Genomic DNA, 144179 nt, shown 5'->3' with positions numbered 1-144179 from the left:
AAAACCAGATTTTTTTAAAATCTTACAACTTTACACAATCATACATACATTTATTATTTCGTATACTTCTATGTCCAACATAACAACATAATATAATTCGGTTAATTATCGAGTCGTTACTGTACGGAGTTACTAATGCTTCACCATACTTGTGAGAAATTGTTGCAAAATCTGAACAAGTATTTCCAGTTAATTCAAATAAATCACTCTCCGATGAGGAAATTTACGAAGAGCGGTGACAAACTGAATTTCCTAGAAATTATTGTTACCATTCAGCAACAATTTCTATCCAGCGGGGTAGAGCATTATACATAGTAACTCTGCAAGGGGGGTAAATTTTTTTGAGTCCTTAATTTTGGTTACACTCAAAATAATTTTATTACGAATTGTTACCATGCGGAGTGACTTTGATGCTCTACCGCGCTTGGTTAAAATTTGTGACAGAATGGTAACAAGAATTTCCACTAAATTCAAATTCGTTACTGCTCGGTTTCAATTTTCTTACTGGAAAAGTGTAGGTTCTGGTTTAACCTGATAGGTCAGAGTCTTAAAGCCCAATAATAGTACTTCCTGTTTTATTTAAAACACACACAAGATTACTATTACACTGGGTGTACTCATGTCAAAATTTTATGTCGCATGGTACACAATTTTGCCAAAAATTTATTTTTTTTAATTGTGAAAAAAAAACGAAAAATTTGCAAAGCTTCGTAAACCCATTTTCTATGGGAAACTTTGCGAAATTTCGCAAGCTTCGAAAGTTACATATGTTGAGATGCGATGTATGCGACGGTGACGTGAGTACGCCCAATATTTCACACTACTTATTGATCTTATTTTCATGTAAAATTAATTAATTCTTGCCTAGTTTTACAAACGGAGTCGAAATATTTCAGAATTTGTTAATAATAAATTTTGTAATTTTTTTTACCCACACAAAATTTGGAATTACGAATTACAAAAAAATTGTAAATTAAGTCCACCAAATTTCAATACAGTGGACTCATTTTTATTTAATGGAAAACGAACATTATATCCTAAATATTTGTTAACATTGTAAAAAATTTGATATCTAAAAATCATTTAAAATTTCAACCTCTCTCTACCAATAAATCTCACATGGTTCATTTTCGTCCCATTTTTCCCCTTTACGATTTCATTTGTGGTTTTGTAACTCTTATTACGGAGAAAATGACAGGTTTGGTCTCTCCGTCGTGAGACCAAACCTGTCTCACGACGCCTTATTAAAGGACATGACCTAAATTGACTCTGATGATGGTTAGTCTGTTGTTGTTGTGTGCCGTGCCATATAAAGAACCATATGAAAGCTAAATGATTAAACAAATTAAGGTTATGCATTATTAATGAAAACTGTAAACTGAATTTTAAACGTTTAATCATGTTTTCATGATGGGCATAATGAAACAAGTCAAAAATCATGGTGAGTTTGCCAACAATAAAATGCAATTCATGTAAAGAATTATAATGGTAGTAGTAGTAGTAGTAGTAGTAGTAGAATTTATATATACAGGGTAAGGTTTCCTTCATGAAGGAAAGTGCATCCTTCTTTACGTGGTCAGGCAATGCAGAAATGCTGTCAAAGAGTTTGGTTGCGTCAATGTCGGAGGCGGTAGCAGAGGAGTGGGAAGGAGTAGTAATAGTTGATGCATTATTATTATTATTAGCACTGGCGTTTGTTGTAGTAGTAGTATAAAAGTTGGTTGTTTTCGTCGCCGCACCACCAGCTGTCACCACCGCCGTCATTGTGGAAGGCTCCTATTAGAATGGATTTTTTTTTTAAATTAATCTTTTTTGCAAGAAATTGTGTGTATTAACCTCACCATTTGACTGGCAAAGGGAGCGTACATAAATCACGTGATCGATTTTGGGACAATTTTTACCCCCTCCCCCCCCTTGGTGATCAATGGTGATAAACTCATTACCCCCCCCCCCACCGTCACGTGATAGGAGAACACACGGCTTATATCTGGAATAATATTACCATTCTGGAGTTTTTAGCCCAGATACCTTACTGATTTGCAACCTTATTATATCTTTTTTTTAAAGATTACAATTTTTAGGTATTTCAGTGAAAGAGAAAATTGTTGATATTGAAATTTTAAACATCGTTCTTCAAGTAAAAATTATCTATGTTAGAAATTTTTGGTTAAGTTTGTTAATTAAAATCCATTCTGACCAAATATGATTTTTAATTTTTGAAATTAGGCCATAATTGCAAAACTTCGAACGTTTTAAAATGCACGAAATCAGGGTAATTTTAATTTTGGTTTGAACAATTCAAAATTAGTCTGGTCGAAATCAGTGATATCCAGATCAAGTCTACGCGTTGTAAATAATTTGTATTTATTCTCGCACATAGATTAGCGGCTCTATATGTCGTCTATATATCGGCGGCGAACCTTCAAGTACATTTTGAGCCAAAATGAGAATGTTGTGAAACGTAAATTTTTGGATATTAATCATGTTCAAAAAATTAAACAACACTCTAAATAATTGTAAGAATTGTATCGAGTAATTTTTAAAAATTCAACTTTTCAAAGACTTTTAACTTTAAAAATTTAAGGCTGTTTGCATTTTCAAATTTTGAAATTCTAGAAATTCTGGACGTCTGATTTAAAATTTAAAATCTTCATAGTTTTTGGAAATGTGTTTTATAATTTCGGGGATTTTCCTTTGCTGACCTATACAACACGTATCGAAACTTCCCGGGCTTCTTTAAAAATTTATTTTATTTTTTTACTGACTGTTTCAAAATCCTCGAACCGTTCGGTTGTGAACCAAATGGGCCAGGGTACTACCTGGTGGCAGCGGTTTTCCCTTCGGGTTTTCCCGGTCTGTGTCGCAACCGTTTGGGCGAATAATTATTCTCAATATGACGATTTATTTAAAATTTATGACTATTTATTTTAAATCTATGACTATCATTAAGGTGTAAATATTCTTATTAACTTATTAGCTATAATGTTCCGGTATATAAATATTCATGTAGCGATATGGGCTGCGGCCATCGTTTGAAGAAATAAAATTGAATTGAATTGAATTGAATAATTTCGGGGATTTTGGGCAACTATGTTTATTTAGTTCTATCTGAGGTGAGCTGGATCGACTTTTTTCAAAATCCGTATGGCTCAGAAGTTTCCAAGCATACTGAGAACGATTCATTAACTTTTGAACGACTTCAAACCTTTAATACGTCTTGAACGGCTTGGAGTGCAGGTCTCTGACATGTTCTATGTGAGAGCCCTTTTCTAGGACGACAAGACGGCATCGGCGATTCCAACTATTGTACATTGATTTTACCAGGGCGACGTCGACTTTGCACCACTCGTCTTGTAGAACTTTTCAAACTCCCAAAAAATTTCGAGGGCGACGGAGAAAAATTTTTTCTTTTTAGATATCCGAAGCCAAAAAAATCCATCGGACTTGCATCAGGAGATTTAATAGATATTTCCCTATTCTGAATAATTGTAATCCCGAGTCTTGCTTTAAAATCCTTGGCGTAGTCTTGGGTCAAACGTGCGGTATGCGAGGACGCGGCGTCATGATGAACTATCACCTTCTTTGTGTCCTTACCGTACAGTTTTGGAACGTGGATCTCCAGAAGTGGTTTTAATACGAAGTCAATATAGTACTTAGCAGTGACCTTCACTTTTTGAGGAACTTTGATAAGTGGGAGGGTCCCTCGACCAGATAATGCACCAACCACCATGAACTTCTTAGAAAAGTTCTCTGCGTGCGGAATGGCCAACCTTCGGGAATTTTTTTCGTCGTTGGTAGTGTAGTACACTTTACGTTGACCATTGGTGTCTTGTAGAGAAAATAGTGCTTCGTCCAATGACACTAGATACTCACTATTTTTATTTGTCAGATAATTAGCATAAAAGTTTTTGCAGGTCTGGCGACGATTTTTTTATTTTTCTTTGACAGCTGATGAACTCGTACTTTTCTTCGTTTTTTCTTCCCTAAAATTTTAATTGCTCGATGCACACTAGCCTGTGACACTTTGACTCTACGTTACAATTCTCTTTGGGGAAGTGGATTGTCCTTGGAGGTCAGTAGGTCAATTTTTTTAAACACAGTCCGCGTTAGCACTTTTTTGTATCGTCTTTGAGGTGATGGCAATCGTCCTTGACTAAGAGCTTCTCGTCCATAACCTTTATTTTTCAGTACATTATGTATTGTCCCTTTCGAAACTTGTCGTCCTTGATTTTTGAAGTACTTAATTATAGCTGTATACGAATAATCAAGTTTGGAAAGTGTTTTTATGACACCCTCTTCCTCTGGGGTCAGTCGGTGGGCCATTTTTGAAACAAGAGAGCTGATTTTTTGCTCACTCCACGTCAATGGACAGGTGTCAATATGTCCAAAATTTGGAACCGAAACTCCGACCCGTTTCGGAGTTACTTAAGATTGAAGTCGTTCAAAAGTTAATGAGTCGTTCTCAGTACTAAAAAATTATATCCCCCTTGCACATAATGTATTGAAAAGTTTTTGTTATTGTGCTGCCGGTACGGATTTTGTCAGACAATGTTCCTCAAACCAAACCCTTACGCCTAATGTTAACTCGGGATTTACCACTACTTTTGCCGTCACTTTTCCATTTTACTTTTGTTTTGCAAATATTAACTCCAACGGCACAGCTAAAGTAAAACTTTGGCTTTGCCATAGATTTTACTTTTCCATTTGGGGTATTTTGACTCAACTTTCACTTTCACTTTACCGTTACTTTTATGTTACTTTTAAAAGTACATTGCGATTCTACTTTTAAGGCAAATTGAAAGTAATGTACACTAATTTTTGAAAAAAATGGTTTCATTTTGCTGTTTTATTGAAAATTAAAATGATGTAATGCAATAAATATGATTTTTGCTATCTATAAATTATACTTTAAATATTTGTAGCCGTATTCAGGTCTAATTCAGAATCACCTCGAAGTTCTCGTATTAGAAATAAGGCGTCCAAAATTGGAAGGTTTACAAAAAACTGATTCTCGGTTATTACGGTTTTTCAAAATTTTGGTAAAACCTGTTTTCGAGTCTGTGCAAAAACAGTTTTAGTGCAAATTTGAAAATTTAGTACAAAATTGAAACTAAATATAAACTAGGGAATAAAGTATTTATAACAAGCAATTCGTATCCAAATAATATGATAGAAATCTTAAATCGATAACCCGCTTTCGAGTGCGTAAAATTTTAAAAACCGGTTATCGTGAAAATTCTAAAACCGGCTTTCGCTTAAATCGAAAATCGGTTTTTGACCGGTTTTACAAAATCGGAATAAACGATTTTGCAATCCAAAATTTGGATACCGAAATTTGAAACAATTCCACCTCAATAGTTCGATATTTAGAATTATAGTTCTAACGTACGCACCTTTCGTTGATGTCAATTTCGATATTGTTTGTAAATTGGTCGAAAGATGGTCAGTTTTAATTTATTCTTCCACATGGTAATACAAAAAATAAATTTGCTAAAAAAGTGAGATCACTTTTGCTATCATTTATAATTTTGTAATTTTAACTTTACCGCAGTATGGAGCAAGTAAAAAGTGACGGCAAGGTGAAAGTAGTGGTTTTCACCTGAACTTAAAATTACCGATAGGAAAGTAATAGGAAAGTAAAGTGAAAGTTGATAGTAAAGAGAAAGTAGAAAGCATAAGTTAATATTAGGCGTTATCTTCACGTATGCAAAAAAAACATACATTTCCACGCAATTTTAGGGAGAAAACAAGTCGTTCCAAAATTTAAGATTGCTCGAAGCATGATTATGTTGTGGAGGTACCGGAAGCCAGTAAGGGGCAAAATTCATCCGCAACGACCGACTAACTTACTTTTGGCATTTAAAAAATGGGTCCTTAAATTTAAATTTCGGATTTAAAAAACATTGTTAAAAACCTTGGGGGTGACCCGAGCAGTGTCTAAGAAAAAGTTTGCGATTCGTGAACTTTCGTCTTTTTAAATGTCTTAATCAGAAGATTTTGATGAATAATTCGGCCTATTATTCGTCGGGGGTGCTTCTTTGCCAATCGATTTTGGGTTGATTGATTTTCTTTTGAATTGTCACGGTCAAATTTTGTAACAAGCGTCGCTTTTCGCACCATGTGGGGGGAGGTAATTGGACGACAATGCACGTCGTAGTTCTGTAGCTTGATGCCTTTACCCAATTGAACTCTTTATTCTAATAATAGGGCTTATGGAACGTGTAATTCCTTGACCTTTAGTAACGTCGAATAAATTTGCAGGGTCATTACTGCCGCGCAAACGTATTCCTTGGCATGTAACGCTTTGTGGTCGGTAGAACCCAATAGGACCCAATTTCCAAATTTTCAAATTTAACAATTTAACAAGTTTCGATTGTTTGAAATTCGCGCAACGGTTTCGCGTATATTGGCAAATATCGACTCGGACTATACAAAATTATAACCCTGTAACTTACCATAATTTAATGCTCGTTTCCAATATAATTAATACTTTTTTTCCCGAACACTTCCCCTTGTCATAATGAAATCCAAGTTGACCATAATTAGAAGAGTAAAATCTGTCTCCAGAGGCAGTCGATGGAATTAAACTATAGGCGTATTATATATATCTTTTTAAAACCTTGAACTTGAAAATATATATGTACATACATATTCCATCAAAAATACAAATATACCATAACGCCGACACTTCGTCGGATAATAGTGTTAATGATTCAAAATGAGTATATATACTAATTTAAGATTACTATAGTAATCTTATTCCATGAGTGAGACACCTTTATTCAGGTAAAACGACAAAAATTCTACAAGTTTGGGAAGAAATTGGACAATTTGAGGACAAGAATACTGCCGAGGTTACATATATACAGAGGTTGTACAAATGGAAATACATAATTGCTAAGATTCGAATCAGATGTAGATTCCAATATGAATTACCATTGCAAATTATTAAACTTATTCAGTTCACGGATTCGAATTCTGCTAATCAAAATCAGCAATGAAAATCGTATACTGACAGTAGATATTTGATAGCAATTTAAACCGTTCTCTTAAGGCTTCCTTAAGTTAAGGAACTAAAAATGAGGATAGTACGTTCACTTATAATCGGTCAATGTGCAAATTTGCACATGAATGTCAACCATTCTTGAAGACATACATGTACACATATTGAAGATTGCAATAAATTCAATCTCCAGTGGAGATTCTCCACCAGAGACCAAGTTTCAGGTGAGAAACGCAAGCCAAGAGCACTTGTGGTCGACTTAAAATTGAAAGGTTTGTAAAATATTTTAAAGTTTAATATTTTAAAGCGATGTCCGGGTATATTATTAGTTATGGCAAAATTCAAAGAGGAATAATTATGACGGACAAGGAAGTATTTGATTATGAATAGAAGAAGGATATCTCTAAAAAGTACTTCTTATGGTCGGAAGTAGTATTAAATTATGACCGTTTAAACATTTCCCCAAAAAAATTTCTTGTCACGTGACTTCTGAGGATTACCCCCCCCTGGGTGATATTAGGTGACAAATTCCAGACCCCTCCCCCCCCTTCGATCGATCACGTGATTTATGGACGCTCCCAAAGAGCTGTAAATATTTGACGCAGTTGACAGCAAGTATCCTCCGATGATGATGATTGATGTTGTTGATGTTGTTGTTATTGTTGGGCTCTGTTGTTTGGGAATATAAAAACTTGAATGCCGCTAGATTGGAATACATGGGATCCATTACCGCGAGGGCATGCGGTACATGTGTGGGATTCATTAAGGAAACAAAGCTGGGGCGATGCAGAGAGTAGAACTCGTTTTTCCGACCAGGGGGTTTGAATAATCTTTCAATAAAGTCCCTTGATGTCACAAGTTTAGCAACCCGTCTGTGTGTAATATATGTTGAACTTTTGCAGGGTTTCAGACGGTCAAAATGAAATTTTGTGTGACGTGCTGCTCCATGCTCCAAAATATATATGGCAAATGCTTTCGCTGCACTTGTTACGTGTTCATAATCCCAATTGGTTAATTTGTTTAAAATGTAGCACAAATTCAATATGTTCCCTTCCTTTCTTCCGCCACTGTCAAAGAGGCGAACGTTGATTTCATTGGGTTTCAACCAGTATCTTACGGTGCAATCCTCATAATACGATAGTCTTTCTGTAAATAGTTCATCTGTTGCATTCATTCGGCGGCTTATATGAGATATCAATCCCAGACTCCTGCACAAATTATTGTCATGTCGCCTTTGTGATGTAGATACAGAAATCCCAAAACACATGTATGCTATAATAGCTTCACACGCACACAATGTGTGGAATTTTTCAACAGTCAATAGGTACGAATTTTCACTGCCTCTGTCGTTGAGAATGTTCCAGCATTTTGACACTTCAAGATCCAATGTATGAAAGACAGGATCAATGTACATTTCAATACGACCAGCCAGTTCTGCTAATGGTACCCTCAGGAGCATGTTTCTTTGACCACATCTGTGTCTTTCGTAACTTTCTCGGGCAATTTCTACAGTTTTCTTCATTGTTTCCTCATCGGGGGTTAACGTACTCACGATGAATTCTGTTCTGCATCTTACCCTCGTTTGACGTTTCAGCATATTCACGTTATTCTTCACAATCTCCAACCCTCTCTTTGCACTCTCAAACTCCTTTTTCATAGCAACTGTCAACGGTTTTACGCGAAACATTGACTTCCAGAAAAGTGCGCCAAATATAGGTCTCTTAAATGGAGAGTTTGTAATACGGCGAACATCTTTCAAAGTTGCACTATAAAACTTGCACATTCTTATTGACGGAACATTTTCAGCTTGGTCTTCATCATACACAAAGTAACTATTAGCTGTTGATCCATATCCCATTACACAGTATTCAAATGCTATTTTCTTATTCATTGCTTCTTCAAGTTCCTTGCACCGCCAGAATAGTGCGCTCCCATCTTCTTCTATATCAAATGCAACATGTAGCACAACTTCCACCGCTTTATCCAAATTAAACCTACGTAGCACCCTTTCCATTTCTACCAAACTGCCACATTGCCCCACACCTTGAGTTATAAAGAACACGTCTTCCAACTCTGGAATTGTACTGATCATATTCCTTAGACGAGCCGCCAGCCGTCCACCAAAAATGTGCACATCACTCATTAGGACAATTCTCAGTGATCCTCGTTGAACCATGTGCTCAGAACATCTGTACAATCCACCAGTTTCTGTACCCGCAATATCTAGAAACGGCTCATGCATGGATATCTCCACTCTTTCCAACAGTTCACCATAAGGAAAAGTCCTCGTGTTTCCTAGAACATGTAACCATCTATATTATTAAGTTAGTCTTCTTACAATTCCATATTTCCCACAATTCCATATTTCCATATTTCTCATAATTCCCACAATTCCCATATTTCTCATAATTCCCACAATTCCCATATTTCTCATAATTCTTTAGCCTAGCGTGAGACGGGCTTATAAGCTAGTACTTCAAAACATTCACTCTGAATTTCTAGTTTTTTTTGTTTCCACAATTTTGATTCCACAATTTGCATAAAATATTCTTACCCAAAAATCCTATCAAACACTCCATCTCCTGGAAGGCACCAAATCTTATAGTATAAATACTCCCCTCACATTGCAGAGACTTCACACATTTGAAATACGAGGAACTTCTATTAACAACTTTAAGAGGATAGGGGATGTTGAGGAAACAAGATGGCGAACAAAACTCCAATGTAGAAGCCACGATCACAACGCCGTCAATCCTGATTACAGCTGGAAAAATATCCATTGTATATACTTCACGTTTGGGAGCTCCTTCCAGTTGCACAACTTGATTACGACTGTTTTACGTTGGTAACCCCCAATACATTTAAATACAAAATTATGAATTATGCTGAACAATGGAGCGAGTTTTGCCAATATTAAATAGTATGAATTATGTTAAAAAACCGACCGATTTTACATTATGAATTATGTTGAACAATGGAGCGAATATTGCCAATATTAAATAGTATGAATTATGTTAAAAAACCGACCCAGATTTATATTATGAATTATGCTGAAATACCGACCGTTTTTTAAACACAAATTTCGTCTTCATATCAATTTATTAATTCTCTCAAATCAAACTAACATAACACAAAATATCAATGTATTAAGAGTCCTCTAATATGAAACTACATCACAGAATATATTAATGTATTAAGAGTCCTCTAATATCAAAGAGTAGAAACAAATTTGTTTCGAAAGTTCATTTATATTGACTGGTTTATATTGACTCATTTATATTGTCCCCGACCCCGAAAACATTTTTTTTATAAAATTCATTCATACTAACTGACTACGAATTACTCCGACTCTGATTCTGACTCTACGTCTGAAAATTTGGACCTTTCCCGCCCATCCCCCTGTGCCCCCATCATGTCGTCCTTAACCCCCTCGTCACTACTTTGATCTTCATCCTCACTACTGTCTTCATCCTCACTACTGTCTACATCGTCATCAGACCGTTGCGTCTCTGGGGTTACTGGCCGATTTTCAGCCTCCTTATGTGTCATGTGTGGCGCGGGTGTGGCTGGTAGATCATCCTCGTCCGAAAAATGCGGCTCCGGAGTCGCTGGTGGTGGGTAGTAGTGAGGTGGCTCCTCAAGTTCGTCCTCTGGAACTTGGCCCCTCTCTCCTTCCATTTGTTGCACTAGCGCAGCAACGGCTTCCTCGTCCTCTCTCTGTGCCTTTTCAGCAGCTTCTAATTCTTCCCTTTGCTTTTTCTCCTTTTCGATCCTATGCTTTTCGACTACTGCAGCCCTTTCAGCTTTTTTCTTCTCACTGTCCACCTTGTTCCTCTTCTTAGCGAGCTCGCTCTCCTCATTGTTTTTCTTTTTAACTGGTCGTTTCTTGCTTTCAATTCAGCAGCGGCTTTCTGCGACGTCCCAGCTACAGCTTTCATGGGGTTGGCAGGTGGTGTTCCGACTGCCCGACCTTCCTTGTCGTTCTTGGGCGGAGAAGATGGGCAGATGAATCAATCATCGTGTATCCGGACCGATATATAAAGGTATCAGCAGGGATCTGAAAATAGAGAATTACCTTTTACTAAACCGACCAGGATCGCGACAAAACTTGCAACAAATTTTAACTCAATTGCTTACCGGCACTTTCACCAAATCGCTGACAAAATTTGGTGATTTTGATTTTGATTTTATGTAAAATCATGCTTGAAATATAACTACAACTGGACAATTCACCGTTACTTATGTATTTAGACCATTACATTTTCTGCGAAATCCAAAGCGATAAAGTTACGAAACTCTTAAACATTTTCAAAATGATTAACTTATGGGTACACCACAAATGTAACAAGAATAACCAGACTAGTTACCACAGAAACAATCACCTTATACCAGTGATGATACTTGACAATGTTTGCAGGATACCTCCAACACACAATGAGCAAGACTAGTATTGCACACGCCATGTGAATAAATTCTCCATGACAATTTGCAGCAGCATTTATAATTGACCAAAAAAATCCGCACTTGCTCCTCTCCACTTTCCAATTGGCAATCATTACAGCAAATGTTGGTATTGCGGAATGTATAAAGCAGTAACTGATAGCAGAAACGATAAAGAACACGATGAAAATTTGAAAGTTGGAAAAGTAATAGTGCTATGGTGCAGGGATGGCGTATTTTTCGGCAAAATAATGAACTGCTAGGCAACCTCCATAAATTCCGACCATGGCGTACTGTACGAAAACCCTTTTCAATCGTGACGCCACCTAAGTGAAGAAATTCCAAAGACGTCATACCATCTTATTGTAAAACTAGCCTATAAGCTTGTCTTAAAGACGGGCCGCGTTGAAAATGGGCGACCATTTTGCTAAGTAATTTTTTTAACGTTGCTAGGGAATTTTTTTAACGTTGCTAGGGAATTTTTTGTAGCGTTGCTAGCGAATTTTTTGTAAGGTTGCTAGGCAATTTTTGGTAAGGTTGCTAAGGAATTTTTTAAGGTTGCTAAGGAATTTTTTTAACGTTTCTAAGGAATTTTCTTGACGTTGCCAAGGAGTTTTTTTAACGTTTCTAGGGAATTTTTTTCACGTCTATAAGGAATCTTTTTAACATTGCTAAGGAATTTTTTAACGTTGCTAAGGAATTTTTTTTTGATGTTGCTAAGGAATTGTCTTGACGTTGCTAAGGAGTTTTTTTTAACGTTTCTAGGGAATTTTTTTAACGTTGCTAAGCAATTTTCTTGACGTTGCCAAGGAATTTTTTTAACGTTTCTAGGGAATTTTTTTCACGTTTTACCATAACCATAACCATAACCATAATCATAACCATAATCTAAGCTAATTGGTGGGCCTAGAACCCCAACAGCCAATCAGAATGCTGGAATGTCACGGAAAATTTCACGGGACGGACTTTTCGAAATTATAATATAGATATGGGTCGGCATTTATCCAGAAGAGGAATGGCACAGTGATAAATAGGGCGATGAAACCGAACATTGCCAAAATGAATAAAATATAGATTCTTCCGGTAAAATGGAAATGGTTGTCCTCAGCTTTCACTACAAATTGGGGTATAATTTCTCTCACCCTGATTAAATGCTGGACCCCCTCAATGTAATCCATGTAGTTGTAAAGGGCACTGTAAATGTAGCGGCAGGACAATTGTGAGAATGTTTTTTTTGGAAAGTTCCGCATCATTTTCGGGTTTAGATTGACCAGCGGATTTTTCAGAAATTTCTTTTAAACCTAGATAACGTAACTTTGAATAGACAAGGCTGGACTTGTCGTCAAGAAAAATTTGAATGTATAAATGATTGACAGAATTATCGATCTGATTTTCAGTGTGATCCCAAAATGATGACGCCATACTGACATACTCATCAACCTCCGTAACTACATTAGCTTCCGAGCATTTCGAGTATAGCGGGTAGGACAGCTTACACCAGAAACTTTTAAAGAGGTCGTAGTCTTGAAGAATTTTCAATATTTGATCTCCATGTAGAGAATGTAGCCGCACAATATTACGATTCATATCCCTTGTTACTAAACCGTGGCCCTCCAAATGACCCAACTCCTTACGAAACACTTTATCCTCAATCGAAGTATCTTCGTAGATTAGGAGCTCTTTAACAACTTTATAAGATTGGGATATTGAAATGTTTTCCGAAAAGTAAGCCATTGCGCATAAAACAGTAAGTGTTTGCAGGCGCAGTTGGCTTATTCTCTGTAGTACTTGCTTCATTTCACTTAATTCTTCCTAAGGTTTTGCGGAAAATTGTTCGAAGTTATCGTCCGATTTTCTGAAATTTGCTCCAGCGTCTTTAATGAACAGTGGATAATTCAATTTCTTTGCTAAATTGTGTACTGCCTTTTTGTCAACTTGATCTATTCCAAAATTGTGCATGATCATTGTTTCCGCATCCTCAATATCCATAATTTTTAGTTCGTATGGGAATGCATCTATTGGCAAGTTGTCACGCGTAGTTGCAATCCTCCTACTCTTTGCTTGTGAATATTTGAAACAAACGAATGCATTTCCTTTTTCTCTTCATTTCTGCAATTTGATGTATTAATGGATTCTTCAGTAGATTCTTCACCATGTCTGGAAGTACGACTTGTGTTTAGCCGAAGTTGACTTATCCCATCCTCATATCGATCAACGTCGAGATCGTGATCAGTCCTGTGCATCCCATTAATTGAGTTGGCGTCGATAAAAAATGTTGCCGCTTTAAGTTTCTGATCAAGTTCTGGTAACTCTGTGACGTTAGTGGATGACTCTGTTTTCACTGGAACGAACTTATCCAGAAAACCATCTAGTATCACAATTAAATTGGTATTGCGATGCTTTTTACTCGCGGTTTTAAATAAATCTTCCAAATTTGTATTCATGTTATTTCGGATGCTGGCACTCTTCTTTTGCAACGAGGCAAGTAGTGCATCGGAACTATTGCAATTTAGCCACATGAAGTTAAAATCTGCATTATCGAGTCTAGCTTTTGTAGCATATTCGGCCATATTGACGACTTCCCCATTCCTGAAAAATTGTATTTTTGATAATGGCTTCAAATTATTTGCAATTTTCACTACCTGGCATTCCGTAAACTGGCATTCCGTAAGCATTTCTTAGTCTTGATAAGGTCACACAGTTCAGAAAGTTCTTTTTCTCGACCGATGAATTTTAGCGGAACTACGGTCGATATCTCTTCCCCATCATCTATAAAGCCAACAAAAGAAAACAATGAACTGACTGATCGTGAGTAGTATTCAATCGTAATTGGTAACGTTAGTCAAATAGGAGTTAATTATTTCGCAAAATACTTCTTACAAACTTGTCAATCTCCAGATCATGTTATGTATAAGAGATAAGGAAGTGCTCACGGTTAAGTTGATAAATTCGATGTATCTCTTCTTCGGATCGGCGTTTCGTTTGATCAAATTCCATCATACTTTGTAACAATTCCTTTAATTCTGTTTTAAATCCCTCAACACTGTGCAGTAATTCTAAATACAAAATTCAAAATTATAAAACACTAAATAATGAAATTATGAAAACAACGTAATAAAATTTACCAAAATTATGTTTTTCTTCACTAATCGCCCAAAAAATTTCTTTTCTGTTTTCTTCAAGGGCAACCATTGTTTCATAAAATATCAATCCGGTTGAATAAATGTCCGTTTTTTGATCATAATTACCACGCTGCATTTCTGGGCTTTGATAAATTCTCGTCCCCACTACTTCACTATTATCTTGTTGCTTATCATCAATGATAAGCGCCAGGCCAAAGTCTCCGGTTTAAATATGCACACTTTTCTATCTGATGAAAAATTTGCAAAGATGTTTTCTGGCTTCAAATCCCGATGTGTAATATTTTTGCCATGAATAAAACACAGAGCATCAAGTATTTGACTGAAAATTTGTTTTTCTATCATATCTCGGTTCTCATATCGACATTCTTGTGTTGGCCACTTTTTTGCAATAATTTCTTTTAAATTTGTAGAACATAGTTCAAGTTTTAAACAGAAAAATTTGAATGTAGTATCTTCAACTTTGTGTTGGCCAGGAGTGGAGGATTCATTGGTGGAACTGGTGTAGAGTGTTGATCCATCAGAACTTTCTCTATTTTTGAATTCGTCATGTAGTGAGTCTACCCAACTATCAAAGTAGCGATTCACGTTTTCATGCGTCAATCTAATTAATGCTGATACTTCTTCCATTAACGGCTCCATGCAGTCTTTCATTGGTTGTCGTAAGTTTCTCTTAAGTTTATCCAGGGAAATTTGCTTAACTGCAAATTTGTGACAAAGCTGGGGTTCGTTGACATTTTTGATTGCCTTGGTGACATTTTTATCCATGACTTCATACACTTGTCCGTATGATCCTTCACCAATAAATGCTATACACTCCAAATTTTTTCGCAATTTCCAGAGAAACTTGTTCGTTCTCTCCGGTGTGTTCGATGCTGCCATTTTTTACTCTTAAATATTTACTGGTAATACTAATATTTCGATTGTAGTCTGCAATGCAGGTTTTATAAAATCAAGCCAAGCTGCTCGCTCCTGTCAGCCCTAAACTCGAATAAGAGCGTGAGTTTGCTTCACTTACGCTTTTATAACCTCATTCAGCAGCCCAATTCAAAATGCTTGAGATATTTATCATCAAATAAAGTTTATTATACACTTGCACATAACTTTTGTGACATAAGTTAGTGGGTCAATATGACAATCTAATATTTGATTTGTCAAACCATTTACTTTTCTGATAATATTGTCATATACATATTTACAATCTAATCAGAAAAGTGTAGGGTCCAAAAAAGTCATTGAGTGATTGATTGATGCTTTATTGGTATGTCTAACAAGTTCACAGTAAATCGTGCTCTTCCACACGTGATATATACAGTGCATAATGAACAGCAGAGTAGAATGCTAGATGGTGAGAGTTAAGTATAAGTCTGTTATGGAAAATTTTTCGAGAAACTTTGACTTTTTGAAATATTTTAAGCACAATATTTTCGATTCACTACATATTTACCGATTACCATGTGGCCCTTTTTAAGGGACTCAACGAAGAATGCATCTAAATTTAGTAGTTTTGGACGTAGGTCGAAGATGAATCATAAATAAATGAATAGCTTTGACAAGCGATTAATACAGTTTAAACAGATATTGTAAACAGTAGTAGAAGTACATAAGCAAAAATGATGAAATGATGTGTTTAACCACTAGGACGCCACATTCGCATTTAAAGATGAAATAATTGAAGAAAAGTTAGGAGTATTCCCGTGCACAAATAAACAAGTGCTTGTCGTCGTACTCCATCTGATTTGATATTCATCTAAATAGACGCAAAATCTATCGCGGCGACATCAATTAACTTTGACACCTGGCAATAAGGTGAAGATGGATGATGATGAGAGATTAGATAACAAGGGTCAAATGTTGGCCCAACATTATTGAGCGTTGATGATGATGATACTACATAATGGAACAAACGAGAGTGAAATCCTGGTATTATGATCCCAACAATTGGCTTAGTAGTGGAGATAAAGATATAAATGTGACAGGTGAATGTCAGCCGCAATTCCAGTTCTGTTTATCCAACCCTCCTTCACACCCGTAAGCCACCGAAAACCACCAACAAGAAATATAATTGGAGTCAGTAGAAAACAACTTGAGAAAACGACATGAGATGTGTGATTAATAGGAAAGGTGTTGATGTGGAAAGTGAGGTGGTCTAAAACTTTTGCTATTTCCCAAATCCTCCAGAATTGGTTCTTAATTTGTTTTCAGAGTGGTCGGATTGCGTCTGTTTGAAATCCTCCTGGATCTGAATATGTTGAATGATGGGTCTGGGACTTGATAAGCATGCTTACCACAATAGTTGTACAGCTTCCCATGACAACGACAATTTTTTAACACTTTTTTAAATCAGGATAGAAATTTGTATCAATGTCTAAATAGTTAAGGTTTAGTGCAGAGTTGTGCAAAATTTCATCCTCCGCTTCTAAAACGATTGAGATGGATATGACATTTGGAAATTTTTCCAAGGTCTGATAAACCGGAACAAATAAATTACTGGACCCTAAAACCACAGGAAAGTTTTCATAAAATGAATTTAGCTCAGCGATCCCATTTATTTTCGAATTCGTGAACTCAAACAGGTATTTTTTTAGAAAAAATGATCAAATTTGTCATTCTGGCTCTGATATGGATTCCATAAATGCTTAAATCGATGCTGAATAAATAAAAATTTAAGCATTTTATTCCATATTTAATGTGTCAATTTATTCAAGTAATCAATACACAGGAGCAGGCCTAAAAAAGTCTTCATCAGAATTGCCAACAATTTTATCCTCTTTCTGTGCCAGGCTTTTTTCTTCTTCGATACTCGTATTATTTTTTCTGCCAATGACTAAAATGACGAAATGTAGTCCTCGATATTCTTTTGACTTCATGGTCACTATATTACATATATGTTGATGAATAAAATGAATTTAGTTTGAAGACATGACGTTTACCCGTGATCTCGCTGTTATTTTTGCGAACAAGACAATCTGCCCCAGTTCCATCCCTCCAATGATCTATGGCTGCTAATCCTGTAAAATTGACCCCATTAGGGACAGCGTATTTCTGGACCAGGGTGATGATTGGTGGATCCTTTTGCCATTTGTGAAAAAGCTCGAAGCGTTTAATCACAACGTCTAGCCCAGTGTTTGTAACCCCGTTATCAATTTTACAACGTGTCTGGCAGGAGTATCTTGAACGGTGCTCCAAGCATTATAAGCATCGGTTAAGATTTGGTCGTTTTCATTAAGATTTTCCAATACGTCTGCCGGATTTGCTAAAAATTCTGACTCTGAAATAAATCCTGTTAAATCATGCATGGAACCACCTGTGTAATGCAACCTTACGATCGTCCTCAGCGCCTGAATCCTGCCAAAGACGACAGCTGAAAGGACATCGGCTAAGCATTTGGTCATCATTGTTATCTTGATATTGTGCGGGGGCAAAGACGAACCAAAATACCAGGGTGGCGATAAGTGTAAAGTGACTGGGTTTTATGGAGAAATTGATAAAATATTGATTTTCTGATACTGTAGTTATTGTAAATATTGAATCTCTGGGTTTACTTCCGGGTTTTTGCCAATTTAACAAATTCCAAACTCAAGCGATAGATTTTTCATTTCTAAATATTTACCTGCCACATATATTTACATACCCAAATAAAATGGTGAAATGAGGAGGTTAAGACACTTCTTCTTACCAAAATTCTAGTCAATAACTAATTGATAATTGATAAAAAATCCGTGTAAAACATTTCATTCACTCTGGACTTGATTTGTTTTATTCATATCAGTAATCAAATGCGGCAAAGCACGGTACATAAGTAGCGCAATAATGCAGAGAATGCTGAGAATGCTGAGAATTAATTTGCGCTATAAAGCTCAAATTAATTTAATTAATTAATTACTGATTGATTGATTAATTAAATTAATGACTGATTGATTAATTAATTGATTAATGATTGATTAATTAATTAATTGATTGACTGATTGATTAATTAATTGATTAATGATTGACAACACAGAAAAACATGTTTTGCGTAAATTTCATGCATATCGCCCAAAAAATGCCGAATTAAAAAGAACATGTATGTTCAGAATTACTTTCTTTAGAATACATGTATGTTAGTTTTCAAAATTTCGAAAATTTTAGGTTCTACGAGAATTGGAAATGTTTCCAAATTCAATAACGGTGCAAAAATTCAAATTTTTCTAATTTTTTAAAAACATAATTTTAAGATCTCTGGTCATTCCGAACATAAATTTTTTCGATTGTTTCAATTCGCGGCAAAATCCAAAAAGTTTCAGCTGTTTGAAAATCTGACATTTTGGCTGCAAGAAAATTTGAAATTCCCTCCACGCGCTTAAAAATGCACATTCATGGAAAAGAACAAATACCGGTCAGCTTATTTGAGGATGTGGACAAAATGCCTTCTCATTGTAAGAATAATGATATCTTAATTGTAATCACAGCTTTTGACGATAATGTGGCAACCAAAATTTTGCATCAGAAATTTTTGGATGTGAAATGTGTGAATGGTTATCCAATTGACAGTGTTCTGTTGGGTATTAAAGTAATTAGAAATTCAAGATTTGTAACCGAAGTTCAAAAGATCGATGTTATTGCAAAAAAATGCGTTGTGAATTTGCTCCCATATTGCAAATCCAAATATAATTAGATTTGTATCCCTATGATTAATGTTATATAACTAATCAATATAATATATCAATGTGTATATTGCAAATGAAAGAGAAATTAATGTATAAGTAATATGTATGTCTGTATAATAAATTGTACTGTGAAAAATGAACAGCGTGCGTAGTAAAGTCATATAAAAAGTCACGATAAAACGCTTAAGACAATATTGGCAACTGTTGCATAAAAGGATTGGGATTTGGTAGGGAAAGCATCTCGTAATACGACTGGGAAGAATGCGGATTTTACAATCGATATCTGAAAGCCGGTAGTATGCTTGGCAAATGATTGGGTTTTAGTTTCATGATACTATTTACATTGTATAAAATACCGAATTTGGTAAAACTACTGTTTTATTTAAATGTGTCCTACGAGGGTTTATTTCACATTACACCCAACATCCAAATTACGGGCAATTGCGGCAATAGTACTGTAGCTCGAATGTATTTCGAATCTTCTGCTCCTTATTGGAATAAAAATAATATTTCAAAGTACTGTACGTCACGTGATTCCCAGTTAATCCATAATTGCTGCAAAAGCCATACAACCGGTTATCACACCATTCTCCCATATACCCAACGTTAGCTTGCATCGACAAAGCGTAGCCAGCACCCAATGGCAAGGAGAATGTCGGTTGTGACGATAAACAAGCTTAGCTCGTTCTCGTTAGTGCCTCCATCCACCGGGTAAATAACTTCTATTTAATAATTCAGGCGTTATCTATTGAATGACACCAATTTTGGCTCATTTGGCCGCGGGAATCGGCTGGAATGTTAAACGATGTAAAATCCCTATCTCCACAACGTATTATAAGAACTCTGACCCAATAGTTCTCCGTAATGGCTTGACCAATTACCTAAATTTTATACATGAAATACAAGTAGGTTGGATTGAGCACGTTGACACATATAAGTATCCATTTCAAAGTAATACCTTAACCGCCAGATTTATTCGAATCTGGCCCACAGTGCACTGGTGCTACTAATTTGGTAAAATTTGCACATGGGGCAAATTAATTAGCATCAATTGATGCAAAAAACTCGTGAACAGACAGACAGACGGACAGACAGACGGACAGACGGACAGACAGACGGACAGGAGGAATTCAATAGCTCTCTTGCTACGCAGGGCGAGCTAATAACTATCCTTATGTAAATGGTGAAAGAATTTTTAAAAGCTCAACAATACTGGATCTTTGACGAGTGCTTGAACATGTTGGGTTTCGTAATTTTTCCCCTTTCAGAACGTTTGGCTGGTACGAATGTGGCCATTAATCGAGCCGTGCCGCAAACTTCCAGTGCGGATTAAATAAATTGGTTATCGAGTCGTCTTAATTTTTTCAATTGAGGGGACCTTTCCAGCTACTATGTGCTAGTATGATCAATCTCTATAGCTTGCCGCTTTTCCTGGTCAAAGTAATAAACAGTGAATAAGTGTCGAGTCGAGCCATGTGACTGCAGAACTACCACGTCCAGACTCGTCCAACTACCACCCTCGAAACATTCCAAAACCGACGTTTGTCACAAAAGTCAACCGTGACAATTGAAAAGAAAATACATCAACCCAGACCGATTCGCAAAGAAGCATCAACTCTCCCGACGAATAATAGGCCGAATTATTCACCAAAATCTGCGGAGTAAGACATTTAGCCCTTTAAGGAATATTATTAATTACAAGAAAATGCGTTAACTCGGGAGCATTATACGTATGGTGCGGGAAAAGGAATTCGGTGATTTTATTAAAACTAAAACAAAATGAGAAATCCAAAATTTAACATCGCGTTATATTGGGAAATATCGCATTTTTCGGCAAGAAAATGTTCAATTTTAACATTTCGTTGGCATAGGAGAAATCCCCCAAAATGGCAGAAAATTTTACGCCGCAAGGAGAAATCGTGAAAATCAATGATCTCGCGGAAACGACAATTGTCTTCCTCCCGCAGCATAACCACAATTTTTCATGAGGACAATTGTCCTCCATCCGAATTAAAAGGTTAGAAAGACGGAAGTTCACCAACTTAGATATACCATTTTTGCATAAGGACGATAATTTAATTACTAATAATGCACAGAAAGCCGAATTATTAAGTAATTCATTTTTAATCCCGGATACTTCCTCCCCAATGGAACATGAAACTAGTTAATAAGTTAAATTTAGCTAAATCTGACCCAAATATGCTGAATGATAATTTAACTTTAAATGTAAATGACATTTCGTCATCTGTCAAGAAAATGAAATGGAAAACGTCACCTACTGACAAAATTCCAGTTGTAGCTTTAAAAAATCTTGTACCACATATTCTTATCCCTCTATGTATTCTGTTCAACTGTTTTATGAAATCAGGGCAATTTCCTGCAGAATTTAAAAAAGCGATAGTTGTTCCGTTATACAAAGGAAAGGGAAAAGTTACAGATGCTGATAACTATCGGCCAATTTCAATGCTACCTAATCTAAGTAAGCTATTTGAATACTGTATAAACTTTAAACTTATGAGTCATGTAGAATCCAAAGGTTTACTGGATGAAAGCCAGCACGGATTCAGATCAGGCAGGTCGTGTCAATCAGCTCTTACTTTGTTTTCAAATAGTGTTTTCAAGGAGTTGGATAAGCCCAATAATACAATAATAGTAGTATTCTTTGACCTAAAGAAAGCATTCAATTCCTTATTGCACATATATCTTGTTAACAATCTTTTGGATATTTTTAAAATTAATGTAAATTTAGCATGTCTGATTTATAATTTCTTGACAGATAGACAAATAAGTATAAAAATAGGCTCTTTTCAGTCCAAGTCATTTCATGACAGCAGGGGCATCGGTCAAGGAACGGTAAACGGACCGGCTCTATTTATTTGTTATTTTAACAAGGTCAAAAATGTGTTATTCGATTGTATGTACTACTTATTTGCTGACGACCTTTGTCTGACCCTCAGTGATACTAATCCTAATCGTGGTATTGAGAAAATGGAAGTAATATTAAATAGGTTGGATAAGTGGTGTACAGATCATGGTTTAACAATGAGTTACGCTAAGACCAAATTGATGATTATTCGCAAGAAATGTAATAATACTCCTATTGTTAAGAAACTAATTTGTAATGGTCACGAAATTGAGAGAGTGTCTACTTTCAAGTATTTAGGTGTGTGGATCGATGACCAGTTTTCATTCAAAAAACACTCAGATTTTGTTCTCGCTAAAGTTAGTTCGAGTGCAGGTTTTATTAACAAATTAAGACGTATGTTAACTACTCACATGTTATCAATGTTAATTAATGCTCACATTAACTCTGTGACCGATTACTGTCTAAATATTTGGGGTCCATCGAGAATCAAGGACTTCAGCGAGATCCAGAAGGTCACGAATAACTTACCAGCAATGCACTTCTACCCAAGTATAGCTAAATATAAGAAAAAGAGATTTTGGTGTAATAGAAATTCAGATGATTTGATTGCTGCCAAAAAAGAATGCTCAGCAGCCCACAGTAAAATTAATTACTTTGAGTTGATGGAAAAATGTAATCTGTTGTCCATCACAGAACGACTAGAGTACTATAGCTTATGGAATATTTTCAAAATTAGAAAATTCGGTTCAAAAGTGTTAGCCATGAATGAGCTATTCTCTCCGCGCAGTAATCACTGTAATATGGTAACACGTAGTAGTAGTAACTGTGCTGCAATAACCCATAATAGTAAACTCTATGAAAATTCTAATTTGTATTAGTCTTCTTCGCTTTGGAATTCCCTTCCCAAAGAAATTGTTGATTTAGAAAATCCAAATCTATATTTTAGAGCAGGCCTAAACGGTTGGCTGCTTGAGAAGAGAAATGATAACTTTGTTTATTAATTAAAATATGTCATTTTAGTAATAATTTTAGTTTTATATTGACGGTTCTTGTTTGTCTTCGCGTCGTGTCTCTCCCGGGAGTCCAGTCTTAATTGTACTGTGGGTTATTTTGACACTTGAATAAACTGGATAACTAACTAACTAACCACAAACGTTTTCTTAGACGCTGCTCGGATGACCACGAACAATTTTTTTAAATATCACAAATTTGATTTATTTTGAAAGAGAATAACCTAGTTACATCTGTTGTACGCCCTTAGTGTTTTATGTTTGATGAAATTTGAAAGACACTTTTAGAATTTCCATCAAATTTTTTTTGATGGGTTTGGCAAACTTTCAGACGAAAAGTGATTTAAATTAACTCTGCTGTCGGGCTTAAAATCTTCGCTTTTTTGGAAATGATGCGTTCATTCCATACCAAAAAAGAGCGAGGAACACGATGAGGGCGCTTCATATATTCCGCGACACATATTTCGCCCACAAAATTAAGCTTAGAGACACGGAATATAGTCTCGCCTAACGCTCAGTATAAACTAATCCCAAGCCAAGGACATATTAAGACATGTTATGCATAGTCTTATTTATGTGACTTAAGCAAATATGCATAATTTATTTTTCGACTTCCCACCTGATTGTGTTAAAAATTTAAGTAATTGTTTGCTATTTTTTAACGAATATATTGACGTTATGAAAAGGCCCGGCAACCAAACGCGTTCCAGGCCCGAGAATTTGACGGTACGGCTCTGCCCATGATGCCAATCCCATTTTGCGGTTGTTGGAATTCACCCAGAAAATTAAAACCTGATAAAAAAATCGTGTTTAAATTCATGTTTTCTCTAAATCAAAAGTATTTCGAAACTTGAACCTTCTGGGACATCTAAAGCTAAGCCTTGACCCAGCATGACGGAAAATAAAACGACTTGAAGTACAGCAGCAGCCATGATTATTTCACTAGCAGTGAATCTAAATCTGCATTGCGTTCAATTTGTTTAAATATGACAAAAATTGTCGGTCACGTGAATCATTTTACTATCAGGTTTCATAAAACATATCAAAGTCCAGTTAAATAGAAGCTTCACCATATGCGCCGGCACATTAGTCCAATCAAAATTAGATAAAGGCTCATGACGCATGACGTGTTTTATTCTCTTGTTTTGTTAAAAACGTTAAATGGAGACCTCGATTTGAATTTGGATTAATACGGACGAAGGCATATTATTAATTTATGATGTTTAAGCATTCGGCTGGAGTACAGATCAATTAAAATTCGCCGAATATGTCGGTTAGTAATAAGCCTCATAAAAATTGCCAGAATTTTATTCCAAGGATTATGGCATGGTTATTTTGTTGGCGGTATATTTTATTTGAGTACAAAGAAAATGTTTTATCCCTTCAAAATTCGTATAATACGATAATCGTATAGCAAGAATTAATTTCAGAAATGGTCAACCTACCGAGTCTTGAATTGCAACTTCCGCCAAGCAACTTGGGTGTTAAAATTAGCAACGAAATTGGCACAGAGTTAGAACAAGTAGAAATTGAGAAGGATCTGAGATTCATAGACTTGTGCAAATTTTGTGTCAAATAAAATATACCGCCAACAAAATAACCAGGCCATAATCCTTCGAATAAAATTCTGGCAATTTTTATGAGGCTTATTACTAACCGACATATTCGGCGAATTTTAATTGATCTGTACTCCAGCCGAATGCTTAACATCATAAATTAATAATATGCCTTCGTCCGTGTTAATCCAAATTCAAGTCGAGGTCTCCACTTAACGTTTTTAACAAAACAAGAGAATAAAACACGTCATGCGTCATGAGCCTTTATCTAATTTTGATTGGACTAATGTGCCGGCGCATATGGTGAAGCTTCTATTTAACTGGACTTTGATATGTTTTATGAAACCTGATAGTAAAATGATTCACGTGACCGACAATTTTTGTCATATTTAAACAAATTGAACGCAATGCAGATTTAGATTCACTGCTAGTGAAATAATCATGGCTGCTGCTGTACTTCAAGTCGTTTTATTTTCCGTCATGCTGGGTCAAGGCTTAGCTTTAGATGTCCCAGAAGGTTCAAGTTTCGAAATACTTTTGATTTAGAGAAAACATGAATTTAAACACGATTTTTTTATCAGGTTTTAATTTTCTGGGTGAATTCCAACAACCGCAAAATGGGATTGGCATCATGGGCAGAGCCGTACCGTCAAATTCTCGGGCCTGGAACGCGTTTGGTTGCCGGGCCTTTTCATAACGTCAATATATTCGTTAAAAAATAGCAAACAATTACTTAAATTTTTAACACAATCAGGTGGGAAGTCGAAAAATAAATTATGCATATTTGCTTAAGTCACATAAATAAGACTATGCATAACATGTCTTAATATGTCCTTGGCTTGGGATTAGTTTATACTGAGCGTTAGGCGAGACTATATTCCGTGTCTCTAAGCTTAATTTTGTGGGCGAAATATGTGTCGCGGAATATATGAAGCGCCCTCATCGTGTTCCTCGCTCTTTTTTGGTATGGAATGAACGCATCATTTCCAAAAAAGCGAAGATTTTAAGCCCGACAGCAGAGTTAATTTAAATCACTTTTCGTCTGAAAGTTTGCCAAACCCATCAAAAAAAATTTGATGGAAATTCTAAAAGTGTCTTTCAAATTTCATCAAACATAAAACACTAAGGGCGTACAACAGATGTAACTAGGTTATTCTCTTTCAAAATAAATCAAATTTGTGATATTTAAAAAAATTGTTCGTGGTCATCCGAGCAGCGTCTAAGAAAACGTTTGTGGTTAGTTAGTTAGTTATCCAGTTTATTCAAGTGTCAAAATAACCCACAGTACAATTAAGACTGGACTCCCGGGAGAGACACGACGCGAAGACAAACAAGAACCGTCAACGTTTTATGAAATCTGATGATGATTCATGTGACCCACAATTTTTGTCATATTTAAACAAACTGAACGCAATGCAGATTTAGTTGCAAATATTCACTGCTAGTGAAATAACCATGGCTGCTGCTGTACTTCAAGTCGTTTTATTGTTGGTCATGCTGGGTCAAGGCTTAGCTTTGGATGTTCCAGAAGGTTCAAGTTTCGAAATACTTTTGATTTATAGAAAACATGAATTTAAGCACGATTTTTTTTATCATGAATGAGATTGTAATAAATCCAGGAAACTGGATAAATCTATATTATAATTTCGAAAAGTCCGTCCCGTGAAATTTTCCGTGACATTCCTGCGTTCTGATTCGCTGCTGGGTTTCTGTATCCGCCAATCAGAGCACGAGTCGATTTTCGATTATGATTATGGTTATGGTTATGGTTATGATTATGGTTATGATTATGATTATGGTTATGGTTATGGTTATGATTATGATTATGATTATGATTATGGTTATGGTTAGGATTATGGTTATGGTTATGGTTATGGTTATGATTATGGTTATGGTTATGATTATGATTATGGTTATGATTATGATTATGTTTATGGTTATGATTATGAGAATGATTATGGTTATGGTTGTGATTATGATTATGATTATGGTTATGATTATGGTTATGGTTATGATTATGATTATGGTTATGATTATGATTATGATTATGATAATAATTATGGTTATGATTATGATTATGGTTATGGTTATGGTTATGGTTATGATTATGATTATGATTATGGTTATGGTTATGGTTAGGATTATGGTTATGGTTATGGTTCGGATTATGGTTATGGTTATGGTTATGATTATGATTATGATTATGATTATGGTTATGATTATGATTATGATTATGACTATGGTTATGATTATGGTTATGATTATGATTATGATTATGGTTATGGTTATGGTTAGGATTATGGTTATGGTTATGGTTATGGTTATGATTATGATTATGGTTATGGTTATGATTATGATTATGATTATGGTTATGATTATGATTATGGTTATGGTTATGGTTATGAGAATGATTATGGTTATGGTTGTGATTATGATTATGATTATGGTTATGATTATGGTTATGGTTATGATTATCATTGTGATTATGATTATGGTTATGATTATGGTTATGGTTATGATTATGATTATGATTATGGTTGTGATTATGATTATGATTATGGCTATGATTATGGTTATGGTTATGATTATGATTATGGTTATGGTTATGGTTATGATTATGATTATGATTATGATTATGATTATGGTTATGGTTATGATTATGGTTATGGTTATGGTTATGGTTATGATTATGGTTATGGTTATGATTATGATTATGGTTATGATTATGATTATGATTATGATAATAATTATGGTTATGATTATGATTATGGTTATGGTTATGGTTATGGTTATGATTATGATTATGATTATGATTATGATTATGGTTATGGTTATGATTATGATTATGGTTATGGTTATGATTATGATTATGATTATGATTATGGCTATGATTATGAGAATGATCATGGTTATGATTATGATTATGATTATGGTTATGGTTATGATTATGGTTATGGTTATGATTATGATTATGGTTATGATTATGGTTATGATTATGATTATGACTATGGTTATGATTATGGTTATGATTATGATTATGGTTATGGTTATGGTTATGATTATGATTATGATTATGACTATGGTTATGATTATGGTTATGATTATGATTATGATTATGGTTATGGTTAGGATTATGGTTATGGTTATGGTTAGGATTATGATTATGGTTATGGTTATGATTATGATTATGATTATGGTTATGATTATGATTATGGTTATGGTTATGGTTATGAGAATGATTATGGTTATGGTTGTGATTATGATTATGATACAACGTTGCAACGTTAAAAAAAATCCGTAGCAACGTGAAAAAAATTCCTTAGCAACGTGAAAAAATTCCTTAGCAACGTGAAAAAATTCCTTAGCAACATTTAAAAAATTCCCTAGCAACGTGAAAAAAATTCCTTAGCAACGTAAAAAAAATCCGTAGCAACATTTAAAAAGTTCCGTAGCAACATTTAAAATATCTTTTAGCAACGTGAAAAAATTCCTTAGCAACGTTAAAAAAAATCCGTATCAACGTGAAAAAAATTCCTTAGCAACGTTAAAAAAAATCCGTAGCAACGTGAAAAAAATTCATTGGCAACATTTAAAAAGTTCCGTAGCAACATTTAAAAAATCCCTTAGCAACGTGAAAAAATTCCTGAGCAACGTTAAAAAAAATCCGTAGCAAGGTGAAAAAAATTCATTAGCAACGTGAAAAAATCCCTTAGCAACGCGAAATAAAAATTCTTACCAACGTGAAAAAAATTCCTTAGCAACATTTACAAAAATTCCTTAGCAACATTAAAAAAATCCTTAGCAACATTTAAAAAAATTCCTAGGAACGTGAAAAAAATTTCTTAGCAACGTTAAAAAAATCCGTAGCAACGTGAAAAAAATCCTTAGCAACGTGAAAAAAATTCCTTAGCAACATTTACAAAAATTCCTTAGCAACATTTAAAAAATTCCTTAGCAAGATTTTAAGAATTCCTTAGCAACCTTAAAAAATTACTTACATTCCTTCCAGAAATACCTTGACAACCGTGAAAAAATTTAACAAACAAACCTAATAATGTTATAGCCATATTATTTTATTATTTGTGCTCTTATTTATTCCATTATCATAATTGTCATGGAGACCACCACAGTTCACAGTCCGTGTGTTTTACTGTACCATAAGTTAATAATTTTGATACATAAGGCTCCAATTCAAACTGCCCGTCTTCAAGACGGGCTTATAGGCTAGTTATGTATAATTCGAGTAATTGTGTAAATTTTTTGCATTAATTTCATAAGAATGGCCAATACAAACTTTTCGCACGAAATTTACAGAAAATAAGCACTATATATGTAAGTGCATATAAATTATCACAATATTTGTAGACGATTTGTACATTCTTGTAATAATTTTGTACAAATCTTGTGCAAGTAAAATTGCATTGATAATTTTATGGTACAAGTTTTGCAAATATGATTTCTGCAATATTATCGCAAGTAAAGTAGTGATATTGATGCAAGATATGCATAAATTTTGTGGTACAAATTTAGTGAATTATTCACACTTTGGCTCGTCGGGAAAGCACACCCACATACTTATCTCTTTGGAATATCCAAGTGACCAATTTTGCTTGAATTTTCCTCCCATCTTCCATTATAAAGGGACTAAAGCACTCCCACAAAAAACGTAAAGGGTAAAGTAATTTGAAACTAATGAAGGACCAGGAAATGCACACTAGACATTTCTATGTTTTTAGAGTTTGGGTATAGCTCTGTATCTCTCAAGAGTGGTCTAAATTTGAAGAAAAAATTTGTAAATCGTAGCGCGGGGGGGAGGTAGTTTTTACATTGTTTATTTGCATCTTAAAAATTTTGCTCACTTGCAAGAGATACGGAGCTTTGCGGAAATTATCAAAACGTAGAAAAGCTAACTGTCAATTTTGTAAAATAAAATAATTGTGTTATTAATTTTCACTCACAAATTGACCTTTATTTTATACCAACAAATTTACAGGCCATCATAACATGAATATTTATCACTTTACCAAATCCCTAAAATTGCATCGTAACCAGTGCTTATCAAACAAAAGATTATTTGGACAGTCATTCAGTGTTGTTTTGCCCGCTTCACAAGTTACGAATTGTGAACAATTTCCCACTTTTGGGTAAAATCCTCTCATCTTTCCCACACAATTCATCTCACAATCTACAAGTTCTTGATCCTTACAAACCAAATCAACCGGGTCAAACATTTCCCCATTTAAACAACTTTGTTCAAAAAGTTCTTGGGATAAGCAAATCACGTATTGTGAGCAATTAGTGGGATGTGGGTACACTCTGCCATCTTCACCTTCTCCGGAACAGTTAACTTGAAATGGAACTTCCTTCCGTGGTAGATCAATGTGTGTGAATGTCATTCTTCCATCCGCTGAATAAGGGGATACTCACTAATCCCCCAAAGAGGTAGATACGATTCAGCTTCTTTACGTAAACTCCACCCATCCCGGTGTAATAGTAGGTCGCGTTGCCTGAGACAAAGTAATTGTTAAATTCAGTGCTTCTTTTTGGCCGGTTAAAACCAATGGTCGGTGTCCAAAAGTGGTCAAAATGGTCAAAAGTGGTTAATTGTATATCGATATAACCTATTGGCCACTTTTGGCCATTTTGACCGTTAAATATTGGTGTCCAGAAGGTGGTTAAAACCACCTTTAAACGCCGGCCCGTCTATTGTGGTTTTAACCATACGAAACAATGTGTGACTTAGACACTAACTTAGACATTTTTTGTCCCAAAATTCTTACCAGGATACATTTTAACTTGGATAAAATGAATATCTGACGGCTTCTCCAAGTCGTACTTGATCACAAAGTCGCCTGGGTATTGGTGACCCTCTGTGATGTATGGGGTGGACTCTTCATCCCAAACTAGACTTGGTGTTTCTGCCAGATATGGAAACGATTTTACAGCTGTAGTTACCCCATTTATTAAATTGTATCGCAACATTGTTGTGGATGTTGGGTTTAAAGTCGAGCTGCATAATATCCACAGGTCATCCTTGTACCTATTGGGGTATAAAGAAACATTTAAATTTAATGGAAACTAACTATTAAAATTATCATATTTACCTAATTCCTGGCGCTTTGGTACAATTATACCCCAAATCTCCAACAATTGTTGATTCATAACTAACCAAATCAAACCCAACAATTGAAGAATGATCAAGAAATGTATGTCCAAATAAAAACACTCTGCTATCATCCACCTTGATGGCATTGCTCAGTTCTAACGGTAATTCACCAACTTGTGTGACTTGGGTAGTGTTCGGGTTAAATTTATAGACAACCCTATTCCGAGTAGATCTCGTACTACCACCAAAATAATAAATGTTCCCAACAGAATCGGATATCGTACTGCCAGCATAAATCCCAACGGGCAGTCTAGCCGCTAAAGCTATGGCGTCTGATGTTGTATTTGTAAATTTGGTCATAATAATTGTAACATCCGCCGCAAGGGTAGTCGTAGAAGTAGCCTCCAAACGAGTAAATTGAATCGTTTCCATCAAATGAGACTGCCGGACCGCGACGTCTGGTGGGTAGTTTGGTGGGAGATAGTTGGGCGAGGAGATATTCGGTATTGGTATTTGCGGAAGTAGTTGGCAAGTCAATGATGTGGATCAAAGTAAGAATGGAAACGAGACGCAAACAGTTAGGGGACATTTTTGCTCTTCACTGCTCAACTGAACGTACTGGCTAATAATGAGCACAGGGAAGTTAATGATGGAGGTAGGGTCATCACTAAAGTAGCGGATAACTGATAAAATTAATTGAAATTTTATCGCGTTAAAAACAAGATGTGACCCATGTTACGCAACGTGTTGTTGTTGTATCAGGTGTTCAATCTCGATTACTAATTGTTTTGGTAAGAGAACTCTGTAATTGTATTAACTCTGGTTGTTAGTTTGACGTTTATGTAATGCTCGTATGCCTGCACGAGGCATTTTGTTGCGCAACAACCCTTAATGGATAAATGGCAATTACTTTACAGTTTATATCCACATAATACTGGAAATACCACCATCGTACCACCAACCTTCAAAGTGATGTTGTACTTCTTTATCTGTTTACTTCAATGAACAGCATTCATAATTTCATCATTCCTTACTAAAGTGCGCTGCTCATAGTGATCGGCCCATCTTACTTGAAACATGCAAATTGAAACTGCCTCATATCGTTTCATCCATACGTATTACACACTCATTTGCAAGATCTGGTTCATATTTGCTTCACTGCATCAAAAAATTAATGCTGCCCCAAAATTTTGCTGTGTCTAATTAAATACGTAAAAGCATAACTTCAGACACAATTTCATTTATATTTAATGGATCCTATAGCTGAAGTTGGCATTGTTTGCAAGAAAGAAATGTGTGCACCTTCAAAAAGTAAAACCATATATTCCTTCACCCAGCATATCCACCCACATTCACCGTAATATTAACTGTAGTTGGTGTGGAGCATGCGCATGATTTTCAATGGGGAGGCAGTGAACTCTTGCACCGCTTTTCTTCTCTGTTAAATTTCTGTAAATCTTGTATATTTTATTGTGGCGGCACTTTTAGTCACTCAACCAATTCTCGCCACTGAAAGGGCTAACTCGTAAATAGCTCAGCGTGGTCTACGTACGTTGTAAGGCTACGGATCAAATGTCCACACTCTCTCTAATCTTTCAACGGAATGTCTATCTCTTCAACGGAATCTCCTAACTGTGGATTATCCGGTCCTTATGGCTACTAGTAAACTCCCTTTAATGTCACCTCGACGATTCAAGCTCCTTGTGAAAATGAATTCCGTTGAACGCAAAACGGGCTTATTTTACTAATAATGTAGAGATTTTATTTAAAGGTACACCAATATACGCTTTACAAGACTTTATTCCTACTTGACCTAATTCTAAGAGAGGTGTGTGTTGTACCACGTTTGACGATCAAATGATGATGATGCGAACAGTGCATCGAATTATATACTAGTGGTGGTCGGACGTCGTCGAAGCGGATCGAGGTCGGACGTCGTAGCACGCCTTTTCAACGGCATCATAAATATTTTCCTTAAACTACAACTTATAGAAAAACTAATAGCATTTACGCCTCTAATTACTTCGAGAGCTATCTCAATTAAATACTTCTAGAGCTATATCAATTACGCCATTAATTACACAGTTATAACTTAATCTAACATTCCGTTGATTCCGTTGAATCACACACTGTTAAGCCAAACCTAACTAAACCTTTATAATATGCCGTTGAAATATAAATTCATTAACAAATTATCAATATAACTATTATTATGAAGTAAATACTCATTTCTAATACTCATTGGAACATAATTATCAAAAACTGGCAAACCAATGAATCTACTATATAATCTATTACTGCAATTCCGTTGAATTCTTCCATTGAAACTTATACTTAAAACTCACTTTTACAAAGATATTATGTTAAACTGGCACTTACAAACATACAAATTATTAAGATTGAAAACTATAAATTATGCTGATTCTGCCGTGACATTTATTGATGAACTCCATTAATCCACTTTACGTGTGTCAGACTTATGGATACGGGTTAAAATTGCCAATACTCCAACATTATTCAGAAACTTCATCTTCAAAATTTTCCATATAATTTCCTAGCCCAGTCCAACACTTCTTGCATCCACTTCCCTTCCTCCATCACTTCTTTCGGAGGAGACTCCAACAAGTCTTTAACCGTCGAAATAACAACTTCCGAACCTTCCACCACTCTCTTATACGTATCCTCTAAAGCTCTTCCGGAATACCCATAATCCGTTTCCATTTGTTTTTGAAAGTTGACCAATATCTCTTGATCGCTTATCAAATTGGAGTTCAAGTTACCCCTCCTTGAATCCGTCGCCGCTGTCATAAACAGCCTATTCTCTCGTTCAGAATTTGCCACCACATGGAGGATAAATCTCTTCAAATCCTCCTTCATTCCAAGCGATTGCAACAACATTGCAACACAACTTGAAAAATCGTAGTTTTCAGCAACTTGATTATTCAATTCTTCAAATATCTGACACGCAGCCATTGCATAAATTAAAGCTGAGTACAGTTTGCTCGCAGATACATCTCTCATCACGAATGTTGCATACTCGGAAAATATAATTGGAGTTAGTTCAAACGTTTCCAACTTGTTTTCATAAATGTCGGTAAAGAATTCGAGCAGCAGTTTATAGCTTACTCGAGCTTTATCGACTTCATCAAGGCGTAGGTGAATCAGAGCCACGTTAAATCTGCAATTGATTATTTGGAAAATGATTGTTGCGTCGGATGGGAATCGGCTGATTTGTTGCCCTCTTCTCGAAATATGCTCCATTTCCTGATCGGTGGCTCCTTCTTGCTCCATCTCGTCGTCGGCATTGTCACCTGTGGACAGACCAAAATCTTGATGTTGTTGGTCATCAATTTGTCCATCTTCACTCGAAGTATCAGCCTCTTCCAGGTCTCCTAATATTTTTTGAAAATCTTGACACAATCCATAGCTAATAGCGAGGGCACGTTGCATCCCCTCGTTGAATTTTGGGTCACCCTTTTCAAGAGAATTTATCACTTTGCTGACAAATAAGAGAAACATGGCAGACTTTAGCCTATCTGTTGCCGGAAGGGCTTGGAACGTTGGGGAATTGTTAATAGAGGCTTCCAGTTGGATCCAAAATTCTATTTTTTGAGTGGAAGGAAAGCTATGGGGGGAACTTTGCCTCTGATTTGTATAATACAGAGATAAGAGGGCCTGCTTAAAATCCAATGTTAGCAAATGCTCTGATCCAAATGTCCGGGAAACTATTGGAATTAATTGTAGGAGTCTGTAACATTGGTCAGGTAATCGGTCCAATTGCAGACTTATTTTATCAATTGCCGCCACCGTTTGAAGGTTCCATTCAATGTCAGAATAATACTGGGGAGTGCTACCTGCCACGGTGTTGGCAGAATACACGTGCGACAAATAGTCGTAAAAGAAGGAGCATAAGTACCTGAAATAAAAAATGTTATTTGTTTAATTCTTATTCTATTTGAACCCAATATCCATCCAGCGCATACCTGTAACCTTGTTTGTAATCTTTCTTATCATTTATCAAGGATATTCCAATTCCAGAAGAGATAAGAGCTTTAGTCTCGTTGTAAGGAGGAGGATTACCATGGAAACTTTGAGATTTTCCATAACGCTCGGTTTGTATCATGATTTCCTTCAATTCCCCAGCACTTGGGCGGTCCTCGGGATGTTTGCTCACAAGTTTCTGAATCCACTTGTACTCCATCATATTCTTCACAAATTCTGGAAACATGCCCTCCACCGATGCCTGCTGGACTTTGCTTCGCCTATCCTTACCGTCCTGGAACAAGTCGGCCGATACAATCTGCATCAGTATTAATCCAAATGCAAACATGTCACTTTTGTGCGATCTGTTTAGCCTTGAATCCCCAACTTCTGGAGCGTGATAACGTCCATTGTTATTAAATGAAGGCACTGATGATCCTGCATTGTTATTCTTGTTCAGGATGGAAAGACCAAAATCCCCGATTTTTGCCAAATATCTCCCCCCTTGTGGAGTCCTTTGAACAAAAATATTACTTGGATTTAGATCACCGTGCACCACACCAATAACTTGGAGGTACAACAACCCTTCGAGGACTTGCATAACGAGGTATCCTTCATCTTCTCTGCTGGAAGCAATCCATTGGTCTAGAAGATTCTCAAGTGTTCCACCATCACAATATTCAAACTGGAGACATAGATAGTGTTCATTATTTTGTGCTTGTAGTCCACCCGAAGTCCCGCTTCCGTCATCAGATAGTGACGACATCTCGTCCCAAAACTGCGTGGCAATGATTTCCTTGATCATGTTCCACTCGTCGGTCCCACACTCGGAGGGTGATTCTTGCCAAACATTGTAACAGCTCACGATATTAGGATGAATTAGGGTTGATAGGGATTCGACTTCCGTGATTACGGAGCTATATTCCGAGAAATTTATGATCTTTATGACAAATTCCTCCTGCAGGGATAACCCACTTTGGTGAATGGTCATGACGTCAAAAACATCTGCTTCTTTGTAAAGCTCCTTCCTTGCCAGAAACACTTTCCCAAATGAGCCTGAACCAAGTTTGGCAAAATTTTTGATGAATGACAAAAGTTTGGAATGTTTTGGTAGTGGGGATGAAAATGATGGGAGGTCGGCTCGTAACTCTCCATTAAGAATTTGGTAGCACCTGTGAGCACATATTAATTTAATTAATTTCAAATCATTGAGCATGCGTCAAGCTGCGTATACTTTTTCTTGTGCAAAACCTCTTTTGTGGCTTTGATTATCTTCATGGTATAAACAATGTTAGCTGAAAAATATCAAATTTAACAAATAATCACGGTTATGATTGCAAGAAAAATTTAGTTTTAATTGGTCGTACGAGTATCTATAAATTATTTTTTGTGTAGTTGATAGTTTAGAATTCCGTTCCAAATTAAAAGTGTTATTGTTTTAACAACTGCAGTGCCATACATATGACAACTGTCCGAATTATATCATGTATGTAGTAGTGGATCTGGTCGGAGCCGCAATTACCTGGGGGTCGTGCATTGATTTCATGATGGATGTATTGAATGCAATATATGGCAGTGATTTATGAATATTTTCAACAACTTTTCAGAATCTGTATGTACAGCAAATAATTAGTAATGCTTGCATAAATAAATACTTTATCCTGTGGCAGAGATTTCCGACGGGATGTGGGATGGGTTAGACACGGTACACATGTCGAGCTACACAAATACGTAAAGGTATAACTCTGGTTTCAAATTTAATGGATCCTATAGCCGAAGTGGGCATTGTTTTCAAGAAATGTGTTCACCCTCAAAAATTAAACCTATATCTCATCCAGCATATAAATCCACTTTTACAGTAATACAGTAGTAGTTTGTATGTAGGAGTAGTTTGGAGGAGTATTTTGTTAGCAGCAATGGTGTGGGTGAGTGGTATTGATAAGTTGATAAGTTGGTAAGTAAAGGGTTAATCGAGGTAAATATTTGTTTGACTGTAAATACTAAGTCTTAAACGAGTGGGAACGATGTAAAATTGCGGTTGGACAGACATTAACTTCACTTAATTTATCAAATAATATTTTTGCAATTTCAACTTCCTTTTGGTTTTGGACAGTCACTACTGCTTGGCACACAGAAAGTAAGTTAAAGGAGGCCATTAAAGAAATATATAAATTTACAGAAATTTTTTAACCGACAAATCGACAAATTATTTTTTTATAAATTGACAATAAACAAAAATAACCGAAGTTTACTAAATCAAAAACTGTAGGGTTAGTATCCCAACAATATCATGAAAAAGTTGCTAATTTAAAATTAAAAGTGTGTACGTGAGAAGCAGAGAAGGAGAGAAAAGAAAAGCGGTGAGACAAGAGGAGCAAGAGTTCAGTACCTCCACAGTGAAAACCTCGTCATTTTTCGTCACTTAACCGGCCATGGTTCGAGTGAGCATTCATGGAAAGGATTATAACATTGGGCTACTACAATTACTTGATAAACATTTTTGTGTTTGTCCCATCAAGATCTGAGTGTTACACCTCATGCCTTCGCGTTGTACGTAGAACTTGTCTGTCACTTCAACAAGATAAGATAGACTGGAACAAATTGACATTGGATTTATTTTGCTTTATTATACAACCCAATTCGTGCAGAGTTCCTAATGTTGGGATACACGACATAACTTCATCTTGCCCACAAATAAAAAGAGTTAGCCAAAGTTGATTGAATTAATTCACTTTAACATCCCCGATGCAGATATCACCACACTATGTATACTCCAACTTGCACATACCATATCGACCCCCACCTTACAAACAACACCACTACGATAAACATCATCATCCTCATATCCCCACCCATATTTTGGCCATATTATTTCTACTTACAAAGCAGCTGGACGACGGTTCATCTTTATGTAGTACGCTCTCATTTGCAAGATCAGCTTCATAGATATTTATTTCATTGTATAACAAATTAATGTGACTGTTTAAAAATTATGGAGTTTTCTGGCTGGACTAATATGCATTCAATGTGGTATATTTGACAGTTTGGATCGAAATATCATACAGTTTTTTCATTTATTAGATTTGGTGAATTTATATCGGCATCAAAGGACATTTTGTTTGAAATATGATTTATTCGCTAGCTTTCATCCACATGCAGTGAACTTCCTCAGGCAAAAGTTTAGAAAAATAATTGTCAGATGTTGTACAAGTCAATGTTATCAATTTACCTACATTTTTTAAAGGCATAGTTACTATCTTTCATATTTTAAAAAATTAATTAGTGTTGAGGACCAAATACTGCTGACTGGCTGCCCTTTTGATATGTTCATCCTGTTGTGTAAACTCCTAATGTGTATGGATTCCTTGAATTTTCTGAAATATTTTCTTGGTTCTCTTAACAGTAATTTGAACGATGTTGGGTCTAGTTCATGGTTATTTTCATGCATGTGGGAAGCTACTGGGGAAATTTTGGTATTATTATTTGAAATGGCTTGTTCATGTTCTTTTATTCTTGTTCTATAATCCTGTTCAGTTTCTCCAATGTATTTTGAAGGACAAGTTTTACAGCTTATTCTGTAAATGCCACAAAGAATACTAGGAACTTTTGCTTTTGTATTGCATATCATTTCATTTATTATATTTGTATTTCGGGATGCATAAAGCTCCTCTAAATTATTCCCTCTTAAATATCACCCAACAATGTAATAATCGCTTATATTATATTTCTCAGTCTAAGAGTACACATTTTCTGACTGGTGTTCACAGTGTCCAAAATTTCTACAACATATATAAAATAGTATAACTGTCCAAAGTGTGTCAAATCATTCAGGTGAGAATTGTTCGAAACCCACAAGGCTATCCAACCTATGTAGCTCCACATCTGTAACATTTGTGACAATTGTATTTCTTATTCCGTTCCAATCTTTCGCCGCAAGTAAGTCAAATAGAGACGCATTTATGTATTAGAGTGTGAAGTCTACAGCAGAAAAGGTAAGTTGTAAATGCATATGTATATAAATAGGTTGGTGATGCTGCAGAGTGTCGTTGGAGTCAAAACATCGTCAATTTGAATAACAAACTTTCCCTCAACCCCAGCCAGATAAACTTGATATACAATAAATTGTACAAAATCGTAACCCAAATCTTCTCACGACACTTAGACCCTTCACCTCTCAATTTTGTAGCAAAGCCTTTGAGATTGGCTACATTCGAAATGAATACTTGATGCAGAAATATCAGAGATGGATGGCAGGAAATAACACATGCATTACACTCACACTGCTCTTAATTTAGGGTACAAATTAAGTCGATGTAGTTAATTTTATTGCCATACATAACAACGTCTAGACAATTCGTGTCATAAACTAAATGAGAATTTTCCATCACCCCTCCACATATACGTGTAATCTATGTTCAATATTTTACGCTGAGTTAAACCACATAAATATATATCCTTTTATTTTGTATGTACAAAAACCATGCAACATTCTTCCTACTTCTACCAAACCAAGGATGGAAAAGCCGATAAAAAAATGCACCTCATTCCCATTCCCTTCTACACAAATATAACTCCAATGGGTTAAACAATGAGGGGAATGGGAGCAGTACAAAGAGAGAGGTAAACTTTTGCTAGTTATTAGTATCTATGTATACCATCAGATGATGTTTTTTTCGACTTCCTACGATTTTCGTGTATGATGGCTTAAAATTTGCGTAATTTTGTGTACACGAAGAATCCGTAATAATATTGGGGGGGGGGGCGCCGAACCCGTTTTTGCGCTACAAGTCAAAATATGCGAATTTTTGCAAATTTTGAAAAATTTGATTTTTAACTCAAAATCGTCAGAAGTTGGTCAAATACTACTGGAAATAATATAAAAAATTATTTTGCGCTAGAATTTGGCCACTGCCTCGATTACAGATCCCAACTTTCTAATTTGCTGAATTTTTAAAAATAATTTCATTTTCCATATTAATTCTTCCACCATCGAAACATGGAATTTAGGTATTGCTATTAACGTATTATTAAATCCGGTACGTTATATTCACGTTAGGTATAAGCATAGTTCGCTACCTTTCTGTGTACCTAATAAATAAAGTGCGGCAAAGCACGATACATAAGTAGCGCAATAATGCTGAGAATGCTGAGAATGCTGAGAATTAATTTGCGCTATAAAGCTCAAATTAATTAAATTAATTAATTACTGATTGATTGATTAATTAAATTAATGACTGATTGATTAATTAATTGATTAATGATTGATTAATTAATTGATTGACTGATTGATTAACTAATTGATTAATGATTGATTAATTAATTAATTGACCACATGCTCTATACTGCGACATGCCAACAACACAGAAAAACATGTTTTGCGTAAATTTCATGCATATCGCCCAAAAAATGTCGAAATTAAGCCAAAACAATTTAATTTAACTGGATTTCATCCATAGATTAATTTGCGCTATAAATCTCATTTTGCCCCGATCACACTGCGACCGCACCCCCTGACGCCGAGGGGGTGTGGCACCACTTAGATACACTTAATTTGATTGGATTTCATCCATAGATTAATTTGCGCTATAAATCTCATTTTGCCCCGATCACACCGCGACCACACCCCCTGGCGCCGAGGGGGTGTGGTCCAAAAGTTTCCGGGATCCTCCCCCTGGGGTCATATGTATGATGCCGCAAACCGATTTCGATTATCTTGATGCGTTCTCGAGTTATAGTGTTGACAGACGGACAGACACAGACAGACAGACAGACGGAGGGACAGACTAACTAACCGATCGCATAAAGTAGCTTGCGCTACTTAATAAACGTTGTTAAATCGAATCCGTTAATCATTCTTTGATTCGAAATTTCGTAAACAAAGAGAAATTTTGTTAATAATCCGTCAACTTTGATTTAGTTGAAATTTAGTTAATCATTCAAAAAGTCGTTAATAATTCGAAAGGTTGTTAATAATGCTTCCACTTGTTTAATTCACTCATAAAGTGCATGCATGCTTTCAGTGGATTTGTTATATACTTAGATTTTAGAAAGTTGTTGAAGTCTCCAGCACAATAACGTGTCAGTAGGTAAGAGGACTGGAGTTGTCTTGCACGCATATTTATTTGCTTATCTCCATATTACACTCCTGGAACAATTTTAGTCAAATTGTAATTAAATTTATCCGCCATCTCTTTTTATCCGGAGGAGTAAAAGACAAGAAATGTCGACATCCTGTATTGTGTTGTAAGTGAAATTCACCTTGCACTATTTTTATTGTTTCTGGATTGTTCTAAATTCCTTACTTGGTCCCAGGGGACAAGATAAATATATACAGGGTGTCAGAAAAAGAGGTTACCACATTCCCTATAAGAAATCCGTTGGGAAGCCATGATGAACGATAACCTCTTTTTGGGACACCCTGTATAATGTGTTCGCTTCTAATTTTTGTTTCCTAGTTTGACTCAAAAGTGTGGTGATATTGGTTCATTTCAATTGATGGAATGGACGCATCGCTTACAACGAGCTTCCGTAAACATTTCCCAAATACCATACTGAAAAACGGCGATTGTTCCATCGCTGTGGGACCAGAACAGGATCCCAGACTCGCCAGTGGTCGTGGTCGCAGTGACGGCGTCCCATTCTTCGTTGTGACACCATTTTTCAACTTCCTGGGAGATGAGGGTAATTTATCATTCGTTTATACTAATTATTTTCCACTAAGCAGAAATTCATTCAAATTAGAGGTATTATACCGCGCGATGTACGGAAAAAACATGCAATTACCATTCAAATTATTTGTTAAAAGTTAAAAAATGCAAACCGAATTTTGAACCAGGTGATAGATTAAGTTTGATGTTTTGGTTTTAGGTATCCCGATTATTTCGTCGTCCAACACGCTGGTTGCATCAAATCACATACAGCCATGTAGTTTTATGTGGACCCTCCAATACCGCGAGATTCGTTAACAGGATAACTTAACCTAACCCAGCTTAAGAAGTAACAACCTCAATAATTTTAATAATTTTGATATGTATCAAGCAATGAATATTATGATTATTTTAAATAAATCTCAACCTTGTTATTTAAAAAAATTAACAAGCGAATATTTATCGATATGATCTTGATTTTTACAATTATATTTAAACATATCTAATTCCAATATTTTGGGGACATGTGATTATGTATTTCATAAATGCTAATAATTCCATACATTGTAAATATTTAGTAAATTAATGCCAACTGTTTATTTCAAAGGACAACTGCACTGCTGCGCTGCACTGGTATTATAATCCTTATATTTCATATTTAAAATTAACCACAAACCTTTCTAAGTTCATTTATAGAAAAGATAATTCATGCCACCAAAATATGTAAATCAATCTAGCAAATACCTTCTCTAGTTGTTCAATTTCCAAAAATATGCTTCGTCCATGTACCAAGTGCTATATCATCTTCGCCAGAAAATTAAATCTTCATTATGCATTCATGATGTCAGTGATTTTTTTGCTCAACGTTACACAATCAACTGCCACAAACTTGTTTATGGCAACATTTAATCGGGATCATTTCATAGAGATTATAAGACTTAACAAAAAATTATATTATTAAAATATCCCTGCCGGAATGGGTACCAGAATGTTAATAAATACGGGCACTTTCTTTTTATGCCTGAGAGAGTGATGCGAACATCACTAGCACGGGTTATTACATGGTCGCCCATTTATATGGATCGTTATGCGAATTAGGGTAAAGTTTAATGGTCAATGTTTTTTTAAGAGTAAATAATTTAAGGAACTTTCAACCCTTTATATTCACTTTAATCACATCACACATAATAAATCGGACTTGGAAAATGAAACAAATTTGAACAAATTTAATAGCACTTTTGTTTGGCATGATTCACATTTGTACATGAATGGATTATTGTTACGGCCGGGGCTTATCTACGTCAGAAATTATCTTCTCGTGATAACTGGTTTTCTGGTGATCTGACCTCGTGCCGTAATGAACTTATACGTAGACTTGACTTGGACTTGAAACTGGTCTTAAAACTTGCTAAACTGCATAAATCGTGCCAATTATGCTTTATTTAGCTTGAAGTAAGGTAGACGCAAATGAATAACTGAAAAACTTTAATTAAATGCTTCTTTTTAATTAATTTTTAGACTTTATTCGAATATTTGACGACTACAAAAAAGTGAGCTTCTTACTTGCTCGACTTCGTACTTACTTACTTACTTCTTACTCGCATTCACTCTCACACTTGCACCCTCACTCCCTCGCTGACAAAGGAGAAGCGTCCTCTCTCCCACTCAAACTCATCACCATGGCAACTGCCACCTATTCATGGGGAAATCGCACACTGACATTCATACTTTATACTTATTACTTAATCAAATTATTCTTTAAAATTGCATGAAATTTATACGTAAAATTATTCATTATTAAACTTATGCCTCGCCGTGACACTTATGCTTAATTCTTAACCAAATCTATATTATAATTTCGAAAAGTCCGTCCCGTGAAAATTTTCCGTTACATTCCAGCATTCTGATTGGCTGTTGGCATCCTAGCTTAACCAATCAGAGCAAGCCATTAGTTGTGATCTTAATTTTAAATACGATTTTAAATATGGTTATGGTTATGGCTATGGTTATGGTTATGGTTATGGTTACGGTTATGGTTATGGTTATGGTTATGGTTTTAATTGTGATTTTGGTTCCGATTTTAATTCAATTATAATTTTACTTATGATTTTAGTTGTGATTTTAGTTATGATCTTAATTTTAAATATGAGTTTAAAAATGATTATGGTTATGGTTATGATTATGGTTATGGTTATGGTTATGATTATGGTTAAACGTTAAAAAAACTCCTTGGCAACGTCAAGAAAATTTCTTAGCAACGTTAAAAAAATTCCCTAGAAACGTTAAAAAACGCCTTAGGAACGTCAAGAAAATTCCTTAGCAACATCAAAAAAAATTCCTTAGCAACGTTAAAAAATTCCTTAGCAATGTTAAAAATATTCCTTAAAAACGTGAAAAAATTCCTTAGCAACGTTAAAAAAATTCCTTAGCAACCTTAAAAGATTCCTTAGCAACCTTACCAAAAATTGCCTAGCAACCTTACAAAAAATTCCCTAGAAACGTTAAAAAAACTCCTTAGCAACGTCAAGAAAATTCCTTAGCAACGATAAAAAATTCCTTGGCAATGTTAAAAATATTCCTTAGAAACGTTAAAAAAATTACTTAGCAACCTTAAAAGATTCCTTAGCAACCTTACCAAAAATTGCCTAGCAACCTTACAAAAAATTCCCTAGCAACGTTAAAAAAATTCCCTAGCAACGTTAAAAAAATTCCCTAGCAACGTTAAAAAAATTACTTAGCAAAATGGTCGCCGATTTTCAACGCGGCCCGTCTTTAAGACGGACTTATAGGCTAGTAATCTTATAAAAACTACAGGGAATTTTACGCATAAATTAACCATTATTAGCTCGCCCTGGGTAGCAGAGGAGCTATTGAATTCCTCCTGTCCGTCTGTCTGTCTGTCTGTTAACGAGTTTTTTGCATCAATTGATGCTAATTAATTTGCCCCATGTGCAAATTTTGCCAAATTAGTAGCACCAGTGCTCTCGAACAGTCGGTAACACAGAATGGTGCCCAACAATTGAGAAAATAGATGCAAAACACACCAAACGTGCATAAGAACCTAAAGAAATAACTAGAATTTTTACTTCGAATTTGTCAGGATTTTATGTCAAAATTATGGATGCATTTTCCTCGTTTATTTTCCACCGTTGGTGAAAAATGATGTCACAATTATGTATATCTTTTGTCCGCCTATTCTGCATCATTAATGCAAAATTATGCAGGCGGTAACACAAAGTGGTGCGAAATAATTGGGAGAATTGATACACTACGCACCAAAAGTGCAGAGTATCCGGATGCCATTTGTCTCACTTTTTCAACCAGGAAAAGTCGAAATTATTTTCAATTTTATGGATCTATTGTCCCCGTTTATTTTCCACTATTGATGCAAAATTATATCAAAAACATGCACTTATTTTCAAATCATTGCAAGGTTATACACAACACCAACTGGGTTTCGGCTCTCTATAAGCCCAAGACAGGTCGCTACTCCCGTTCATCAGGTAACCAGCAGGTTACGACCCAGTGCGATTTCTATTTATGAACCCATGACATCTTACATCGCATCTGGGCCCTGGTAATGTATATTTCAACATTACCAGTGCATTTCCCTCTTGTGAACCATAGATTTCACAAGAGGTGCATATGAACCAAGGGTATGATAGGGATGAATATGAGCCAGAGATTTCATAAGGGATGCGTATGAACCAAGGGTATGATATGGATGCCTATGGGCCAGAGATTTCATAAGGGATGCGTATGAACCTTGTATGAAATGATGTGAGTATGCTAATGCGAATGCGATTATGGAAAAAACACATCGTAATTAATTAGTACTACCGTAATACCTTTACCTTGCATACCACTACCTGTCCCAGTCAGTATCTCACTTGGGAAATTACTTCCTTGTGCTTAACTCGTATCGGGAGTGCACTCAAGTGAGACACTATTAACGACTTGGGACACCCTTGTCTCGATGACTCTATTAGCAAAAATGCATTAAAAGACACCTACCTTGTTTAACGAAGAACGACCGTAATTTCGAACTCAGCTACGTTTAGACATTACCAATTTATACTCGCTCTGCTTGAATCTGAAAAAATCAATTAGTTAACCAATCGAACAACTGAAATACCTATTGACAGTCAGTTGAAGTAGGAAAATGACATATCTGAAAAACTAAAAATCGATTAAATATATGACAGTAAAATAAAATAAAAAAATAAATGAGGGCTGGTAGTGGCGGCATAAGGTAGTAGAACGGTAATATTTTTTTATTGTATTGCGAAAAATTAGCTTTTCGGTATGAATTTTTGAAAATGAGCTTCAATGATTATGATAAAGATGCATATGAAATGCGTGTTTCAGTGCTAGCAGGTAGTTTTGGAGGTGGAATTAAACTGATTTATATAAGAAAATGTAGCCATCGCCAACGCAGTGTTTAGAAATATACACCTTGTTATCGTCATAGATTACCCAATCATTTTCCCGTCTATAATTCACAATATAATGCCCTGAGTTTAAGGAATTGCCCAAGTGACTAACTATAAATCTCAAACTGTACACATTATCTGAGCCAGGTAATGTAAGAACATCTGGTGCAAATGACTTCTCCATAATTTTTGCCCCTTGATTTGTAAAAATTTTCAGATTAAGGAATAGAGTTCTTGACGCCAATACTGTATTAGATTTGAAATTGGCTAACCCTAACAATTTACACTTCTCACACAGATATTCTTGCTGACCGGTGAAATGATTATTCACGCACTCTTGTTATGCGTTGACCTTCCGATCGATAGAGATGTACACGCTTCATTTCTCGTGCGTTTACTCCTCAGTAACACGCAACCTCAGTTTCTATTGTGGAAACATATTCTTCTAGAGATAACCCAGAGTTGCTTAAGTTCTGCAAGATGTCAAGAAGAAATAGATGGGGGTCGTCTTGCATTCCAATTGGGTATGATGGCATGCATTCAACTAACTCTAGTCTGGTAGTTCTAAGTTGACCAAGTGGAACTGGGGTGACTAATGCGTGGAGGAAACCCGTTAGACAACGAGATAAACGATCTTCACTGATTTTAAGAAATTCTTGAATGGAAGGAGAATCGTATATTAAATGTAAAATCGCGTTAATGTAGCATGTATTGCCTAAATTTTGAATGCCGAGATGAATTGAAGGGATTGGTTCTAAAATTACACCGTCTACAAACAAATTTTCGCTATCTACGTCCATTTCCGAATCCTCTGTTTCCAGACAGATTTCATTATCGCTAACACCTACCTCCATTAGTTCGGTCTCTATGGGACAAGTTACTGATTCTAATGATGACAATATAGCTATATCATCTGGCCATGTCACACAAATTGGTTTATGATAGCTACAATAGCTTTCATAGAACCAAGCAGAAACACCCTGTATGTTAGAAAAGCATGCATCAATTGATGTATTTCCATCCGTACTATATTCAGCTGGAGTTATTAATCGGAGCCCCATTGAATAAAAAATCTGCTTCATTTGACATCCATCCTGGGCTAGGAAATTCAGGTTGAAGTCACCGAAAACGATCACTGGCGTGTTCTTGGTGCTAATCAGAAGATTTCTTATGTCCTGTAGAAAAGTCAGCGTACTGTACTGAGGACTACGGTATAGCATACAAATTCTAACATTGTTCTGTCTCCATTGAACTATTTGAAAATGTTTATTGAAACTTAAATTGCCCTGTGAGTATTGAAAATCTGATATGATTGGAGAGTATGAGTCACTTCTAAGCACAAGTGTTCCAATAGAGGACTGGATAGTCGGTGAGTCTATCCGATGCAAAATAGAAAATCCTGGCAGCTCAACCATGTCTGATACCAATGTCCGAGTTTCACAAAAGCACAGAATATCAGATGCCATATAATTTTTGTCAGCAAGAATATCGTCACAGTGTGCTCGGAAAGATTGAATGTTGTGGAATACGATTTTATTGGGATCTTCCTGATCTGGTAAATATCTAAGCGAATATGGAAATGGTAATTTTCGCAATCTGGAGAGCTCTAAAGCCACAGGATGTCTTAAGGTGTCGATTGCACGTGGGGCATTGAAGGTCCCACCAATAAATAATCCTGATAAAGAAGGCGCCCGACTCATAGCTACATAAATTGCATCCCTTCTTAATCCTCGAGTTGGAATATTTGCGACCGTGTTTGGAATTGACAGACTCTGTGATTTATGGATGGAAATGGCATTGGCAGCAACTAAAGGAATTTGACGGCGAACAATTTCCATTCCTTGATAACGTCCAAAACTATTTAATGCTTTTGTCTCTGAGAAGACTGGAGTCCAATGCAACGGAATTGCTAATTGCTTGAGCAATTCTAGATTATTTGATCTTGCCAGTTGCCCCACCAATTTATCGGAGAATTCCATGAATACAACTTTAACTGCCTTCCCTCCACTGGTTAAGGGCTTCTCAATTACACCCATTAGTTTACCTGTGGCACCATTAAACAATCCATGACTTACGTCAATGTTGGTTGTAATCATATAACGAAGGCCGACTCTTAAAGCAACATGGTAAGGCATTCCGCCGGTTTGTTGTAAACTTAAATATTCGGCAGACTCTAACATTGCTTTTTGGGACTCCCGTATCTTTCCACCCTGAACTCTGTCTATGGCATATGAATTGAACAATGGACCCTTTGCTCGATTTATCGCTTCACGATTAAAGTTATCACAATCAGCGTTGCTGTAAAATAACCACGTTGCGTCATCTGGGACAACTAAGTTTCTTCTGATTTCTCTACTCTTGAACATTTCAATATCTTCTTCCTCAAGCATTCCTATTGACAGTCTGTTTAATGCAGTTGCAAACTTGGCGTCATCTTTTTGCCGCATGATTTCCTTGAGCTCAAATAGGCGAAATCTTTCCCAGAGTGGATTACCAATTATCGGTCCTAAAATTTCCTTGCTCTCTTCGAAAACAAATTGCCCAAAAACTGGACTAAGCTGGTAAAAGTCTCCTACGACCAAGACACTAACGCCTCAGAACAATTCGTCTATGCCTAAAATCTGCCTAAGTCTTTGATCAATTTGAGTGAACATTTTCAAGCTAACTAAGGAAATCTCATCAATTATCAAAACCTTTAAAGCCGCAAACTTACACAGCAATGTATTACATGAACCATGATCGAGTGGAGCCATTTTTCCTCCGTACTGACTTGGCGGGAGTCTAAAAGCAGAGTGCAAAGTCATGCCAGAAACATTAAATGCAGCTTTGCCCGTTGCTGCTGCAACTAGCACGGGAATGGCTTCACCACTAAATCCAGGTTCTTCCTCCAATATCCTTAATATACATTGAACGATTGCATGAATTAATCTACTCTTTCCTACACCTGCCTGCCCATGAATTATGTGGAAATTTTGCCCAGATCGCGCTTTCAAACTATGCAAAAGATTCAATAAATATTTCCTCTGACATTCGTTCAAAGTTCTCAGTAACTGGAGGTAATCTTCTGTTGGTATTAACTTTGGGGGACGAATAGACATAAATTTCGAAGTTGAATCCCCTAACTCAATAGCAAAATCTTGGTCTTCCGCTATGAAATCGACTGGATTATGATCGAGCAAATCATTTTCAAAAACTTCGTCGTCTTCCTGTGCCCTAGTGAGTTCTACCTCCAGCTCGGTTTCAGGAAAACCCGGGTCATATATTTGGCGCTTTTGTGTAATCACACCCAGGCGGTTTTGGTACACCTTAACATGATCAATATCAAGAAGATCTTTGTTTTCATCTCGCCATGGTACATATAGCATAAGTTGTTCCCGATAAAAATTATCCGGACCTTGATACAAGCCGATTCTCCGATATCTGATAATCCGAGAATTTGCCCTCTTAGTTAAGTACATAGGCGCAGCCACGGCATGGGCAGGGTGGGCAATGCCCACCCTGTAAAATGCCAGGGTGGGCATGCAATGCAAATGCCCACCCTGGAAAATTCATACGTTCATCCAAGTTTCAATAGGAGTTTTAACTCGATTTAAATTTCAAAATATTCCGCAATATTCTTTATTCTCGTACCGTAGACCTTTATCCATCTGGATTTCCTTCTTGATAGTCTAAATTGATAGTTAGTTTTACATAACTTAAAATTTATCATAGAACATGAGGTTGTTAAATTGCGTGTTCGCGAAATATTTGGCTGGAACGGCAGGAAAACGGGCAATTTTGGAATTGTTCTAATGATTTAACGTAATCAACAGCTTTTGGAATGATGAAATGAAGTTTATTAATTTTATCTTCCCAAAATACCCATATGTCGTACTATTATTACTTACTATACGTATGTATGAAATGTATGCATGCCGGTGAAATTTTCGTAACTTCTTGCTAGTCGTAATGATTATCAAATAAAAAGTTGCAAACGAGATGTAGCAACAGGGCGAAACCAAGTCGGAGACCCGTCTGCACGTTATCGTTCGTCAAACCCATGTCCATTTTTGAAGTCCCCACCCCAAACTACGTCCAGGACGGTTGAAACATAAATTTCGACATCTGTGAACGTTGGCGTCGTCGCCGTGGCGCCGTGACCTTACGACCTACAACGCCCATCTTCAAACTTATCCGTACTTTTAAAAGTAGTAACACGATGGCGAAAACCACATGTTGAAATTCGAATTCGTCCTTAAGTTATCGGGGATACGGACAGACGGACAGATAGACAGACAACTCAAACACACATACACGACTCTGATTTGTATAAGATTCTCAGTGTTTATGGAGCTGATTTACCTGTGTCCAACGGTACTAGTCCCGGGTTTCCATTCCACTTCCACGCCTAGTGAGAGGAGCCCAAATTGGCAAAACGTCTCTCCCGTCTGCGATTTTTAGCTTAAAGACGTTAACCAGGTTTCGCCAAAAGTAGTCTAATTTTGTTCCTTACAACTCCTTTCGAGGGTTTAATGAAATTCCCAATCCGCATTTCATAATTGCTGACTTTTTGTGAGTGGATTTTCGAATTTTTTCAAATGCCGCGAAATTATTCATAAATAATAAACAATTAGACAATGCATTGCAAAGCGAAAATTCATTGTTGGGGATCCATCAAGTCCGTTGAAACTTGAAAGTGAAAAGATGCACACCCGACACAGTTATATATCTAGTTACATACTTGTACAATGAGAAGTAGATATTGCTGATTCTCAAAACCAAAATGTAACATATTCTACTCCATGCTTTCTATTTTTTAGAAACCGTATTCAAATACATAATATGTACATATATAGTTCGGTATATTTAAGGGAAATAATTAAGGTATATATGTATATATATATTTCGAACAAAGTGCCCACCCTGAAAAAAATCCGTGGCTGCGCCTATGGTTAAGTATCCACTATTATCAGTTAAGCTTAATGCTGTTGTCGGTTGATTAGCCTGTCTCCGCCGGGGACACACTATTTTTATAAAGTTATAGTTTGCGACATAAGCTGCTAAGCAAAGATCATCTAATTCCTTTGGCCTCACTACATAACGCTCTAAAACACCTTTTAGTGCTATATCGCATGAAGCTGGGTCCATTTTCTCTAGTTCGTCCTCAGACTTGACGAAAATTACCCTGTCATCAGGTCGATTTGTATTGATAAATGTGACATCACGTGAACTTTGTGTCATTGGAATTTTTAATAAACAGCAGGCGGCTTCTTGAGCGGAAACTTCCGAGGATTTTGCAAAAGCATTGGCAAATAAGCTTAAGCGTTCTTTCAAACTAAAATTGCCTTCCCTAATTTCTTTACTAACTTGGCGCAAAATTTTCGACACGCCTCGATCTGACTTGCTTATGTAATTAACAACGTAAGTTGCGCAAGCATAGGGATCCAAAACAAATTGAATGTCAATATTTGCTCGCCAGCATAAGAGAAGCTTCCTATTGTATGCATTTATATAGATTTCATGGGTACCACGCCGAAGAAACACTTTAGGAATTCTGAGGTTGGAACGAATCGAGAGAATGTAATCTTCTTCATTCAAACCCAGCTCTTGAAGAAAGGTATCAAAGTTAATTTCCTCTGCATGTCGTCCACATGTGGAAAGCTTTTCTTTAATATTGGTAAATTGTTGCTTATATAACTTCACTTGATCCGGAGGTAATGGAAGTAGTATTCTGGTCGTCCTCATGGGTGGAATAGGAAAACCGAATCTGCATCCTCGCCTTTTGTCTTCGCATGGATGAGAATGATTATGTATCTGGTATGCAAGGACTTCCTTCATGTCACCGGTTTCATCTTTTCTGCAGGTTATGAATTCATCTATGAATTCACAGCAAGCTTGATGTGTTAAGGGATTTTCTTTCTCAAACTTCGGGGCATCCTGAATCCAGTCCATTCTATGAGTGTGTATTGACCCGCGTTGCTGAACTTCTTTCCTCTTAAAAAAGTCCTGGTGCAAATAAGGGTGAAATATTCCACCAGATGGCTTGATCAAAAATCTGTCCATTGCCTTCTCCCTTCTGTCGTAAGCCATTACACATCCTATGGGGTCATGTCGTATGAGATCCGCCTTATCATCGAATTTTAGGTTGGAAACTTCTTCATCAGTTAATTCAGTCCCATACTTTCTGTTGTGAAGCATTGAAATCAACTCGGGCCATTTCGTCTCCGCGGCAGATGTCGTAATGAAAAATGTTGGAAGGCCCAATTGACGAATCATGGCCATAACGTCCTTCTTCTTCTCTTCCAAATACGACGGTGAGTTCACTATGTTTGATAAAAGTCGATACCCGTCGTCGTGTTGAATTAAGCTCTGGACACATTGTCTGTTAAGTAGATTTCCAACAGTCACGATTCCACGCTTTTTCTTTTTTCGAATACATATGTTTATGTTACTCGCGATTCTGTGAGTTTGGACCAGGCGATAGCTGTATAAGATTTTGTCAGCTCTTCTGCAACGTGGATCAAATCTGCGAAGTTCTGACTTTGCAATATCAGTATATGATAAGTCAGCTTCTGGATTCAATTTTCGTTTGATTCCGCAGTAAATAGAAGGGAAGGACAGCTCCTCAGTGTCGAGATCCAAAAGTAACGACAGCGGGCGCATTCCTTCTCCAGGTGCAACCGCCATGATTAGTTGGTCTTCTTGCATAAGAGTTTCCGTTAAGGGGGGATCATTATCTTCAGTTTGGGAATTGTCATTGATAGATAGATCTTGAATATCATCAATGTGTGTATCACTTGGGGTAGCATCGTCTGGGTTTACTACATATTCGACAGTATCAGTTGAAACACTATTGGCCCAGTCTGACGAAAGAAATACCTTTTCCTTTTTGTACAACTCGGTACGTACTAAATAATTTGCGGCATGAAAAACTTTGTATGGCCGATTTGTTTGGAACATATATGGATGCTTATAAGACATGCGGCGCTTCAATTGAACCTGCACTGTACTCGTCTCATCAAATCTGCGGGGAATTACTTTGGCGACTATGTCCATGTCGTTAGGAACGTTTACTACTCCCCCTCGGATTCCCTACTGACGGTCGCTTCCTAAGGATCTAATCTGAGCAAACGGTAATCTTAATGCCACCAAACGTTCCTCTAAGCTAGTCATGTTCTGTAATTGATGTGGAATTGGAGGAAAATACAGTCCATTTGACATACACAACCTGGGCACGTCACCACTCTTCAGCGAATCGTGACAAGTGCCACATAGGAAATACTTCCCATCGACTTTGAGATGGGCGAAAGGTTTCTTAAGATGAAGTTTCCGCATGACTTCTATTGTTGTTGGATGCATAGAAGATCGATACCAAAGACCTCCACACGAACCACATATCCATCTAGGTTGATCAAGTATCTCAGACTGGAAAGACTTACACAAAATATCAAAATCCGCCTGGGCCCTATGACGTGAAATAGCTTTTCTAATTGTGTTCTGCTGTTGCTCGGCCTGCTTGAAATATGTATCATCTCGGCGGGTAGCGTGTTTTATCCTATCCCGCTCTTTTTCGATGTCGCGGTAAGACTCGTCCTCTCGGCGGGTAGCGTGGTGCATCCTATCCCGCTCTTTTTCCTCCTCACGATAGATGTCATCGCTTCTGCGCTCAGCTCTTCCTACTCTGTCTCGTTGTTGTTCTTGGTGCCGCATGTTCTCATCCATTCTTTGTAATTTCTTGGCGATAGCGTTTTTGGGGGCTTCGGCTCGGCGGAAGTCATCATCTTCCCTTTTTCTCCGCATGCTTTCTTTTGACTTATCTTTTTGCGAGGCATGACAATTTATCGCGATTAGGCACGCGCTAACTAATTAGGTTACGTACCTTCCAATCACCACTCGTTGTGTTCTCCCCCGTTCGACACGTCTCTCCAACTTTCTTCACGTTTCTCCTCCGTTAGGCACGTCTCTCCGACTTTTGACCCGTTTGTTCTCCGTTCGACATTTCTCCTCTTTGGTTTGTTTGTCCAGAAATAGCAGTAAACAAGAAATAGCGAGCAGAAATATTGGAAAAGAATTTTTGATAAACTCTGGACTTTTTCTCTGATTTCAATCATTGTTTGATCTGCCGAATGATGTAATCATAGTTACAATTCTACCCATGTTTCTCCACAATCTTTACGTTATATATATATATATATATATATATGTACATATTTTATAACGTTTGAGTCAAGATTATGTCCAAATTGTCCACCCACTTATTCTCTCACTTACTACAGGGCCAGCTACTTCTAACGTTACAACGGTTTATTTATGTCGATTCTTCTGCACGTTTGGTTCCTTTTGAACTTTTTCCCTCAATTGTTTGGCACCATTTTGACTCACTGATTGTTCGATATCAGTGGTGCTAATAAGTTGATCATAAATGTCAATAACTCGCTTCAATTAGCATCGATTGATGCAATAGAGTCGTTAACACACAGACGGACGGACAGACGGACAAGAGGAATTCAATAGCTCCCTTGCTTCGCAGGGCGAGCTAATAATGTCAGAACAAAAAGTAACAAATAAGAAATATCCAGATAAGTAAGTGATAGTGATAGTCACTTACTCACTTAAAGTTAAAAAATATTACTAATCAATTAGAATGTTGTTTAAAGCAATTCACAAAAGTTACTTTGCATGTTTTGAAATCCCAAAAAATTGAAAATTATCTAAGACTCAATTTTGCGTGATTTAATATTCGATAGTATCTGAAAACGGAATTTTAGCGGCCAAATCTTTTTCTATTGACAGTGTAAAAAAATGCTCAAAATGAAAAAAATGCTCAAAATGCGGTCGTTTTCCATCGAAAGACATCAGGTATTCCCTGCTTTTCAGCCTTAGATGCCGACTTCTTGCCATAATTTGGTAGTAAGTCGTCTCATCCCGAGCAGAGAACGGACTCTGCCGGGGCCACTCTCTATGACATTTCCATTCCGTATGGATGGGCTCACCCTGTCAAGGATCGTGCACCTACCCCGTACTAACACAGAGCCAAGTAGGATTAGCAATAGCTTCCCGGCCGAAGGAATCGAACGTCTGACTGCGTGGTGACAGCCAAACCCCCTAAACCACTCGGCCACGGGGCCTTGCTTAGCCAAGCAAGGCCCCGTGGCCTTGGGTCTGGCTTGTGTAGCCAGATCGGTCAAACGTTCCTGACTCATGGTGGACCTCAGATAAGTCTTGATGAGCTTGAGTTTCGAGAGGGATATTTCACAGCTAGCCACGGTCACAGGAAGTGTTAAGAATATCCTGAGAATAATGAATGAATTTGGAAATTTGGAAATCCATTGTTCATATATCTCAAAACCACTGACATTTGCTCAACATGGGATATGTCAGGAGTGCAATCCAAAATTATTGAATAATATTTTGATGCGTTCACCGATTTCAGAATGGAAGTGGCCACTTGGTCGGCAAGGATGGAAATAAATTTCCGGAGAGAAGAAATTTTCATAGAAAATTTTTGGAAAGTTTATACATCAGAAAATGTCCAAACACCATAAATCAGGACACCGGAAAACAACTTAATCCAATTTGGTCATCTCTAATGCTGCCTCTCATCAAACATCCGTGACAACAATTACAAAAACACATATTGTAATTATTATATTGAGTGAATACTGTCGTGTTTCTTATTTCCAAATATTATTATTTTATCCCTGATGATGACACAAGTGTAGTGTCGAAAGCTTGGGAAATAAACTAATTTTCTTTCATCAACCATGTCGTCCGAGAATCCTTCTATAAATTGGAAATAAATTGATTCTGTATTTGATGGCTCAAGTACAGTGGTCCCTTTTCATGCCTATGATGATCTTTTATCAGTGGGGTCAAACTTAGGATTAGAGATTAGAGATTAATTTCCTTAGAGATTAATTCAGCCGGTCACTTTATCCTCTGGTAATTTTTGATTCTTGCTAGAATGAGTTGGCACAGTTTGGGGTGACGATAATTGTGAGGCGTCCAAATCGACAGCAGAACTTTGACAAAAAAATTTGCCAATTTTTGGGTAGCTGGCCACCATCTTTTGAAAATTTTCAGTCTCCACCGCTTGCCGTTTCCGGTTCGCCGCTCCAGACTTCTTATAGAACGACATGGTCGAAGTATTAAATATTTAAAAATTCTGGCGAATCAAATTTAGTATTTATATACTGGTATAATTATTCCCAATAGGAAGTAAACAAACACAAACATCGCGCATCGATGATAATTTAAAGGGGCATGCCAAGATACTCCGTTTCATGCACCAAGCTATCTTGTGTATTACAAAAAACCCATAATTTCTATGAGATGGTTGACGATTTTGAGTTATTAATTTGCATAACCAATTTATTATACATTAAAACTCAATTATATCTAGTGTAAACCGTGGCACCTGCCGGCGCCCCTAAAATGTGGCGCCCCGGGCAATTGCCCGGGTTGCTCACCCCTAGGTCGGGCACTGGTTGTATTTTATTTGTATTTCCGCGCCCTCGTTGCGACAAGATTATTACGTCACCTTGTTTGTTACTCGTAATGAATTCCTGGCCGTGTCAGACATTAGTTCTGCCATGATTGTGGTAATTCTGTAAATATGAGGGCCATACAATTTCATATATTTAGCTTACCTCACTGGAGCAATATTCTCAACCAATAATGTAATAACGATAGATATACATACATAATTCGTTTTGTGTCACCGTTTTAAAAAGTTTGAAATTGATTTATTACACAAGTAGGACACAATATTCGCAAGATTTCAGTTCTATAACAATCTAATATCATAGGTACAACATCATATCATAGGTACAACACATCAAAAACTTGGTTTCCCCATGTTGGAATCAACAAGTTTTCTGGGATACGAAAATAAGAAGGGAAATGGGATTAATTTTACGGCTTCCTTTTTCCGGGGTTTGTACAAACCTCCACATTTTCATATACGCCTCACATAAACCTATTGTTACAGAATTCATTAGTCAATTTTCCAACGAATGATGTAAAACTTTTCTAATCAAAAACTATTAGGGTTTTGCACAAATCATGTGTGGATAGAACAATTTTGAACCAATTATTCAGACCACAGAACCGATGCTATCCTACCTTGTTAACGTTTACATGAAGCATTGTTGAAGTATTTGCAGATCGCCACTTTATATTGTCCAACTAATTTTTTGCATGACCCCCAATCAAAATCTATATAATTGGATAATCAGTTCACCTCTTTCAGGATAACGTTTAAAGTATACGAAATTGTTTGAAAAGTATGTGGACCACTTTTCCGCCTTACTTCCCTCGCTTGAAGCAAAACCAACGCGCAGTTCCCACTTGGTTGCGAACGAATCAACAAGTATAAAAGTCATTATAGCTAATTTTTAATATTCGCTCTTGATTGGGAGAAGCAGCAAATTAGTCATTAGTATTTTATCAAAGAAAATATGTGGTATGCAAGGAGACAATCTATGAATTGAAAGTACATTTATGTAGTGTTGGAAATCTAGGCCTTTGCCCAGATAAAATTTATCATTCTGGCCTAAGCCACTAATGTTGATGGTTTGTGATACCATCAGCAGCGGACCGAAGTTGTCATTTCATCATTTTGTACCAATTTAGGTTAAATCCGTCATCATGGATGCTGCATTGTAATTAATGGTACGATAGCACGGTAAGACTAGTAATGACTGAAAATATTTATTTCAATTTTACAATTTCAGTTCAATATTTATTTATTACTAGCATAGTATAGCACAAAATAACTGCAATAAAACTAAAATCAATGGTGACAATTCGTTACAAAGTTATTTTTAGTGTTAGTGCGAGACAGTTTCGTATAATATACAACAATTGTTACCCAATGTTGAGAAGATTAGTAAATGGTAGAGTCAAAGAACTATTAATTAATCTAAATTTAATTGCCACAAATATTTGGTTTCCTAACATATGACATCATGATGACATGTGTGAAAAGGCCCAAATTGGCTGAGTAATTCATAAATTATTTGAAGCAGGAAGTTTTGAAATATTTCCATTACAACAATTTATGGTTTTCAGACAAAACGTAGTCGTCGTTGGAGGATGGGTAGTAACTTATAGGGCCCTGGAAGAGGTGAAAGTTGTCTGAGAAACCCAGGATGTGTGGATCTATAGGAGTTCAAAATCTCTGAAGATCCCTCCCTCCTGATTTTCTGATACCACATTGTCATCGTTGGGTCGCGGTAATTGACTTCCGTGGGCACTTTAGCTACCTTACACAAACAAACAAATCATAGTGGAATATCGAGTCTGTCTTGTATCATGAATATACTGGGTGGGCACTTGGATAAAACTAACAATTCCAAATTTCTACCCCGGATGTTCGTGAAGTATGGATTTCATCAACTTAATTCCATTTGACATTACGGCGGCTCGTAAAGTATGTGACGTAATTTCAATTCTGTCATAATGTATTTCTTATCTCTATTAGCGCAAGATCAAATTTAATAAATACTCCTTGTTTAATACCTGTAACACGCGGGTAAGATGTAATATGAAGTTCGGAATCGCATCCTCAGATGCTTAGACATATTGCCAGCGACATATAGTGACATGTGTTAGATATCCAGGAATATGTTTCAGAAAGACGTTTCAGAAAGACGAAGACGTCAGAAAGACGAAAGGGTCTATCTCATAAATATTTTCTGTTTTTCTGATTCAACCTTGCCATCGATGGAGGGTGGTTTATACATTTGTAAGTAGTCGAACAGATATTGATCCAATTTAATTGATTTATGTACATTTTGTTTTCAGGTATAATGGACAAGTTGTATTCGAAATGCAGTAAGTTTCTTTCAGGCAGATATATTTAAAATTTCAATCTGAAGGGAATTTTATGCTTTTCTGATATAACATTACCAAATTACTTTATCGATTTGGTTACATTGGATACAGAAGTGTAACTTTACTGGTTGTATCGAATATACTTATTTTGTATCATTAGCAGCCGGGGGAGATATTTGGATAATTTTTGTAGTTCTAAGTCTCACCCTTAGATGTTTGTGGTTAAAAATATTACCAGCGGATGACATAATAATAAGTTTTACACCATGGACATCAGCATTTTGTGGTTAAAGATAAAACTTGTAATTCTCTCGTCAGGGCTGATGTTCTATAGGGCGGTAGTTATCTATACTACTTTGGGTACAGAATTGGATGTCAGCCGCATCTGTTTCGTACTAGTAACAGAGTGGGTAGAAACTTAGATAAAATTCAGGATTCTAAGTTTCAATCCACGTTGTTGATGGTGTTAAGTACTACCAGCTGAGGTGTCGGTTTCTAGTTAGTTTTACGTACACAATCAACGTTAGCGGTCCGCTAGGTAAGATAAAACCACATATTTAATTTGTCTCGTTTAATTAGAATATTTAGCACCCAATAAATTTGACACTGTAAAAATACAGGAGGAAATACATGCAATCCAAATTTGCCCTATCTCCTAGTTAGTAGGACCGATGAAACCACCCCAGTCCCGCAGAATGTCTTCAGCCGCCTTTTCACCAACCAAAATAGTAGGATAGTTAAGATTAGCGTTTGGCGTGGAAGGCAGTACCGAAGCGTCCGCAACTCGAAGGCCCACTGCGCCCAACACTCTGTAACCACATCCATGTTTATGCATAAATATGCAAATCCATAAATATGAATCCATCTTAATACCTCAATTTCGAGTGGGTCACCCTTCCCATTGCGCAAGTGCCGACCATATGGATCGCAGTGTTAGCCACTTGATTGATATAACACACCCAATACTCTCTCGACGGGTAGAGAAAACCGCTGCAGGCACTTATGGCTGGAGCAGAGTTCACCGCTCCGATCGACTTGTAGGTATGTGTCCCAATAATGTCGAGGCTGAAGTCGATCGCTAACGAAAATTTGATTAACTGTTTGCTCGCTTTCCATTTTAATTAATTTTCACCTTCAACCAAAACACCCATATCGCTCGGATCACTAAATCCATTAAAATCAATTTCAGCCAGTTTGACAAAGTCGGTGACTCCGGCTACGTACGCGGACGTGTTCAAAGATACTCTACCCCGGGATTTTGGTCTGTTTAAATAATACGAGAAACAGGCTTGAGACTCCACCTCGTCATCCATTGACATGGGGCAAGCTGCGTCAAAAACTATTTGGACGTCTGACCATCTCCCCTGTCCGTCAGAGACGGCTCGGCGTGACGCGTAAAAGACCTGTGGCCCTTCTTGTAATTCTCCAAATTCGCCAACCCCGGTTTCCAAATATGCCTTGAGTGAATCTTCTAGATCTTCTTCCCTAATTCGGGGCAGGTATGGGGCTGCAGAAGAGTTAAAAGTGATCGGCCCAAGATATAGGAATACGTGGTCGGCCAAATTTTGTCCAACTGGGGAATCTATAATGACGGGAATCTTCTCCCGCAAAAAATTCAAATATTTACATCACTTAAACTCTTGGAAGATATTTTATTTGTATTTTATTTTACCCCAGCCCCCTCCAAAATGTCTCTAGGACCAATTCCTGACATCATTAATACAAGCGGGGAGTTTATCGCACCCGCGCTAAGGATAACTTCCTTCGAGGCGTGCGCAATTTGTGGGATACCATGTTTCAGGTATGTCACACCATACACGCGCTTAGCAGAGTTGAGCAATATCTGGGAACAAGTAGGTATATTTAACTTAGTTATGTACTTTATAAGGTAAACGTGTTATAAACAATCAACCTCTGTCACGGTCGAGTACCGGATCACGGTAAGGTTTCCCCTGACCCCTTCAAATGGTAGGATGTAACTCTTGTACGTACTTTGACGCAGGCCATCCACCCCGATTAATTTTTGCATTGGGGTAAAACCTGGGATTAAGTAAACACTTAAAAAATAACGATGATTCAACTAGGGCCAGTAGGGGTCAGTGTGATCGGGTGGGGTGACTGTGATCAGCAATTTTTTTACAAAACAACCACATAATTTTGACAACCTACAAAATTGTGTTTTATTACTAACGTTGTAACGTAACATAATTTTTTAGTTTATCAAAATTATGAGGTTATCTTACAAAAAATTTGCTGATCACACTGACCCCTACTGACCCTATTTAAATTCAAAACAAACTTGGAATTTGCTGCCCATTCGGATCTGCAATACTGTAACCCAGCTCAATTCCTGCTTCAGCCCATTTCGAAAATATTGCAGGCATATGCGTCCCAACCGTGAGGGGTCCACCAATTCCGTAGTAATCTGTTAATTACCAAGAGTAATTGTAACAATACCTGATAACAATAACAATCTCTCATAAGATAAGAGTCATTAACTGGTTAACCCAACTCACCCGACTCGGCAGGGTTGATCAATTCCCCCACAAAATTTTCAGACTTTTTAAACAATGGTAAAACATTTTGATAGGACCACGAGGCGTCTCCAACTGCGGCGGCATAACTATCTCAATCTTGTGGACTGCCCCTTTGATGAATCATGTCGTTATGGGAACCTGATCCTCCCAACATGCGACCGCCCTCCAATCCCACGATCTTGTAACAGATGCAGAATTATACAGTGAAAGTTATAGGCAATTATTTTTTGCACAAAGATTAACTCACCCCACCATTCCACAGTGACATATTTTTTTGCGGGATGGATTTATAATTCTCAGGAAATTTATATCCGGGTCGAGTGCAACTTCCCTCGTAAAAAAGTTAATGTTACTCTGCGGCACCGGCATCCCACCCGAGTAATAAAACATTAAATTTCTCCGATAAGCGTCCCGCAACCATGCACCCGGCCGTACCGCCGCCAACTATGGAACAATAAATTCAAGATATAGTTTGATTATTTGAATCCAATTATTTTTTCCACTTACCAACAATAAAGTCATAACTTTTAATCCGTATTAATCCAAAGTCGTTTTCAAATTCTGTCAATGTGGCCTCCTTGTCGTCTTCAATGTACTTTTTGGCGTAGTAATTTATAACGAGGGGAGTCACCCCGAAAATAAAGGCTGCCAACTTCATGACGGAGCTGGTCAAGCTCAGTGTTTCTGTGTTGCACGACAAGCTGGCTTACAAGCTGGGTTACACGACAAATGCGGGGTTACAACGAATTACGATAATTGGAAGGATAATTATCAATCTGTTTAACGTCACATACTTTTGACAAGTTAATGGATTTAGATAACTGGCAATGCGATGCAGTCGAGTGATCATCTCCGATCTTGATGCGACTAATTTTAATTTGTTCACCCCCAAAAATAAGTGAACCCGTATTTTTGCGTTTTCGATAATGGACGCAATTAAGCGTATGGCAGGAATAAAAAAAAATTCAGCCAAAATCCCGAAATTTAAAATCACCAGAACTTTTTGAATTTTGGCGCCAATTAAGAAATTCAAAAACATGTATGCCCAGAATTACTATTTATATTTTTTTCATTTATGTCTTTTTTTATGTCGAATTTTTACGCAGTTTTCGAGTTTTGAAAAATAGCTAATTTTTGGAAAACTCGAAAATTTTCGAAATTTCAAAAACTAATATTTTTTGAAACTCAAGGAAGTAATTCTTAACATAGATGTTTTTTAATTTTTTAACTTGCGTTAAACTTCAAAAAGCTCTGGTGATTTTAAAATTCGGGATTTTGGCTGAAAAAAGTTTTAAAATTCCCGCCACGCGCTTAAATGCGCGCATTATCGAAAATGCAAAAATACGGGTTCACTTATTTTTGGGGGTGAACAAATTGACATTAGTCCCATCAAGATCGGAGGTGATCACTTCACGGCAGCGCATTGTGAGTTACTTAATTTTCATATATGCTATCTTCTCAGGAAAGTGAAGGAGGAGGAAAGCGAGGGTGGGAATCCCATCGTAAGGTCAATTTACCAGGACAGATTTGACAGTCTGCCCATTGACACTGGTTTTTCCTAATTTAACATTTATGCACTTTTACTACCTTAAATTAGTTAGCATGATGTTTTATTACATTAATCTTATCTTTTAATGTTCTTCAGAGCAATTACCTTTATCACGTATGTAACAAATCCAGGTGACGCAAGTTAATTCAGGTACACAGATTTTAGCAGTTATGAATGAAGTGGAAATATACTAAAAGTTATTATTGATTTACCACGACAGATTTAGGTATCAGTCTGCTTTGGCCTGTCACGAATATCTTGTTGGGATACATTTTAGTGGATTTGATTAATTGACGTCTGCCACACCAAACAGGTCGAGTGATGTAATTCCAGTCTGGAATTGCAAGGTTTTGCTTATCCTTAGTCGTTCAAACAGAGATGGGAGATGAGGCTGAATCTGGGTCGCTTTATATTAAACTTTGCATATTGCATTTTATCCAATTATAGGTTGGGTATTTCTCTTAATTCGTCACAAGTCGCAGCTGCTGACTTAACTCAACGAGTGCGGCATAAATCCAATTTATGGAGAAGTACACAAAGTTCAAGGTTTTAAAAATTTAGTGATTTTATGCATGTCAGTTAAGAACGTGTGTAGATACATAAACCTCGAGTACCATGAGTAAACTCCATTCCTCAATATTATTACATAAATTATTTCGCAAAAATGTGCATAGTTTTAAGTATTGCTAGCTGCAAGCTATGTATCATTGTATGCTAATCATAATATTCCTCCCAATAGGCAATTTTCGAAGGTACGTTTCTAGAATTTCCGTAACGCTCCGGATCTCTTGAGAATGGTCAAAATTTACGGAACAAATTTGTAAATTGTAGCAGGTAGTCTTCACTCTTTTCCATATGCATTCTAAATACAATTGGTGACCACTCTCAAGAGATAGGGAGCAGTACGGAAATTCTGAAAATGTAGCTGCACAAACTGCCTAATAAATGTATCATACTATATAATGCAATACTTATGAATGAATAAACGTTTTTCACCATGGTGTACGTTCTGCTCGTCGGTATTACTGGGATTCTGACGTACTTCAAAATTCTGGAAATGTAACTATTAAAATTTGGAGGTATGAAAGTCATAGTTCTAACTGTAATCATGTTTTTATTTAGACAAATCCAAAAGATTGAGAATGATTTTGATCGAAGCGACTGTTTCCGGATGTATAATTGTCTTCAACTGTTGGAGGAAACGTTCAACGCATTTCTAATGCGGAGGGTCGTCCCAGCTTTGATGATTTGCAGTCCTGGAATACAAGTAATCGCGCAATACGTTTGTATCAATCATAACATTTCGATGCCTGGATTTCTAATATTTCCACTGATGGGATTGGATGCGAGTATCGCAAACATTTTGATCTACACTTTAGCCTCCAAGGTTTGGAGTGGATCAGAAAAAATACGTCAGTCATTAAGAGACAACGTAATTCCTTTCCAAAAATCAAAATCGTTGAGAAAGAGACAGATTGCGTCCTTATCATTGCTCAAAATCAAATTCGGCTCCAACTACATTGATCGAGGGACAAGTTTAAATATACAGAACTTCTGCTTTAATCAAACCATGTCCTTGACTTTAATCAAGGCGAGAAAATCTACTGCATAAGACAAGGCGCATACATTATTAAATGTTGCGTGCCGCCTTGGTTGGACACTAGTTTAATAGTAAAGGTCAGGTTATATTTTATTTGTGCTATTTATTGTCTATTATGGAATTTGATCAAACTGATTTTGGTCTGCTTTTCGTTAATTAAGTCGGGAATTTAATATATCAATAAGAATTATGAAGGTAGTCATTGCTTCACAGTTTTCATAGATAATGTTAAAATAGCGCAGCTGTGGATTTAGATGTATGAAATGGAAATCTGTCATATTTAATTATACGTAAGGATGATGTATGACGTGAAATTTAGAAAAGGTGCATGCACATTAAAACTTAGCTCTTCATCCTACCAGATAGATACCCAAATATTTAAACTCTATTTGAACATTAATCTCATTCATTTACAAGAATAACTTTTTACACATATTTGCAACAGCTGCAAAAATTAGATACATTTTGAAATATATTCAAAATTTAGAAAATAGTAATAAATAGGTGTTTCTCTTAATAAAAGACACGTTCCGTATCTCTTGAGAATGGTGAAAATTTTCCAAACGCGAGTGGAAAATGCTTCAAAATTACCGTTTCCATGGTGCTAGTTTACCCTTATTTTTTGAAACTCAAATCATAACTATTTAAAAAAAGTTAAGGAAGGCTCTGTTATATATTATATAAGATTATAGTAATTATAACTTTATACGAATCTGGATTTTTGCGAGTTTATATTTTCTACCCAAATCTCAGTTGAAAGGTCAAGAGTGATGCCTGATCCTCTCCTCGTACAGATATTCGCATGAGACAGTCATTAAATTATTAACTTGAGACGACCTGAATTTTTCCAAGAATTCCTTAATCTGGACATTTCTGTGGTAATCGTGAGTAGTCAGCAACAAGTGTTGGTGAATTTATAAAAATATCGTCTTCCAAGTAAGTCGCTCGTTAAATTGGTACAGCTCATGCCATAAATATATTAATAATCGCCACTTTAATCATTTCATTACCCAGAAAAGGAACAAACTTCCATTCATTTAAGATTACTTGGAAATTGATGTTGCCTAAATTGGTCTGCATTAAAAGGGGGCGATTCGCAGTAAAATTTCGCAGTAAATAACTTCACAATAATTAAATTTCAATACGAAAAATCCTTCTCTTTTTACTCTGCAGTAAAATGAATTGGATCACAGTTTTCCTGTACGCTCTAATTTTGACAGCCACGTTCAACTTTGAGGTAAACAATAAACCAAGTTATGAATAAAAAATAAATTCCCAAAGTTAATTCCAGGGAGTGGATTCTGCCCCGGCTCGAGTGAGGAGGGCGACGGTAGATCAATTCATCAATGCTCACGTGATTCACCCCAATGATTACGACAGGTTTGCAATTTTTTCTACTTTTTCTTGACCTGATTAAGATTTTTGAAGTTGTCTTCCCATTCTTTCATGGCCTCCAATTTCCAAGACCCCAATTTTCCTCAGCCTCCAATTTCCCAGACCTCAATTTTCCTCACCTCCAAAAATTTTGTATTCCTAAAAAAAGTGGTAAATTAAAAATATTTTCCCATTTTTTCCTAAGATCATAGAATTTGGTAGAAAACTTGCGATTAACTACATTTTATTCAAAATGACATCCATGAATGCCGAAAATAATAATTATTCATAACGACAGGATTATGAATCCTTACCCTGGACTCTCTTCCAACACTTTGATGCAAAATTACTTTGTAGGGATGCATCGTAACGACGCGAGGAGGGCGGAAACTCGCGCAACCCGGCCGTACTCTTCCCGAGCCAGGAACACTTTCATTGTTTCGTCAGATGCGGCGGTGATGGATTCTGTCAGGAACGGACAGGTGGGGTGGTAGTAATTAATTTTTTGCAAATAGTACAATGTTACCACCGTACGTTGACGCTAGGTGACTCAACAGCCTTGGTGATAGATTATCATCAAATGGTAATAATTTATCGCCGTGTTGTGACAGACCATTCGGGCAGGGTTCCAAACATTTTTTTTGTGTCACAAATTCGGCATGTGTTTTTCGCGTTTTTTACTGTGGTTTATTACAAGGTACATAGGTTTTATGCATAGATGGAGTAAAAAACACAAAAAAAACCTTGATTCAGTGATAAGGTATTTCCAAATCATCAAAAATCTATTACCAAATCAATCAAAAATCTATTACCAACCGGCGATAAACGCGTTTACCAAGACTGTAGGGTTACATACGCTTAACGATCCCTCGATTTCTGTTAGTGTATCAAACTTATTATTTAGCGCTTATCTGCAAAAAATTTCCATGATACGTTTTCAAAATATTTCCAGGATGCTGGAAGAAACAGGATGGGACCATTGCGACAGACGGATCGAAACTTTAATTTGTTTGAGGCCTATCCCAACGGAGGCTTCACGACGCGTTATCAAGGAAATGTACCCTTCGTTACTGGCGTTAATGGGAATAATTACCCGGTGCATTTCGAACGTCCTGTACTTCCAAGTGATCGAAGTCCGGGGGCTCGTCCTGGTGGAGGTGGGGCAGGTACTCGAAGGCGTGGGACAAATCATAACGTCGGCGATCATGCCGCAAAGTAATTGTTCCTGCAATCCTGGGATCGATTTACACAAAAGTTTTCTTAATCTGAATCATTTTCTGGGACCTAATTTATAATGTTATACCAAATTACTTTACAAATTACAAATCACTGAATTTCGAGTCTAGAATTGCATATTATTAATTTAAATTACTTATATACAATAGTTCAAATTAATAAATACGATTAAAAATTACATCCAATTCTTCAAAGTAATTGAAAGTACAAATCACGTGGTTGAATTACAATATAAATTACTTCAATTACTTTATAACCCAATGTATGGACACTATTTTAATAATTTACTTAAATATGTATTTATTACATACACAGCCGCATAGCCAAGGGTTTTAGAGTCCAGGCCAAGAGTCGGTTAAAGACCGTCGAGAATGGTCGGCTTCTTATTTTTTTATATTTGAGACATCCACCCCTACACAAAGTTGTCCATCAGAGCCTACTCAGGTGACTTGGATCTATATTCCTCCTCAGAAATGTAATTTGTATTTAGATCCATCAAGCCTCCGGTGACCCCAGCAGCGTGCAGAATTTAGTGTTTCAAATTGTCCTCGGCTCGCCACAAACGGTGAAACATGACACATACACATTTCACAGCATGATAAAATCAACCCACCTACTTGAAGTTAGCGGTAACGGAAAAAGTTTCAAATCCTTAGTATTGGCCTGCTTTATTTTATTTGTCCATTCGCCTATCATCATTTTTGGTAATTTGTAGTTTTAGACATGCAAATTTCTCATCTAAAATAATCAATTAATCTCGATCAACGTCTACTAAATTTGATTTTGTAATCCTAAGAATAAGAATTTGTTGAAATAAATAGTCTCTAAAAAGTCTCACAACCCTAATGTCTTGCAAGGTTTTTATATTTTCAGCATCAGCCAAGCACCGACGTACATAACTTTTCCATAACATTTTCCCACAGTAGTGCATCCTCTTTTAAATTCAGGATTAACTTGTGTAATTTGCATATTATTACCTACAACATAGCTCGCCTGTTCGATAGGGAGCTATAAATTCCCAACTTTCTGAAACTTATTTTTAATCCTCATGTACAATATTCTCGTGGGAAGATCCTTAAATTCCGTGAATGTATTTTCATTCCCAGTGAATAATAAAATTTCAGGCTCAATTAGTCAGTATACATTATGGAAATAAATACCATCGTTTTTACAAACTGCGTTGCGTGCTAATCCACTTATTCATCAGAATATAAATACATATCGTTCTCGCCTCAAGAAGCAATTCATATTTCGTAAGTGTACCTATATGTGCTATTCCATATATCCATTGCTGATAAATAAACCTACAATTCGTATTAGATAAATATCAATATTTGAATACCAAATTCTAGCAATATCTATGTACACATTACAAAATAAATAGACTTCTGAACATAACCAAGCTTGCAATATCCCATTGCCTTCTTAAATTTACACAGTTATCCAAACAATTACAAATTTATATATTTACTATCTCAATCATTAAACCAGGGTAAGTTTATATCTGCTACATACTTCCCTCGTTCAAAGTAATCCCAAATTCTGCAACACCGAATGAAGTAAATCACATAATTTATTTATATCGTAAATACCTAGATTAAGATGGCAACATCAATATTCATACCACGCGTCAAGGTCTCGTCACCCCATAACCTTCATTTGAATTACTGCAAATCAGCTAGTCCCGCTAGCACAAAGTATCCTTAATGGTGAAAAATGATCTTAAATTCGATCACAAATCTGGTCAGGCTGCAACTCAAGTTCATATCTTTAGCTATCACCCCGCCAATTAGTTTAACCTCCGAAGTTCCCCCGTTTTTCTCATTTTCATCGATAAAATCAAATATCAATACCAAACTTAAGCTCTACGCCGTCTTTCTTTTTTTCAATGCTTTGTGGCAAATTAAAATATCTCCGCGAAATACCCCATTGACAACTTTAATATCTATAGCATTCTTCTCATTCGGACTGCTCCTCGCAACTCACATTACGGTAGAATCTGTCTTCCTTCACAATGAAGATGTCGTCACTCAGTTGAATCTAATACTCACTTATGAGTACAAACTAGTTAAAAAACGATACCTTATCTCGCAGGAAATGCGATCATATCAAAATATCTTGAAATGGATCGTAACCCTACTTGGAACAGCCACACCAATCATTGCTCTTATAGGAATTACTCTGATAAATATTATGGACTTGAAAAGACCGCCATTCATTGGTTCGATCCTTCCCGCGTTTCCAAGCCATACCTCGGAATGTTTGGCTATAACCATTGCCACTGGTTTCGTACATCTGGTAGCACTTTTTGCACAGGCTTGGATCATCTCCATGTTGGGCGCGACCGTAACACTGATGACGTTTCATGTCTTTGTGGCATCAGTTACAAGCTTGTGGGTGCATTTAAAGGAAATATCAAGGTGAGATATTTTCATGAACTTCCCACAATACCAAGTCTTCTTTTCAAAACCAGTCATGGGGTAATGTGAGATTTATTTACAAATGGTACTAGTTTTTTATGGTATGAATCTTGGAGGTTATATTGCTTTTAATTAAAGGGTCTAATTGTTATGTTTTACTCATTCATTTAATATGTAATTTCGTCTATACTAGAAATTTCATATTAATTTATAATCCATCACCATTAGGAAGGACCGAGGTTCTATTCGTAAATCAGTCAGCCGTACCAAGCTCATGTATTTCAAGCAATTGAAAATCATTCTGGCTCAAATTAACCATACCGTCAGCCGATCCTTCCTCCCCTCAGTCTTTATCGTCTTCTGCTTCACCAACATTCTGTCCACATTCATCTACGTGTCGCATGCCCGGACTGGCGACTTATTTAACAATTTTGGTCACCTCGTCTTCCTCCCAATCAGTCTGGAAACGAATGCTGGAATCATTTGTCTGGAAACGTTGCCAGGTCTCGTTAACCATAATTCGGTCAAATTTCTCGGCGCTTTGTCAACAAGTAAGGATTCCAAGCTTGGCGCCTCGTTTAAAAAAGATGTCACAGCTTTTAGTCGAATGAAAATCAGATTCGGCAGTAATTTCGTCGATATTCTAACTCCGCTCGTTATGATAAGTCTGTGCATCAAGTGGACGGTCAAGTTACTTCTGATATCTAATTAGTGGAAATAGTTCATTTCCATGATGTCACTGGCGTAGGAAGGTTGAAGGCGGGTAACTTCGAGTCATTTAAAATTGGACACTTGATCATATGTAACATTATTAGCTCGCCCTGCGTAGCAAGAGAGCTATTGAATTCCTTCTGTCCGTCTGTCCGTCCGTCTGTCTGTCCGTCCGTCTGTCTGTCTGTTCACGAGTTTTTTGCATCAATTGATGCTAATTAATTTGCCCCATGTGCAAGTTTTAGCAAATTAGTAGCACCACTGATATCGAACAATCCGTGACTCAAAATGGTGCCAAACAATCGAGAGAGTCTAGGCAATACGCACCAAACGTGCATAAGAACCTAAAGAAATAACTAGAATTTTTACTTCGAATTTGTCAGGATTTTATGTCAAAATTCTGGATTTATTTTTCTCGTTTATTTTCCACCGTTGGTGAAAAATTATGCCACAATTGTGTATATCTTTTGTCCGCCTATTCTGCATCATCAATGCAAAATTATGCCAAAATTGCGTATCTATTTTATCTGCCAATTCTGCACCATTGGTGCAAAATTATGCCAAAAACATGCACTTATTAGCTCGCCCTGCGGAGCATGGGAGCTATTGAATTCCTCTTGTCCGTCCGTCTGTCTGTCTGTTAACGATTCTTTTGCATCAATTGATGTTAATTAAAGCGAGTTATTGGCATTCGTGACCGACTTAATAGCACAAATGATATCGAACAATCCGTGACTCAAAATGGTGCCAAACAATTGAGATAATAGATGCAAAACGGACCAAATGCGTAGAAAAGCCGGAAAAAATAACTATACTTTTACTTTCAAGTTTGTGAAGATTTAATGCAAAAATTATGGTTACTTTTCCCTGTTTATTTTCCACCATTGGTGCAAAATTACATCAAAATTATGCCTCTTACGAATATTCTGCACCATTGGTATGAAGAGCTCGTATTAATTGTAAAGTGCTAGACACAACACCAACTGGGTTTCGGTTCTCTATAAGCCCAAGACAGGTCGCCACTGCCCTTCATCAGGTAAACAGGTCAGGTTACGACCCAGTTAATGAAATTTATATTCATTTTATTTCAGTTTTTATTAGCCCGAGCCAGGGCTTATTTACCCGTTATGTCTGTCTGTGTGTCTGTCTGTCTGTCCGAAAACACGATAACTCACTTTAAACTCAACCGATCGACTTGAAATTTTTACCACATCTATATCGACCCAAATGAAGTATCGAGTTCGAAGATGAGCCAAATCGGTCCAGTGGTTGACCTGTGGGGGTTACTTGAATACACCCTATGAGGTTATCCTGCACCAAATTTCAAACATTTAAATTTGGCTTTGTTTTGCGCTGAAAAATATGGTGGCCCTAGTGGCAACCATGTGCTTCATTACTCGAAATTTTAATGCAAAAATGAAATATTTGAGGATTCATACTGGTATTGCCTCACGTCCGACCTATTGTATCTGACGTCAGGATAACTCTTCAAACTTTTGGGTATTGCATATGTGTTAATATCAGGTGCTTCATAACGCGACACTTTTGAGCGGGTTGATTTAGCACCAAATTTAAAGCGCATTATATTTTTGGTTGGATTTCATGGTTGTAATGTGGTTTAGTAGATAACACGTCTGTCTGGAAAAATCTTTATTATTTTGCATATTGCATACTGCGCACCCTTGGCTCGGGCTAAGCAAAGCTGTGTACGGAGGTTGTTATTATTATTTGTGTTCATTCATTGATAAAACTTTTTCTGTGCATCCGATATATAAATTACACTATGTTTGACTGAAGATTATGCCAAAGTTATGTCCCATTAAATATTAGAGGGCGAGCTACTTCTGCCGTTACAACGGTTTATTATAATTATGGTTATTATTTGGATTGTTTAATTAAAATGTTTATTCGACTATTAACTAGTGCTGACCATATCATGCTGATCTCTTATTAATTTGGATGGTAACACATGTTTGTGTACGTATTTGCAAATAATTTTTAATAATCTAGTTCTAATTTTAATTGCTTCGAGAATAATTTATGGTGTCATGGATTGAAAACGATATCTATTTACACTGGACTTAAAGTTGACTTGACACGACTTGGGATTTTGAGTTTTTCACGAAATTGTCACTTAATCTCACAGAATAATCAAGATTGGCAAAACTGATTTCCACATCCTCATGTTTGCCGATGATATCGTTATCGTGGCCAACTCTGCTGAAGATCTCCAGGCGAAAATAAGCATTGCTGCAGAATTCTTCGAAGACCGAGGCCTGCAGGTTAACATCTCAAAAACAAAGGTTGTGATATTCGCCAAAAGAAAATCAAAGTTTTCACCCTCATTCAAATGGAATCAGGATCATGTAGAAATTGTGGACTCATACACCTACTTGGGAGTGACTATGCATAGGAATGGGATCTTCAACCTTGCCCACAAAGAATTCAAAGATAAAGCTACTACTGCCGTTGTAAAAGTTCCACAAATAACAAGAAAATCTGGCGTCCCTCCCTTGTCAAATTGTTCAAACTCAAATTCACGTGTAACACCATTGCGCGAGCTACAGTCTTGTATGGTGCTTCGATCTGGGCCTTAAAGTTTGTAGATGATCTCGACAAAATTCAAATTCGTTTCTTGAAGAGACTCCTCCGACTCCCTCCTTCGACCCCGGACTACTTCGTGAGATTGGATACCGGCGCAAGGGATACTAAAGGGTGTTAATAAAGTCCGATCCCATGCATTTTTTGGAGCGTGGTTGTTACAAATTCAGCTGGAACTTTTGAACCAGTGAAGTTATTTATTTCAAATTTTTACCATGGGAGGAACAACTAAACGTGTAAGTCATGAGCATCTTAGCGTTGAGATACAAACATTGCATCAGCAGGGGCTTAAACCTACAGAAATTGTGCAAAAATTGGGCTGCAGCCGCAGAACTGTTTGGAAATGGAAGAATAAAAATTTTGTCCACGACAAAAAGCGACCAGGGCGACCCAGAAAGGTGTCACCTACCACAAAAAGAATGATTAAAAACAGACTTTGCAAGAAAACCGGTAGTTCATTACGTAATTGAGCAAGGGAGTTAAATGACTCAAAACGCTATAAAGAGAAGAAGAAGCAAATTAACTGTGTGACCGTGCAAAAATTTGTGAAAACTACGAAGTGGGGTCACACAGCTTACAAACTAACCAAAAAAACCTCTCATGTCAGAAAAATATATCGATGACCGTCTGAAATTTGAAGAACTCCTTCAGAAAAGTGCCCATTTGAGTGAAAAAAGACTTGGTGAAGAATTGCGCAGTCACATCCTTTGGACTGACGAATCTATTATTGAACTATATCCAAAATTGAACCAACAAAATGTTCGTTACAGGACAGAAAACAAATCGGATGTACCATCAAGAGCGATCCCAAAATTCGGGCTTAAAGTTATGGTAGCGGGTGGATTTTGTGCACGTTGCGTGACCCCTCTACATATCATACCAAAAGGCAAATCAGTCAATGCAAAGCATTATATGGAAAAAATATTACCTATCTATTTCGATAGCATGGGGAACAAGGAAATATTTCCGAATGAAAGAAAAATAGTTTTCATGCAGGATGGTGCTATAGCCCATACAGCAAAAGCGAGTTTGAGTCTCATCAAGACGCAAGTTTCAACGGTCTGGAGCAAGGGGGTGTGGGCCGCTAACGGCCCAGATTTGAATCCCCTGAAGAACCAGTGGTCCATACTTAAGGAAAATGTATACAAAGAGCCACAACCCCGGACGAGGGAAGAGCTAGTAAAAAAAAGTTCAAGATGTATGGAATTCGATTTCCAGAGGCACATTGGAAAAATTAGCACAGAGCCTTAAACAAAGAGTTGAGGGCATGGTTAAAGTAAATGGTAACAAGACCAAATACTAAGGTAAATATGTCGAACATTTTTTGTAAGTATCACGGGTAGTTTTTTTTTATACTAGCCTTCACTTTTTTACAGGAAAAATGGGATCGGACTTTATTAACACCCTGTAGAGTACAACATCTTACTGACACACTTGGTTTTTGGGAAAGGGTCTTCGAAAAGCATGAAGATTCACCCGTAAGACAATGTATGAATTTACAAATGACCTGGACACGAATCAACTCGCCTCCAATGCAACGGAAACACTGCTGGGGAGAGGAATTCTTGAACCTCTTAAAATTAGCCAAGTGCGAAAAAATCCCCTCAGTGCTAACATCGCTTGTAACAATGCGATCAACGCTTCTCGTCAACTACGAACTGCATCTTAAAAACCAAGACGTGTCAAGGATGCAAAAATCTAGTTTCATCCCAATCTACCAATTAATCAAGCCCAAAGTTGAAACAGAAGAATACTTCAACATAAATCACCCAATGCAAAAATGCAGCCTGATGACCCAATTGGGACTCAACAAATTCAGTATCAAGATTGGTCAGGCCTACATCCCACTTGAGTCAACATGTCCCTTATGTGGTGATAATACATCCGTTGAATATCTTATTTTTACCTGTAGCGGTTTGAAATGTGAACGAAAATCTTTAATTTACCCATTAATTCCGAACTGTAATCTAAACGATTCCACTGATGTACAACTGTATGTTACTCTTTTCTCCGAAAAATGTTCCGACAAATTAATCAATAACTTATTTCTATTCTGGCATAAAGTCGCGAAATATTTTGATCCATGTTCTGACCCATAAGTATTTTTTACTTCTTTTAATTTCTATTTTATGCTTACAAATTACGTGTAAATAATCAATAATGTGCAAAGGCTGTTGGCTATGATGCAATAAATCAATTATTATTAATCTCACAGAATAAAATAGTTTTAAATGAAGCCTTAATTATTTAGTTTAATTTGCTTCTCCCTCATTTTTAAGATCCAATAATCCCCCGCAGTAATCGCAGGATATGATCCCCATCCAGGTGCGATAGGAATTAAAGGCTCCACCTTTGCGTGGACGTCTGGGTGAAGAAAGTACGGAATCGATTGCCGATTACCACAAATATTTTCATAGTATTTTACTCGATGCACCTGGATTTGAAATTAAATTATATTATTGTTTTCCTGCCCCATATTTAAAACCGTACAGTTGCTGGGTACCGTCCCCCACTCCAACGCTCCAGGATGTCTCCAACGTGTAAGAAAATTGTTCCACTTTTGGGACTCACATTGATCCAATTTCCATCAAACTAGGAATATTTTTTTATATATTTAAATCAGTAAATATTGAGGGTATTCAACAGTTCTTCGTAACGTTAGCAACTCCGTACAAAAATAAAGTTGATAAAATTCGCAAGAGTTTTCCTTGGTAAATAATTTAGCTAACTTGCGCATCTCTAGGGCTAGTTTTTCCTAAGCAAAGACAGTTTGCAAAAGTAAGTTAGTTCACTTAACTATATCGAAAACTTAGCAAAATCCTAAAAATTATGTTGCCATGCTAACTTGCGAATAAGTAATGAATACCGTCAATTTATGTAATTTGAGTGGTTTACCTACCTCTCCTTTCACCTGTATGCCAGGAGCTGACGTAGTAATTAGCGTGATGGACGTGAAATCCGTGTGTTCATCCATGATAAGAGTTTCCGGCTCTTGTTCCACATCATCCGGGTTCAATTTCCCGTAAAAAAGGGAACTGATATGTGCCCTAGTTTCGACATCTGGGTCCTGAAACAACGCCCCTCTGTGCGCATTGAGGAGTGAATCCTTCTCCAAGTCCAACGCGGTTTCGATTCGATTAAATAAAAATCCTGCCACTGTGTTTAAATGGCTCCTGTACTGCGAGAATGCATGCTGAATTAATTCTGGCGTCTTATTTTTTACGATCTCAGTCTGAAACATGAAATCATATCGTTCCCGGACCTGCTGTCGGGATGAGACGTAATATCCGCCATAGTCGGCGAACTTCTTGCCAGATTTCTGATACAGATTTTTCTCACTGGCAGGGAGGTGGAAAAAGTGGCTGGATTTTTCGAAAACGTTTTGAAACTATAAAATAATAATTTTTTGATATAACTTCGCATTTTTTCTTGCTATTTACAATTAACCTCATCGCCCTTTATATATTGCCGAGAGACAAACAATTGGTCCCCAAATATAATTGGAGGCAGAAGTTCTCCATGGCGAAATTTCGTGTTCAACACAAACCGTCCCCACAAAAAACCACGCCCCAAACACCACTCAGCCCCACATTAATTTATGTTGTTCTCAAAATAATTTTTGACATCGTTTTTGTTTCGAGGTCAAGATTCTAATTTTGGACTAAAAATTATGGAATTATGGAATTTTGAGTGAAAATTTTGTCGAAATCAAAATTTTGACCCAAAATTCCAAAATTTTGATTTCGACAAAATTTTCACTCAAAATTCCATAATTCCATAATTTTTAGTCCAAAATTAAAATCTTGATTTCTTAAAATTTTGAAATTTTGAGTCAAGATTTTGAAATTTTTAATTAAAATTTTGTCGAACTCAAAATTTTGAAATTTTGAGTCAAGATTTTGCCGAAAGCAAAATTTTGAAATTTTGAGTCAAAATTTAGTAGTTTATTGGTCCGACTTTTATAACTTTGTAGTTCAAATTGAGAGGCCAAAATTTTGTGATTTTAAAGTTTTTAAAACTTTTTTCTAAATTTTTATAATATGGAAACCAAAATTTTTAATATAGAACCTCAAATCTTGAAATTTGTCAAAATTTACATACAAATCAAAATTTTGTAATTTAGAAGTAAACATTTTGTAGTATAGACGCCAATTTTTTCAGGAGCCTGTAATTTTTTGTCAAAACTTTAATGAAAATTTTATGGCCAAAATTTCATTTAATGTCTGAAATCAAAATTTGAAATCAAAAGCATGAAGTATGTATTTACAATTGAAATATAGTCCGCCTGATAGCGATTAAAAAATATTGTGCATTACTTGAAATCATGTAATATGTCCTGAAAGGAATATTTTCAAAATACATGATATCAAGTATTTGGTATCCAATGGTACGTTTTCGTACTACTTGAAATCATGTAATTGGTAGTCAAGTGACCGAATTTGTATTACATGAAATCAAGTATTTGGTAGTCAACGGTTTGACATGCCATTACTTGATATCATGTAAAAAAGGGCGATGAGGTTAAATGTATGTTTTCTAAATAATTCTTACAATTTCATCCGGAACACCATGATTGGCTAAATAAGCACAGCCATGAGATACCAGACCGGCGTCCAACGCTTGGGAAATGCTTCTCAAAATATCTTCATCAGTTGGTGGAGTTATAGAATCACAGAACTTTAAATCCACGACGGGAATTTCGCTAAAATTCTTCATTATTTTATTTCTTCTCGGAAATTCACAGAAGAATAAATGTGGACGGGCTTATTTTATGGCTGCGGTTGACTGGATATAGGTCTCGACTCGTGTAAATACTTTTATATTTAACGGACCGAAATTCTCACCCGGCTAAAGGAATGCAACGTTCCTATATAATCAAACATTTAATCTAATCAAGGGCGAGCAGTTAAAAATGAGTGAGTGAGCGAACGATGCATAGCTCAATTACAAATGTGCAAATTTATTGCACACTTTTCAGACTGGTGGAAATGAGTCAGCACCCACTTGAGGACGAGTATGCTACCATGGTTTATCTGCAGTATAACTTTTTAATCCAAACGTATAAATGAAGAATTGGTTTAGTTGGAAACGTTTGTATGAAAAGTGGTAATTTTAATGCATGTTCGTCACTACATAGATTGGTTGATAATAATTAATCAGCTTCGATAAGACATGTATATTTTAAAGGGGAGATGGAATTTTAACATGATATTAAACCACGCATGATTTATTGGGAATAAATGAAGCGTGTGTTTATGGACTCTTGCTTAAAAATGAGGGTACGTCTCCCATTTGAAAACTTTCTCGATCTGTCAGCATTCCTGTGCAGGAACTTGTAAATTTTGCATAATAACAATCTTTGCCAGTTTTACATACTTCCATCAAGATAAATTATACAAGAACTCATTTTACAGATAATTCGTGCAAATCTTAAAATGGTTACAAATAGAGTGGGAATTTTGGGAGTTTTGGGATTCCCAATTTTCCCAAACTTCCCGTAATTAATTTTTATTCCCCACATGCCCAATGTTAAAATAACTTGCATTGGAATATCATCTCCCCTAGAAATATTCCTAAAATTCCTGGAATCTATTATCGCCTCCTAGGAATTTTACAACTCTGGTTCCAAATAATAAATATTATTGAATTTAAGCGTGTGACCAGAATTTATGCTCAGGGTATTAAATCGGCAAAACGTATTAGCAATAATGGCAGCGTGAGATTGGTATTTGGTATAATATGACGTGCACATTGGCTTACATACCAAGTCACAAAAAATAAAATGAATGGATGAAGTCATTTTATGTTATTGATTCTGCTGTGGTTTTAGAAATGCTTGTAAATATGTGCGAAACTGTGCTGGATTGCAACTAAGGGGAATTTGATCCAGCTCAATCTATTTTTTATGGCCTCGTGATCCGGTTACACTGTATAATTTACAATGCAAATATTTACTCTATGTCTGCAAAAATCAAGTAAAAACCAGGGACTCTTGTCAATTTAATAACAAATAATTTGCCTGCTAAATTACAATCTCGAATTAAAACAAGGAAGATTATTTGGAAGTAAATCATCAAATAATTATCAGCCAATAATAAAATAATTGAGGGACAAAGAGGAACCTATCCTGTAGATGTTCATATTTCTTGTGTTTGAAATTTTCTCAGCCACCGCTCCGAGGCGAACACTGGATTGAGGGATGAGGGGTCTCCCTCCCGCCCGTATCAGCGGATCAAATTCGTTCAGTAACGGCTAAAAATGTACACAGGTAACTTTCAATGAACAATATCATTTTCCGTGAATTTGGAAAAAATTGTGTCCCTAATTAACCCTGGAAAGCGCTTTTGGAATTGACCATCACGAGTGTACATTCGCGGTATCAAATTGTACGCATGAATTACGTTATCACTATGACAAAGTACATAATTACATCCTTTGTATCGATAACAACCTAACCGTTCACGAAATGTAATTAATGATGGAATGGAAAATTTTAACGTGTAGTGTCCACGTGTCGTATTGTAATCTTGACAGTTGAAACATGACTTTTTTCATGCTCCAATTCATATTGCTGGTTAAATGTTGAAATAGATCGTCATTAAATAATGATTTATCCGACGTGTACATATTTAAGTATTCTATTACCTTACGAAATCTAATTAGGACATGTAATATCGAAATCTCGTCTGACGAGATTATCTCGATATTGGGGTGTATTCCAACCTAAACTCTTATAGAAATGAAGTGGATGCAGGCCATTTAAATATTTTTTGCACTAATTGGTTGTATTCAACTGTATACACCAATTCCATGTTGATTGTGGTGTTTATTTATTAGATTCGTCACAATGAAAAGTATAAAAAGCGACTCCACCAACCAAAATTATCGTCACTATTGTAAAAGCATTCATGTCCAAATTGCAGATTGGGAAAAGTGAGACATTGAATATACATAATAGATCATATTTAAGCAGTCATATGATATGACTCATATCATATGACTTCAGAATTCCGTCTATTTTCTTAAATGCACATCCCGTACCTACACAGGTTACAAATTATGACTGGAAGTTCGCCTTAAATTCTAGTACATAAGTGTGCAAAATTCGTTGAATTGCATTAAGGAGGGAAGCTTCCGAGGTTGGCAACAACAGATCGGCCTGAAATTTTTACCACTTATAGCCTGACATGAATGAACATTAACCCTGGAAGGTTTTGACTCCATGGCCACAAACGGCTGAGAAATAAATTTCGAAAGTTTCAAATTTTCTCCTCAAGGGATGCCATTCTATCTGAGCTCACTCTAGTTCTATGGGGAGGATGTTGTAATGCTTATAAGCATTGGAATTTTAAAATTGAGCCAGTCTTGCAAATTTTCACCGATCTTCAAAATTCGAAAAGTTTTGGAAACTTTGATGGTGACTTCCAATCACAAAAAACCACACCCCCTAGTGGGTGTGCCTTAGGGAACTTTGAGTAACACCTTTATAAAGCATGTCACCCGACGCAAATAATTTCTAAAGGGAACCCCTATTATCACGTCCAATTACAATTATCCAGAACCACACCCCCAAGTGGGAGTGGTTCTCAACGACTTTTTGACGTTAACGAAGGCACATCATATGATTCTCGTAGCGTATCCCGTCACGATGAGGGGGTCTAGACGGCATTTAAAATATAACAAGTCACACCCTCGGTGGGTGTGGTTCGCAGCGAATTTTCCCTCTTATCAGATCCATGTGATGTGACATGTCATTTTTCTCAGCTCGATGAGTTGATCTCAAATTAATGGCTTAAACCTACGAACTACGCCCCCCCCCCAGTGGGCTTAGTTCGTAGGTCTCGGCAAGAGGATTAAGCATATACATACGTGTTCAACAAGAAATTGTTCATTCAATTATTCATTCATTAACATGTAGTATGGACAACATTTATTCAAATATTCATTCATTTATTCAATCACACATTCATTCATTTTAGCATTCATTCATTCATTCAAATATGCATTCATTAACATGTAGTATGGACAACATTTATTCAAATATTCATTCATTTATTCAATCACACATTCATTCATTTTAGCATTCATTCATTCATTCAAATATGCATTCATTTATTTAAATATTCATTCGTTTTTTGTGATTGGACGTCACCATCAGGGTCCCCATTCCATCCCTATAAATTATTGGTGTCGCACTAGGTACTTGAAGTTATTAACGCCGAAAGCGCTGATGGGCACACCCCCTGTGGGTGGGGATTGAATAATTATATCCACTAATGTAAATGCCGTCAGAGGGTATGGCCCTGGTAGAACTTTGATATTTTTCACACCCCGAAGCGGTAAAACATATTAATTTTAACCTGATTTATTTTTTTCCACACCCCCAGCCGTACCCACAATTTTTTACAAGTACCACTGGTCATATTTTGACACTCTCGAAGTTTTTTAACTTCGAAATTTTCATTCAAATTTAGTGACAATCAATTTTTGCAAATCATGGAAATGTGGTAATTTTTGACCTTGTGACCTTGATAACAGGCGAATGAGGTTAAATTTCAAAAATTTGAAATTATATATTCTAGTCCATGACCCAAAGTTTCCAAAACTTTTCGAATTTTGAAGATCGGTGAAAATTTGCAAGACTGGCTCAATTTTAAAATTCCAATGCTTATAAGCATTACAACATCCTCCCCATAGAACTAGAGTGAGCTCAGATAGAATGGCATCCCTTGAGGAGAAAATTTGAAACTTTCGAAATTTATTTCTCAGCCGTTTGTGGCCATGGAGTCAAAACCTTCCAGGGTTAATGTTCATTCATGTCAGGCTATAAGTGGTAAAAATTTCAGGCCGATCTGTTGTTGCCAACCTATGAAGCTTCCCTCCTAACGATAAGTGAGTTTAAAAAAATTTGAAATTGTTTTTATTAGTTTTTCTTATTTCATAGAAAAAGTTGCATACTTCGCCCGAAAAAGCTTTGTCGGAAATTTTGTTCGATATGTTGTAAACGTTATCTCTTGCTGCCGCTGCTCTTTTGAACAACTACGACAAAGATACACATCATTCAGGGCATTGCAGTGAAAGCTATACCACATTTTCTACTCAGAAAGGCAGCTGCGTAGTATGTACTAAGGAGTTATGAGATAAAATTTACCTTCAATTAATGTATTCATGCACTTCAAATAGGACTTAAATAAGTACAGGTCAGTATCAATATAGTACATTTAAAACTTGATCTTATGACATTATGCTGCACGCAGTCGAACCACTCGAACTAAAATTATGTCATGCATACCAATCGTGTTAGATGATAGTCATAATAAATTTAGGATAAGATTGTGGGCCATTCAATTTGGCAAGGTGGAAAATAATATGACAACTATTTTGGTGATGGGCGAGTGTATGTAATCCATAAGTCAGATAGGGGATGGAACGCATTTTTGTTGAGGTTGGGAATCTCAGAAACAATGTATCAGTTCATTCACCATTTCATGGAGCCAATCTTAAGACGTCGCTTTGCATGCATAATTTTATGAGGTAGAGACACATCATGCCGGGATATGAATGCTAATCTATCATAAACTCAAGCATACTAATTGGTGCAAAAATTTCTCAATTTTCAACCGATTTTGACCAAATATGTTCCAAATGAAGCGTAATTAGATGGGACACAATAATTTCAGTATAAGTCACTACCTTTGTATGGTGAAATAGCTCACCACACGAGTTTTAAAGTTAGGAAGTGATTTTAAATGTACTAGTGATGATTTTTTTGGCCGTGGCACCTAAAAAAAGCAAATCTAGGTTTGATTTCCTACAACTTTTGCCTTCACACCAAGTCGATACGATCAAGCGTTCGAGCTCTAACTCAGTGAGAAATTTGGAGGGGGGGGGGTACGAATGCATACTTAGCTTTGCCGTAACCATGACCGATTTTTTTGACGCCCATGGTTACTATTGGCTCACCTAACAAAAATGTTATGAACTTACAATCTGTCTTTTTCCTACTGCCGGATTTGCATTAAGTACGGATCTGTGAATAATTTTATTATTACACATTTCCCGACCCTAAGCAATTGATAAGAACTTAACGCACCAGACACAGCAATATCAATTTTGTATGACACGTACCCTTCTCGGATATCGGGTGATAAACGGAAACATGATTTCGCATGGTTAGAGGTAAAAGTGCATATGACAGCACACTCCTGATTAATTGTTTTGACCTACGGTGCTAATAAACATTTTGTGTGACAAAAAAGAAATCGGCCAAAAAACTTTCATTGCCAGTGGAACATGAGGATTGTCATTTTGGATTGTAGGTCAAGTAGCATAAATCCATTTTGCATAACGTAGACTTAGCATAAAATTTATTGCATAAATACGATATCACATAAAGAACCAATTTACATAAATGTATTTAACATAAATAGTAATTTTGTCAATATAACTCAAGTTAGAAATTGGAAAAATCATGCAGTCATATGATAGCCCTTAAATAATCATTACCATCTAGAGACGTGTTATACGCCTGTACAATTTGATTAAGACTGGAATCCCTGTTCAGGGGATTGTGGAAGACCCCTCTGAAATTTTTCTAATTCAAGCTGCCAATGCAGTTCTTCCTTCTGAAAAATTTCGATGCATTTCCACAAGGTTTGATGCGATCCATTGAATATTGCATTCATTCGAAGGTACCACCCCTCAGAAAGCAGGAAATTGAGACCCAAGTTCACGAAAACGAGAAAAAATATATGATTGCGGAACGAAAGCTAGTGCGGAAAGTCCTTGGATATCAACCCCAACTATACACTCTACACAACCCTAAACACTGTGGCATAAGGTTGTGGAGTGGCATTTATTGATGCCACTCCTATTATTCCAGTTTTTTGACCCATAGAAATACGAAACTCACAATAATTTTGTAACGAGTTGTTATCGTGCGGTGTTACTATGATGCTCTACCATGCTGGTTAGGAATTGTTGCAGGATGGCAACAAGAATTTCTAGAAATTCAAATTTGTCATCGCTCGGTATAAATTTCCTAATTAGAGAGTGATAAATTCGACTTGCGTGGAAATACTTGTTACCATTCTGCAACAATTCCGAACCAGCATGGTAGAGCATCATAGTATCACCGCACGGTAACAATTCATTACAAAATTATTTTGAGTGTACGTTTCTATCGTTATTTAACAAGGGGAAGATCAAACATTGTTTGTTACCATCATATCTGCCCTTAGTACAATTTGCACTTTGCTCCTAAACAAATGTGTGTTTTCGATTTTGCAAGTATGTATATCAAGTTAGTCATTTATTGCATTTAGCAGCATATTTTTGAAGGATTGCAATTTTTTAAGTAACTTCAAAATAATATTGAGATACTTATTTTGCCAATGAGGTGCAAACTCACAACTGACATAAACCCACTTTGGTAATTTTGTATCAAATCTCATCGTAAATTTCTTCTTAGCTTGCAAATTTAGGGACATAGCTCAAACTTATGTAGGTTGCAGTTCAGCGAAAATTAGGAATCCACCATGTTATAATTTACATAAAGATTCCAACAGTCTAAATGTACGTGCTTTTTTCTGCTAAGATCTGATTTTTTATTGACCTTAATTTAGTTCACTTCAAAGTTTATATTCAAAGTTTATATTTAGGTCGCTTATTCGCATCAGGGTGAAATTTATTAATTACTAATGATTCAGTGGTATAAATAGCTGGAAAATTACACCACAATTTCAGTCTAATTTCTCTTTCCAACCGAAACCCAACTTCTCTCTACTCTGGTGAGTAACACATTTCTATTCTACTGTTCCATACCTAAAATCTTATTCCGTTATTTCAGTTCATAAATCAGCAGCAATGCCTCAAGTTAATGTCAAGCTAACATTGGCATTTTGCTTCTTGCAAATAGTCTCCGTATTTTCGCAAACTCCTACTATACCCATTACTTCTACCCGCGTGTTAATCCGATCCAATTTAGAAGACTTCTGCCTTACACACCGGCTCAACACTACCGTCGTCATGACGCCATGTCGCGACTCAGATATCTCCCAACAATGGGACTTGGGCCCAAACTTTGCAACCAGCCTTACTTCCACGAATTTCATATCCCCTCCATCAACTACACGGTGCCTGGAAGCGACAGAATCATCACTCGTGGTTATTACCGATTGTAATGGTGCCAACAACCTTGCACAACAGTGGGTACTCAACAGATCAGTTGATCAGGTTGCGGAAATTGGCACCGACGTGTTCAATTTGTTGACCCTGAATTGCTTAACAGCTCTGGGAACACGAGTAGCTATGGCAGTGTGCCAAAACAACCGCCCTTGGACGGTTGACGTCCTAGAGATAGGTTCGTCTTAGGCAACATGACTTGGTTTCCCTCTGGTACTATGGAACGGACACTTAAAGGGTGTTAAAAAAGTCCGATCCCATGCATTTTTTGGAGCGTGGTTGTTACAAATTCAGCTGGAACTTTTGAACCAGTGAAGTTATTTATTTCAAATTTTTACCATGGGAGGAACAACTAAACGTGTAAGTCATGAGCATCTTAGCGTTGAGATACAAACATTGCATCAGCAGGGGCTTAAACCTACAGAAATTGTGCAAAAATTGGGCTGCAGCCGCAGAACTGTTTGGAAATGGAAGAATAAAAATTTTGTCCACGACAAAAAGCGACCAGGGCGACCCAGAAAGGTGTCACCTACCACAAAAAGAATGATTAAAAACAGACTTTGCAAGAAAACCGGTAGTTCATTACGTAATTGAGCAAGGGAGTTAAATGACTCAAAACGCTATAAAGAGAAGAAGAAGCAAATTAACTGTGTGACCGTGCAAAAATTTGTGAAAACTACGAAGTGGGGTCACACAGCTTACAAACTAACCAAAAAAACCTCTCATGTCACAAAAATATATCGATGACCGTCTGAAATTTGAAGAACTCCTTCAGAAAAGTGCCCATTTGAGTGAAAAAAGACTTGGTGAAGAATTGCGCAGTCACATCCTTTGGACTGACGAATCTATTATTGAACTATATCCAAAATTGAACCAACAAAATGTTCGTTACAGGACAGAAAACAAATCGGATGTACCATCAAGAGCGATCCCAAAATTCGGGCTTAAAGTTATGGTAGCGGGTGGATTTTGTGCACGTTGCGTGACCCCTCTACATATCATACCAAAAGGCAAATCAGTCAATGCAAAGCATTATATGGAAAAAATATTACCTATCTATTTCGATAGCATGGGGAACAAGGAAATATTTCCGAATGAAAGAAAAATAGTTTTCATGCAGGATGGTGCTATAGCCCATACAGCAAAAGCGAGTTTGAGTCTCATCAAGACGCAAGTTTCAACGGTCTGGAGCAAGGGGGTGTGGGCCGCTAACGGCCCAGATTTGAATCCCCTGAAGAACCAGTGGTCCATACTTAAGGAAAATGTATACAAAGAGCCACAACCCCGGACGAGGGAAGAGCTAGTAAAAAAAAGTTCAAGATGTATGGAATTCGATTTCCAGAGGCACATTGGAAAAATTAGCACAGAGCCTTAAACAAAGAGTTGAGGGCATGGTTAAAGTAAATGGTAACAAGACCAAATACTAAGGTAAATATGTCGAACATTTTTTGTAAGTATCACGGGTAGTTTTTTTTTATACTAGCCTTCACTTTTTTACAGGAAAAATGGGATCGGACTTTATTAACACCCTGTATTTGTAAATTCTTCAATTTTATATGTATTTCGTAAATTTAAAACTTTCTTCAGAAATGTGTTGATTACTGTTAATGTTACGCAATAATTGGGTAAATATTTGGTAAAGTTTAATAAGATTAAAAAAATTGAAATTGAAATTGCATTTTGGTTCCCATAAAAACCATCAAAACTCACACACATATTTACAAACCTTCTTTAAGACTGCCTGGTATGCAGGCACACAAATAATTTCTAAAAAATGATGTGTAGGGCTCATTTTTGGGCAGAATGGAAAATGGATCCGTAAATATGTGGAGGAACCCATTCCCAACATATTTACGGATCCGTTTTCTATTCTGCCCCAAAATGAGGCCTAAACATCATTTTTTAGAAATTCACTGTCCCAGGCACGGTTAAATTAAAATAAAATAAAATAAGTTCTATGGTCCGTTCGGAATTAATAGATCATCAGAAATCTGGAAGGCTAAATGGCGCATCTTGCCATAACTATTAACCTGTAAAAATTAAACAAATTCCCCTGGCGTCAATTGGTAATGAAATTTCAAAATCTCTTCTTGATGATAAGTACCCAGGTCCATACTATACTTCCCCCACAGAGAATAATCCATGTGACCTTTTTATCGCCCTGCACTCAGGTCACGAGGTCATAAAACATTTACTTAAAACAGTGAAATATTTTTACCAATTCATAGCGCCCGTTTAGAAATGCTCGTTTCCAAACTACCTTCAAACTCTGCTGCAGTTTTCTACTATTTTGAACTATACCCACGCCCCCTGGAGGTGTGCCTACGGTCGCCATGGGTTAGTAAAAATCAAACCATGTCATGCGACACATCATTTTGATCGGACTGGAGAACACAATTAAATTATGAACTAAAATTTTAAAAAAACCACACCCCCAGTGGGTGTGCCCTAATTGATTTGTATTTCTGTCAAACTATGGCATGCGACATATAATTTTCTTCAGGCCGACAATGGCTTTCAAATAGTACATAAAATTCTGAAAAAAACCACACCCCCAGTGGGTGTGCCCTAATTGATTTGCATTTCTGTCAAACTATGGCATGCGACATATCATTTTCTTCAGGCCGACAAAGGCTTTCAAATAGTACATAAAATTCTGAAAAAACCACACCCCCAGTGGGTGTGGTTTCAAAACTATAGCATGCGATATATCAAAGTATTCAGGAAGGAAAGGTAATTCCTAAGGAAACTAATTATCGATGATTAACCGCACCCACAGTGGGTGTGCCCCAAAATAGTAGTCTTTTAGTAACAATTATGGTTTAAATGGTTTAACTGTTATACAATTACCTTAAGGGGCACCCACAGGGGTGTGGTTATTTTGCAAAATTTGCTTCATAATATCATTATCCTTTACAGTACGAACAAAATGATATGTCACATAATATGGTTTCGCTGAAAACCAATTATTTCGAGGCACACCCACAATGGGTGTGTTTATTTTTCAAAATCAAGTTCACAATTTACATGTACACTCCAGTTTGAACTAAACGATATGTCGCATGCCATGGTTCGACTAAAAGGCTCCTATTTTGGGGCACACCCACCGTGGGTGCGGTTATACATCGATAATTAGTCCCATGGCGACCGTAGGCACACCTCCAGGGGGCGTGGGTATAGTTCAAAATAGTAGAAAACTGCAGCAGAGTTTGAAGGTAGTTTGGAAACGAGCATTTCTAAACGGGCGCTATGAATTGGTAAAAATATTTCACTGTTTTAAGTAATTTGTATGTTTTATGACCTCGTAACCTGAGTGCAGGGCGATAAAAAGGTCACATGGATTATTCTCTGTGCGGGAAGTATAGTAGGGACCTGGGTACTTATCATCAAGAAGAGATTTCATTACCAATTGACGCCAGGGGAATTTGTTTAATTTTTACAGGTTAATAGTTATGGCAAGATGCGCCATTTAGCCTTTCAGAACAAATAAGCAGGACAGATGATCTATTAATTCCGAATGTTTCATAAGCATTGAAGCATTTTGTGTTTCTAGAAGCAGATGTTTATTTTTACAGATGTTGAGGTTAGATAATGGTCATGAAACATGTCCGCAGAATAAGCACCTATTTTATTCGTAACTGATTTATTACTATGAAAAAAAAGCCACACCCCCTGTGGGTGTGGTTGTCGCTTCCCTCTGAATTTAACCAAACTACGTAATGTGACATGTCATTTTTCTCGCCACGCCAAGATGATTACGGTGACTTAATTCAGATTTCAAAAACCACACCCCCTGGTTGGGTGGTTTTTATGCCGGGTCGCTACCGGCTAAATCAAATAAAACCACATCATGCGATGCATTGCACACATCCACAATGATTGTATTAGAATTCTACATTTGGAAATCGAGTTATGAGGATCCATGGAGTGCATGTTCACTGAACGCCACGTCCCTTTGTGGCAGTCGCCAGAGGTCAACCCAGCAAGTGGGCTGTCAATTTTAAGCTCTCGTGAAGTCTATATTTTCTGACGTGGTTTGGTTAAATTCAGAGGGAAGCTACAACCACAGGGGGTGTGGCTTCTCGAAATTCAATTATGTCGTCGTGATCGACGTAATCAGCTGATAAAAATGACATGTCACACGACATGGTTTCTATAACCTAGCAATGTCGCTTCTAACCACACCCACTGGGGGTGTGGTTTGTGAATTTCTATATTTCCGATGAGATCCTATGATCCAGCTGAGCAAAATGATATGTCACATAACATGGTTTAATTTAATTCGAAAAGTCGAAAATGACCACACCCATAGGGGGTGTGGTTTTAAAAATTCGAATTATGCCTTCGCATTCGCCCATTGGAGCTGAGAAAAATGATATACTGCATGCCATGTGTTGGCAAGATCCTACAGGAAACGATGACCACACCCACAGGGGGCGTGGTTTTTAAATTTCTAATTATGTCATTGCAATCCCCTTGACAAGCTGAGCAAAATGATATGTCGCATGACGTGCTTGGGTATGGTCTTGGAATAAGCGCTGATTGCCACACCCCCCGTCGCCATGGGACCACCCACAGTGTCACAGTACTAAGAACGGGGACGTGCGTACGATTATGCGCGGCGGCGACGTCAGAAACCATGTTGGGAGGGAATTTTTTGTCTCTTTAATTCTTGTGACTTAAGTTTCGACCGCCCCCACAATGACTCAACAGCAGGGGGTGTGACCAACTAGTCGCCAATACGACGCCCTGACTATTTCAGACATTGTCGCCAAGAATTTACGTCGACGACCTGCGAAAACAGTGAAAGAAATTTCAAATTCAATATAGAAATGTTACCTGTTTTTTTGACCTTGTGACCTGAATTACGGGTGGGTGGGGCCGAATTTCAAAAATCTGAAATTATATATTTCGCGCAAGGGTTCAGTGTTTCCAAAACGGGCGGAATTTGGAAAATCGGTCCAGAACTGACCGTACGGTGAATTTTCAAACTCTACATGTTATTGTTTATGGCGAGGTCGGCCATTTAGCCTCCCGAGAATTCCCTTGCTCAGTACTTTCTGGATCGACCATAGTCTGATTCAATTTTAATGCTAAACACGCATACTCATCATCTTTTAATTTTATATTCAGTTTAATAATATAACTATGGCCAAAAAACTGCAAATTGAGCATTTTCTCTTCGTAAATAAATTCTAATTTTTTTCAAATACGAATTCCTTCTTGTTATCTGTCACCATCTTCCTGGTCCTTATCTTCTTCAGCATCCACAGTGTCGTGTACTGGGAGGGAGTGGTTATGAAAGTTTGTGTTTTTGGTTTCTGCGTGCCAAGAACGGATTGGCCAACAAAGATCACGGCAGTGTGCAATGGTTGGAAGAGTGGTGTAATAACCTGAATCAATGCGTTTAGAGTTGTCGCCGGTATTTCAGCGAGCCCCTTAAATATATCCGTAATTTGATTCCCCACATTTTTAATAGTTTCCCCAGGTCCTTCGGAATCATCACCTTGTATCTGTAATTTACTTGACAAATTTACAAGGACCAAATAGGATTAAAATGGTCGTAAATGTGCCAAATCTCGTAAATTATGCATAGCAACATAACCTACGAAGTTGACCAAATTTGCAAAACTTTTGGCTGAAAACCAATGCGATTTATCTTCGAAAATTTACTCATCTCCAGGGCATGTATTTATTTGACAAAAATAAGAAGGAAACTAATTTGAAATCGGAACGGTTTTTGAGAAAGAAGCAGCGACTGAATTTTATCAAAAAAATCGACGGAAAACTTAAACCAGACAGTAGAATTGTAGTCTTCCTATCAAACTCGGAAAAGGATAATAATGTTGTGCAATGCAGTTCGCATCTGGACACTGGAAGCATCCCTGGTAAAATTTTATAATACTTGCAGAGAAAATCCGGACTCGTTTAGTTGATCTAGTTTACTATAATTGTAGCGGATAAACATTTGAATTGCAGTACGCCTTGTTAACAACGGTACATCGCGTGGATATTTTTGTAATTCGTGGCAGTCAATTTGAAGCCTTATTGCCTACCAGAATTGTGAAAAAGTCGGGGCAAAATAACCTCCCAGAGTTTCAACATAGAACATTTGCAAAATATTAAACCGAATTGTTTCCAACTTTACTCTTCATCTAGTGAATTACAGTTACAATTACAGAAAATCTGAATTTCAAAAACGAGATTGATATACAATAATTCGAGTAATAATAATTATTAAACAATGATAATAAGTGATCACTGTGATTAGCTTGGTTTTGGAACTGCCTAGAGTAACTGTATAACGAGTAACTTACTCTTGTTTGAGTATCATACTTACGATAAATAAAGCACAATTGGATATGTAAGTAGACATAAACATATTCAATCTATGGTCGAACGAATGGTCGGATATTATGCAAATAGTGCTAACGTAGAACAAAACCCAATTACGTATTAATTGATTGTATATGTTAATGAGCACTAGTACCAAGTTCATCTCCCGTATTCTTAATTCATGAATCATTGCTATGGTGAAATTAATTTCTCATTTCACAATGAGCTATCATAAGTACAACGAACTTTGCAGACATTCTGCAATTAGAAAAATATATACTAATCATTACACGATTAGTGTGAGCATAAAAACATTAATTCATTCTAGTTAATCATTGTGATAATTTCAGACCTGCTCGACTACTCATAATTTTGTATCACTCCGAAGAACGTCAGTTGTCAGAGAGGGTATGCATAATCTCATACAAAACAAAGGCTCTAAATAATTTTAGAAACGGCGGAGGTAAGTAAATACTATACTGCACTAAGGAGCAGGAGACCAAATTGCTACCAAAATGAAGCGATTCAGATAGTAAAATTGTTACCTCAGATATCAACCCTGTTTCCTGCTCCTTACCGCAGTATAGTACCTACACTCGTCGAAAATTTGTCTTCACGTTAGTTTGAGTAAATAGAAAATAATTATTACGCATATTACTTTACAGATGAAAATGTTATCATCCAACAAAAATATCGGCAGCATACTGTCCCTGACCATTGTCCATCTCTGTGGTGTACTTGCTATGCAGGTAGTCCCGACTGAGAATGAGTTCAAACTCGCTGTCCTCGGAAGTGATAAATGTCTCACGTTCCCCGGCGGTGTAGGGAGATCCGTTTACCTGTCTGACTGTGCTGACAAAAATACTCGATCCAACCAAGAATGGGTTGTCAACAGGGAGACACTCACCCTCCGCGCGTATGGAACTCTGTTATGCCTCGAGTCCTTTAACAATGGGGGTGACGCCTACTTAGCTGAGTGTCATCCGACGGAACAGAAGCAAAAATGGAGATACGCGTGCAGCGGAAATAATGGAGAGGTTTGTCACGTTGTTAACACGGCGACGAACCTATGTCTTGTGCAAACCCGGTATGAAAATAGTAAAGCGGTCATTGTTTCGGACTGCGATGCCAATGATGTTTGGTCTGTTAAGAAATTCATTCCTATGTACTAAACTCGTGAGAAATGGGGGAAATAAATAAATTTATGGATTTGTTATAAACCGAAATTGGGTATAAAGTTATAAAATGTATTTCTACTATTATCATTACCAACATTCTTATCTCTTTGAATCCCCCTCATCAATTTGAATTTGCTTCTTTGATCGCGCCACAACACAAAAATTCCAGACTCGACTACATGTGCGAATCTATCGAGAAAGATTGGACTGAAAAGTTTGGCGTTTCGATCCGAGGTTCCAAAGCGCTGGATAAACTCGGCTCGTTATTTCCCAGCGTTTCGTACTTACGGAGAAATTGAACTGCGGTTTCGGTTAACTTCAAATCGTCAACAGCATCTAACATAGCAATCGTTTCAGGTACGATAAGGCTTGCCCCATTTGCCAAGACCACCCTGCGACACATCTTGGGCTAAGGGATACCACAGATGCGTTCCAAAATACAGCGAACCCAGCATTTGTACGAGTACACTACGTCGTGAATAATCCTGTCCGAGTACACCCAGCAATTCTGGTGCCAAATTCATCAGGATTGACAATCGCTTTCTATCTGTATTGTAACAAGTTGTTACCTTCAAGAAGATTGTCTGTATGTATTGTAAAGTGCTCCAAGAAACCATAAAACCACCCATGCATTATGCCAAAAAACCGCTATATTGTAAATATTCCCAATTTTATTTATTTTATATTATACATTAACACGAAATTATGTGCAAAAATTTATTATTCTATTTTAAGTATCAGCTGAGTTTTGGAAAGGAATATAAAAACATGGGTCAAAAACTTGCCAAGAAACCATAAGACCACCACTTTCTCTTGTATGTTTTTCTGGATTATATTCCAAATTAAGGCAGGTAGTTACGCCTCTGGTTCGCCGTAACCAGGGTTCGGAAAAACCCAGGGTTTTAATCAAAAATAGTAAAACCCATGGGTTTTAATGGGTTTTACCATGTTTGGTGGGCTTTATTTGGGTTTTATTGGGTTTTAATGGGTTTTATTGGGTTTTATTGGGTTTTAATGGGTTTTATCAGGTTTTTAGTAATAACGTGACAAAAATAATTCACAATTATTGCAAATTCAATCCCAATCATATACAATCCTTTTGTCCATATGGGAATTTGTATCGATTCCGAAATTATGTTTTTTTTTTAAATTTGAAATCTGTGATGCTAAAGGATGGAGTCAATTGTTGATTTCTTCCGGATTTGCATGTGTTATTATAGTGATCAAATAAACTGCTTTGGGATAACGTCTTATAATGTACAAGAGATATATTTAACTTTTAGAATGTAGTTTTAAGGTAAAACTCAATTAAAACCCATTAAAACCCAAATAAAACCCACGTAACATGGTATAACCCAACGGGTTTTATTCATTTACAACCCATTAAAACCCAATAAAACCCAATAAAACCCAACCCATTAAAACCCAGGTCGGAATACCCTGGCCGTAACGTCAAATGGAATTATTGAACAATGCGAGAAATAATGAGGCATAGTTTGACACATCCCAACGGTGAAATCCATAACTGTGCATTCATTTTGTTGGATTTCATGAGAATATTATTGCCCCGTTTTGGTATAGAAATAGTATCGGAGCAGCCATCTAGTTTGTAATTTGTACATTAATGTTTTTGCGTACGTGATCAAGAAAATGTACATTGTTTTATGAAGGCAGAAGTTTTTTAGTCTGCTCATGACTTTCTCGTTTAGCTTCCTTTGAGCACACACACATAATTTTTAAGGTGTGATTATTTCTCTGTTTGAAATTAATTAGTGAGAAATAAAATATTAAAGGTGTATCATTGGAAGAGTTCGAGAGTCATCATTTCCTGCATTCAATTTAATTAAATACGCCACGGAACTGCGACTGGCCTGATTATTTTTTAGAGAATAGCTTTCACCGGGTAGGCGACTGACTCATTCTACACATTTCATATGAAATTGGTACCTTTCTATTCTGGTCGCTAGTCCCGTTCGGAGAGGGTGGCCGTTAACGTACCTTTTCATTACTCGAGCTAACACTGGTATTAGGAGAGACGAATATTTTTACTGCAGAACTCTTCAACGATTCTAAATTACAGCTAGAAATTCCTTCACTTATTAGATAGTTAAATTATTTTGGCATTTTCAATTGCATTTAGTATCTTATTACTTGTATCGTCAAAGGTGGTGCGTAGAAGTTAGAAATAGATATAGTTTTACTACCATCCTCAACTTTAACACAAAATTGTAAACCTTCTAAAACTGAAGCTATAAAAAAATTGACAAGGTCGCGAATTGGAAGAAATATTTAGTCCTGAAATGGACGAATTAGTGGAAACTGTGATAACCTGGGGTGGAGACGAAGTCATATTTGCTTTCATCTACCTCATCACTCCGCACCTCTTCCTCTTCACAGTGAAGGACGTGGCGGCCGACAAGATTAGCGGGAGTGATGGGCAGGACGAGTTCGACTTCATCATTGGTAAGATAATTAAATCATAAATATTTCATTAAGGGTCATGCATCAAGAATGAGTCAAATTTTGTAAAGACAAAGTGCAACAGGCAGCCACCACGTAGAACAGTTCTGTTACTAAATTTGCATTAAATTTATGTCTCCCAGTCGGTGCCGGATCGTCGGGGTGCGTTCTGGCCGATAAATTATCAGAGGGAGGCAACTTTACCGTGTTGGTGTTGGAGGCGGGCGGTTACCCGAGTCCGGTCCAATCCCTTCCGACGCTTGCCTACTCAATGTTCAACCAGCCAGGGACGGACTGGAAGTATGATACGGAACCGCAAGTGGGGGCAGCAAAAGGGTCGATCAGCAACGTAATTTGCGTCATATTTTAGAATAAAATCATCCCAACTTGTTAAAATTAATTGGTCAATCTAAAATTAATTGATTAATCAAACTAATTATGCAGAAAATGGCATGGCCTTCCGGGAAGGGTTTCGGAGGTTCGAGCATGATCAATGGGATGATATATGTGCGAGGAAATGTGCAAGGATTTGACGATTTGGCGGAAAAGACGGGCGACAAGAGATGGAGTCTCGACAACTTGTTGAAGTATTACAAAGAGTTGGAAAACTATGAGGGATGGTACAATACTGGGGGGGATGCAGGTACATGTGTGGCATATCGCAAGTAGTAGAACTTTGGACAACCTTAATTTTGAGGCAATAATGTAAATTTCGTCGGCCCAAAATAGGTCACACCTCATAGTGTCCTATGTAAGTTTGTGTTTGTAAATTTGCAATATGTTTTTTGTGTTAAGACCAACATGGGCACGAGGGTCTCCTCAGCATCCAGAAATCCTCTCTGGCACCCTTCGTGGAAAACTTGATGCGAGCCGGGGAGGAGCTCGGATATCGGGAGCGGGATCCAAATCCAGGCGGCCCCAATACAGAAGGTTTCGAACGTTAGAAACCCCAGAGTGTCATTATTCTACAAATTTGTCTTTATTTTTTGTAGGTTTTGCCAAAATGGATTTATACCTGACGGAAAATGGGAGGAGGTCGGATGCCTATCATAATTTCTTGAAACCTGTCATGCCTCGCGCAAATTTAGCTGTGAGGAGATTTTCACACGTGACCGAAATCCTATTTCGCCCCAACACCACGGTGGGTGTTCGGTATTTGAATAATGGAAAGACGTTCGACGTGAAGGCGAGGAAGGAGGTCATCCTAAGTACGGGGGCCATCGGGACGCCGCAGATACTAATGCTGTCTGGAATAGGGCCGAAACACCATCTCGATGAATTGGGGGTAAGTAGTGGGTTAGCAGGAAAAAATTATTTCTAAATTAAAAAAATAAGGTGGTGTAGACTTAAGGTTAGGGTTGTACAACTCCCTGGGAGTGATAATAAATTCCCGGAGTTTTGGGAATATTGCCAGGTCATATACTCCCAGGAAATTTACGTTAACATTGGGCTTCTGTGGGAGTAAAAATAAACTCTGGGATTTTTTGGATTTTTAAAACTCCCAAAACTCTCAGGGAGCGAGGAGCGGTACAACCCTACTTATGGTTGACATTAATGTTTAAAGAAAGGAAGAAACAAGTTCTTGGCGCTGATAAGTATTACAATATTTTTGCTAAAATCAAGAACTTTACAGATCCCGACAAGACTCGACCTTCCCGTCGGGGAGTATCTGCAAGACAAATATGGCGCCATGATAGGTCCTTTTCAAGTTGCTCGTCACAAGTCGCTCATCGTCGGGCGGGATTTGACCGCTGCCGGCCTTCTCGAGTGGCTAAAACGAGGAACCGGCCCTTTAAAGACGGCCTTATCCCAGGCAACACATGCCCACATTTCGAAATCGGCACGGCTCGATAATCGAATCAGCGCGCCGGACGTGCACACCTACATTTTGACAATTCCGCTAAACAAAGAGCTGGAGAAGAGGGTGCAGGAGACATTTAATTGGAAGGAGGAAACGCTCCAGTTTTTCGCGGAGGGAGCAAAGTCCGACAGTTTTATACAAATGGTGTGCCTTGAGAGACCTCTGGGAAGGGGGGTTGTCCGCCTAAGGAATCGCAGTCCACTCAGCAATCCCAGCATTAATCCCAAGTACTTTCAGGATGAGAGAGACTGCAGGGCGATAGTGGAGGGTGAGAAATAGATGCCATCAATTTTAAGTTACAAGCACGACAGAATTAAAGTAAAAATTAGATAATATCAGTTAATCACACTCTACCCTTAATTTGCGGACAATGGGTTACATCGACATTTAGGTATTTCGATTACCGTAATGCTTATTTTTTCAGGACTACAATTTGCAGTGGACGTGGTGGAAAATACTACCGCGTTTGCCGACATTGATGGCCACCTGGCTCCTATTCAGTTCCCGGCCTGTGTGGATGTTCCCTTTAAGTCGACCGCATACTACGAATGTCTCGCTCGCCATGTGACCGTGACAGCGTACAAGTACTCGGGAACTGCACCTATTGGGAGGGACGACGGAACGGATGTGGACGCCGTGGTGGATACACGACTGCGGTGAGCCCGGTTGAAAATCTTTGTCTTCGTAGTGCAGAAATCTTACATATTTTTCCATAATGTAAACCGTACAGTTTATGAACCGCTTACAAAATACAAAATTTTTAATACTTAGGTTTTATGAAAATTTGTCCATGTACTTTTTTTTTTTACTTAAATTGACAGAGTTCTCGGGGCAACCAGGTTAAGGGTGGTGGATGGTTCTGTTCTTCAGCATAAGTATATGTCGGTAAATGACGTGACATGCCGTGCAGTCAGTCTCCTCGCGTCAGAGATGATATTGGAAGATTATTTATAGGAGGTGGTACGAGAGATCATTATTTGTCCGATAGAAAATAAATTACAATTTTTGTACAATGATATTATACCTCTGTTGTTTATACCTGGATTAAATTGTTTGCACTTATAGTGATAAAATGTGTGCGAAACTAAATACTTAAGGGAGTTGGTTCTAGTGGTCAAATAGTATTTTTTAATTGTAAGGCCGAATTGTGTAGATAAATAATCTTTTAGTCTTGGACACACAATGTTGCCCTACACTAAATAATCTGGTGTAGTCAGGCCGGTGTTAATTTCGTGTAAATTGGTCACCAAGTGGTATTAGTTTGTCATCATGGTGGTGACAATGACTGAGAACACGGCGGATATGTATGCACACCGAATAGTGTTGAATTAACGTCGAATTATTTGCAGTGTGTTAAGGCCTTGGGGGACGAATACCTCTACTATTTCTATAGTAATAAATACTAACTTTTTTTTATCCTAAAAATATAGGTCACAATATGGTCACAACTTCCTCGCGTCCTGGAGAAACCTTCCAGGAAGAATCAGATCAAATGTCGCCCACTCAACAAGCACTGTCAAACCAATTGGTAAATATTTTACGAAAATATGTACTAGGGTTACTCATCTAATATGTTTGGGAAAAATATTTGTTTTGAAATTTATCAAACTCAATACTCTTGACATGAATCATGACACATGATAAAATTAATAATAGGGGTATTCACACCGTAATATGTGGAGTAGCAAAGTACAGAAATTCTGCAAAATAAATTTTATACTTATGACATGAATGCCCCCAATTTACTGAAAACTTGTCCTCATTCCTCGAAATATTTCGCTACATCCCACCCCCTCCCCCGATTCAGGCCAAACCTCCCACACGCTCACCCTCCGTCTTGTGTCGCACACCTGGAACGATTTCATCCTCTCCCTCCCCGTCCCCCGCAACCGGTTAAATCCCAACCCTCTCAGCACCACTGGCGGCGTCGTACCCTACCGCGAATTGACCTCACTCTGCCTAAACTTGGTCTCACCCGAGTTAGCGCGATCAATCTTTTTCCAATTCCACTCTTCCGGCCGCCTCATCTCGTCCCATGTACGTCACGTGTTTTCCCAATTCAGCCCCGAAATTCAATTCGTCTCCGTTCACGGGGTGGGATCCTTGTTACATAACGTGCTCCTCAGATGGGCCCCCAACCTGAGAAAAATCGTGCTCGTGATGGACGATAAGATCAACAGTTTGCGTTCCCGGGTTGACCGAGCGGCCGAAATAGAAGGGCACGGTAGGACCCCGATTAAACCAATGTTGGAAACGATTCATTATATTCGCGCCGACGTGGAACGATTCCTCACCCCACGGTGTACCGCGAAAATGCAAGACTTTGTTCAAGAGATTACCACAGCGGCGGTAAATTTGAAAGATTTTATAATTCGGGACGCATTTTGCCCCATGCTGAGCGGTAAGGTTGTTCTGAAGAAATTAAAATGTAACTGGTATCAACCCGGCGAGAAATTACCAATATCCGGTTTGGGCTATCTTACCAAACTTCTGGAAGCGGCGGCCGACTCGCTTGAAGAGCTTGAACTTAGCGGTACGTTCGAAGTTGAGACGTCCTTAGACGCGTTAAAGGTCGGTTTCGCCCTACCGCGAATGAGGAAGCTGAAAAGTTTCAAAAATTGGCGGGTCGATGTCTTCGAGTGAGGAGGGGAAGACTTGACAGCGCTAAGGATGCCGAACTTGAGAGATGTCGTCCTAGCTAACAAGTCGGCCAGGATCTACTCCACACACCCGGTGGTGATTGACGCCGCAGCAGCGAAAATTTGGACCCAGTGGTCAATTGTTACACACGCGAGTCCAATCACGAAACTTAATCTGATCGGCATTCGAAACCCGGACTGTCTTCGGGACGGATTTGACACATACTTTCGACACGTGGAAGATCTCAGTGTTGAAATCAGCTGGTGGCCAGGTTGCTCGCCACTATACGACGCAGAAACAATCCTCGCCAAAACGATCCGAGTTGTGAGGGAGGGTGGGGCAAATCTGAAATTGAGAAGGATTTCCATCCTGGCGCCATTTCCGTCCAAGGTGGTAGATCTACTGGATTGTCTCGCAATGTTTGAAAGGGCGTCGAACCCAGGTAAGTATTTTGATTATCTTTGTAACAGTAAGAAATCTGGTGATAGGTTGTCACCAACGGGTGAACGTAGCAACATAACTGCGTAAGAGTGGTGATAAATAGTGTTTGCTACAACCGCCCGCTATGTCACTGCTATGACGGACTAGTCACATGCATAGTTAGTTAGTTGGTGGTATCCCTGCATAAGAGCCCTCCATGCCCTCTGACCGATTCCAGCTAAATGCATGTCATCTGCCCTCCTAAGGGCTCATTTTTTTGTCCTCCTAGTTATATTATACCCTCCGGCAAATTTTGGTGCCCTCCAACATACATAACTCGTGCCCTTCGGAGGGGTGATAGTTGACGGTTGAGTTACGTTTCTTACCGGGATGTTATTACCAATTATTATTGTCTAAATTTTCGCTTATAATTACACGAGTATAGGTTTGCAAAATCTTATCTTGGGGTACAAACCGAAATCTTGGTCTACCCCAAGAGTTCAGAAATACGGCGACTTCCCACCCGAACTGAAAGAGAGATTTCAAGACGTCGTTGCCAAGGTGGCAACACCGTGTCGCATTCAACTACAAAATTGCCAGGTATTGTATTGTCACAAATTGTTACCGTGCGGAGTCACTATGATGGTTGAAATTGGTATAGAGTGATTACCAGAATTTCCACCAGGTTGAAACTTGTTACCGTTTAGGAGGACAGGTTGTCTACCATCCCACCTCAGATCTTGATGCCCTTTGAATATGTTGTAGTACTAGGTGAATCTAGAAAACTACTCGAACCGTTTGATTCCATGGCCCCATTTGCGCCCGCTACACCCCCTCAAGGTGACAAAATCACTCAGATCCGCGACCTTCAAACATTAACCAAAAATCCAATTTTGCTCGGATTTCAATAATATTTACATATTACTGATCCTAGATAGTTACTCTATCAGACCCAATAGCAAATTTTCACTTTTTTTCGGTCCCGAAAGTCCTGAAAATATTTAAAAATGAAAAAAGTTGAGTTTGTTATTGGATACGATAGAGCAACTCTCTAGGATCAATAATATGTAAAAATTATTGAAATTCGAGCAAAATTGGATTTTTGGTGAAGGTTTGGATTAGGCTAGTTTAGCATTGCTTTCTTATGGGGGCGCAAATGGAGTCGAACGGTTCAAGTTGTTTTCAAGATTCACCTATTTAGCATATCCAAAGAGCATCAAGATCTGAGGTGGGAGGGTTGACAACCTGCCCTCCTTAGTATTTATTAATATTCCTACCGGATGGTAATCAATTTTACCGCTCGGTATAAGTTTTCGCACTGAAGAACAAATTTTGCACCTTTCACTATAATTTTTTCATAGCGAACGGTTTTTTACATAAAACGTGCATCATCATACATTTTTGACACTGCACGGCAGCAATTCGTTACCATATGGTAACGATATATATCCGTCAGGACCCATCCCGCTACAAGTATGACCTCAAGGGCAACTTGGTCAACCAAAGTGGCATCATCCCCAGGGATTAACTCAAAACTCTCTTTTCTCTTAACTCTCTTTTTTCCCAAAAATAATGGGGGGATTCAAGTCAACTAAAATTGTCAACATGAATTCTAAACTTTGGAAATGTCATATTAAAACTTAATTATATAGCGAACAAAACGATTAGGGTATTCACGTCAAAATTTCGCAACATTTTTTTTAAATTTGCGACACTTATCAAAGTTTACGAAGGTGACGTGAGTACCTCCAATGCCATTTTGTACCCATATTGACATGAATACGCTCAATGTATCACTTTTTTAGAAGGAAAAATGCAATTAAGATAATAATAAAACTATTTCTGCCTTTTATTCCAACACTTGATAAAAATGTGACATTTATTAACCCCTAACATTTTTTGCACGCGTGGGGGAAGAATCCTGGATCGCAAACCGTGTAAAAATAACGGAATGGTATTCCTGGATGAGGAATAAGACATTCAAATTTATGCGGACCGTCCTCTTCTCAATTTTGCATTTAGATATTTTTGCACAGTGTGCACACTGTGCATGACAGTGTGCACACTACGTCTTCCTGTCCTGGGAGCTCCACCTGTCCTTCCACTTCTTGGGGGACAGAAATGGCGAGGAGGAGGAAAAGTAAAATTTGCTGGAAATTTTTTTTGCACAACTTTACTGCAGTTTTGATACATACATAATTAATTAATTTGTGGATTAAAATGAGATCACACTCTTGCCAAAGATTTGGTGTACAACTCCACAGCAAGTAATCCGGTGTTAATTCAACACCGTGCGAGTTGAATATGGTAATACTAATACTCCCCCGCCGTGGAGGAAATTATAGTCACCATCATGGTGACAAATTTATACCAATTTAACACCGAGAAATTTACACCCGCGTGACTACACAGGATTATTAAATTCTGCCAAATCAAGAATTAAGTTTAGTATTCTGATCATTTAAGTTTGGATTTAAATAAAAATTACGAATTGCGATTCTGGGATTAATGAGTGAAAAATTTGATCTCCTTTTAATCCATGCATTATTGTCAACTTCCCCTCACGCTAAATCCGCCATGCTTTCTGGAGAATTTTATCGAAATTAGTTCAACCAAATTAACCTCTTCCCACCTCCACAACCAACACAGGTCTGACTTACTGCACTCACTTACTTTATTTTCAATATGGAAGCAACGATTGTGTAATCTTTGGGAAGAAAATAATAATTTCACATCAAGGTGAGATAAATGATCTTTACCTTTATTATTATTACGATAAGTGCATACTTCTACCCAGGGATGTACATCTCCCTGGGAGTGATAATAAACTCCCGGAGTTTTGGGAATATTCCCAGGGAGTTTATGTTAATATTGGGCTTATGGGGGAGTAAAAATAAACTCCGGGATTTTTGGGATTTTAAAACTCCCAGGTAGCGAGGAGCGGTACAACCCTACTTTAGCTACATAAATTGCGACCATTACTCATTACCAAGCAAGCAAACCTATTCCCAAGTTTGTGTTTTTATTATTATTTCCGCCACTATCATGCAATGTCACAGAGTCTCAAAAGTAGGTCAAGAATGAAATGTACAACAAGTTTGCAGAAAAAATAGTATGGGAAGTCGCATTTATGATACACGCACATGTCACAAATTATTTCAAGATTGTCACTACAAGTGCGTGCACATATGACACACAACTTTAAAATACATACAGGACGGAATCCACACCGTGTCATCAAATTTTCCGTGTTTTTTTTTACTTAACCAGAAATTAGATAAAACTCGTTAATTTGCAGATAGATATTCTGCTCGCTAACACTATAGTGCAAATCAGTACACTCAAAACACATCGTTACCGTGCCGAGTCACTATGATACTCTAACTTATTGGTGGTTAAGAATTGTGATAAGAATTTCCTCAAAATTCATATTTTCTACTGCTCTGTATCTGTTTATGATACTTGAGAACACCAAGTTCTTTTTACTATTATGTCACAATTTTTAACCAACGCGGTGGAGCATCATATGTAAGCAGTAACTCCGCACGGTAACGATGCGTTACCATATTATTTTGAGCGAATCTGGAAGTAAAAATGTTCACAAATGACACTGTAAGAACGTGACATTGTAAAAATCTTGAAATTTCTACGCATCGTGACATTTTTCAATTATGTGTAGACATTGCGCAACAGATGGGCTGTCCGTAAATTACGCACCTAGGGGTTTGTTTTGTTTGTTTGACCTTTGTTTTACGTGTCATTAACCTATCAGTACATAATTCATAATTATACTGGTCTTCCCAGGGTGACATCAGCACATCCCAACCCAGAGAACGGCCTCTGTGGGGGCTCTTTTCTGACATATCCATCCGTGTGGACGGGCTGTGTCAGGATCGAGCACAGAGCCGGGTTGGGATAAGGAGATTTTCGAGGCTAGTCGTCACCCAACATAGCTCTTCCACCAGATCATGCTTAACCTGCAGCCCGTTTATAGAACTGATGCAAGACTCCCTGTTACCCTCCTTTAAAATTTGACTTGTTGCTTTGTTTCTTTGTTTAAGTTTTCTTCAAAATTATTGTTTATTAAATCATTAACTATAAAAACATTGCAGCGATTTAAATATGTACTGCTCAAGTCCCCAAAAAATGAAGTTACTATATATCATTAGATCCTGTAAGAATTATTCACTGCTAGTAATAAGTCTAATTCCAAGCAGTTGAGTCACATTCGCAATATGTTTACAAAAGGGTATAAAACCCTTACATACCTGACCATTAAGAATTTGTGAAAGTTTTAGCGTAGATTCGGCTAGACAACAAGTTTCCCCATTTCAACTTCCAACTTTTTGTCCCAGAATAAACTTTCGGTACTGAAACCGGTGCTCAGTACCGCACACTAACATCCTGGGTACCAGTACCGATCCCGAGTACCGTGGCCAGTACCGGGACTAGCACTGGCTGATGTATAGGCAAAATGTATTTAACCAAAGTTGGGAAGAAGGAATCTCATCCCCTCCTGCACTTTTCTCCATTACCGTACAATAATTCATTGGTGAGATATATTTCTGTCAGCTACGTAGTTTATAATGGGAGCACTCAAATAGAAATCTTGTTAAATCGTTAATATGCAAACTTCAACCGGTTTACCAGATTACCCATCTCATACTTGAGTATCAATTCTCCCTCACCACTTTTAACACCTAAATACTAGGGTCGAAGTGGTGGAAGTTGTTATTTTCCGGGTTATTTTCTAAGCCAATCAAAATTAAGCTGACTTAGGACATTAACACGTTAACGATCCTACTATTTGAGTGCTGCCAATGCTGTTGACTTTCGGCTAACTGACATTATGGTTAGGGTGCCGAGTATTTCTTTGTATTCATTATGACAACTTTACGCTCCCTCCATGCGAATAAAATCAGTAGTAATTTTACTCAATCTAGACATAGGTTTATATAAGGGCATAACAATATATGATTTAGAATCTGACAATAATTTTCTTCAAAGAAAAAAACCTGCCATTTCGAAATAGGAAACGAGAGGATTTGAACCAAGGAAAAAAGCAATCTGCAGATTGTTTGCCACACTTCGGCAAAACGCGTCCATCGACCATTTTTTTGCCTCTATCGTCCATCTTCCATCGACAATTATTTTTCGTCCACCGTCCAGGGTATTCCGACCCCGGGTTTTACTGGGTTGGGGTTTTGGGGTTTTACTGGGTTTTACTGGGTCGTAAATGAGTAAAACCCAGTGGGTTTTACTACGTTATAGGGGTTTTACTCGGGTTTTACTGGGTTTTACTCGGGTTTTACCTTGTTTTGTCTAAAATTAAAATAGATAAGTCAGTAAAATCAATTTTCAGTACTTATCTTACACGAATTCAGTCCCCTGAACAAGATTCCTTGGACTTCCATATTTATTTCGGATGTTCATTTATGGTCTAAAAGTTATAATTTCTAGCTGAAACTACAGTTTAGTCATGCCGGTGTTATTAAGGGTGTTCTTGGCATTCTGCACTTAAGTACATGATAAATCTTGATAAAATCCATAAATTTAACTAATTGATATAACGTTGTTAGTTATATTACTTCACCCCAAACATTGAGTAAAACCCAGTAAAACCCAGTAAAACCCCAAAACCCAGTAAAACCCAGTAAAACCCAGTAAAACCTAGGGGTAGTGGTTTTCGAAGTAAAACCCCGGGTTTTTCCTAACCCTGCCACCGTCCATCCATATTTTTTGTGTCCATCGTCCATCGACATTTTTTAGTGTCCATATGGACAATTATGCGTCCATCGTCCATATTGACGCATATTTGTCCATATGAACAGGCGTCCATGCCGATCTATGTTTGCCTGGTTTACCTAATCGAACACTGTCCTCATTACTATTTTGCACATGATGAATAGTTGCACACATCGGTATTACAAAACCATGCGTTGGAGGACAGTAGCTCTCATGATCGGGAGATCAATCAAAACTGAGACGCAATTATCTAAGCAATGGATAAAAACAAATATTGCACACTCCAACAAACTGTATACTTGCTATCACACTCCCTAATTAGTTCACGTGAGACCGGCATGGTATCTATGGCATCATCATCATTACTCGACACTAAAACTGCTCCCCGTTAGGAATTTGAGTGGCGTCGTGTGCAAATTAATTGAATTGAGAGATGCAATTAGTTTTATCACCGATGCCATGTCCAATTTTATGATGGTAAACACTTGAAAGTTGAATAAAAAGGGTGACTCTCCCACACGGCACATATCGCTTCCACTTCCAGATCATTAAATTATCCAAAGATGCGTTTCATTGCCTCCACTCTAGTTTTGGCCCTCATCGGGGTGGCTCAAGTCCAATCGCACGGTTATCTAAAGGAACCAATCGCCCGCACTTCAATCCAACTCCGACCCGAATTCAACACTCAGCAACCCTACTGGTGGGACAATACTGGAGTCTGGTGCGCTAATGCGAACCAAGATCTCCAATACTCCACTTGCGGAAGATGTGGAGAGCAACAGGGAAATAGTGATGCTAGCCAGAACGGAATCTATGACAAGAACGTCATCGTAGCCACCTACACGGCTGGATCGGTAAGCCAATTCATAGTAATAGAGAGGTAGAGAAATCTATATTCTAAAGTAGTTGGATTCTAGTGAGAATATTTGTACTGTCGGCGAGAGAGGTAGAGAGTTGATTGTGCAATCCTAGATCCACACTGATCTTCATTTTGGTATCGGAGAGTCTCAATTTACCAATGCGCGAATTTTGAATTAAGGCAAAATCGAGTTCCGAGTAGGGTCCGATTTTGTCGCTCTGCACTCTACTGTAGAGGCAATGAGTCACCCCTAGAGTAGAATCTACAATCGAAATCGACTAGAATACAGAAATCTCTACCTCTCTAATGATTTCCGTTTCCAAATTTTGAAACTAATTGATCTTGTTGTTGGTTAGATTGTGGACATTGTCAGCAATTTCCAGGCCGCTCATCACGGATATTTCCAAGTGGAACTGTGCGCTTCTGAGACTGAGACAGACAACTGCTTCACCGTCCTCCCTATCGTTGGTGGAAGTGAGGAGGTCAGAAATGGAAACAGACTTTGCGTACCATACGACAACAACGCGACCCAGGATCTTGTGGCCCGTGTCCAACTTCCGGCTGGAGTAAGGTGCAACCGTTGCACGATCCGATGGACTTATAGGACCTCATACCCCGGACCATCTGGTTGGGAGAGCTGTGACAACCCACGACCTGCTCAGACTTTCAGGTATGAAAAACGTAGTAAGAATTTATTGCTCAACAATCTATAAACGAACCCTTTATCTTTTTTAGGAATTGCGCTGATGTCAGGATCCAGTGATTTCCTTTGAAACAATCATTTATTTGACCTTAATCTAAAACAATAAAAAATTTATTTTGCATCACACACTTAGTTAGGTGTCTAACTCTTTTTACTCACGGAAGACTTTGGTATTTAATTCGAGCCAGATCAACCTAAACTCCACAAAGATGAAACTAATCATGGGCAATTTTGTGCAAAAATTGATTTGGAAATGATATAAATATTTCATTTTGTTGTATTAAAAAAATTAGCACCTTATTTGAATTTTCATCCGAACACCTCGCATGAATCAGAGGGTATGATTTCAACACAAAACTCACAGGGGTAGACAAAAAGAAATCCTAAAATTTGTACTGGGGCAATTCACGCGGAGGTTTGTAACCTTGTACACAGCGTAAAGTTTGTAAACTTACAAAACTTACAAAACTTTACAAACATCTCCGAGGAAAATTAGCTGTAAATTATCATAGCACGCAAGGTAGATACTTATGTAAATTAAAGCATATGTTTATTTTAGTGTCACTAGTTTAATACATTTTGAACTAGCACACAAACATAAATCTTATCATTGGGTTAGTTTTGTATAAACCTGGAATAAAGTATTCGGTAAAATACACTTTGTCACGCTAAATTGGCGCGTGTTGGTATTGTCCAATCCAGGTTAAATTTTACTTTGCACACAGACGCCATTATTTATAATAAAACCGTTAAATAAGACAACAGAGCAATCGAGTATTTCCTGTTTATCGGGGTTCGATTGTTCCATTGAATGTATTTTGGTCATGAACCTTTGCGAATAATAAATCTGACTATGACAATGACTATGACAACATATAATTGAGTTCCCCCCTTGGTCTGGGTTGCTGTCGATTATGTTAAAAATCTGCTCATGGTGTTTGAAGGGGTGGAGCAGGTGCGGGACATCTTGGTGGATAGCCACACTACTCCCCGTTACAATTTATAAGTTTGTTCCGGAAATTTTAACCACTCTCAAGAGATATGGAGCTTTAGGGCAATTCTTAAAAGGTGTAAATGCTAACTGTTTAATGCTAAGACACACTTATGTGTTAAATTGTCTTAATTGAACAGAGTTTTGAGTCTCTACACAATTTGAGGATTAAATTCCGGGTAATTTGTTTTGGATTTGGCTCATTTTCAATAACACATATCATTTGGCACTAGTAGCGAGTTAGGTGGCGTAGTTGTGAGAATCCTTAACTGGACGTCCTAGGTTCGATCCTTGCCCCACATCCGAGTAAATACGGTGGTCTGCTGCAGCGTGGCTCTGGGGTGTTTCCCACTACCTGTCAACTTCCAGTACGGCAATCAAATCCTGCTATGAACTCACCAATATGGTTATTGGGGTCATCCTGGGATATAAACTAGTCATAGCTCCGGCTTATAATATTCATTTTTATTAACGTTAAAGGCTGATAATAAAGGCTGACATTTTAGCCCCCAAGCGGTCTGGTAAAATTTGAGTTTTCATACAATTTTACGGACAACTGAATGGCATGATTCACTGAAGTTTAGTTTAGTTCATTAGGGAGACAAACAACATTTTCATAAAATGCAGGAATGGAACATATACTTTCTTCTTAGATATTTTAATATATGGCGGTTGACACGGAGGATGTAACCTGTCGGAGGTTACCAATTCGATTTTACTTTCCAATTGACAGCATTTATGAAATATATCTGGAAGTTAAGCCATACGAAGAATTGGGTGCGTGATTTTTAATTTTGTTTTGCACAAACACAAATTTGATTTCAATGCTGCTAAATAATTCGAGTGTGGTTGTGTATGTGGCGAACTAAGTGCATTTCTCTTGTTGTAATGACATATTTTGAACTCCTTTTAATTATATTCCTTGAATAATCTACCCGCTTGCCTTTGCCCAGTCGTGCAAATGCATGTTGGGACGTATGGAGTGATACTGCCGCTGTTTGCGCCTTGCTGAATTTGTGCACAAATTGCTGCATAATTCCCACAAGATGTCGTTCGCAAAAGGATTACATCATTGAAGCCGAATTTCGCAGTGGCGTAAATCTGTTCGTATTCACCTGTAATATTTACAAGAAATTAGTGTTGAGTTCACAATTTGAGATTCAAGATTATCCTTACCTAAGGTTGAGTTAGCACAAACCAACGCCAAGAATATCAATATCGCGTTGACAGTGTCTCGTTCCTATTTGAACATGGTAATGCCCAAATATCGTTTAAAACCTTATAAGGCCAGAATTCGCAAGTGGGTAAAACAAAACACAAATTTGGTGACCACAATCAAGACCGAGCAATTAATAGAGAATTGTTGTTTTGATTAATTTGTAGTAATCTGGACTTTGCTCAAATAATAGGCGCGTAAGCCGTTAGCGGTTCAGTAATTAGCTTAATTGCCAGGTGGTTTAATACATACATGATGTTTCAGATAGACTTACTATCGTATTGAGAGTTGTTTTAGATTTATATAATCTTCAAAATTTAACAAACTTTCCTGAGTGAAATAAATTGCTAACTAAGAAGTTGTGTTTAAAATGCCATGCGTACTTTCGTTCCAGTCTTTTATCGTAATCATGGGCATACTATGTTTATTGTTATGAACAAGAATTGTTGCTCTATTCATTCATTATGAATATGTGAAGTGAAAATTCTGCAATACAGTCCCACCTAATCACGATTAATCCTAAAAATATAAAAATGGTCAAAGATGTGGCTCCAGGATTGAGATGAAGGAGCAACTAAAGTGTGTAGGAAATTTATTGTAGTCAAATTTAGGGCGCAATAAACTGTCAATTAATGCAGAATCCCTTCGTCTTGGAATAAAAACCTTTATATTTAAATACCTTAATATTTACTGTGTCAACCAACAACTTTCTGCAATTATGCTATTTGGGGTTTAAAAGATTGTGACAATTTCTGCAAAGGGTCCGGCGAGAGTGAATTTCAGGTTTTTGGAAATCTGGCAATTAAAGTCTCTCTAACCTTGGGAATCGCATCGTATCCCGGAATTTTGAGAATAGTTCAAATATTCTCAATTAGGTTCAAATCCGGACTGTTTCCGGGTCAGGCACCCTTTCCCATGACACTTGAAGCTGCCTCCGCCAAAATTCTCATTTTAGTTTTGGCAGGAGGGGTGGAGCACCATCCTGGAAAAAATTAATTGTTTTCTTGCTGGGAAAAAATAAAGAATTGTGCCAGGTATCCAGGCAAATAGGCAAATTTGTTTATGGTAATACTCAGAATTGATTTTCTGCCCTTTTGTGTGATGATGATCGGAGCGACGTCTACAGCGCGTAAGCTATCATCACTTGAAGGTAGTTTTTGGATTGAAGGAAAGGTGGTACATCCGATCTTTTTTCAGCTCTGAATCGTCTATTCTGTGTGTACATTTTACCATATAATTCATCCGAGTTTCATCCGTCAACATGACGCTGGACCTCCATACCTCTCCATGTAACCCGGATGTGATAAATACTTGGTCCTGAACCAGCTGTCCATATTTAATGACATCCATTTAACTCAACAGAGTCAGCTTTGATGATTTATAAGCAATTTTACCCCAATTTTTTATCCACAGATGTCCTGGAATGGTAAAATGCTGATTTTTTACGCAGTTTTTAGTGCCTTTTTGTGGCGTTCGGTACCATAGCTGTTTTTCGTACCGAACCGGCTGATATTTAGTACATTTTTGATTGAATTCTCATCTTGGTTGTTGGTGTGAGCTTTTCGCATCGTATTTGAATTTTTAAAGTTTTCACTGCCTTCATACTTTTCCATCGAAAAAGCGTATTTTCACTAACTCTAAATTTTCCTGCACTTTTTTCTGCCCACCTCCTGCCTCGGCGAATGTTTACATTTTCAAACGGATTCCTTTACGAGATAGCTTATTCTTTGGTGATATTTTTCAAAAAAAAAATTATGCAAATATGGCCTTTGGATCATGTGAAATTTAAAAAATCCCGATGCCCTGACAATATTTAGTATGACTATTAATAATTTCTCTACACACTTTAGTAAATAATTGTGCCCTTCCTTACATGTAAACGCTTATCACCTCTGTCCTCTCATTTTACATTGAACAATAAATTTATTTGTGCTTTAACAACAATCCCAAAACGTAGTCGTATCTCGCATTGCCCCAAAATAAAGCTAGCAGGAACAACTGCACGTACTGCTGCCGCAACTCCAGAAATTGAATCCCTGCCTAGAACAATCGTTAGCGCATCCTTGTGGCGTCCAGTTTCCGCAGTATCCACAGGTGATAATACCAGGTGAAGCGATGCACTGATTTACCCACTCGCCTGGGAGGCAGGATAAAACTGAAATTCAAGGTGAACATGTAAAACATGACGACGATGAAGCTCTTAAACAAATTATGTATTATTACTTCCAACCCCGTTGAGTTGGCGCTCCCCTTCAACCACATGCATTTGACGAACTGGAATAAATTTTTTTAATATTCAAATGTGTATTAGAATAAATTATATATTGAACTGAAATACCCACCAATATTGACATCAGACTCGCCAAGCGTGCCAGCCAGGCCAACTGTGACGAAAACAAGAATGGTGGCTTTGAACATTTTCAAGAAATTTTGGGGTTATGATTGCTCTCAGTGTGATGAAATTGAAGTATACTTTGTCATTGTGTTATACGGTGTTTATATAGGGGAAACCTGCGTCATTCCGTGGTTGTCCGAATTGGATTAATGTCGGTAAGATTGTGGACAAAATACGTTTACTGTGAAGCATAACCGTTATGGTTGAGGTTGAAGTGGATTTCGGAGAAATACAACTTGTAAAAGTTTATTGGACTATTGTCTCAATGGTGTTATAAACGCCAATTGCTACACGTCTATTCCACTTCCAAGTATTTAATTGTAGGATTTTCTTCTATCATGGCAAATTATCATTCCACTATGATCATGGTTATCACAAAGTTTTGATGTCTTACTTTTTATGACTTTATTACGTCCACAAGGCGTATGTGTAGATAATGCAGATTTGCCAATTTATGGAAATCTGACACTGTATGCGTCAATGCAGGATAATCTCTAGGATTACTAAATTTATATGGATTAAATTAAATCTTCGATCACAATCAGGTGGAGCTTAGAATTTTAACAGTTCCAGTAAATAACTTGGCATTATTAAAGCGGAGTCATAAATTAAATTTTAGCAAGAATTATGCCATTGTTCGAGCAACTGTAAGATAAGTATCTACTGTATAAGGAAAGGTCAGTCTGTTTTCAATTTTATTTCAAAGATAACCACTCGCTCTTCTCGTTACTGATGTTTATTAGCATTCACTATCTGCTACGTAGTCATCCATATCGTATAGAGATTTTAAATGATGAGCTCGGAGAGAGTGAATGTGCACAACAACACAAAATTTTAGCTTATCTCACTCAAGTAGATGAAAAAGTAGATTAAAAAAGGATGGGAGCATTTTTGTCTTGTGCATGTAATTGCTGGCCATTGAACTACCACGTGGTCTACTATTCCGAATAAACAAACATACCTACAATTTTAAGGGCCTGAAAAATTTCATAAAATTTTAAATAAATCTTGTTTGTCCGCAAGTCTATTTTGTTCAAACAAAATTCCATCATTTCAGATTTTGCAATAATTTTAGCATTAGTATCACAAATCACGACATCATTTTAGTTCGCATCGCAACATACTTTGCAAAATTATTTTGCCAAATAAAAACTGGGGGAAATTGGACGCTCTTTGATACAGCCTTCCGCTGTAACTAATGTTGCACGGATAACGCTGGCTCACACGATAACATTAATTCTGTCTCAATGACTGTGCATAGGAATTGGGCACTAAAATCGTGTATGTGTTTATGAACACAGGTACCTGTGAATGGCTTGTTGGGAAGGATTTTGTTGGAAGACCGGCTTTTGTCTAAATAACGAATTAATATAGTTTTGTAATTGATTTTATGAGAAGAAGTGTCTGTCGTTCTTTTAATTGACGTTAATCAAGGCAGATTAAATTCTTGTCTTCATAATAGTATTGGTTGGAGTTGATGCGTAAATCTAGAGATGAAACTATTAAAAAAGGATTATTATAAATGAGACGTAAAATATGTTAGTTGAGTGTAGAAGTGAATCGTGTAATAAAACCATTAAACGAGAATATCTCTATTGTATATCGTATTATTATTATGAATGAATTTAATGAATTTACGTATTATTTACTACATCGGTAGCATTAATATTAAATAATATTTAAGCACAATATTTTGCTTTAAACAATAATACAAAGGGAAGAACTATAGAGATGAGCATGTAAAACGAGGGAAAAACACTCTTTCATTATTCTATTTACTGTTAAGTTTACAATTAATATGCAACATTACTTAAACTTACACTTCTTGATCTTCTTCAGACTAAAGGTTATTTGGGTAGCGAATTTTAAAATGGAGAATGTAAAAAATACAAAACAGAGCATGACAAATCTGTTAAAATAGACTTGATGATAAACAAGAATCTAAATAATTGCTAAAATATGTATATCGTTATATTGCTTATTTAATGAAATATCCTTACCACGGTCACTCAATTTGAAATCACTGACACACAAATCTGTACATCAGTGTGCATAGAATTCGTTGGTTTAATTCCAAGAACAATTTCAAATGAAACATAAGATTAAGTCAAAATTAAATTATCTAAGTTTTATCCATAACGAACATACAAATATTCATAAATATTTAAAGAATAAAATGAAGGGTAAACTGTGACCCTCAAAAAAATCCGACTTATTAGACGTATAAGTCATCTTTTAGTAATAATTTCAGATTATTTGTTACCAGATTATTTCACTAATGCATATATTTATATGTACTCAAAATCCTCCAATGGTAAATTACTCCTTTTTCCAATTTTCCCCCGGAAGGATACCTACTCATGATGTAAACTTGTTCCAAAGTGGGGGCTAGTAGTTGGAATAACTTGATGGTGGAGTAGGAAACATAAAATGAAAAAGATGTAATGTTTCTGGTCTTGAAGTTCCGTAAGGTAACGTCGACCAGCCACTGGTCTGAATTATTGTAATATTGGAGTGACACCAAGTTAGGAAATGGCGAAGGTTGGGCTATAAAAAGAAATTCAGTTGCGGACATTCCATCTGCATAATATATTAGTTTCATCAGGTTGGGGAACATTGGGGTAAGTTTGGGCACGATAATTCCTGTAGAATCGACGACATCCGGGAATAGTTCGAGAGTGACGATTTGTCCGAACACTAGAGGGAGTGAGGGAGAAGTTAGGAATGAATTGGGTATCTTGAGATCTGGCGGTGTTGATCTTTCCATATCAAGAAGAAGGTTTAATCTGAGAGATGTCAACTGTTTGCCGAAGATGGAAATGGTTTTTAATAGCTGGTCGCAATGAGAGTCATCTTTCAGGGGTAACGAGAGCGTTAAGTGTTGCACCGTGCGTTGATTTTGTCCCGCGAAAATTTCAAATTTCAAAGTGCACGTTTCAATTTGTAGGATGGGCAAGAAGGTCATGATGTTGTTTAAAATCTGAAAATTTATAAATTATCTTATTAAATGTTTAAGGGTATTCATCTCAGGGCAGAAAACATTTTAATCACGAATGTTCGAAAATTTGTAACAAATTTCTATAACAAATGTCTCTACTATGGTGATCATATTGTAACCGCGTGATTTTGTACAATAGTGACAATATGATTACCACAAACCTCAGGTAATGTCAGGGCCGTGGCTGTACTGCAATTGTCGTGTCCTTTGGTCGTATGGGGAGACACTGATGCTGCGCAATAAGAAAAAAATTCGGGATAAAATTTATTACCAGTCAAACTAAAAATAATCTACTAAATTAATTGTTATCTTGACAAGTTATTTAAACCTATGAAAAAGCTGGAAATGTAATTTCTATGAAATTTGTTCTCACTGAGAAAACTGTCATAAAATTGCATTGCGCGAAAATTAAATATTGTTACCGTTATAAGTTTAAAGCAATGTGTGACACGCTAACGATTTATAAGTATTTGTACGTAAATAGTTTGCAATATTTAAATATCAGATCCTGAATTTTATTTACAGTGACATTTAAATACAGGGTGGCTCAAAAAGGATGGGACAAAGGGAACAATTCTGAATGCATTTTTGGTTCATTAAATTCCACTAAATTATTGACCTACATATTTTACTAACAACTAAAAAATTTCTGCATAAATCAGTCAAATTTTTTTAGAAATTAGCAAAAATATGCTGGTCAATATTTTATGAGTTAAAAAGTGTACAAAATGGTTTCATCCATTTCGAACCAACTTTAGTTACACAACCTTAGCACAAATAGTTACCCAGATTGGTTGTAATGATGAGCAAAATTGTATTGTGTTACCCGTGTACAACGAAAAAATGTACAAATAAAGCTTTTTCAATAATGTTTGAACGCAGCTTATATTTTTTAATGGTGCTAAACCAGTATCTTGGGTGGCGATACTACTAACAATTTTATTCTGCTATCGATACCATGCCAACAATGCCGTAAAAAGTCCAACAACGAGGAACGCACTTGAAGCATTAATTCGTAAAGATGACAAATTATCCCTACAGATGTATCCATCATCCCCCCATGGGTCACGGCACCTGCCAATCCGCAACATAAATCGTAACATTCTTCTCAACATCGTTTTAAACCAATACCAAAATCATATGTCTAACGGATACATTTTTTTGTTAGTTCCCGCAAATTGGGAGAAATTACAACTCGTCGAAAAATTAGGAAAGGGAGGATTCGGCACAGTGTGGAAAACTTCAGATCTCGACAAGGGGCACGAATATGCCGTTAAAAGAATGAATGTTGCCGAGTGCCAACAAATTAAGGGCTGAGATATAAAAAAGGCCTCCGTGAAATTGACACTTTAATCGAAATCCATTCCCCCTTTGTCGTCGCATGCTATGGGTGCTGGTATGAACTCCCGCCAGAGGAGAGTAGTGCATACAGCTCGACCGGAATATACACCCATATGTGCATCTTGATGGAACTTTGCGACCCTGGCACCCTTACAAATGGCTGGATAAGAATCCAACTTATGAAAGTAGACGAGTTCAAGATCTCAAGATAATATCAAACTTGGCGGCTGGGCTTGAAGCCATTAATAAAAGCAGGGTTATACACAGAGGCCTCAAACCTACAAATATTATCTGCAAACGCATCGACAATGAGGAAATGATATGGAAAATTTGTGACTTTGGTTTTTCCAAAGGTATTGATCATAACGATAATAATAATTCTTTATCCATACGCCCCCGATTAAGGGAATATTCCAGCCCGGAGGGGGAAATGCACACTAAGACGAAGGATTCAGAAGTGTATATTATGGGGCTCATTTTCTTGGAAATTTTGTACCCATTTTCAACATTTAAACGGAAATCATCCGTCTTTGAAGATATTAGAATTGGACGATGTGATGTTCGCCGGCTTCTAGGCGAGATACCACAGCGGGTGTATTCAGTCTTGGTGGGTTCCGTGGTTTTGAGAATGTTGAACAATGTGCCAGATCAACGTCCATCGGCGGAGGGAGTCCTTACTTGCATTGGGGAGAGAGGGTGAAGGAGACATGTTTTGTTGTTAAATGAAAAACAGGGAACATTAAATACATCCGAATATACAGGTGAAATAAATCGACTTAAATGCATGCCCTCCAGCAACGAAGATCAGCTGGTTAATTATCTCCCACGATTTTACACTCCATCTATTTCATTCACAGACTAAAGCAAATACGACATTGTGTCTTTTAAATAAAACCTTAAATAAATAAAAATATAAATTAAGATTCAGAAAAGTGTATGAACTCAAAAAAAAACAAAAATGGATAGTAATATCGGTTGTTACCGTGGGGTGGTACGTTGCTGCCATTTGGAAATTAATTAATACCTCTTTGGTAATCAAGTATTACTACTACCTGGTAACTAATTATTCCGGAAATTGAAGCATATCGTTACCATTGCGGTAGAGTCATATATGTAGACCGGATAGTAATAGAATTATTCTCAGTGTGCGTTTGACGCAGGTGATCGTTCCTTTCCATGAGAAAACTAAATTTTCTTAATTTTAATTTATACTATGTCACATTGTAAAATTGATTAAATTTACAACGCTTCAATGCAATCTTTCCTTCGTGAATTTGTCAATACGACAAACGGGATTTGCTTCTACTTCCATATCGGGATAAAAAAATTAAAGATGAACTTACTAATGTTTGTTATCTCATTTAACAACTGGCCTGCTAACTATTTTTGGTTATATTTGGTCGTACCAATTTATTTGCCATGGCAAATTATTTATGCTTGGGGGATTAATAATTTATGGTACATATGTACAACTAAAGCAATAACTGATATTCACAATTGTCTTCTTACAACCAATTATATTGGTCCATTCTGTCCTATGTACCTTGGCCATACAGATATGATTGAAACGATGATGACCACCATCCGGGTTGCCTTAGCAGTTCAGAACTGTTTCTTAGTAATTTAATCGGTGACTAATGACATCATTATAATACAGTTGATGGGTACGTATGTGGGTTCGTACAATAATAGCTTAATAGTGTCATGGATTGCAAACCAGGTCCATTACTGATATATTTTAACACTTGAATAAAGGGCCGAATGAAATGAAAATGAAATGCATATTGTGGCTGTTCCTAATATGAATTTAATTAGGCCATTAATTTTTCACTAATTATATTATAACGAGGCTTAAGTAATCCCAAACTGCATAATGCTCTCCTCATACGTAAATAGAAACTTTTGTATTCCACGTCATTATTTTTGGAATTTTTGTTTCGTATAAAAACAGGACTGCCATCATTAAGGGCCACACATTCTTACATTTGATCTTCTTCTACCACATCCTTCCTTAGTTTCCTGAACTAAATTTAAACCGCAGGAAAGTCAGGTATTTATTTAGCTAATTAATTACTAATTCCATTCCTTGTTTTATACTTCTCACTTTCCAGGATGAACCAAAACCGCGCAGTCGTCATTTTCATGGTGTTGACGGTCATATTTGCGGGGTGTGTGGCAGGGGAGGACTGTATTCCTGGAGGTGGGACGTGCGATTGTGGAACGGCCGTAACGCCCCTGACCAAAGAAGGATGCTGCAAGAACTTCAAGTGTGCTGTTCCATTACTTGCTCTGGTAGGAAAAGCCAAGTGTGTTTGCCAAACAAACAAAACAGGATAATGTTATACATATTCCGAATTAAACAAATAAAACTGGACGTCTTATGTCGCACGTCACTTTAATGCAGTATTTCACTTTTCTTTCATGCATCTAAATTGAATATTGTACACATACACGTGTCAGTAACTGAACAGCGAATCGTTTTACGTGAAAAGATTCACCTGGGCCTTAGCAACTGTTTTTTAATATCTTTTTGCCAATAATCTGGTTAATTAGTTCTGTCACGGCAGAATGAGCATAATTTATAGTTTTCAGTCGTAATAATTTGTCTGTTTACAAGTGGCATTTAAACGTAATATATCTTAGTAAAAGTGAGTTTTAAGTATAAGTTTCAATGGAAGAATTCAATGGAATTGCAGTAATAGATTAATACTGTTGCGGAAACAACGTAAACTTGGGCGTCGGAATGAGAGGTTGTGATGTGTGTGTGATGTTGGTGGTAATGACAATAATGTGGGCGCAGATAGACTTGGTGGAGGGGGTGGTTTACAATTTAGAAGGTTTTTACTGTCACATTTAAAATAGTACAAATTGGCCGAATATGATTCTCTACAAAAATTTAGACCTGACTTGCTCCTTGAGCTTGGTTTGCCAGTTCTTGATAATTATGTTCCAATGAGTAATAGAAATGAGTTGTTATTTAATAGTCTTGATAATTTGTTAATGAATTTATATTTCAACGGCATATTATAAAGGTTAAGTTAGGTTTGGCTTAACTATGTGTGATTCAACGGAATCAACGGAATGTTAGATTAAGTTATAACTGTGTAATTAATGGAGTAATTGATATAGCTCTAGAAGTAATTAATTGAGATAGCTCTCGAAGTAATTAAAGGCGTAAATGCTATTAGTTTTTCTATAAGTTGTAGTATAAGGAAAATATTTATGATGCCGTTGAAAAGGCGTGCTACGACGTCCGACCTCGATCCGCTACGACGACGTCCGACCACCACTAGTATATAATTCGATGCACTGTTCGCATTATCATCATTTGATCGTCATACGTGGTACGAGACACACCTCTCTTAGAATTAGGTCAAGTAGGAATAAAGTCTTGTAAAGCGTATATTGGTGTACCTTTAAATAAAATCTCTACATTATTAGTAAAATAAGCCCGTTTTGCGTTCAACGGAATTCATTTTCACAAGGAGTTTGAATCGTCGAAGTAACATTAAAGGGAGTTTACTAGTAGTCAAAAGGACCGGATAATCCACAGTTAGGAGATTCCGTTGAAGAGATAGTTATTCCGTTGAAAGTTTAGAGAGAGTGTGGACATTTGATCCGTAGCCTTACAACCTACGTAGACCACGCTGAGCTATTTACGAGTTAGCCCTTTCAGTGGCGAGGAGTAGTTGAGTGACTAAAAGTGCCGCCACAAGTTCATCAATTGTTTGACCCAATTCAGGAATTATTGCTAAAAATATAATCTCAACATAAAACTAGAAGACACCGTACCAAACTTTTGATGCAGAAACACATCATTACAAATGGGGTCAAGATTTCGACAAAATTGCTTCCGAAACGGATCTTCATTTGCATTCTCGCTCTGATCATCCTCCTCATGATCCTCGAATCGATTCTCAACCCCCCGCTCTGCATGATCACGTCGTACAGTGCACACTTCGTCTTTACCACAATCTGCTTCGAACCTTTATTGATCAAGCCTGCCGCCGTTCCCAGACCTATGATTACTAAGAACGACTCGTAGGCGATGACCGGCCAGAAAAAATTCCCCAAGTTTGCACCAAAGGCGAGATCCAACTTCAGGGTTAGATACGTTCCCCGAATTGTTACAGATATTGCGAACGTCAGAATTGCAGGGAGAACGAACTGGCGGAAACACAGGATCTGGCTTCTCAGTACGGAGAGTTGTTCACAGAGATTCAGACTGATCGATAGGCTATCAATGCGTTTCATAGTTTTGAAGACCCTAAAGAAGTATGGAATGAATTTTTTATACCGAGGGTTAGAATATTAAGTTAAAAACAAAAATTAATATTAATAAACGAATAATGAGATAAAACCGGAAGTTGCTCAAAAATTAACATAATATTCGTTTAAGATTTGAATAATTTGCTCGTAAACCTACTTCTTCAAACAGGCCAGATATCCCGCCATAGAGACCAAAATTCCAGCACATATTGGTCCTATCATTATTGCGAAGGCCACTGGAATTGCTGTAACCATGAAGGCCTGAAAGACCAAGGACAGCCCATAGATGGCCAAGTGCGTCCAACTGGAATCCAAGTTTACCGAGACAGATCCAAGATACGTCGGAATTTTAGATTCGTACAACACGATTGCATATTCTGTGAACCGAACGACCACCGAACACACGGTTCCTGCCCAGCTGCACATTCGTACTCGGAATTGCCACTCCGAATCACTTCTGGGGAACATTCTGTTCAAATCACGAAAATTAAATCCTTACTTTTCATTGCCAACTCCAACATAATCAGTGGAAATCAGCCATGCGTCGTACTACGTCCTAAGGACATCCTCGTAATTTCTCTATGTCCGCCTAAAATACGTCTTCATGACATCTTATATAACATTGAAACATCCTAATGACGTATTTTTAAGACGTAGTACGACATGTTTGCTGATTGGGCAGGCAATCTGTTGTATCCGATACACCTGACTTACCCAATTTTTCGAAATACCCCAGCTCAAAGTGTGTCACCATGTTGATCAAGTCTACCAATGGCTGAGCAGAATTCATCACTGGAAACGCAAGCGTACATCCGGTCGACCATCCCAGCACGAATGTAAAGACGAAAGCCTTCTTCATCGAACTGAGACCGGTGGCGAAGATGAGCGTATGCATGCCATTCAGAACCAAAATACTGACTGTACCCGTTAACACGAAAATCTGTATATATGGCGTTAGTGCAGCCGCTCAGAGTTACATCGGCAAGTTGGGCAACGCCGCAATCAGTAATTCCTCCAATTGCCAAAGAACCTTGAGAAAGGGACGCAGTAGCGTTTTTGAGGGAAACGGAGACGGATTGGTGTGGGAATGCGTCACCCATCCCAACAGCAATGCACAAAACGGCAATTATGACTTTTAGCATTTTTACAAACTTCTGGATTCTCCGTGTCGAGTTGATTGGAATTATTGGCAACAAAATAAAGCGCAATTACGGACTGTGCAGGTATTTATACTGTATGATAAGTAAACTATTTGCTTATCAAACATTCCATTCCATTCTGCCTCTTGACATATCTAATTAAAATGTCAATCAATTATTTACCTGATAATTATATTGCAAAAACATCACGTGCAATTGGTAAGAAACGAAGGTTGGGCGATGTCATCACACACACCATCCTTGCCAAATTAATGACGGAATAGAGTGGGATGAAGGAGCTATTTATGGAACTGTTTATGTAGTATTTAAAACATTAATTGCACTCGTGAGCAAATTTATGTGTTGGGTTCCAGTGTGGAAAATCCACACACACGTAAATGGCACGTGATGATCATGAAGTTGTCATGTTTTCGCAAATGAAGCTGTCAATCTGTCCGATGGTTAATTATTTTATCGACGGAGAGATGTCAAACCACTCAATTCGTCGATGTTGTCATCAATCTGTATCCTAAATATTTGTTTAATAAACAAACATACAAAAGGGGGTTTGGTTAGGTTAACAATGTTTTATGCATCATAACTTCAGGGCAGGGGTTAGTGTGACCAACTTTTGTTGGTCTGGAGGTCTTTGATTCAATATCTTCCGGAGACAACTATTTTTAACACTTTTTGATTTAATAACTAGACCTACTTATTGTTGGTATACGATAAGAAAACCAAGACAAGCTTAAACAGTAACAGTTATCCCTTTATATGAAAACAAGTGTTACATTTTTGGAAAGCCAATGAAATTTTGATTACGAAACATCACTCATTTTTAAAATTGGTGGGATACACCTTAAGCCTGGGAGCAGTGGCCGCGGAAGATGATTTTTACCGTGTGGACATACTTGTCGGGAAAAAAAGTCGAAAAAAGTCCAATAAAATAACCGTTATTAAGGGGTGAAAACCCATTTATGGGAATGTCTTCTCCATCTGTCCGTCTGTCTGCCTCCACGATAACTTTAGAACGGATGCGAATTCCGACATGCGGTTTTCGCCAAAGTATTTCTAATGTTTGAAGTACGGATGAGTGAGAAGTTGGGCGTTGTAGGTATTAAGGTCACGGCGCCATGGTCATGACGCCGTGTCGAATAGGTGTCGAATTTTTGGTTTCGACTGTTTTAGACGTATTTTTAGGTCGACATTACTTGGACGTGTCATGACCGTGTGACCGTGTTGACGAAGCCAGATGTCGACAAATTGAATTATGCCATGTGGGGTGTCTATCGAAAGGTATACGTTCAAAGTACGCGGGAGTTATGGCGAAACGGGGCTAAATGAGACATGGGGCAATGTGAGACAATTTGGGGAAATGACGGGAAAGTATTGGAAGACGATGTGGTTGTGCCCCAAGGAAATTTTCGTGTGTTTTCACCCCTTTGCTACATTTCGTTGGCAACGGTTTATTTAATAACCTAAGCTAGCAAATAACCTTTAAAACTATAATAAACACTATGCCGGCTTAATCAAAACAAATATCTTGGCTAACAAGGGAACCCTTACTTTCCACTCCCGATTTCCTTCGGATAGTCTAAATTTAAAGATAATCTAGTGTAATTTAAACTTTGTCATAGCACATGCGCTGTAAAATCGCATTTTCACAAAATATTTAGCAGAAACCGCACCAGAACGTGCAATTTTTCTAATGCTAAGCTTTTAGCCTTCGGAATCCGAAATTCGAATCGATGAAATGAAGTTCATAAAATCTGGATAAATTATATGTATACCAACGGGTCTGTAATTTTAATTATGCTAATCACGAACATACAAAAATGATGCAATAATTGTAACAAGTGAAAATTGCAAAAACCTGTAAATTTTCCAAAATTGTAATCTTTTTGTTTTATTCGAAATTGAACTTCAAAATTTATCGCTATTCATGCACTGCAAAAAAAGATTTTAGAAAAGAAAATTTTTCTTATCGTAAGGCAAATTCGCAAAAATTTCCAGAAATTGGAATTCATAATTCGTTTCTTGAGAAAAAGCTAAAATTAATATACCAATACGGAAATACTTTTTTTGAAATATTTTTCAAAATTGTTTGCTTTATTATTTTTTGCAAATTGCCAAGCAATTCGAAATTTGTATTGCCAGTTCTTCGCATATCTCAACAAGGCTCGACGTACACCTAGTGGCTAAAAAGGCTAAACATTTTAGGCTAAAATCCTGCAAAACAGTTGATTGATGCGAAAAATTGAAAATACAAATTTTAAAATGTTCCTCAATCTAAAGAGGCTACGAAGCAAACAATCACGAAATATATTCAAAACTAGCCCAGAAGCCCGTCTTAAAGACGGGCCGATTTTAAAATTGCCAACCACCATCTGAAAATTATGAAATTATTGCAGTATACAATAGCTCAGTATATCTTTCCTAACTTTGCTCTATAATCATATATTGCCAACGAATTTTTTTAACGTTGCTAAGGAGTTTTTTTAACGTTTCTAAGGAGTTTTTTTAACGTTGCTAAGGAGATTTTTTAACGTTGCTAAGGAGTTTTTTTAACGTTTCTAACGAATTTTTTTAACGTTGCTAACCATAACCATAACCATAATCATACTCATAATCATAATCATAACCATAACCATAATCATAATCATAACCATAACCATAACCATAATCATAATCATAACCATAACCATAACCATAATCATAATCATAATCATAACCATAACCATAACCATAATCATAATCATAACCATAACCATAACCATAATCATAATCATAATCATAATCATAATCATAACCATAATCATAATCATAACCATAATCATAACGATAATCATAATCATAATTATAATCATAACCATAACCATAACCATAATCATAATCATAATCATAATCATAATCATAATCATAACCATAATCATAATCATAATCATAATCATAATCATAATCATAACCATAATCATAATCATAACCATAACCATAATCATAATCATAATCATAACCATAATCATAACGATAATCATAATCATAATCATAATCATAACCATAACCATAATCATAATCATAACCATAATCATAATCATAATCATAATCATAATCATAACCATAACCATAATCATAATCATAATCATAACCATAATCGAAAATCGACTCGTGCTCTGATTGGCGGATATAGAAACCCAGCAGCCAATCAGAACGCAGGAATGTCACGGAAAATTTCACGGGACGGACTTTTCGAAATTATAATATAGATTGGTATTGGTATTGTTAATTGAACCCGTATTGGTAATCTTGTCCTTTTCTCTTGAAAAATTATGATCTCCAATTTCTGAAAATTCTCTCGAATTTTTTGCAATCAGCATACAATATAACTTTGTTAAAATCGTGTACGTTTTTTTGCAGTCCATCGAAAACGTTAAATGTTTAACAGTTTAAATTTCAAATCAAACGATTATGTAATATATGTAGATTTTGTGTTTCCTGGCTATAAATAAAATTCATTAGGCAATGTATAATTTTATATAATTTCACATGTATTTATTAATCAACCATTCAACAATCCAATTCTATTCCATTATTTTACGCATATTCATGGTGAAGATGAGTTATTATTTTACATGCTCAACTTTACACTGGATATAGGTATTTACTTGCTTACCATATTAATTAAAAATATAGGTATTATACTTATAATCAATATTTAAGCTGCCACCGAAAATTATTATGGAAGAATCGATACCCATCTGCAGCCTTTGGTGGAAATATTATATCGGAAAGTAAGGTATTGACTATGCTGCCCTTGTGCAAACTTGGAGAGCAAATAATAATAATTAAATTTAACGAAATCAAGCCGTTTACTATGTCAATCCTTTACCATGGGGAAAGTCATTGTCTTAAAATGTCTCATATTTTGTTAATCGTTGCCTTCCATTATCATCTGTATATTCATTTAGGTATTTACTTACCAAAGTTGACTTATTTACATGCTCAACTTTACAGCGGATATAAGTATTTACTTGCCATATTAATTAAAAATTTAGGTACATACATATTACACTTCTAATTAATAGTTAAGTTACTACTGAAAATTATTCTGGAACGAATATCAAGGAATTATACGTTTCCTATCTTTGCTCAAATAGAAATTTATGTTGAATATCTTCCACTTGTGCAAACTTGGAGAACAAATAATAATAATTAAATCTAAGAAATCAATGGGTTTAATATGTAAATCCTGGGGAAAATAGTTGTCTCAAAATATATGGATTTCACCAAACCAGTCGAAAGCTGAAGGCAGAAGGAAAATACGACCAGCCCAAGATATTTATCCTGTCGGATCTATGAATCACTAACTTACTCCAAAATGGCGACCACAGATATCACCAAACTGACAAAAGTAATCTTCCGATACGGAGAATACTACAACTGCCTACCATTCAGGTGGGGCAGAAATCTTGGGAAAATTATACTTATCGAAGCCAGGAGGTTAAATATTTTAACTTTCCTCGTACTCTTCCATTTTATTGTGTCAATTGGTCGCATAATCTCCGTCAGAGTACATTCCCCAAATATTGTGGGACAACTGGAAGCTGCAATTGGGGCACTAGTATATTCAACCGTATTATTGATACGATTCGATATTCCAGTCGACCATGTCCAAGCACGTCTCATTGATTTGACAATTTCTTCAAGTTATGGTAAGATGTTTGGAAATTTTAGTTATGGTGTAACTTGCTACCAACCACATATTCATACTGATTCCAATTTTTCCAGAAGTTATATCACATAACTTATATGTTAAATTCCCTGGAATTATTGGCCGAGTAAATTCAAAACGCTCGCATTGACACTAACCTCTTGCTTATCTTAAATTGTGCCACTAATATCGTTACTAGGACCAATTTTATGTCTCTAGTTTGTACAGAAAACTCAAAAGCCATATTTTAACATTGTCTTGGTATTGGAAAAACCTCATATTTTGGTATAAAAATTCAAAATTTTGCCATGTAAAATTCCAGACTGTAATATTAGTTGGTATGAGTCAAACTTCAAAATAATTTTATTTTTCAAAATTAAGTTCCTCATGACAGTTTTGTAACAACATTACTCTCACGTAGCCGGTCGCTGCACCTTATTTTGCTAACTACGTTAATGTCAAGTAGTTGGTAGACAAGTGGTTAATCTTTCTCGCACCAAAATTCTTAAAAGAGTGTAAATCTTATATATTTCTATTTTATTTACACTTCAGGTCCCATCAAGAAAACAAAGTTACAACTGGGAATGAAATTCTTATTCTATGCTGGCGGTCTGAGCGGTGCCATAATTTCTACTCTTCTGGCAATCACAACCATTTTCCTGCCATGTCAACCGATACTATTAAGCTCACTTCTTTGCTCGGATGGTCTATTTATGATAAGAAAATCCTACCTGTACTTATGGACTGTTCGCATATTTTTTGCATCTTTAGAATTAATTTTATTCATTAACATTACAATATCCTCAATTTATTACTTACTCTTAATCTTCCTTTCAGGAGTGGCATTTCTATGGGTGGAATGCAGAACATTTATAAAAGAGTTTAATGCTGGATTTGCTAGAATTGTGGGTTATAGAAAGTTTCAAGTTTTTGAGAAACTGCTAAATTCCTGTATCAGGTCGATGATCTTTTTAGTCACGGCACTAATCATTCCTGCCTTTCAGATTTTGATTTTCTTTGCGGCAATTAAACTTCACCATTCCGGTGATCCTAATAGCTTCGAGGTTTTCGTATTCGGTTGGTGCTACGTTGTGTGCTTGGTATTTACCGTGATCGTTTTTACTTCCACGGCACAAATCAATAATTTGAGCAAGACGTGGATTCTAAGGTGTAAGTGGGGCAATGTGAAAAAGTTGGAGAGAATGGTGTACAAGTCGCTCAAACCACTAAGGTTGGAATTTGGTAATAATTTCGTGGAAGCTGTAACTCCGCTAGTTGTACAGGAATTTTGCATGAGGCAAACGGTTTCATTTCTTATTTTAACGAGAGGAATGGTTTATCTGAATAAAAAAAATAGTTTAAGTAGTATTGCCACTGCCAAGTAAATAAGTATTTTTTAACTTGCCAAACAACACGCAGAAAGTCAGAATGTTATTTTCTAAAGCCTACATATTCTTTTGTACATTATTTGAATTCCTGAGTCGATATTGAGACGAACTTGTAATGTAAATGAGAAGTTCAAGCTACTTAAACTGCATGAGTTTTCACTACTACCTCTCAATATTTGCACATTAATATCTTTCTAAACTTAAACATGTGTTGGTACCGCACTGCACTGACTCAGGAGGAGACCACGCCAAGGTGATAATGACAGATCCTGATGCCCTTTGGATATGTGGTAGTACCCCATGAGAGAACAAAAAGTGTCAAAGGGTTTGATGCCATGGCCCCATTTGCGCCCGCCACACCCCTTTGAAGGTGCGCCCCATGCTAAACTAGCCGCACTAAAACCTTCGCCAAAGATCCAATTTTGATCGGATTTTCGAAAAAATTATATATTCTTGATCCCAGATAGTTGGTTTATCATATTCAATAGCAAAATCAACTTTTAGAAAATTTTCACTATTTTCGAAAATTTCCCGAACAGGGGCTGGACTTGAAAAATGCAAAATTGCAAAAAAGTTGAGATTGATGTCGTATATGATAAAGCAACTATCTGGGATCAAGAATATATAATTTTCTCGAAAATCCGATCAAAATTGGATTTTTGGCGAAGGTTTTAGTGCGGCTAGTTTAGCATTGGGCGCACCTTCAAAGGGGTGTGGCGGGCGCAAATGGGGCCATGGCACAAACCCTTTGACACTTTTTGTTCTCTCATGGGGTACTACCACATATCCAAAGGGCATCAGGATCTGTCATTATCACCTTCGCGTGGTGTCCTCCTCAGTCATGCACTGCATGACTTTCTATCACCTCAAAGTTCAAATCAGGACACCCGCACGAATAATCTAAATTTCATTATATCGAATTCTAAGACAAAAATGTTTGAGAATAATGTCCAATATCATACAACTAAGTTTTGGAATGCACTTCCAAACGACACGAAAAGGGTTGTAAGCTACGAGGAATTCAAAAATTCGGTTAACCAATATATTTTAATAAATAGAATCTAATTAGGCTGTACAATAATAATCTAACAATAACTAAAAATTATGTATGCTGACGCGGACTGGGTTGTAAATGAGTTTGTAATTTCAAATTGTTACCTTGCCAATAAATAAATCAAATAATTTACTGGTTTGAAAGTTTTTCTAAAGACGAAGACGCCAGTGAAATTTGCTGCCGTGACAAAGTGATACTTGATTATTACATCTTTTCCATACGAATGGGAAGGTATGTGATGTGCTATGTGACATGTTTATGTATAAAATTTGGGTATTTATTGGTGTATAGTAAATGTAACAAATACATAATGACTGTAGGAATTCAAGAGTCATGCCTATTCGGTCATTCATTGTGTAAATTTGGCGAATCTCTCTTTCTCATATCAACATTTGTGGATGCATATAAATATATAGGAAACAAGTATTTATTTATTTATAATTTGTGGCTAACCCCACTTGTATCAACAACTAAATTCTTCCGCTCTTTAGAACTTTACAATCGGTGATTGGTTTTTGTTTGGTGGGTTGTATATAGAGTTATTTAGTGGGAAACGTATTGGTTGTTTTAAGGTCTTGGACAGAACATACGTACAAACACAGCTATAAAATACATTTGTCATATGTACTGCAGATGCCAGATGAAGCATCGACCGATGGGTAATTAAAATGAATGTATGTATGACAGTCACCCCTTTTCAATGATCATATTGAATTATTGACTCCTATGCATGAGGTGAAGGGAAGTTTATCTGATGGGATTGATTAGCTGTATTTCTTCTCCGTTATGGTAAATAAGATTCCCACCCATTCTTTCGATTCTTCCATGCTCCGTAGATTAATGCGTTTGGTGTCCATGATATAAAACTTTATATCAAATACTTTATTGGCGTAAACATGTGCATTATATATACTGCGTAACTGACTAAAATGTTTAATAAACCCTTACAAACGAATATAAAAAGGAAGCGTCAGACAGTTATTAATATATGTCCCAAATATCCGTACGTCCTGTCTACAACGATCCAAACTAAAAATTCTATATTTTTGACCTTTGACCTCGTCTACACGGTGACGAGGTCATTGTACGTCAAATATATTTCGATTTCTGAATTCTCCATCAAAAAGTACGACTAAAACAGTCCAAACCTAAATTTGGACATTTTCGACCTTTGACCTCATCCCCACGGTCATAGGTTGATCGGAGGTCAAAAATATTGACGGCGTTGAATTCGTGGCGAAATTTCCTTTAAAATGACATCCCGTATGAAAATTAAGGCTTAATTCAATTTCGAACCACCCCCCTCCCGCTGTGGGGGGTGGTCCGATTGACCCCTAACAGACGGACGGACGGATAGACGGACGGACGGACGGACGGACAAAACGATCGCATAAGTAAACTGACGCTTCCTAATAATTGGGCTACCAAAATTTCCCTACTGACAAATAAAGTGAGCCGATCGCGTATTCCTGTTTTGGTTATTTGGTTGCTGGGATCAATTTTATCGCACTTGAGTTTGATTATTAGTGCATGTTTTTATTGCACGTTGTGACGCTTTTGGGTTGCGTCTGGTTCACAATCGTATTATGATTGATCCTTTCCTACTATATAAGTCTTTATATGTGAAATAATGGTCGAAACTTTGGTTGAGTTTTCATATTTTGAAGAACAATACGGAAGTTTATGCAATATTAAAAATCATAACTTCTTACTATTTGTTAAATGTAAAATGTATTTTGTATGAAAATGTTGTAAGCGTCTGTGTACAATTGCCCCATGAAGTAGTGGTGGTTGCCATGGTGATGTCAGAGGGGGGAAAAGTGAGTACGCGTCAGTCTTTGTTATAAAGTCGTAGTAAGTAAGTAGGTGGAGAATCGTCCACACTTGAGTTTGAGTCATCGTGGTAGGCAGACAAGTGAAAGAATTGTAGTTCGTTTTAATTATTGCTCACGATTTATTTGTAATAATAGTTAATTGTCCAGTGGAATAAAATCCAGTTTTAAGGAAATTATTAAACGTTTACTGCACTATTCACTCCAGTCAGCTTTCTATGAAACCCCAAGCAAAGCACAATTAAATATCTAGTAAAGACACTATACTTCGGGTAGAAGATGGCTTGGTTTTTACACTATTAATTATTTTTAAATACATATTCTTAAACTTATTAATTGGTAGAGCTTTCGTGGGACTGAAAACACGATGAATTATTTATTTTTAATTTATTCTATATTTTATTCATATTGAAGAAACAAGAACTTCTAATTCCAGATGTTGCTTTTTCTGCCCCTACTCGTTAACTGTTCTTCTCTTCTTCTCTCGCATCGGTCCAATATACCTCATGTGTAGCTTAACAAGGTTAAATATTTCTTAACCATTCTGACTTTGATTACGAGACAATTTGACTATTTGTAAAATTGAAACTTCTTCTAAACCAAAGCTAATACTATATCCTTTATGAGAAAGTTAATTATTAATCCTTATCATAAAGTAGTGCTTAACAAATTGATAAATAACTATGGACCTATGAGACTGTATTGGACCCACGTTATACTAAACAATAAATAAACATTCGAAACAGACTTTTCGAAGGCATTGGAGTTCTAAGATACTTTCTGCTTATCAAATATGAAAGATTATAGTTTATGGAGTGTGAGAAACTCAGCCATCAATGTATAGCTATACCTCTAATAATTACTTCAACAATTTATAAAGTGCACACATTTAATATTGAATGGAACTTTATGCTCGATCTACCACACATATGTATCTAATATATAGGACGAAACTCATCCGCTGCGTGAAGTCAACTTAACCTACTCACATCGTTCCTGATCATGAGAACTATGGGGCTAGGTTGCAACGTAGTTTTTCGATTAGGCTTCCTGTCATAAACAATTAAACATTCCTAACCAGTGTTTCTTTTTGGACGTCCAAAACCTTGTTTGGCCGGTTAAAACCACTGGTCAGTGTCCAAAAGTGGTCAAAATGGTTAAAAGTGGTCAATGTCCACAAGTGGTTAATTGTATATTGATATAACCTATTGACCACTTCTGGCCATTTTGACCATTAAATATCTGTGTCCAAAAGATGGTTTTAACCACCTTTTGGACACCGGCCTGTCCAGTGTGGTTTTAACCACACGAAACACTGTTCCTAACACAGTCAATGTAATTAATAGATAGTACGAATTAGGGTTGCCGCGGGTAGCGAAAATGCTACCCGTTGCCCGGCCCGCTACCCGCAGCCCAACTACCCGTACCCGCACCGGTACCCGTTGCCCGTTACCCGTTTTTAGAATTCAGTTAAACATTAAAAAACTACCAAAATTTTCTGTTGTAAAATGTCATTCAGAATTTCGTATATCTGCTTAATCGCACCAATCGGACCCCTTTTTAATCTATTTTATATATATAACTAGCCAATAAGCCCGTCTTAAAGACGGGCCACATTTTGTTTAACAGTAATGTAACAAAATTAAATTAAAGCGTTGTACAACTGATTGGTCTCCATGAAAATTATATTTACGGTGTTAAATAAGAGCAGTAATAATCAAATAATGTGGCCATAACAATAAAATATTAGGCTTGTTTGACATTTTGTATTATTTCTGCTAAGCCCTTTATTTAGCGTTTCCAAGGAATTTTTTGACGTCACTAAAGAATTTTTTAAGGTTGCTAGGGAATTTTTTCCACTTTGCTAAGTAATCTTTTAAGGTTGCTAGGGATTTTTTTTTGACGTTGCTAAGGAATTTTTTTAAGGCTGCTAGGGAATTTTTTTGACCTTGCTAAGGAATTTTTAAGGTTGCTGGGGAATTTTTTTGACGTTGCTAAGGAATTTTTAAGATGGATAGGGATTTTTTTAACGTTGCAAGGAATATTTTTAAGGTTGCCGAAAAAATTTTGTGCGGTTGCACCTTCTATTCATAAGAATCAGAATGGGAATGAGAATGAGAATCGGAATGGGAATCGGAACGGGAATCGGAATGGGAATCGGAATGGGAATCGGAATGGGAATCGGAATGAGAATCGGAATGGGAATCGGAATGAGAATGAGAATGACAATGGGAATGAGAATGGGAATGGGAATGAGAAGCATAATCAAAAATCGAATCCGTTCTCTGATTGGTTGAGCTAGAATGCCAACAGCCAATCATAATGCAGGAATGTCACGGGGAGTTTACGGGACGGACTTTTCGAAATTATAATATAGATCTTATACGTATATTCTCTATGTTTTGCATACGATACGATAGTACTTGGGTTTAAATACAGTTCCATGGCTATGTAGCAGGGAAAAAGACAATGTGAGGGACAGTCTTGCTCTAGCTTTGAAGAGAATGAATTGGCCTAAGATTGGATAAAGAAATACTGTATGTATGTAGTAAAGCTGTAGCTAAGATTGCATAAGATGTTAGGCTTAAGAGTAAATGAAAAATATTAATAGTTTAATTGTTACACATCCCTGTTAACCTCCAACGGAATTCAGACGTCAAAATCTAAGGTCAATGCATATTTTGGTAGACATTTTGTGTTGCACGTTCTTGTGTAGTTTTAATGGCCAATGTTTTTTTTATTTTTGAGTAATCTCTGGAATAATGGCACATTAAATAAAATTACAATTACTCAATACGAATTGATGTAATTAGTAATCTGTCTATGACTTGACTCGCAACAGTACAACAATGCGGATTATTAGTAGATTTTTTGAACAGATTTATAAACCAGTTCCCAAACCGGAGTTAGGTAGCAATGAAATATTGCTGTTTTATTGTTATTTATTTTCAATGACAATAAAATAAAGCAAGGGGCCGATTTATTGTTAACATTACATATAATCTCGGGAAGAATCGTAAGCTGATTTAAATTATGTATGAAATTATCTTATTTGAATTCCACCGAAACATTCATGAACATTTTGTTCAAAATCACAATCACCTAAACCATTATTCCAGAATTGCAGCGTCGTCGTTACCAATATACTAAAACCGAAAAACCTGATGTGGTGCAAAGTATTGTCCAGTTTGAAATTCTGTAGGAAATCATGACAAGAAATACTATTTTTAGTTTAGATCAAGAAGCGGCTTTTGACAGAGTCAGTCATGAGTATCTTTTCAAAATTTTACATAAAATCAGGCTTCCACCTTCATTTATAAATTACATTAAATCAATACATAGTGATTTGTATTAATCGGTATCATTTGGTAAGTCTCTTACTCCTAAAATACCCATGCAAAGGGGCTTGAAACTTGGTGACCCAATTGCAGGCTTTTAGTTGCTGGACTCAGCGCCTAGCACATAGTGCCAGAGCGCGTAATATGATACTCTCAGCTTACGCTGATGATATCAACGATTTACTTGGTCACAAGGGACAAGTGGTTGAGACATTTTATGCCCGTTATTCTTCATAACGGTTAAATAGAGCAAAATCTGAAATTCTGTTACTTGGTGACTGGAAAACCAAAAATTACAGTTTCAATTATCCAGTAAGGACGGACGGTTTAAGGATTTTGGGGATATGGTTCGGGGACAGCGCTTTCATGTTGCAAAATTTTGACCTTTTGGTGGATAAATTGCGACAGATTCAGAATTAAGCGTTGGGTAATCCGGCATTACTTCTATCTGCCCTATCTGAGAATGCTGGTCTTGGGGTGATGCATCCTAAAATTATGTGGGGCACATTTCGTCTCACTTTTATTGAAAAAATATTCACCATGCAGAGTACGGAATTTTCTGATTTTCATAATCAAAATATTATACAAATTCTGACTACAAATAAACCTCTTGTCCATACCCCTATTATCAAAATGTTGCACGATTAGTAAACAAATTGGTTTAAAATTAGAAAAAATAACGCCAGCAATTTTCAATAAATTAGCCCTTTCAAATTCATTTTTTTAAAAATAGTTAGACTTTTCCTTATATTTTGAAATCTGGGATTACAACTATTGAAATGTTTCGTGCTACCGACCCCTCTATTTTGATTAGTGGGGTCCATGCCGCATCACTGGGTAATTTGGAAAGTGATATCAGAACACTAAATCAGATTTTGAATTCTGATTATGTGTCCGCAACAAACCGGCCTAGCCTCAGATGCCTTGCCTTTTGCAGCACAACTGCATTTAACACCATTACAAAGGCAACAAAGTACCTTGGATGCACTCCATTGGCCTTGAATATAGAGTGGTCCAATGTTTAGGTGACGAATGTTGGTCATTCCTAAAAAAGGCTGAGGTCCCAAATCCTAACAAAGATTGTGTTTTCAAAATCTGGCACAACACTGGCCTAACCCCGAAGATAGCGACAGCTATGGGGCTTTTTTCAAGTAGGGTTGCCCTTTTTGTAATTTGAAGGAGATTACCACTAGTCATTATCCAATCTGTCCACATTTCAAACTCCTTTGGTTGTTAATTTTTTAAATCTTGAAATTACCAATAAACCCTATGAGCCTTAAGGACGTGCTACGATTTTTTATGGTCTTTGCACTATTTACAAAACTGATGTTCATACTCTGAACAAATTTCCTGGTCAATTTGATTTCAACAATCATTTCCGGCAAATGGTATTTGGTAGAATATTGTTCGAATATCATGTGTCGAAAAGAATGGGTCAGGCCTCTTTAGAAGAATTCCATAGGAAATGGACTAAATTTAAACTTTTTAAAATAATTGACCATCAAATCTTTATTCAAACTTTTTATAAGTTTGAATTTTAACATTCAATCTAAACAGATACTCTTTTAGGAAGCCAGGATATTATGCTTTCAGCAACAATGGACTTGAGTTGCATAGCATGAAATATCTTAAAATTAAACTCTATTCTTTATTATACCAAAATAATTAATTAATTCTTTTAATTTTAAAACAAATCTTCTGTAAAACGTTGTCGACCGGGCAGTGGGTGTGGGCGGTGTTTAGTTTGAACTCCAACGACACAAAAACAAAGACCTCCCCACGAGACAAATATGTAAAATGGCATCCTTCCCTATTTTTCTTTATAATTGATTTTGAAACTTCTCATTTTCAACGCCATAGGTTATTTTAATTTTAGAAATTATTTGATTTGATTTTATTTTATTTAAAAACTAAAAACATAAGTCCATGTTGGTTGATTACGCAACCTTGACTTACAAACTTTTTAATTTCTACCACTGTCCTTTTAGTATGTGGGCATTTTTTAGTGTGGCAGTGGATACTTGATCTAAGCTAATAATGATTTTGTAATATTTAAATTATGGAAATGATGGGCTGAAATTCCCCCAAATTTATTAGTAAGCAAAAAACAAAAAATACAAAATTGAAGAGAACAGTTCAAGAAAGGTGTGAATCTGGAGATGTCCAAAATGACAAGATTTCTATTATTAAAATAAACAGACTTTACATCCTACTTAATCTGCGAACGGACAACCTTTAAAGTAAAGGTTGTCCGTAAGATAGTAATCTTAGAATGGCTCAATTGCAGATAGGGGGTTTATACCCGTAATTTATTAATCTTTCAACTTTTTCTGTAATGATATTACCTTTATTTTGGTGATTTAAAGCAGTGTTATTTTTCGTATTTTTTTACTTTAGTAATAATGTATGTTTTGAGGAAATGAGGATGTAGGTATTGCCGTTTATTTACGGAGCAACATGCTGATTCGTGCAATATCTTTATTTTTAGTTATGCCTGTTTTAGACTAACACAATGGTTTGCTTATTTATAACGACAACGCTTGGAATAATTCGTATTTAATTTTGTTTATGTATTCAATTCCAAATTTACGATTTCACTAAATCTAACTGTCTGGGCACTCTTTTCAGGGTAGCTGAATATACCAAATTTTATCATGAAGTGTCTGATCGCCTCCTGGAGTGTCGCGGGTGTACCCTCCAAAAAAGTAGATCCTCTTCATACCCTCAACCCAGATGGCATTCGTAACTGAGAGATATGTCTTATTTTCCTCACTTGCAGGAAAACCTTCAACCCCAACCATTTCACTTTGCATTGTTACTGGATCGAATTTAAGGATTGCATCGGGTCGGGGTCCCGTCGTCCAGTTGCCATAACCTCCAATAATCCATGCTTGCTTTCCATCCCAGATTGAAGACGGGGTTCCTATTTTTTGCAAATTGTATAAATTATTACGCAAACCGTAAATTTATTAGTAAATTATGAAAATAAAAAAATTGCAAACCAGTAAATGAAAATCCTTCCATGATTGAAACTTGTTCCTCAATTTGTAGCGAAGTCATATTAAACTTGAGAACTGATGTGGTTCCTTCCCCCACTACGAATAAATATACACTCCCAGCCCCATCCGATACTCCGGTCTGCAACCTATACTCCGAAGGTAGAAGTCCAACTCGTTCAGAAGTTGAGTTAGTTTGGTTAAAGGCAACAATCACTTCGGGATAAAGTGCTCCACCCATGATGTAAATTAAATTTGGGTCATCCCATTTTGGAAATGCGATTGACCCGTAATTGTCCCACGGGATGACTCCAATTGCTCGGACGGGGTTAATATTTCCGGGGATGAATTTGTAGATATTGTTGGTCCCATATTGGCTGTTTACCATGCCCCCGTGAAAGTAAATGCTTCCAGAGGTGTCGATTGACATTGTTAGAAAAGCTCGGTTTGAGGGAAGTTGTTTGACAACTTTGATCTCATCCGACGCAATCGAGTACTTGAATATGTCGTAGCCAAGACTGTACGGTATCGCACCGGCTATGTAGATCGAATCAGAGCCGTCGTAAATTCCGATGTTGCCGTATCTCCCCCCGGAGGGGAAGAAAGCTTGACATTCTACAGCGACTAGTTGAGAGTAGGAGGACGGGAGGAAAAATTGGAGAATGAGCGCCACAGCCAGTAGTTTTTTAAGCGACATGGTTTAAAAAAGGTGTCACAATGAGGACGAAAAATTTCAATGTTAACAGTCAAGGGGGGAAGACGGCAATGATTGAAATTGAGGTCGAATCTGGTTCATATGGCAACAATCTTGTCTGGATAGGAACATGGTCAGGTTGCCGCGGTGCAAAGTACGTGATTATTCAACATGGTTATTCAATTAGTGTTGACCATGTGCAAATTGGATGAATTGAAGTTGGCTGCGCATAGGCTGATTTATAATTGTCTTCCAATCAATTGATAAAATATTCAAGTTAAATCGAGATAAAAATATAAATCAATTAAAGTGCCATGTTCAACTTTAAATCATCCAAATTGTACATGGACAACACTAATTCCATAACCACGTTGAATAATCACGACGTAGTTTGCACCACGGCAGTTGCAGTCCAGGCAAGATTGTTGAACCAGACTCGAACCATATTTACCCAGTAACTGCACACTGGGTAAATTATTGGATGTGTTGAACCATTTATTTAACATTCTAAAGGATGCACTTCTATATATGAAACTTGATAAGGATGGTGATGTCAGAAGGGTGTCATTTTTTCATTTCCTTGATTTCTGGGGGTTACAAGGCAAACGTGGATTAGTGATGAAGAAGCATATATCTGGCATGATTAATTGACACTTTAGTTGTAATCCGTGAACCGTAATACAGTTGAATTTAATGTCTGGAAAAGAAATCGTGAATATTTATGTTTTGTGACGTCCGTGACAAGGCGATTGGATGAGAAAGTGTGTCCACATATACTTACGATCTACCATTTCCTGCCGTCCGCAATGATTCCTTATGTTGCTAAAACGCACATAACTTGATCTCCAGACTTTCAGTTTTTTATATATCTTTATTACATCTTGCCAATTAGTTCATGCTATGTTTGGATCGCGTGATGCTTAAATTGATGAATCTAAATATTGTTTAGGTAACTATTAAGGACGAAGTACGCACATTTGTGTATTATTTTGCTTTCCCTTGGGGACGAGATACACAAATGTGTATAGTGCTTGTTTTTCATTTAAGAACGAAATACACATATTTGTGTACCGCAAAAATTATCTTGACATCAAAAAACTCACAAAATCTCAATTTTGAAATTTTTCTGTTGTATTTTTTGGAAACTCTCAATGGTAAAATGTTCATTTTTTAGAACTTTTTCCTGACAAATTTTGGAATTTTCCCTATATCAACCAATGTTAACAAGTGGATTATTCGAGTTTTTCATGAAAAACTCGGAAATTAAATACTGGTGAGTTTTTTCAAAAAACACTCCGTAGTTTAGGGAAATTAAAAAAAAAATTAGTCGTTGTTACGGTGTGGTAATTGCGAATGCAACATAGTACTCAACGATTTTTTTAAATAAAAATCACTAGTTCGAAAGAGGTTAAACTAACAGTTGAACTTGAAAATACTTTCATATAAAAAATGCATTCCTTCCTCTGATGTCAATGATCCTCGCTTCCACTTCCCCCATGTTATTTTTAGTAGCATTTTTATTGAAATATTTAATACACTGGAATTCGGTCATAATTATGAAATACATTATTACAAAACAAAAAAAATCAATAATTCTCTTCTGGGATGGTACAATTTGTACTTGTATCAATGATAGCATTAGTACTTATGTACGCGTTATTCTTAATTGAACCAGAGTCAGGTGTGTTAAGTGGTTGCATAAATACGATCTTTATTTTTAACAGGTAATTGGGATTGTCAATAGAGAGGTAGAGATTGCTGTATTCTAGTCGATTTCGATTCTAAATTCCACTGAAGAGGTGAGTCATCGCCTCTACAATAGAGTACAGACCGACAAAATCGGACCCTACTCGGAACTCAACTCTCCTCTAGATTTAAAATTCGCGCGTTGTTAAATTGAGGCTCTCAGTTATTTGCGGTACAAAATGAAGTTCAGCATACATATACGATCGTACAATCAAATCTCTACCTCTCTCGCCGACATTGCAAATATTCTCACTAGAATACAACTATAGAATCCAACTACTTTACAATACAGATTTCTCTACCTCTCTAATAAGGAACATGGCAACATTTATGCAACTGAAATATTTGAATAACAAGAAAAAATATTTAAGAGAAACAGGGACTTTAGAAGGAGCAGAGAGAGAAATAAAAATTACATGGTTTGAATATCATGCTATAATACAGTTGGCATAGCTGGCCATTTCTAACCCAGGATGAGAATAAGCCAAAAAAAGCGCGAACTCGAAGGCTCAAGGTGTATTTAATTTTCTCTCTGTACATATTTTAAAATTTTGTACCTTTACGGTGGAATTTAATTCGCGAAAATAGTCACACCTATAGCTTAGAGTATTCTCTACATCAATCAGCTAGTTTCACTTAAAGGTGGATTTCCACCGGCGTGAGTTGTGAGCGACCTACAGCGGAAAATGTCCGACGAGTCATTTCCACCAAAGCAGACAAAATCCGCTCTACGCGGCGGAGAGTGAGTCGAGTGGAGCGGATTTTTTCATCGCATTTCCACCAACCGACTCATCTCAGCGCAAACGATCCGCGCTCACGAAAAAACAGTGAGTTGGTGAGTTGAACTTGGTTCAACTTTTTTTCGTCCGCTGGCCAAAATCTATGACAAATTCTCATCTCCTTCAGCGGAACATATGAAGTCGCACATAAAATCACTTCTTATTATTTACATGCAATTAAACACACATTTTATAAAATTTGAGTATTTAAATAAAACTAAAATGTCGAGTGTTAGTGAGATTGAGGGAGAAAGTGTGGATATGGGAGGGGATGAAAATAAAGTAATGGGGGAGGAGATACCGGACGCCCGTGAGAATAGTTGGAGTAACGAAGATGTCGAGTTACTTGTAGAGACAGTGCGCTCAAACCCAATTTTGTACGATGTTAAGTCAAAGGATAACAAGAACACTGGGAGGAAAGAACTCGTTTGGTTGAACGTCTCCAACGCTGTAGGGAAGGATGGTAAGCTTTACCATGACCCTGTGGCGCCACGATAATTCATATTAATCTATGAAATTTCGCGTTTTTGTAGTTTCTGAGTGCAAGAAAAAGTGGAAATATTTGCGAGATAATTTTAATAAAGTCATTAAAAAGAGAAAGGGAAAATCGGGAAAGTCCGGAAAGAAAGAAAAACAGTGGGAGTTTTTAGAAATGCTCAACTTTCTAAAGCCGTTCGTTATTGCAAATACCGAGTATGTTTACACCCACTAAATATATATTAATAAATTATATTAACTAATTTTTGCTGCATTGCTGCATTTAATTCGCAGATGTTCTGGTAATTTGGAAAAGACTCCGGCGCCGGAGGACACTACCGATAGACATGACAATTCTTGTGGCGCAGATGCAGACAAGGATGACTGCAGCAAAGCCGAGACCTCACCAAAGAAAATAAAAATGTCAGAAAAAGTTGATGCGGCTTTATTGGGATATTTAGAAAAGCAGGTTGTGAAAGATTCGAACCACCATTTTTGCATGGCTCTAGCGGATGATCTAAGAAAGATGACACCAGCTCAGGCATCCTTCGCAAAAATCAAGATTCAACAAGTGATGTACGAGGTTGAATTTCCACATAATGCAACACCGGCGCCGGGACGACCTGATTTTATTGATTAAATTGATGATTACAGTTGTTATCTAACTTGAAATCGTTAATGCGGCATAAATTCTATGACATCGATTAATTAATAAATATTAGTTCTATTTAATCCAATCCAATAAGGTTTCGTCGCCATTCTACTGCCCCTTCATTCACGAAGTATTCCGCAAAACTATCTCTCATCTCTCTTGCTGCAGCGCTGTGCATATTAGAACTCAATCTTGTAAGGTTTCTAAGCGCCAATGAGTGTTCCTCTTGTCTCCATTCGCCGTTGTCTTCGTCCCCAGTATCCACAAATCCTGCAGGGCAGTACGGGTCTAAGCTCGGCGCCGAGAGATCTTGAGTCCGCAAAAAGTTGTGTAGTGCAATGCAAGCTGTACAATGACAACAATAGATAATTATTTTAAGCAGACATACTGTATATAAATTGTCGAATTTACCTTTGATGATACTTTCCACGTGCTGTGGCTGGGCAACAATGGGTCGTCGGAATATTCGGAAGCGCTTCGACATCACCCCGAACGCATTTTCAATAATTCTACGAGCCCTTGAAAGACGTAGTTAAATATTCTGCGCACTTCAGTTAGCCCTCGTCCTGGATACGGCCTCATCATGTAACATTTTAATGGAAACGCTTCATCTCCAACGAATGCACATGGTAATTGTTTTATAGAATTAGGTAGTAATTTGGGTCCCGGAATTCCAAGCCGGCCTATTGTAACAACCATTTCCATTAACATAATTCCAGAATATTACGGCGCCGCGGTATATCAATTTAAAATTACCTGATTCCAATCTGGTACCCAATGCTGAAATTGAAAATACACCCGCATCGCTTTGCCTCCCGTAGGCGCCTACGTCAACCGTTGTAAATCGGTAGTCAGCATCACAAGAAGCCATCAATACGATGCTAAATCTTCCCTTATAATTGTAGTACTGCGACTCAGATTTGTATGGAGCTTCGATGTCTACGTGTTTCCCGTCGACTGCGCCAACACAATTTGGAAAATTCCACAGCTCCCTGAATCCTCTTTCGATTAAGTTAAAGTCTTCACTTGTTGGTGCCTACAAGCAGCCGTTCCCGTGAAACAATTATTAAAGCCTCCAACAATTTATTAGATGAGTTTACCTTCACAAATATAGGGCTGAGCCTATTCCACAAAATCTGTGTAGTCTCTCGAACAATGCGCCAAACCGTGGTATGACCCATACTATAGCTTGTAGATATACCTGCTAAGCTATCTCCTGTGGCTAAATATCTGCAAATTATGGATTATAAAATATATATACACTTATTACAAAATATGCTAACATTTAATTCTCGGCGCCGAGTCTCCAACATACCTAAGGGTGACAAACAGTCGGAATTCAGGGGGAATGGACGCCCTATAGTTTGTGTCCTGCTTCTGCAGGTCTTCGCGAACAATACCCAATATTGTGTCAAACTGTGGTGGTGTCATCCTTGTGTATTGACGAAATTTCACAGGGTACTTCTTATACATTTCAAGTATTTTTAAATGTTCACCCCACACACCTCTAAGTAAATTAAGGGGGTGGACCCAATAACGATGAGTTCTTTTTTTCCGGCGCCGGACTAGTGCCAACATAATTATTGGATCCATTGCTAATTAAATTTTGCAAGTTTAAATTTTTGTTATTAGTAGTAAATTTGGAGCACACTGGGAACTTGGTTGAGCGGGATTGGTTGCAATACTCACATTTCACTCAAGGGACGACCTTTCCGGGTGGATTGGAGGATCTCGCATTTGCTTTGGACGAGGAATGGCGTGTAAGTAGTTCTTCTTGCTATTTCGAATTTCATAACAGAGATACCGAAATAATTCGCTTTCTGATTTTAGGGAATGACTGAGGCCGAACAGGTCAAGTATGCCGTGTACCAAGAGGAGGAGGAGGTGGTGATGGAGGAACCAAGGTCGCCACAGACGCGACCAAACGCGACATCGGACCCATCTCCACCAGGACCAGGGGTGCATGGCAAAAAAGTTCCCTACGTTGTTCAAAAGAGCGAAGGGAATCTGTTCCTCCATGGACGACCTCGTAAAGGATTCGGCAATGGACCAGGACAGAAACGAGACTGGGTGAAACCGGAAGTGCAATTTAACATTGATCCAATGGTATGAATAGTTTTTCATCATAAAAATTGATTAGGCATTTTTATTTGATGCCCCATTCTTACTTTATATCTTAGAAAACAACTTCTATTATTATTATGGAAAGAACTGGGATCATTTCCTGATATGTTACAATCTGGAAATGATGAAACCGTGCGTCTACATGGCCATCTCCCTCAATCAGGTTCAGAACGGATGGATTCACAGTTGCCCGCGTCGTCGTCGACTTTGCCTGCCCGACCAACATCGAGCCCATCCTCATTCGTTCTTCCTAACCCACTCTTCAAACAGAACGCTGCGAAAGTCAAGAGGGAAGCGACGGAATGTTCAAATTCAGAATTCAAGAGGAATGTCAAAGTTCCTGAACATGTACAAGATCACCAAGAAGAGGAGCCGGGGCCAAGTTCTGTTCTTCACTTATTTGAACCACCGAAAATGCCAGTTCTAAAACATTCTGTGCCCCGTGTGGAAAAGTAATCATTTGTGCATTTACTCAATTTTCCTTTCAAATCTAATGAGTATGAAGTATTGTGTGCTTTAATTATGAATATGTGTTAAGTTATGTGTTTTAATTTACATTAGACGGACAAAACTTCCCGATTGGTCGATTAAGCCAAATGAGTTTTCACGACCAGGATGATGCATTTGCAAAAATTCGAGACTATTTTGCTGCCGTGCTGGATTTTGACAACTTTCTTGAGCTGACGTTTGCTTACGTCCATTTTAACGACTATTGTGCCACTCCAGGACAGAATACTGCCCCTGCAGAATTTTGCTGTCTCTCCTGGAACCTTAAGGATGGGATGGTGTGGTATGGGGGGTCACCAATTGATCCTGGTATTAAATATAGGCATTTAATTCATTCATTTGCAATGCATATTGTTCCTGAAGCTAGCAATGTGGTATTACTGCGCAGGTTCTGACAAACTTGGAGATTGGAAGGAGGTACATGAACAGAGCAGGAAACTCTCTTTGCCAATTCCACCTTACACATACAGTCAAG

General features: G+C 37.1%; 14 protein-coding genes and 1 long non-coding RNA gene across 21 annotated transcripts; 7 read left to right on the top strand and 8 right to left on the bottom strand.

Moving 5' to 3' along the window:
- Positions 1-12217: 12217 nt before the first annotated feature.
- On the bottom strand, positions 12218-15563 carry LOC118433079. The gene is made up of 4 exons (XM_035844658.1): positions 14569-15563; positions 14377-14499; positions 14086-14212; positions 12218-14032 (listed from the first exon to the last, which is right to left on the bottom strand). Exons 1-4 carry the CDS (start codon positions 14699-14701, stop codon positions 13459-13461), a joined length of 957 nt encoding a protein of 318 aa, XP_035700551.1. The 5' UTR covers positions 14702-15563; the 3' UTR covers positions 12218-13458.
- Positions 15564-29482: 13919 nt separating this feature from the next.
- On the bottom strand, positions 29483-31470 carry LOC110861416. Its single transcript, XM_035844656.1, has 3 exons — positions 30769-31470; positions 30445-30704; positions 29483-30171 (listed from the first exon to the last, which is right to left on the bottom strand). The coding sequence occupies exons 1-3, from the start codon at positions 31200-31202 to the stop codon at positions 30041-30043; spliced, it is 825 nt and encodes a 274-aa protein (XP_035700549.1). The 5' UTR covers positions 31203-31470; the 3' UTR covers positions 29483-30040.
- Positions 31471-32507: 1037 nt separating this feature from the next.
- Positions 32508-36274, bottom strand: LOC118433110. 5 transcript variants are annotated; one of them, XM_035844711.1, is made up of 5 exons: positions 36119-36274; positions 35986-36046; positions 35336-35923; positions 34754-35266; positions 32508-34686 (listed from the first exon to the last, which is right to left on the bottom strand). In XM_035844711.1, the coding sequence occupies exons 2-5, from the start codon at positions 36027-36029 to the stop codon at positions 33303-33305; spliced, it is 2529 nt and encodes an 842-aa protein (XP_035700604.1). In that variant the 5' UTR covers positions 36030-36046; positions 36119-36274; the 3' UTR covers positions 32508-33302. The 5 variants fall into 5 exon arrangements, with proteins under 5 accessions (XP_035700604.1, XP_035700602.1, XP_035700606.1 ...); XM_035844709.1 differs by having other exon boundaries at positions 34754-35923; positions 36119-36273; XM_035844713.1 differs by having other exon boundaries at positions 34754-35923; positions 36003-36046; positions 36119-36271.
- A 9958-nt stretch (positions 36275-46232) lies between these two features.
- On the bottom strand, positions 46233-53610 carry LOC118433080. The gene is made up of 4 exons (XM_035844660.1): positions 53250-53610; positions 50995-52631; positions 48566-49370; positions 46233-48403 (listed from the first exon to the last, which is right to left on the bottom strand). Exons 1-4 carry the CDS (start codon positions 53608-53610, stop codon positions 46233-46235), a joined length of 4974 nt encoding a protein of 1657 aa, XP_035700553.1.
- A 3893-nt stretch (positions 53611-57503) lies between these two features.
- On the bottom strand, positions 57504-61977 carry LOC110861374 (oxygen-dependent choline dehydrogenase). Its single transcript, XM_035844657.1, has 8 exons — positions 61692-61977; positions 61432-61628; positions 61164-61362; positions 60947-61072; positions 60560-60687; positions 60320-60490; positions 59521-60245; positions 57504-59456 (listed from the first exon to the last, which is right to left on the bottom strand). The coding sequence occupies exons 4-7, from the start codon at positions 61029-61031 to the stop codon at positions 59769-59771; spliced, it is 861 nt and encodes a 286-aa protein (XP_035700550.1). The 5' UTR covers positions 61032-61072; positions 61164-61362; positions 61432-61628; positions 61692-61977; the 3' UTR covers positions 57504-59456; positions 59521-59768.
- A 1148-nt stretch (positions 61978-63125) lies between these two features.
- LOC110861409 lies at positions 63126-67121 on the top strand. Of its 3 annotated transcripts, XM_022110517.2 has the most exons (7): positions 63126-63792; positions 63856-65269; positions 65348-65432; positions 65507-65570; positions 65625-65713; positions 66006-66189; positions 66660-67121. In XM_022110517.2, the coding sequence occupies exons 4-7, from the start codon at positions 65511-65513 to the stop codon at positions 66924-66926; spliced, it is 600 nt and encodes a 199-aa protein (XP_021966209.1). In that variant the 5' UTR covers positions 63126-63792; positions 63856-65269; positions 65348-65432; positions 65507-65510; the 3' UTR covers positions 66927-67121. The 3 variants fall into 3 exon arrangements, with proteins under 3 accessions (XP_021966209.1, XP_021966207.1, XP_021966208.1); XM_022110515.2 differs by having other exon boundaries at positions 63127-63792; positions 65348-65570; XM_022110516.2 differs by having other exon boundaries at positions 63127-63792; positions 63856-65445.
- Positions 67122-72257: 5136 nt separating this feature from the next.
- LOC110861372 lies at positions 72258-72671 on the top strand. Its single transcript, XM_022110477.1, has one exon. It carries the CDS (start codon positions 72258-72260, stop codon positions 72669-72671), a length of 414 nt encoding a protein of 137 aa, XP_021966169.1.
- Positions 72672-74854: 2183 nt separating this feature from the next.
- On the bottom strand, positions 74855-77600 carry LOC110861371 (UPF0676 protein C1494.01). Its single transcript, XM_022110476.2, has 4 exons — positions 77227-77600; positions 75575-76063; positions 75166-75267; positions 74855-75109 (listed from the first exon to the last, which is right to left on the bottom strand). The coding sequence occupies exons 1-4, from the start codon at positions 77389-77391 to the stop codon at positions 74915-74917; spliced, it is 951 nt and encodes a 316-aa protein (XP_021966168.1). The 5' UTR covers positions 77392-77600; the 3' UTR covers positions 74855-74914.
- A 13941-nt stretch (positions 77601-91541) lies between these two features.
- Positions 91542-92435, top strand: LOC110861370. Its single transcript, XM_035844685.1, has 2 exons — positions 91542-91602; positions 91860-92435. Exon 2 carries the CDS (start codon positions 91860-91862, stop codon positions 92364-92366), a length of 507 nt encoding a protein of 168 aa, XP_035700578.1. The 5' UTR covers positions 91542-91602; the 3' UTR covers positions 92367-92435.
- A 2237-nt stretch (positions 92436-94672) lies between these two features.
- LOC110861369 (oxygen-dependent choline dehydrogenase) lies at positions 94673-99336 on the top strand. The gene is made up of 10 exons (XM_022110474.1): positions 94673-94835; positions 94976-95181; positions 95277-95475; positions 95628-95771; positions 95825-96117; positions 96466-96961; positions 97118-97349; positions 97515-97578; positions 98124-98221; positions 98757-99336. The coding sequence occupies exons 1-10, from the start codon at positions 94673-94675 to the stop codon at positions 99334-99336; spliced, it is 2475 nt and encodes an 824-aa protein (XP_021966166.1).
- Positions 99337-106027: 6691 nt separating this feature from the next.
- Positions 106028-107188, top strand: LOC110861401. Its single transcript, XM_022110506.2, has 3 exons — positions 106028-106352; positions 106714-107027; positions 107093-107188. The coding sequence occupies exons 1-3, from the start codon at positions 106062-106064 to the stop codon at positions 107118-107120; spliced, it is 633 nt and encodes a 210-aa protein (XP_021966198.1). The 5' UTR covers positions 106028-106061; the 3' UTR covers positions 107121-107188.
- A 10741-nt stretch (positions 107189-117929) lies between these two features.
- LOC118433103 lies at positions 117930-118395 on the top strand. Its single transcript, XR_004833179.1, has 2 exons — positions 117930-118051; positions 118113-118395. It is a non-coding gene; the product is annotated as an uncharacterized LOC118433103 (long non-coding RNA).
- Positions 118396-136177: 17782 nt separating this feature from the next.
- On the bottom strand, positions 136178-137525 carry LOC110861406. Its single transcript, XM_022110512.2, has 2 exons — positions 136732-137525; positions 136178-136652 (listed from the first exon to the last, which is right to left on the bottom strand). Exons 1-2 carry the CDS (start codon positions 137420-137422, stop codon positions 136354-136356), a joined length of 990 nt encoding a protein of 329 aa, XP_021966204.1. The 5' UTR covers positions 137423-137525; the 3' UTR covers positions 136178-136353.
- Positions 137526-140166: 2641 nt separating this feature from the next.
- On the top strand, positions 140167-141061 carry LOC110861368. The gene is made up of 3 exons (XM_022110472.1): positions 140167-140407; positions 140478-140637; positions 140716-141061. Exons 1-3 carry the CDS (start codon positions 140167-140169, stop codon positions 141059-141061), a joined length of 747 nt encoding a protein of 248 aa, XP_021966164.1.
- An 88-nt stretch (positions 141062-141149) lies between these two features.
- LOC110861367 (protein ANTAGONIST OF LIKE HETEROCHROMATIN PROTEIN 1) lies at positions 141150-142504 on the bottom strand. Its single transcript, XM_022110471.1, has 6 exons — positions 142389-142504; positions 142174-142303; positions 141830-142109; positions 141648-141756; positions 141485-141591; positions 141150-141418 (listed from the first exon to the last, which is right to left on the bottom strand). Exons 1-6 carry the CDS (start codon positions 142502-142504, stop codon positions 141150-141152), a joined length of 1011 nt encoding a protein of 336 aa, XP_021966163.1.
- Positions 142505-144179: the final 1675 nt, after the last annotated feature.

This window comes from Folsomia candida, unplaced genomic scaffold (genome assembly GCF_002217175.1).
Source record: "Folsomia candida strain VU population unplaced genomic scaffold, ASM221717v1 Fcan01_Sc041, whole genome shotgun sequence".
Taxonomy (NCBI): domain Eukaryota; kingdom Metazoa; phylum Arthropoda; class Collembola; order Entomobryomorpha; family Isotomidae; genus Folsomia; species Folsomia candida.
The sequence above is the reverse complement of the archived record's forward strand: the minus strand, read 5'-3'. Positions and strand labels throughout refer to the sequence as shown.

Bases quoted from the DNA above. Each gene is read 5' to 3' on its own strand.
- LOC118433079 (XM_035844658.1), bottom strand. From the start codon at position 14,701: ATGCAGCGTGGTAATTATGATCAAAAAACGGACATTTATTCAACCGGA. The intron at 14,213-14,376 runs GTGAGCACTTCC...TTGGCTTTATAG, and splicing joins TCGAATTTATCAACTTAACC to ATGATGGGGAAGAGATATCG. The intron at 14,033-14,085 runs GTAGTGAAAATT...ACAATTTTTCAG, and splicing joins GCCAGTTTACGGAATGCCAG to GAATGGGGAAGTCGTCAATA.
- LOC110861416 (XM_035844656.1), bottom strand. From the start codon at position 31,202: ATGGAAACGATTCAATTTACTCGTTTGGAGGCTACTTCTACGACTACC. The intron at 30,705-30,768 runs GTAAATATGATA...ATACCCCAATAG, and splicing joins ACCAAAGCGCCAGGAATTAG to GTACAAGGATGACCTGTGGA. The intron at 30,172-30,444 runs GTAAGAATTTTG...ACTTTGTCTCAG, and splicing joins CCAAGTTAAAATGTATCCTG to GCAACGCGACCTACTATTAC.
- LOC118433110 (XM_035844709.1), bottom strand. From the start codon at position 36,029: ATGAAGATAATCAAAGCCACAAAAGAGGTTTTGCACAAGAAAAA. The intron at 35,924-35,985 runs GTATACGCAGCT...ATGTGCTCACAG, and splicing joins GAGGTTTTGCACAAGAAAAA to GTGCTACCAAATTCTTAATG. The intron at 34,687-34,753 runs GTATGCGCTGGA...TTTTTATTTCAG, and splicing joins GATTACAAACAAGGTTACAG to GTACTTATGCTCCTTCTTTT.
- LOC118433080 (XM_035844660.1), bottom strand. From the start codon at position 53,610: ATGCGGAGAAAAAGGGAAGATGATGACTTCCGCCGAGCCGAAGCCCCC. The intron at 49,371-50,994 runs GTAATTTTCGTC...TGAATTTTCCAG, and splicing joins CAAATCGACCTGATGACAGG to GGTGGGCATTTGCATTGCAT. The intron at 48,404-48,565 runs GTTCATGTAATA...TCTTGGTCGTAG, and splicing joins AATGGCTCCACTCGATCATG to GAGACTTTTACCAGCTTAGT.
- LOC110861374 (XM_035844657.1), bottom strand. From the start codon at position 61,031: ATGCCTGCAATATTTTCGAAATGGGCTGAAGCAGGAATTGAGCTGGGT. The intron at 60,491-60,559 runs GTTGATTGTTTA...ACTTGTTCCCAG, and splicing joins GGTACTCGACCGTGACAGAG to ATATTGCTCAACTCTGCTAA. The intron at 60,246-60,319 runs GTAAAATAAAAT...TTGCGGGAGAAG, and splicing joins ACATTTTGGAGGGGGCTGGG to ATTCCCGTCATTATAGATTC.
- LOC110861409 (XM_022110517.2), top strand. From the start codon at position 65,511: ATGAATTGGATCACAGTTTTCCTGTACGCTCTAATTTTGACAGCCACG. The intron at 65,714-66,005 runs GTTTGCAATTTT...TCATAACGACAG, and splicing joins CACCCCAATGATTACGACAG to GATTATGAATCCTTACCCTG. The intron at 66,190-66,659 runs GTGGGGTGGTAG...AAATATTTCCAG, and splicing joins ATTCTGTCAGGAACGGACAG to GATGCTGGAAGAAACAGGAT.
- LOC110861372 (XM_022110477.1), top strand. From the start codon at position 72,258: ATGTTTGCCGATGATATCGTTATCGTGGCCAACTCTGCTGAAGATCTC.
- LOC110861371 (XM_022110476.2), bottom strand. From the start codon at position 77,391: ATGAAGAATTTTAGCGAAATTCCCGTCGTGGATTTAAAGTTCTGTGAT. The intron at 76,064-77,226 runs GTAAGAATTATT...ATTATTTTATAG, and splicing joins ATGGTGTTCCGGATGAAATT to TTTCAAAACGTTTTCGAAAA. The intron at 75,268-75,574 runs GTAGGTAAACCA...AAATATTCCTAG, and splicing joins GCATACAGGTGAAAGGAGAG to TTTGATGGAAATTGGATCAA.
- LOC110861370 (XM_035844685.1), top strand. From the start codon at position 91,860: ATGAAAATGTTATCATCCAACAAAAATATCGGCAGCATACTGTCCCTG.
- LOC110861369 (XM_022110474.1), top strand. From the start codon at position 94,673: ATGGACGAATTAGTGGAAACTGTGATAACCTGGGGTGGAGACGAAGTC. The intron at 96,118-96,465 runs GTAAGTAGTGGG...AGAACTTTACAG, and splicing joins ACCATCTCGATGAATTGGGG to ATCCCGACAAGACTCGACCT. The intron at 98,222-98,756 runs GTAAATATTTTA...TTCCCAATTCAG, and splicing joins AAGCACTGTCAAACCAATTG to CCCCGAAATTCAATTCGTCT.
- LOC110861401 (XM_022110506.2), top strand. From the start codon at position 106,062: ATGCGTTTCATTGCCTCCACTCTAGTTTTGGCCCTCATCGGGGTGGCT. The intron at 106,353-106,713 runs GTAAGCCAATTC...GTTGTTGGTTAG, and splicing joins CCACCTACACGGCTGGATCG to ATTGTGGACATTGTCAGCAA. The intron at 107,028-107,092 runs GTATGAAAAACG...TATCTTTTTTAG, and splicing joins CGACCTGCTCAGACTTTCAG to GAATTGCGCTGATGTCAGGA.
- LOC110861406 (XM_022110512.2), bottom strand. From the start codon at position 137,422: ATGTCGCTTAAAAAACTACTGGCTGTGGCGCTCATTCTCCAATTTTTC. The intron at 136,653-136,731 runs GTTTGCAATTTT...TGCAAAAAATAG, and splicing joins GGAAGGATTTTCATTTACTG to GAACCCCGTCTTCAATCTGG.
- LOC110861368 (XM_022110472.1), top strand. From the start codon at position 140,167: ATGTCGAGTGTTAGTGAGATTGAGGGAGAAAGTGTGGATATGGGAGGG. The intron at 140,408-140,477 runs GTAAGCTTTACC...GCGTTTTTGTAG, and splicing joins CAACGCTGTAGGGAAGGATG to TTTCTGAGTGCAAGAAAAAG. The intron at 140,638-140,715 runs GTATGTTTACAC...TTTAATTCGCAG, and splicing joins TTCGTTATTGCAAATACCGA to ATGTTCTGGTAATTTGGAAA.
- LOC110861367 (XM_022110471.1), bottom strand. From the start codon at position 142,504: ATGACACCACCACAGTTTGACACAATATTGGGTATTGTTCGCGAAGAC. The intron at 142,304-142,388 runs GTATGTTGGAGA...CATAATTTGCAG, and splicing joins CGACTGTTTGTCACCCTTAG to ATATTTAGCCACAGGAGATA. The intron at 141,757-141,829 runs GTAATTTTAAAT...TTGTTACAATAG, and splicing joins GGGTACCAGATTGGAATCAG to GCCGGCTTGGAATTCCGGGA.